Source organism: Pleurodeles waltl, chromosome 11 (genome assembly GCF_031143425.1).
Source record: "Pleurodeles waltl isolate 20211129_DDA chromosome 11, aPleWal1.hap1.20221129, whole genome shotgun sequence".
Taxonomy (NCBI): domain Eukaryota; kingdom Metazoa; phylum Chordata; class Amphibia; order Caudata; family Salamandridae; genus Pleurodeles; species Pleurodeles waltl.
This window is the reverse complement of record NC_090450.1, coordinates 833,162,951-833,307,129: the sequence shown is the minus strand read 5'-3', so window position 1 is coordinate 833,307,129 and position 144,179 is coordinate 833,162,951.

Genomic DNA, 144,179 nt, shown 5'->3' with positions numbered 1-144,179 from the left:
GTGTAATCAGGTGGTATAAAATGCAAGTTAATTTTAATAATGGTTAATCTCTCCTCATTTTGAGGTGACAGACTGGACAAGTTGCACTGAAATTACATTCAGCAGACATGCTGACTACAGGACAAGCCATATACTTTATTGCCAGCCTGTTGATGCATCTTCTCATACCAATGCACCAATGAGTTTTGATCCACATTATTTGTGTCATCCAGATATTCCTGGAACATCCTCGTAATGGTCATTAGTGCTGTCACCTGCTACACCGCTTTTTCCTTTGCCTCTGCACTGGACTTAGAACCTGCTATTTAAAAACAAGCCAATGAAGAGGTTGGGTCTGATTCTTCTGTTGCTGTTGTTGCCGCTTTTCTTGTTGGTGGGGATGGTGGATGTGAGACAAGACTTCTCTCTCTGGAAGTTGAAGATGACACTCCAGAACTCCAGAGTGGGATTCTAAGTTCCAGATGTTCGTCTTTCAGTTCTCCTGCCTGCTCAACAATCCACCTCTTGTATTGTAAAACATTCCCTCCAGAAAAAGGAATGATAAGAAAATATTTTTTGTGTAAAGTGGATCAAGTAGGTTGGCACAAATATATTCTTTGGATGAGATGATGTCATTTTGCAGCCTTGAATTACAAGTCAATAGCTTAGTTTATTAACCAAGGCATGCGCTTCTGGGTTTTTGTTTTCATCCCCAATGCGAACCTTTCAGGTACGTTTTTTAGCTGCTCCTGTTGCTGAAGCAATAACAGGATAGCTTGGTCCATTGTACTGTCCTCCTTGCTAACTTCCCACATGAGAACCTGAAAAGGGAGCAGCATCTGTGTGAGGCATTTGACTAAGACCCATTTGTCCGTGTCCATGGTCATAGCTTTCCCAATTGCATTAGCTCCTCTTTGAGTGACTTAGGCCCTCATTTTAAAAATGGCGGTAAATGACACCTACCGCTAATATCCGTTTACCATAATATGACCATAGCCGGATTTCCATCACAAGAAGGGCAAAAATCTGGCTGTGGCCATGCTGGTGGATGGTGTTAAGGTGGCACTGCTACCACCAGTAGCTCCATGCCAGTAGACTGCTGCCAGCCGTATTATGTCAAATAATACAGCTTGGCGGTGTTCTGCTGGTGGTAGCAGCACCCCGTCCCCTGTCGGAAGACCCCCTGAATTGAGGTAAGTCGGGTTTCTAATAGGGGAGGTGGGTGGGAGGTGTTGTGTGAGTGTGTTGTAGTGTGTGCTTGATTGTGTGTGTGTGTGTGTGCATGAATGTGAATGTGTGTGTAGTGTTGTTTGTATGTGTGAGAATGTGTGTATGACTGGAAATGTGAATGCATGTCTGTGTGTCAGTTTGAATGTGTACGGATGTGTGCGTGAATGAATGGATGCATGCGTTTATGCCTGTGTAAGTGAGTGTGTGAATGTGTGGTGTGTGCCTGTGAGTGTGCGTATATGGGGGAGGATTTGAAGGGGGTAGCGTGGATGGAGGGGAGGTGGGGTTTGTCTAAGGAGTGTTAGGGGGATTGGTGGGCCTCCTACCAGTGACAGGGAAGGAATTCCCTGTCACTGGTGGGTCCTACCACCATGGTTTTCGTGGTGTTACGAATGCCACAAAAACTAGGGTGGTATGCAGGGTCATAATGCCGCTGGTGGTACAGTAACAGCCGCAGGGTTGGAGATTGTTATCTCCGGCCAAGCGGCTGCCACCACCATGAAGGTCGGTGTTGAATATTGGCAGGTTAGCTTCAGCCAATCCGCCAATGTCATAATGTAGCAGTATATACCGCCAGCCTGTTAGCTGTACTACCGCCACATTTACACCGACCGCCGGAGTCATAATGACCCCCTTAGTCATTGATCGGTTTCTACTGCTCAAACAGACGTTAGAACATATAATAGGTGTTTCAACGTGTTGGAACCTCCTTTATCAGGGCTTTAACTAGCACTCAGTTATCACCCTAAATAATCTGCAACTGTTTCCCGGGTTTAAAAGAATGGCTGAAATGAGTGCAGATGGATCTGCAAGTGGTCAGTATGTTACAGACTATGGGCCTCATTATGAGTCTGGTGGTCCAATTGCCCATTTAAGAGTTTGGCAGTCAGACCACCAAACGACTGCTGTCTCCGCTGGGAACAATGTTCTAAATGGGCTGGTGGCGGTGCAGGTTGCAATCAGCCAGGATGGGCACTGAACTTAGAGCCACCCTGCTGATTACAACCTGGTTCCCCGCCAGTCTTTTTATAGTGGATTGGGCAGTCAGACAGACGTGCATAGGTAAATGGAATAATCCTTTAAATAATCTGTGGTGGGAAGGTGGTCTAAGGGAAGTGTAATAACCATTAACAAAATGAAATATACTGTTGAATTGTCTGCTGTTCTCTGCGGCCACGGTGTCCTGGAGGAAATGAAATTACACCTGAGAAACTCAATGCTGTAGTGGAGCTGTACGTCTTTGGCGGATGGCACTATGGTGGAACAGAATGGATTGGATGGATGTGGATGAACGGATCAAGGCAAAATACAGAATTAAATTAAAATTAAAATTAAAAATTATGAAAAAATATAAATAGAAACTTAAACATTAACAAATAAAAATAATAAGTAAAAAAAAAAAAAATATTAAAAAAAAAAAAAAAAAAAAAGATATTAAAAATTATAAAAAATACAAACTATCAAAAGAAAAAGAAAAAAGAAATTAAGAAGTACAATTTAAATTAATCAAAATAAAAAATAAAGTAAAAAAATATATCAGAATTAAAGTGAAAAAAGTAATTTAAAACATGAAATAAAAAAATGGCATAAAATAAAAAATTAAAATGTAAAAATCAAAGTTAAAAATAAAAACAGAAACTTAAAAAACAAGTGATGAATAACTAAATATGTTTGTATGTAAGCCTATGTCAAAAACACAAAATTTCTACCAGCCGCCACATGGTCAAACATCAACAAAGTACAAGGAGGAAGCATGGAGGACAAAGAGCACAAGAAAGCCTATGGCAAAGGACACTGGCTGGATGGACAAAATGGCTGCCAGCCAGCCACATGGTCAAACAACAACAAGCAAGGAGGCATGGCAAAAAAGAACACATTCAAGTCTATGGCAAAGGGAGGGACAATAGCTGGATGGACAAAATGGATGCCAGCCAGACACATTTTTAAACAACAACAAGGAGCAAGGTGACATGGCAAACAAAGAACACATTTAAAGCAGTGGCAAAGGGAGGGACACAGGATGGATGGACAAAATGGCTGCCTGCCACATGGTCAAACAACAACAAGGAGCAAGGAGGCATGGCAAACAAAGAACACATGCAAGTCTAGGGCCAAGTGACACTGGCTGAATGCACAAAATTGCTGCCAGCCACATGGTCAACAACAACAAGGAGAAAGGAGAACAAAGAAGAACACATGCAAGCTGATGGCAAAGGGACTCTGGCTGCATGCACAAAGTGGCTGCCAGCCACATGGTGAAACAACATCCTTCTATGCCATCAAATATTATTACCCCACAATATATACACTGCACAAAAATGAAATTCAAACAATCATCAACATTTTAAATGTAATCCAATACTATCCTGAACCTACATTAAGTTTTAAGAACATAAAATACCACTGAAACATTTATTTCATGCACTGATGACTGCTAGTACTGGCCTGGGCCAACCAGCTAAATGCACGTTTGGAAACCTATTACACATACTAAAATAATATTGAAATAGTTACAAACATGTAGAAAAGGTGCTGAAAAGGGCAAAAATGAATAGCAAAATAAATAGTAACTAGGACCATACTCCAGGCCATCCACCACTATAAATGTTTAAGATTATTCAATAGTTTTAGAACTCACTTGTGTGATTTCACAAAATCAAAGTCCTTAAATACCTTGGAGACAAATAGAGTGGTCCTTCCGCCTGGAAATCCATGTGAAAAGTGACCAGGGGATTGACTAAGCACCAGGAGGAGCCTGCTGGCCACAAACAGGAAGTTAGAGTCTCTGACACACTTACTTCTTGTTTTAAAAAAAGGCTTCTCATTCTGAAAAACAAATTGCAGGGTCCATTGGAGAAGAAAATCAAGTTAAAATATATATTTTTAACTAGATTTAGTGAAGTAGAAAATCTACTTCAGAAGTGAGGTTGCACTCATGAGCGGCCTGTTTTGGCCACTGGCATGGCTGGAAGCATCGCAAGAGAATGTGAAGTCTCACGTGTGCTTACTAGTTGCCCAGGAGTTGCATCGCTCTCTCAAGAGAGCACCAAAACCCAGTCTTGTGACAGCAAACAAACTCTGCTCCATGCAGAATTGGGGATCTCCATGCTACTCCACTTGGCCCGAAGAGCCCATATTTCACAAACTCCACTGGCGGAGGGGAGTTCTATGCCCAGGCCGTCTCCTCACGCATGCCTACAAAGCCCCCCACAATTCCAGACCTGCCTACATCAACAACTGCCTGACATTTCACCAACCGATCAGAGATCTCCGCTTATCTTCACTGGCCCTGGCCCATGTCACTACCTTGTTGCCAAGTCCAAGAAAAACCTCCCCCTTCACCTGTGCACCTCCCGATCTCTGAAGGACTTCAGAAAACAGCTCAAAACTTGGCTCTTCGACTGCCATCACCATCCAGCTGAGTCTCGGACAAACCCACCAGCTCCTGGAGATCCCCAGGAGTGACAAGTCACAAGACCCTTCGTATGATTGATTGATGGACTGTAACTTAGAATCCAGGAGAGTAGCACCACCCTTACTAAATAGGGCAAACATGTCCCCAATGACCTCTTTATTTGGACAGAGGGTGTCGGATGATGGATTCCCTGGAGGTCTGGGCTTACTTAGGTTGGACATGTGTTTTACGGTTGACCCCACATTTCCATTTGGTGCTAGGGGATGTGATTAATTTAACAGCCTGCTCATTAGGAGAAGATGTGCATGTGATGAAATTGGCCCGACCACACAAATCTGACCTGACATTTGATGACACGGGGTTCCCCCACCCAAGTAAGGTTTATCAGCCTTTTGGCTCATGGTGCAGACTGCAAAATGTGTGAACCCCCACTATCGATGGGCAAAAAGACATTTGACAACCACTTTTCTGTGATAAGGATATCTTTGTTGAAAGTACCCACTACCTATTTAATATGCCCATCTAGCCTGCTAATCTTTGTTTTTGGCAGCAGCCCCCTTCATGTTAGAACCAAGCTTTCACTTAACTGTCCTCCAGTCACTGTGGGCCAAAGACAGCGAAGAACAAAGTAGGTTTGGGTGTTCTGGCAGGAAATTGCAGTCACTGGTCACACTCAAATATGGCTCACAGTTGCGATTAACAGTACCTTTTGGCACAAAACCAAGAGGGTGGCCCAGCCCAGGCTCTTCTGTGCTCTGATGGGCACAAACAGGCCAGCTCTTTGAAACCCTAGCACGCATTACCACATTCATCTGCACCTCTTCTGAACCACATTGCTGTTGTGGGATGTAGTCCCACGCCAGCAAGGGCAGCAGAGTCCATTGTGGTCTAAAACTGAATGTGGACTGTTTCCCTTCCCTTAGCCTTTGCCAGAACCCTGAAGAGCAGTAGTCAGCAAGCATGTAGCAGATGGACCAAACCTCTTGCAAACTGGCAGTCTAGCAGTGAAAGCAGGCTGAAGGTTATGCAGGCACTGCAAGGCAAACCAGGTGGGGAGGTGGAGCGGCTCATGTTGCACCTTACAGTAGAAGATCATACAGAGAACAGCCCCCCCCAAGCTTTGTAGGTGTATTTTTATCACATGTTTGGTGTTGGCTCTAACACTGCCTACTGTTAGCATTGGCATCAATCAAAAAAATGTATTACGCATGCTACTCACCCTGTAGGGTCTCAAGGCGCTGTGGGTGGAGCAAAACGGGGGGATGCCAATTTACTGTTAAAAAAGCCAGGTCTTGAGGTGTTTTCTGAAGGTAAGGAGTTCCTGGGTCTTACGTAGGTTGGTGGGGAGGGAGTTTCAGGTCTTGGAGAAAAGGTAGGAGAAGGATCTGCCTCCAGAGGTGGTGCATAGGATGTGGGGGACTGTGGTGAGGGTGAGGTCAGCAGAGCGGAGGAGACGAGTGGGAGTGAGGAAGTTCACTCTTTCGTTGAGTTAGGCTGGTCCAGTGTTGTGGAGGGATTTTTGGGCGTGGATGAGGATTTTGAAACTGATCCTTTTGCTGATGGGTAGCCAGTGAAGGGATCTGAGGTGGTCGGAGATGTGTTTGTGGCGTGGGAGGTTCAGGATGAGATGTGCAGCTGCGTACTGGATCCGCTGGAGTGTCTGCTGAAGCTTGACTGTGGTATCAGCGTAGAGGGCGTTTCCGTAGTCTGGTCCGCTGCTGATGAGTGCATGGGTGACGGTCTTCCTGGTTTCTATGGGGATCCATTTGAAGGTCTTCCACAGCATGCGGAGGGTGTTGAAGCAGGAGGAAGTTATAGAGTTGATTTGCTAGGCAATGGAGAGAAATGAGTCTAAGATGATGCCGAGATTGCATGTGTGGGTGGAGGGTGTCGGAGGTGGTCCTAGGGCGGTGGGCTACCAGGAGTCGCCCCATACTGTCTTGTTGGGGCCGAAGATGATGATTTCTGTTTTGTTGGAGTTGAGTTTGAGGCGTCTTGCTGTCATCCATTTGGCGGTGTCGAGGAGTCCGGCGTGGAGGTAAGTCTTGGCGATGGTGGGGTTCCTGGTGAGGGTGATGGCGAGCTGGGTGTCGTCTGCGTAAGATATGATGGTGATTCTGTGAGGGCGGAGGATGTTGGAGAGCGGGCCATGTAAATGTTGAAGAGGGTAGGGCTGAGGGAAGACCCTTGGGAGACACCTGCGGAGAGGTCCAAGAGGATGAGTGCGTGGAATGGCTCTTGTGTAGCGAGGCAGGGCAAAGTCTAAACACAGCAGAGAATAGCAGAGCAAGGCTGTTACTAATGAACCAGACAAGTGAGCAGACATACGGCCTCTTCTGTGGGCCACCAGTCATACTTCTCTACAGCCGGCAGCCTCCACACTGCCCTAGAGGCTGCAGCCTATCACCTTACCAGGACGCTGCTCCTCCACTCTTCCTCACAAGCTTTCTCTGGTCTTCTATAGTCCAATGTGGCCACCGTGGCTGGTCTCAGTTGGTTAATCTCTCTTTGCCTGTGCTCCTCTCACTCCAGGGGGGGAGGCAAAGAATCTTAGGAACAAAAAGGAGTGCTGCTGAACCCCTGAAGTCCCTGAATCAATGAGGCCTGGTCTGAGCCCAGAGCACGCTGAATTGCTGATCCCACCATGCTCGCTCACTGCACTTGCTTCTCCAAAGCACTAGTGGATTAATCAAAGTTCAAACACACCATTAACAGCACTTTTGATAGTCCATGAAATACTGTTTAGTCACAGTACTAAGTTTCTTTTCATGAATATACTCTTTAACCACAGTGCATCATGCGCTATGCCTGTGAAGTTCTCTTTGTTACTTTCACTAGGTTTCTGAAAGAATTCAAGGTGAGATGAACTGGGTGCAAGCACATCAGGAACTGCATTGGGTGACCTCACCCCCAAGTAAGGCAAGTATAGTTTAGTTTAATGCATGCTGCTCATCACCCTTAACACAGGATTGTGTCTGTTGTTTTCTTCTTCGTTTTTGCAGGTCATGTTGGGTTCTGGTTTTGTGAATAGGATAGGTGACAAGAAGATGGGTCACATTGGAAGATGGAGAAGTCACTCCTCCTCCACAATGATCGCATCTACAGATAGGTATTGTAATAGGCAGTGGTTTATTGTGGGTGTGGCTTTTATAGCCATCTGCAAAAAGCAAAGAAATGAAGGGGAACTATAAAAGAAGAAAATACTGTCCTCCTTGCTAACTTCTCACATGAGAACCTGAAAAGGGAGCAGCATCTGTGTGAGGCATTTGACTAAGACCCATTTGTCTGTGTCCATGGTCATAGCTTTCCCAATTGCATTAGCTCCTCTTTGAATGACTTAGGCCCTAATTTTGACAATGGCGGTAAATGACACATACCGCTAACATCCGTTTACCATAATGTGACCATAGCCGGATTTCCATCACAAGAAGGGCAAAAATCTGGCTGTGGCCATGCTGGTGGATGGTGTTAAGGTGGCACTGCTACCACCAGTAGCTCCACGCCAGTAGACTGCTGCCAGCCGTAATATGTCAAATAATACAGCTTGGCGGTGTTCTGCTGGTGGTAGCAGCACCCCGTCCCGTCCCTGTCAGAGGACCCCCTGAATTGAGGGAAGTCGGGTTTTCTATTAGTGGAGGTGGGTGGGGTGTGTTGTGTGAGTGTGTTGTAGTGTGTACTTGATTGTGTGTGTGTGTGTGCATGAATGTGAATGTGTGTGTAGTGTTGTTTGTATGTGTGAGAATGCGTGTATGACTGGAAATGTGAATGCATGTCTGCGTGTCAGTTTGAATGTGTACGGATGTGTGCGTGAATGAATGGATGCATGCGTTTATGCCTGTGTAAGTGAGTGTGTGAATGTGTGGTGTGTGCCTGTGAGTGTGCGTATATGGGGGAGGATTGGAAGGGGGGAGCGTGGATGGAGGGGAGGTGGGGTTTGTCTAAGGAGTGTTAGGGGGGATTGGTGGGCCTCCTACCAGTGACAGGGAAGGAATTCCCTGTCACTGGTAGGTCCTACCGCCATGGTTTTCGTGGTGTTACGAATGCCACAAAAACTAGGGTGGTAGGCAGGGTCATAATGCCGCCGGTGGTACAGTAACAACCGCTGGGTTGGAGATTGTTATCTCCGGCCAAGCGGCTGCCACCACCATGAAGGTCGGTGTTGAATATTGGCAGGTTAGCTTCAGCCAACCCGCCAATGTCATAATGTAGCTGTATATACCGCCAGCCTGTTAGCTGTACTACCGCCACATTTACACCGACCGCCGGAGTCAAAATTACCCCCTTAGTCGTTGATCTGTTTCTACTGCTCAGACAGACGTTGGAACATATAATAGGTGTTTCGACGTGTTGGAACCTCCTTTATCAGGGCTGTAACTAGCACTCAGTTATCACCCTAAATAATCTGCAGCTGTTTCCGGGGTTTAAAAGAATGGCTGAAATGAGTGCAGATGGATCTGCAAGTGGTCAGTATGTTACAGACTATGGGCCTCATTATGAGTCTGGTGGTCCAATTGCCCATTTAAGAGTTTGGCAGTCAGACCACCAAACGACTGCTGTCTCCGCTGGGAACAATGTTCTAAATGGGCTGGTGGCGGTGCAGGTTGCAATCAGCCAGGATGGGCACTGAACTTAGAGCCACCCTGCTGATTACAACCTGGTTCCCCACCAGTCTTTTTATAGTAGTTTGGGCAGTCAGACAGAGGTGCATGGGTAAATGGAATAATCCTTTAAATAATCTGTGGTGGGAAGGTGGTCCAAGGGAAGTGTAATAACCATTAACAAAATGAATTATACTGTTGAATTGTCTGCTGTTCTCTGCGGCCAGGGTGTCCTGGAGGAAATGAAATTACACCTGAGAAACTCAATGCTGTAGTGAAGCTGTACGTCTTTGGTGGATGGCACTATGGTGGAACAGAATGGATTGGATGGATGTGGATGAACGGATCAAGGCAAAATACAGAATTAAATAAAAATAAAAATAAAAAATTATGAAAAAATATAAAAAGAAACTTAAACATTAAGAAATAAAAATAAGTAAAAAATTAAAAAATATTTAAAAAATAAAAATAAAATACAAAAACAATAAAAAGATATTACAAATTAAAATAAATAAAAAATATAAAAAGAAAAAGAAAAAAGAAATTAAAAAGTACAATTTAAAACATGAAATAAAAAAATGGCAGAAAATAAAAAATAAAAATGTAAAAATAAAAGTTAAAAATAAAAACAGAAACTTAAAAAACAAGTGATGAATAACTAAATATGTTTTTATTTAAGCCTATGTCAAAAACACAAAATGTCTACCAGCCACCACATGGTCAAACAACAACAAAGTACAAGGAGGATGCATGGAGGACAAAGAGCACAAGAAAGCCTATGGCAAGGGACACTGGCTGGATGGATAAAATGGCTGCCAGCCAGCCGCATGGTCAAACAACAACAAGCAAGGAGGCATGGCAAAAAAAGAACACATTCAAGTCTATGGCAAAGGGAGGAACAATAGCTGGATGGACACAATGGATGCCAGCCAGACACATTTTCAAACAACAACAAGGAGCAAGGAGACATGGCAAACAAAGAACACATTTAAAGCAGTGGCAAAGGGAGGGACACAGGATGGATGGACAAAATGGCTGCCTGCCACATGGTCAAACAACAACAACAAGGAGCAAGGAGGCATGGCAAACAAAGAACACATGCAAGTCTAGGGCCAAGTGACACTGGCTGCATGCACAAAATTGCTGCCAGCCACAAGGTCAACAAAAACAAAGAGAAAGGAGAACAAAGGAGAACACATGCAAGCCGATGGCAAAGGGACGCTGGCTGCATGCACAAAGCGGCTGCCAGCCACATGGTGAAACAACATCCTTCTATGCCATCAAATATTATTACCCCACAATATATACACTGCAAAAAAATGAAATGCAAACAATCATCAACATTTTAAATGTAATCCAATACTATCCTGCACCTTCATTAAGTTTTAAGAACATAAAATACCACTGAAACATTTATTTCAGGCACTGATGACTGCTAGTACTGGCCGGGGCCAACCAGCTAAATGCCCGTTTGGAAACCTATTACACATACTAAAATAATATTGAAATAGTTACAAACATGTAGAAAAGGTACTGAAAAGGGCAAAAATGAATTGCAAAATAAATAGTAACTAGGACCATACTCCAGGCCATCCACCACTATAAATGTTTAAGATTATTCAATAATTTTAGAACTCACTTGTGTGATTTCACAAAATCAAAGTCCTTAAATATCTAGGAGACAAATAGAGTGGTCCTTCCATCTGGAAATCCATGTGAAAAGTGACCAGGGGATTGACTAAGCACCAGGAGGAGCCTGCTGGCCACAAACTGGAAGTTAGAGTCTCTGACACACTTACTTCTTGTTTGAAAAAAAGGCTTCTCATTCTGAAAAACAAATTGCAGGGTCCATTGGAGAAGAAACTCAAGTTAAAATATATCTTTTTAACTAGATTTAGTGAAGTAGAAAATCTACTTCAGAAGTGAGGTTGCACTCATGAGCGGCCTGTTTTGGCCACTGGCATGGCTGGAAGCATCGCAAGAGAATGTGAAGTCTCACGTGTGCTTACTAGTTGCCCAGGAGTTGCATCGCTCTCTCAAGAGAGCACCAAAACCCAGTCTTGTGACAGCAAACAAACTCTGCTCCATGCAGAATTGGGGATCTCCATGCTACTCCACTTGGCCCGAAGAGCCCATATTTCACAAACTCCACTGGCAGAGGGGAGTTCTATGCCCAGGCCGTCTCCTCACGCATGCCTACAAAGCCCCCCACAATTCCAGACCCGCCTACATCAACAACTGCCTGACATTTCACCAACCGATCAGAGAACTCCGCTTATCTTCACTGGCCCTGGCCCATGTCACTACCTTGCTGCCAAGTCCAAAAAAAACCTCCCCCATCACCTGTGCACCTCCCGATCTCTGAAGGACTTCAGAAAACAGCTCAAAACTTGGCTCTTCGACTGCCATCACCATCCAGCTGAGTCTCGGACAAACCCACCAGCTCCTGGAGACACCCAGGAGTGACAAGACCCCTCGTATGATTGATTGATTGACTGTAACTTAGAATCCAGGAGAGTAGCACCACGCTTACTAAATAGGGCAAACATGTCCCCAATGACCTCTTTATTTGGAGAGAGGGTGTCGGATGATGGATACCCTGGAGGTCTGGGCTTACTTAAGTTGGACATGTGTTTTACGGTTGACCCCACATTTCCATTTGGTGCTAGGGGATGTGATTAATTTAACAGCCTGCTCATTAGGAGAAGACGTGCATGTGATGAAATTGGCCCGACCACACAAATCTGACCTGACATTTGATGACACGGGGTTCCCCCACCCAAGTCAGGTTTATCAGCCTTTTGGCTCATGGTGCAGTCTGCAAAATGTGTGAACCCCCACTATCGATAGGCAAAAAGACATTTGACAACCACTTTTCTGTGATAAGGATATCTTTGTTGAAAGTACCCACTACCTATTTAATATGCCCATCTAGCCTGCTAATCTTTGTTTTTGGCAGCAGCCCCCTTCATGTTAGAACCTAGCTTTCACTTAACTGTCCTCAAGTCACTGTGGGCCAAAGACAGCGAAGAACAAAGTAGGTTTGGGTGTTCTGGCAGGAAATTGCAGTCACTGGTCACACTCAAATATAGCTCACAGTTGCGATTAACAGTACCTTTTGGCACAAAACCAAGAGGGTGGCCCAGCCCAGGCTCTTCTGTGCTCTGATGGGCACAAACAGGCCAGCTCTTTGAAACCCTAGCATGCATTACCACATTCATCTGCACCTCTTCTGAACCACATTGCTGTTGTGGGATGTAGTCCCACGCCAGCAAGGGCAGCAGAGTCCAGTGTGGTCTAAAACTGAATGTGGACTGTTTCCCTTCCCTTAGCCTTTGCCAGAACCCTGAAGAGCAGTAGTCAGCAAGCATGTAGCAGATGGGCCAAACCTCTTGCAAACTGGCAGTCTAGCAGTAAAAGCAGGCTGAAGGTTAGGCAGGCACTGCAAGGCAAACCAGGTGGGGAGGTGGAGCGGCTCATGTTGCACCTTACAGTAGAAGATCATACAGAGAACATCCCCCCCCCAGCTTTGTAGGTGTATGTTTGTCACATGTTTGGTGTTGGCTCTAACACTGCCTACTGTTAGCATTGGCATCAATCAATCAATCAAAAAAATGTATTAAGCATGCTACTCACCCTGTAGGGTCTCAAGGCGCTGTGAGGGGGAGCTAAACGGGGGGATGCCAATTTACTGTTAAAAAAACCATGTCTTGAGGTGTTTTCTGAAGGTAAGGAGGTCCTGGGTCTTGTATAGGTTGGTGGGGAGGGAGTTTCATGTCTTGGAGGCAAGGTAGGAGAAGGATCTGCCTACAAAGGTGGTGCATTGGATGTGGGGGACTGTGGTGAGGGTGAGGTCAGCAGAGCGGAGGAGACGAGTGGGAGTGAGGAAGTTCACTCTTTCATTAGTTAGGCTGGTCCAGTGTTGTGGAGGGATTTGTGGGCATGGATGAGGATTTTTAAACTGATCCTTTTGCTGATGGGTAGCCATTGAAGGGATCTGAGGTGGGCGGAGATGTGTTTGTGGCGTTGGAGGTTCAGGACGAGACGTGCGGCTGTGTATTGGATCCGCTGGAGTTTCTGCTGAAGCTTGACTGTGGTATCAGCGTAGAGGGCGTTTCCGTAGTCTGGTCCGCTGCTGATGAGTGCATGGGTAACGGTCTTCCTGGTTTCCATGGGGATCCATTTGAAGGTCTTTCGCAGCATGCGGAGGTTGTTGAAGCAGGAGGAAGTTATAGAGTTGATTTGCTGGGCAATGGAGAGAGATGAGTCTAAGATGATGCCGAGATTGCGTGCGTGGGTGGAGGGTGTCAGAGGTGGTCCTAGGGCGGTGGGCTACCAGGAGTCATCCCATACTGTCTTGTTGGGGCCGAAGATGATGATTTCTGTTTTGTTGGAGTTGAGTTTGAGGTGTCTTGCTGTCATCCATTTGGCGGTGTCGAGGAGTCCGGCGTGGAGGTTTGTCTTGGCGGTGGTGGGGTTCCTGGTGAGGGTGATGACGAGCTTGGTGTCGTCTGCGTAAGATATGATGGTGATTACGGAGGGCAGAGGATGTTGGAGAGCGGGCCATGTAAATGTTGAAGAGGGTAGGGCTGAGGGAGGACCCTTGGGAGACCCCTGCGGAGAGGTCCAGGAGGATGAGTGCGTGGAATGGCTCTGGTGCAGCGAGGCAGGACAAAATGTCTAAACACAGCAGAGAATAGCAGAGCAAGGCTGTTACTAATGAACCAGACAAGTGGGCAGACATACGGCCTCTTCTGTGGGCCACCAGTCATACTGCTCTACAGCCGGCAGCCTCCACACTGCCCTAGAGGCTGCAGCCTATCACCTTACCAGGACGCTGCTCCTCCACTCTTCCTCACAAGCTATCTCTGGTCTTCTATAGTCCAATGTGGCCATCGTGGCTGGTCTCAGTGGGTTAACCTCTCTCTGCCTGTGCTCCTCTCACTCCAGGGGGGGAGGCAAAGAATCTTAGGAACAAAAAGGAGTGCTGCTGAACCCCTGAAGTCCCTGAATCAATGAGGCCTGATCTGAGCCCAGAGCACGCTGAATTGCTGATCCCACCATGCTCGCTCACTGCACTTGCTCCTCCAAAGCACTAGTGGATTAATCAAAGTTCAAATACACCATTAACAGCACTTTTGATAGTCCATGAAATACCGTTTAATCGCAGTACTAATTTTCTTTTCATGAATATACTCTTTAACCACAGTGCATCATGCGCTATGCCTTTGAAGTTCTCTTTGTTACTTTCACTAGGTTTCTGAAAGAATCCAAGGTGAGATGAACTGGGTGCAAGCACATCAGGAACTGCAGTGGGGGACCTCACCCCCAAGTAAGGCAAGTATAGTTTAGTTTAATTCATGCTGCTCATCACCCTTAACACAGGATTGTGTCTGTTGTTTTCTTCTTTGTTTTTGCAGGTCATGTTGGGTTCTGGTCTTGTGAATAGGATAGGTGACAAGAAGATGGGCCACATTGGAAGATGGAGAAGTCACTCCTCCTCCACAATGATCACATCTACAGATAGGTATTGTAATAGGCAGTGGTTTGTTGTGGGTGTAGCTTTTATAGCCATCTGCAAAAAGCAAAGAAATGAAGGGGAACTATAAAAGAAGAAAATTCAAAACGAAAGGACTGGCCAACCAGCCCTGATACTGAAAAACACTCATTTTCAGCTGAATTTACACTTGTGATCAGAAAATGCCATTCTTCACAAGGCAAAAAGAGCCAAATACTGACCCACACTGAACCATTACCAAATGCAATTTACTGTCGTGGAGGGAAGCAGAGCACTGGTCCTCATTATGACATTGTGGTAAATCCCGATTACCGCCACCCTGGCGGCCGCAAATTTACTGCTGCGGTGGCGGATATCCGTTCCCCATATTATGACACACACACACCATTCCAACAGAATACAGCCACATACACAAATCCACCAGACCAAAGGTCAGTGATAAACTGGCGGTCCCATAACCCATACCGTCATGCCAACAGAACAATGCCCATCATATTATGACCCACGAATAACCACGCCGGACATTCAACAGCAGTAAACCATTGGCGGTACATACCGCTGCACTCACAATGGACACTCACATACAAAACAACACTACATTGGACAATTCAAACAACACACACATGACACCCATACACACACTCACACCCATACTTCCCTCACGCACTTCACATCACAAACTCCATTCACATTAACCCAACACACCCTCACCAACACACATCACACAACACCCATGGCACCACAAAGGCACCCCCGCTTCACTGAGGAGGAGTTAAGGAACATAGTGGAGGAAATCGTCAGGGTAAAGCCATAGCTATTTAGGGGCACAGGTGCAGGAAATATCAATAGCTAGGAAGATGGAGCTATGGCAGAGAATCGTGGACAGGGTCAACGCCGTGGGACAGCACCCAAGAACAAGGGACGACATCAGAAAGAGGTGGAATGACCTACGGGGGAAGGTACGTTCCATAGCAGCAAGACACCAGCTCGCTAAACAGAGGACTGGTGGTGGACCCCCCACTTCCTCCCCCACAACTCACAGCATGGGAGGAGCAAGTCTTAGCAACACTGCATCCTGAGAGCCTGGCTGGAGCTGGAGGATGACTGGAGTCTGGTAAGTCAACTTTCAACAATTATCACCCCCCATACCTGCATGCCATCACATTCCCTCACCCTCACTCCCATCACTCCACTCCATCCTAAACACTCCACCATCACATCGCACTAATCCCAATAGCAAGCCCTGCATGCTGTACCAATGCATGGACACCACTCACAGCCCTGCATGGACACTCATAACTAAAGCTTCCACAGCATATGGAAACTAACAATCCCACCATACACCAACATACACAAGGAAAAGCTGGCAGGGCATAGAGGGGAAGCCAGGGATGTACAATATGTCATACATATGAATCACAATACATCATTTACATCCCCACAGGTACCCCAAACAATGTCCCTGGAGAGGAGATGCCATCACTATCCAGTTCCCCAACAGAAGAGGCCCACAGTGATAACAGTAACTCTGGTCTTCAGGATCTGGATGACCTACCTGGCCCATCAGGGACCACTGGACAGCCGGTCCCCCAAGCTCAGTCACAGACCACCACAGAGCCTCCCCCATCTGGAACCAACATCACAGCACCCACCCAGCATCCCCAAATCTCTGTCCCCAGGACACGTCAACCAGCAGTGTGCCCACCTGTACAGGGACCCCAGGCCACACCTCACACACAAGACGATCAGGGACCTGGGGTCAGTGGCAGTGGGCACACAGTTCAGGGGACAGAGGCACAGGCCACCAGTGACACTAGAAACACTGCTGTGCACCAGGGGGAGGACGGGACCAGGGAACTGACACTCCAGGAGGTGCTCTCCGAGATCCTGGGAACCTATCAACATTCCCAGGACACGATGGGTCAGATCCTAGACAATGTGCAGGAGAACAGGTGGCTGCAGGAGGGACAGTATCAGGGCATCAGGGGGGACTTCCAGGTCATCAACAACACTCAGATCTCCATGGCAGGGGGGCTGGCATTCACTGCCAACATTATGAGTGAGGCATTGTCACACCAGCGGGTCCCGTCCACTAGCCTGTCAACTGAACAGCCCTCCACTTCCCCTGCCGCCAGTGGCCAGGAGGCCCCGCCTCAGGACCAACAGGCCACCATCACCCCTCCCCCTGCAGAAGGTGAACCACCCCGCAAACGTTCCCTGTGATCCAGACAGAAGCCAGAGACACTTGCCAAGACCACCGCCAGGAAATTAGACTCTCCTGATTGTCCCCCTTGTGTCCCACTCAGTCACCTTGTCCACCTTGAACTGCAATTGCTCCCCTTCCTATGTCCCCATGGACAATGCAGCTGTGCTACAAACAGACTGGAACAATACCCTGGACTTTCCTCCATCATCACCCCATCCTGTTGCACTTTCCCCTCTATATATTAGCACTACAATAAACACTCTTTGATGGAAATTGACTACGAATATGTCATGTATTTCAAGTATGTATTGATTGAAACAGCTTCAACCATTGCAAATTAACTGTACATAGAATGAGCATAGTGTTAATAACCTGTAGCTGGCTGTTGTGATCACACCAGGAGTATTTGTAAAATCACCCACATCTGCAAAATGAATATCCACAGGTAACAGTAAGTGGGCAAAGTGGGAACTACTAGCATGCCAATGCCACACAGAATACAACCAAAGTAATTGAAATGTAAAGTTGCACTGTCTCACCTGTGTATCATTGGAAGTACTGACGAATCACAGATGAAATCCTCATCCTCTGCCTCCTCATCTTCACTGTCCACAGGATCCACTGATGCCACAGGGGCATCTACATTCTCCTCCTCATGCTGAAAAGGTACATGGAGTCTGAGGGCTAGGTTGTGCAACAGGCAGCATGCCACTGCTATCTGGCAGACCTTCTTGGGTGAGTAGCACAGTGATCCACCTGTGAGATGGAGGCACCGGAACCTGGCCTTCAGGAGGCCAAAAGTCCTTTCAATGATCCTTCTGGTTCACCCATGTTCCTCATTATAACGTTCTTCTGTCCTTGTCCTGGCATTCCTCACAGGGGTCAACAGCCATGATAGGTTTGGGTAACCAGAGTCACCTGCAAATATTGAGGGGCAATCTTTAGCCACACACTATCCTATATGGCCAACACCATAGGCATACACCAACAAATACTGTGTGGGAACAGGGGCTCACCTATTAGCCAGACCCTGTGCCTCTGTAGTTGGGACATCACATTTGGGATGCTGCTATTCCTCAGAACAAAGGCATCATGCACCGACCCAGGATATTTAGCATTGACGTGGGAGATGTACTGGTCCGCCAAGCACACCATCTGCACATCCATGGAGTGGAAACTCTTACGATTCCTGAACACCTGTTCATTCTGGTGGGGGGGACAAATGCAATATTTGTTCCGTCCAAAGCACCAATTATATTGGGGATATGTCCCATTGCACAGAATCCGGTCTTCACAGTGGCCAAATTCTCAATCTGGTGGAATGCAATGTAGCTGCACATGTGATTTATCAAGGCAGGCAAGCACCATTGAGAACATTGCCTGTGACATTCCTGCTGTCAAGCCCACTTTCACTTGTAAATCACCAGTTGCCAGGAAATGGAGAACTGATATCACTTGCACAAGAGGGGGGATCCCAGAGGGGTGACGGATATCAGATATCAGGTCAGGCTCCAATTGGGCACACAGCTCTGTGATTGTGGCCCTGTCCAGTCTATAGGTGAGGATAATGTGCCTGTCCTCCAGTGTAGCCAAGTCCACCAGGGTTCTATACACAGGGGTATGTCTCCATCTCCTATTCATTCACAGCAGTAAGTATCTAAGGTACAAAAGAGTGAGTAGGCTGTCACAAACTGAACAATGGAACCACAACAGCGGTCCGCAATCTGCAAACCTGTAATGGGACAGTGTAATTTGTGAAGTATGTGCCTATTTATCCTGTGATGCAGCATTAATCCATAGGCCTGTTCCTCCACATGAAATGGCGTCTGGTGGAAGTGAGGTAATGCCGCTGACGTTGTGCACTGTGGCTGTAGGCGGTCAGGACCGCTGTGCAATTCCTCATTGGTTATAACTGGGCCCTATAGGGTACAGTGGCCACTCACCCAGGAGGGTGGGCATCTCCTTCGCCCAAAGCACCTCAGGCCCTGGCCCAGTAAGCCCTGCTGCCCTGAGTGAGGAGGCTATTGACCTCCTGAGATCCATCTCTGTAGGGCAGTGAACCATTGTGAATGCTATCCAGGGGCTGGCAGCCCAGATGCAGCAATCTAATGCATTCCTGGAGGGCATTCACAGTGGATTGGCAGCCCAACAGAGATCGATTCAAGCTCTGGCCTCCTCTCTGATGGCAGCCATTATCCCTGTTTCAACCGTCCCCCCTCCAACTTCCACTTCCCAGTCCCAATCTCCTCAAACCCAACCCATCCCAAGCACACAGCCAGATGAGCATGCACACAAGACAACACCCAAGAGTGTCAAGGCAAACACAAGCACCACACTTCATCCCACGCGCACTCACACAAACACCATTCATTTGCAGACACAACAACATCCATTATTTCCACTGTCTCCCCCTTCTCCTCTACCTCCCACCCAGTTGCATCACACTCACACCTGTATGCACTACATCATCATCGACTACCAGTATCATCACCACACCAAGCAGAACACACAGCTCACTGGCAGACACCTCCACAACATCCATGTACACGTCCCCCGTGTCCTCTCCCACCATGTCTGTCTCCCCCCTCCTAAAGAATACAAATGCAAGCACTCAGGCACCCAACAGCCATCTACCGCACAACAGCATACAGCCCATGCACCTACACCCAAATCCAGCAGACAAACACTCCCAACCACCACTCCCTCATCCTCCACTTTCATTACTCCTCCCTCTTCCTGCCCCAATGTCCCTAAAAAGCTTTTTCTTTCCCAGATTGACCTCTTCCCTACCTCTTTCCTCTGTCCTGCACGTATGGGCAGGGTAGCAAGGACCCAGCCATGCACCTCAGCCAAATAGTCCACAGGCCCAGTGGTAGCAGCACCTACTCGAGGTGGAAAGGATTCCAGGCCTCAAATATTGAAGGGAAAGGAGCCTGCACCAGCTAAAAAGAAGCGGAAGGAGCCTGCACCAGCCACAAAGAAGGGGAAGGAGCCAGCACCAGCCAAAAAGAAGGCGAAGAAGCCTACACCAGCCACAAATAAGGGGAAGGGGTCTGCACCACCCACAAAGAAGGGGAAGGAGCCTGCACCAGCAGCTGTCACAGAACCCCCACAGCCAGCCGTGGTTTTGCAGCCATCAGAGAGTGCAGGGGCTGAGCAGGAGCCGCCCACAACCACCACCACAATGCAGCCATCAGAGGGTGCAGGGGCTGAGCAGGAGCCTCCCGCAACCACCACCACAAGGCAGCCATCAGAGGGTGCAGGGGTTGAGCAGGTGCCTCCCGCAACAACCACCACAGTGCAGCTGTCACCGCCGACAGACGCCATATAGTCCAGCCTCCAAGGGTTGCTGTGCAGCCTGCCCCGCCAGAACCACTGGGGTATTCACCCTCTCGAGAGACTGTGGCCTTGCACTCCCCAGGACCAAGCAGGGGGCTTCTTGCCCCCTCCAGAACCAGTGGGGTATTCACCCACTCGAGAAACTGTGGCCTTGCACTCCGCAGGACCAAGCACAGGGCATGTTGCCCCCTCCAGAACCAGTGGGCAAGTCACCTACTCGAGAGACTGTGACCTTGCACTCTCCAGGACCAAGCACAGGGTTTGTTGCCCCTTCCAGAACCAGTGGGCTTGTTTCTACATCCGCCCCTCACCCTGAGGTGCCTGTCTATTTGCCAACTGATGCGCCTGCAGTGTTCTCTCCACATTGGGGTAGGAATCAAGTGTGGCCTTGGACTTTGCCCTGAGGCCATGTGTGCCCTGTGAACCATGGTCTGGGCATTGTCCCTTTATTAAACACGTGTACAAATCTGTTTAATGTGTAAATCGGATTGTTGGATTTATTGTTGGACTGATTACAATCCTTTTTGTAAATTTCTGTTGCCTTTGCATTATTCTGCAGATTTTCATGGTCAAATTGTTTTTGTAATGCATCTGGTTGTGTGTATGGTGTGTGACGGGTGTGTGTTGTGCGTGTGTGTATCACTCTCTTTTTCCTTCCCCCTCTCTTGTGTGCTAGGCGGCTGTACTCACCGATGTCGTCTTCGCTGACGTTGGTGTTCCAGGTCGAGCATAACGTGGAAGATCATCGGGAAAACTTGCAGTTCTGGTTCCATGGCTGTGGGTTTATTCCCTTTGTCTCCAGTGGTGAGTCATTTGACTTTTGTGCTCTGTTTCCGCCAGGCTGTTGATGGCCCCAGAAAAAGTGTCGGTTTGCAAGGTCATAATTTGGTGGGCGGTACTTTGTCTTCCGCCTGGCTGTAGGCAGCCACCGCTGTGGTGCCTGTTGTTTCTGCTCTGGTGGTCGGTGTGGTACATTGGCTGTCTATCAGAGATATCACCACCATGGTCATAATTTGGCGGTAGTTACCGCCAGCCTGTTGGCGGTATTACTGCCACTTTATCACTGACTGCCAGGGTCGTAATGAGGGCCTCTGTTCTGTCCATGGTCTGTCTAAGTAGACCCAAAGGCCGTCTCTGTATATTTGAGGATTTAGGTATCATTTCATGATTTTGTTTATTATCCTGGCAGTCATTTGAAAAGATAATCGAGCAAGAATTATTACAGTGCAAACCTTCTGCCTCCATGGTTTGTCAGAGGTGGTAACCAACACCAAAATCATTCCTTATAAAGATAATTTGACATTTTGTTTAACAAAATACCTATCTATAGGCTTTAATATAGAGAAATAAATGCCCTTTGATTTAACACATTCTTTTCACAGTCATCTTGTGAGAAGGTAGCCTCTTTCTAGCCTTGTTACCCCCACTTTTGGCCTGTTTGTGAGTGTATGTCAGGGTGTTTGTCACTGTTTTCACTGTCTCACTGGGATCCTGATAGCCAGGCCTCAGTGCTCATAGTGAAAACACCATGTTTTCAGTATGGTTGTTATGTGTCACTGGGATCCTGCTGGTCAGGACCCCAGTGCTCATAGGTTTGTGGCCTATATGTATGTGTCACTGGGACCCTGTCACACAGGGCCCCAGTGCTCATAGGTGTGCATGTATATGTTCCCTGTGTGGTGCCTAACTGTCTCACTGAGGCTCTGCTAACCAGAACCTCAGTGGTTATGCTCTCTCATTACTTTCAAATTGTCACTGACAGGCTAGTGACCATTTTTACCAATTTACATTGGCTTACTGGAACACCCTTATAATTCCCTAGTATATGGTACTGAGGTACCCAGGGTATTGGGGTTCCAGGAGATCCCTATGGGCTGCAGCATTTCTTTTGCCACCCATAGGGAGCTCTGACAATTCTTACACAGGCCTGCCACTGCAGCCTGAGTGAAATAACGTCCACGTTATTTCACAGCCATTTTTACACTGCACTTAAGTAACTTATAAGTCACCTATATGTCTAACCTTTACCTGGTAAAGGTTAGGTGCAAAGTTACTTAGTGTGAGGGCACCCTGGCACTAGCCAAGGTGCCCCCACATTGTTCAGAGCCAATTCACTGAACTTTGTGAGTGCGGGGACACCATTACACGCGTGCACTACATATAGGTCACTACCTATATGTAGCTTCACCATGGTAACTCCGAATATGGCCATGTAACATGTCTATGATCATGGAATTGCCCCCTCTATGCCATCCTGGCATTGTTGGTACAATTCCATGATCCCAGTGGTCTGTAGCACAGACCCTGGTACTGCCAGACTGCCCTTCCTGGGGTTTCACTGCAGCTGCTGCTGCTGCCAACCCCTCAGACAGGCAGCTGCCCTCCTGGGGTCCAGCCAGGCCTGGCCCAGGATGGCAGAACAAAGAACTTCCTCTGAGAGAGGGTGTGACACCCTCTCCCTTTGGAAAATGGTGTGAAGGCAGGGGAGGAGTAGCCTCCCCCAGCCTCTGGAAATGCTTTGTTGGGCACAGATGTGCCCAATTCTGCATAAGCCAGTCTACACCGGTTCAGGGACCCCTTAGCCCCTGCTCTGGCGCGAAACTGGACAAAGGAAAGGGGAGTGACCACTCCCCTGACCTGCACCTCCCCTGGGAGGTGTCCAGAGCTCCTCCAGTGTGCTCCAGACCTCTGCCATCTTGGAAACAGAGGTGCTGCTGGCACACTGGACTGCTCTGAGTGGCCAGTGCCACCAGGTGACGTCAGAGACTCCTGCTGATAGGCTCCTTCAGGTGTTAGTAGCCTTTCCTCTCTCCTAGGTAGCCAAACCCTCTTTTCTGGCTATTTAGGGTCTCTGTCTCTGGGGAAACTGCAGATAACGAATGCATGAGCTCAGCCGAGTTCCTCTGCATCTCTCTCTTCACCTTCTGATAAGGAAACGACCGCTGACCGCGCTGGAAGCCTGCAAACCTGCAACATAGTAGCAAAGACGACTACTGCAACTCTGTAACGCTGATCCTGCCGCCTTCTCGACTGTTTTCCTGCTTGTGCATGCTGTGGGGGTAGCCTGCCTCCTCTCTGCACCAGAAGCTCCGAAGAAATCTCCCGTGGGTCGACGGAATCTTCCCCCTGCAACCGCAGGCACCAAAAAGCTGCATTACCGGTCCCTTGGGTCTCCTCTCAGCACGACGAGCGAGGTCCCTCGAATCCAGCGACTCTGTCCAAGTGACCCCCACAGTCCAGTGACTTTTCAGCCCAAGTTTGGTGGAGGTAAGTCCTTGCCTCACCTCGCTGGGCTGCATTGCTGGGAACCGCGACTTTGCAGCTACTCCGGCCCCTGTACACTTCCGGCGGAAATCCTTCGTGCACAGCCAAGCCTGGGTCCACGGCACTCTAACCTGCATTGCACGACTTTCTAAGTTGGTCTCCGGCGACGTGGGACTCCTTTGTGCAACTTCGGCGAGCACCGTTTCACGCATCCTCGTAGTGCCTGTTTCTGGCACTTCTTCGGGTGCTACCTGCTTCAATTAGGGCTCTTTGTCTTGCTCGACGTCTCCTCTCTCTGCAGGTCCAATTTGCGACCTCCTGGTCCCTCCTGGGCCCCAGCAGCGTCCAAAAACGCCAAACGCACGATTTGCGTGTAGCAAGGCTTGTTGGCGTCCTTTCGGCGGGAAAACACTTCTGCACGACTCTCCAAGGCAAGAGGGATCCGTCCACCAAAGGGGAAGTCTCTAGCCCTTTTTGTTCCTGCAGAAACCTCAGCTTCTTCTGTCCAGTCGAAGCTTCTTTGCACCCGCAGCTGGCATTTCCTGGGCATCTGCCCATCTCCGACTTGCTTGTGACTTTTGGACTTGGTCCCCTTGTTCCACAGGTACCCTAGATTGGAAATCCACAGTTGTTGCATTGCTGGTTTGTGTCTTTCCTGCATTATTCCTCTAACACGACTCTTTTGTCCTTAGGGGAACTTTAGTGCACTTTGCACTCACTTTTCAGGGTCTTGGGGAGGGTTATTTTTCTAACTCTCACTATTTTCTAATAGTCCCAGCGACCCTCTACAAGGTCACATAGGTTTGGGGTCCATTCGTGGTTCGCATTCCACTTTTGGAGTATATGGTTTGTGTTGCCCCTATCTCTATGTTTCCCCATTGCATCCTATTGTAACTATACATTGTTTGCACTGTTTTCTAAGACTATACTGCATATTTTTGCTATTGTGTATATATATCTTGTGTATATTTCCTATCCTCTCACTGAGGGTACACTCTAAGATACTTTGGCATATTGTCATAAAAATAAAGTACCTTTATTTTTAGTATAACTGTGTATTGTGTTTTCTTATGATATTGTGCATATGACACTAAGTGGTACTGTAGTAGCTTCACACGTCTCCTAGTTCAGCCTAAGCTGCTCTGCTAAGCTACCATTATCTATCAGCCTAAGCTGCTAGACACCCTATACACTAATAAGGGATAACTGGGCCTGGTACAAGGTGCAAGTACCCCTTGGTACTCACTACAAGCCAGTCCAGCCTCCTACATTGGTTGTGCAGCGGTGGGATAAGTGCTTTGAGACTACTTACCACTCTTGTCATTGTACTTTTCATAAGAGAAAAATATACAAAACAAGGTCAGTGTATATACACATAGCCAAAAAGTTTTGCATTTCCTCTTTTCACTCTTTTCTAAGTGCTGAAAAGTACTTCTAAACTTTCAAAAAGTTCTTAAAAGTTTAAAAAGTTTTTTTCTGTCTTTCCAAAAAGTTCTGAAAACTTTTTTCTCTTTTGCTATCACTTTAACTCTCTCTAAAAAATGTCTGGCACAGGAAAAAAAGTTGAACTGTCCAAACTTGCATATGATCACCTTAGCTGGAAAGGAGCAAGGAGTCTCTGCATAGAGAGAGGTTTGAGTGTAGGGAAGAATCCTTCCTTAGAACTGTTAATTAATATGCTTAGAGTACAGGATAAGGCCATAAGTGCCCAATCTGTAGAAAAAGTAGCTAATGGTTCTCAATCTGATCCAGGGACTCCCCCAGGAAAAGGTTCAGGAAAGAAACTTCTCAGCCTGCCCATTACTAGACAGTCTAGCATAGTTGGTACAGAGGTTGAATCACATCATACTGATGATGTGCTCTCACATTATGCTGGTAGCCAAGCTGTTAGGGTGCCCTTTGTAAGGGACAGGTCTCCTTCTGTTCATTCCCATCATACCTCTGTATCTAGAAATGTCCCTCCCACCCACCCTGATGACAGATTGTTAGAAAGGGAGCTCAATAGATTGAGAGTGGAACAAACCAGACTGAAGCTCAAGAAGCAACAGCTGGATTTGGATAGACAGTCTTTAGAAATAGAGAGGGAAAGACAGAAGATGGGTTTAGATACCTATGGTGGCAGCAGCAGTATTCCCCATAGTCATCCTGCAAAAGAGCATGATTCCAGGAATCTGCACAAGATAGTTCCCCCTTATAAGGAGGGGGATGACATTAACAAGTGGTTTGCTGCACTTGAGAGGGCCTGTGCTGTACAGGATGTCCCTCAAAAGCAGTGGGCTGCTATCCTATGGCTATCATTTACTGGAAAAGGTAGGGATAGGCTCCTTACTGTAAAAGAAAATGATGCTAACAATTTCCAAGTTCTTAAGAATGCACTCCTGGATGGTTATGGCTTAACCACTGAACAGTACAGGATAAAGTTCAGAGATACCAAAAAGGAGTCTTCACAAGACTGGGTTGATTTCATTGACCAGGCAGTGAAGGCCTTGGAGGGGTGGTTACATGGCAGTAAAGTTACTGATTATGACAGCCTGTATAACACAATCCTGAGAGAGCATATACTTAATAATTGTGTGTCTGATTTGTTGCACCAGTACCTGGTAGACTCTGATCTGACCTCTCCCCAAGAATTGGGAAAGAAGGCAGACAAATGGGTCAGAACAAGGGTGAACAGAAAAGTTCATACAGGGGGTGACAAAGATGGCAATAAGAAGAAAGATGGTGAAAAATCTCAAGATAAGCATGGGGATAAGGGTAAAACCAAAGATCCCACTTCAAATCTTAAACACTCTTCAGAGGGTGGGGATAAAACAAATTCTTCCTCTTCTTCCCAACCTGCACACATTAAAAAGCCTTGGTGCTTTGTGTGTAAAAATAGAGGCCATAGGCCAGGGGATAAGTCCTGTCCAGGTAAACCCCCTGAGCCTACCACCACTAATACATCAAGCTCTAGTGCCCCTAGCAGTAGTGGTACTAGTGGTGGGACTGCTGGCAACAGTCAAGCAAAGGGTGTAGTTGGGTTCACTTATGGGTCCATAGTGGAAACTGATGTAATCAGTCCCAAGACAGTTTCTGTCACACCTAGTGGCACTGGCCTTGCCACACTGGCTGCTTGTCCCCTTACAATGGATAAGTACAGGCAGACAGTTTCAATAAATGGTGTTGAGGCCTTGGCCTACAGGGACACAGGTGCCAGTTTCACTTTGGTGACTGAAAACCTAGTGCCTCCTGAACAACACATCATTGGACAACAGTATAAGATTATTGATGTCCATAACTCCACTAAGTTTCTTCCCTTAGCTATAATTCAGTTTAGTTGGGGTGGAGTTACTGGCCCTAAGCAGGTGGTGGTATCACCTAGCTTACCTGTAGACTGTCTCTTAGGTAATGACCTAGAGGCCTCAGGTTGGGCTGATGTAGAGTTTTATGCCCATGCAGCCATGCTGGGCATCCCTGAGGAATTGTTCCCTCTCATTTCAAGTGAAATGAAAAAGCAAAGGAGAGAAGGCCTGAAAACTCAGGATCCCTCTCCATCAACAGGTAAAAAGGGTATCACAGTATCCCCTAACCACCCTACCATTCAGGATACTATTCCTGTGGTGGGAGAAACCTCTCCTGGGGTGGCACCTGTTCCAAGGGAATCATCAGCTAGCAAAGCTGGACTCCCTGAGGTGGAAGTACCTCTCTGTGGGATAACTAACATTGGTGAGAAAAAGAGCACCATTTTAGTTAACATGGAGCATCCCTCCAACCCTCCCAGAGAAACTTTAGTGCAGAAACTCTGCACTGCCTCACAACACTTAGGACAGCATCCCTGCCCTAGTGTGGAGCTGATAGGACAGCATCCCTGCCCTGCTCCAACTCAAGAGAAACAGCATCCCTGTTCTCTCTTCCAGCCAGATGGACAAAGTTTTTGCCCAGCTATGGCTTTTCTGAGACAGCATCCCTGTCTGGCATTTCCATCACTACAAATAGGTTCAGTGGACAATTCCCACTGCTCTAAACTAAAACTTACTGATAGAAACTCTGAAAATACATCTTCACATTGTTGCCTAGCTAAAAAACTTCAAACAGGGTGGTTTACATCCCCACAGGGAAGTAACCATATAGTGGATGATAAAGGGAGTAACCAGTCTATTGCAGAGCTACTCTCTACTTATCACCACTTAGACAATAAAGTCTCAACTGGCCAAGGTTAGCCTTATTGTCCTTCGTTTGGGGGGGGGTTGTGTGAGAAGGTAGCCTCTTTCTAGCCTTGTTACCCCCACTTTTGGCCTGTTTGTGAGTGTATGTCAGGGTGTTTGTCACTGTTTTCACTGTCTCACTGGGATCCTGATAGCCAGGCCTCAGTGCTCATAGTGAAAACACCATGTTTTCAGTATGGTTGTTATGTGTCACTGGGATCCTGCTGGTCAGGACCCCAGTGCTCATAGGTTTGTGGCCTATATGTATGTGTCACTGGGACCCTGTCACACAGGGCCCCAGTGCTCATAGGTGTGCATGTATATGTTCCCTGTGTGGTGCCTAACTGTCTCACTGAGGCTCTGCTAACCAGAACCTCAGTGGTTATGCTCTCTCATTACTTTCAAATTGTCACTGACAGGCTAGTGACCATTTTTACCAATTTACATTGGCTTACTGGAACACCCTTATAATTCCCTAGTATATGGTACTGAGGTACCCAGGGTATTGGGGTTCCAGGAGATCCCTATGGGCTGCAGCATTTCTTTTGCCACCCATAGGGAGCTCTGACAATTCTTACATAGGCCTGCCACTGCAGCCTGAGTGAAATAACGTCCACGTTATTTCACAGCCATTTTTACACTGCACTTAAGTAACTTATAAGTCACCTATATGTCTAACCTTTACCTGGTAAAGGTTAGGTGCAAAGTTACTTAGTGTGAGGGCACCCTGACATTAGCCAAGGTGCCCCCACATTGTTCAGAGCCAATTCACTGAACTTTGTGAGTGCGGGGACACCATTACACGCGTGCACTACATATAGGTCACTACCTATATGTAGCTTCACCATGGTAACTCCGAATATGGCCATGTAACATGTCTATGATCATGGAATTGCCCCCTCTATGCCATCCTGGCATTGTTGGTACAATTCCATGATCCCAGTGGTCTGTAGCACAGACCCTGGTACTGCCAGACTGCCCTTCCTGGGGTTTCACTGCAGCTGCTGCTGCTGCCAACCCCTCAGACAGGCAGCTGCCCTCCTGGGGTCCAGCCAGGCCTGGCCCAGGATGGCAGAACAAAGAACTTCCTCTGAGAGAGGGTGTGACACCCTCTCCCTTTGGAAAATGGTGTGAAGGCAGGGGAGGAGTAGCCTCCCCCAGCCTCTGGAAATGCTTTGTTGGGCACAGATGTGCCCAATTCTGCATAAGCCAGTCTACACCGGTTCAGGGACCCCTTAGCCCCTGCTCTGGCGCGAAACTGGACAAAGGAAAGGGGAGTGACCACTCCCCTGACCTGCACCTCCCCTGGGAGGTGTCCAGAGCTCCTCCAGTGTGCTCCAGACCTCTGCCATCTTGGAAACAGAGGTGCTGCTGGCACACTGGACTGCTCTGAGTGGCCAGTGCCACCAGGTGACGTCAGAGACTCCTGCTGATAGGCTCCTTCAGGTGTTAGTAGCCTTTCCTCTCTCCTAGATAGCCTAACCCTCTTTTCTGGCTATTTAGGGTCTCTGTCTCTGGGGAAACTGCAGATAACGAATGCATGAGCTCAGCCGAGTTCCTCTGCATCTCTCTCTTCACCTTCTGATAAGGAAACGACCGCTGACCGCGCTGGAAGCCTGCAAACCTGCAACATAGTAGCAAAGACGACTACTGCAACTCTGTAACGCTGATCCTGCCGCCTTCTCGACTGTTTTCCTGCTTGTGCATGCTGTGGGGGTAGCCTGCCTCCTCTCTGCACCAGAAGCTCCGAAGAAATCTCCCGTGGGTCGACGGAATCTTCCCCCTGCAACCGCAGGCACCAAAAAGCTGCATTACCGGTCCCTTGGGTCTCCTCTCAGCACGACGAGCGAGGTCCCTCGAATCCAGCGACTCTGTCCAAGTGACCCCCACAGTCCAGTGACTCTTCAGCCCAAGTTTGGTGGAGGTAAGTCCTTGCCTCACCTCGCTGGGCTGCATTGCTGGGAACCGCGACTTTGCAGCTACTCCGGCCCCTGTGCACTTCCGGCGGAAATCCTTCGTGCACAGCCAAGCCTAGGTCCACGGCACTCTAACCTGCATTGCACGACTTTCTAAGTTGGTCTCCGGCGACGTGGGACTCCTTTGTGCAACTTCGGCGAGCACCGTTTCACGCATCCTCGTAGTGCCTGTTTCTGGCACTTCTCCGGGTGCTACCTGCTTCAGTTAGGGCTCTTTGTCTTGCTCGACGTCTCCTCTCTCTGCAGGTCCAATTTGCGACCTCCTGGTCCCTCCTGGGCCCCAGCAGCGTCCAAAAACGCCAAACGCACGATTTGCGTGTAGCAAGGCTTGTTGGCGTCCTTCTGGCGGGAAAACACTTCTGCATGACTCTCCAAGGCGAGAGGGATCCGTCCACCAAAGGGGAAGTCTCTAGCCCTTTTTGTTCCTGCAGAAACCTCAGCTTCTTCTGTCCAGTCGAAGCTTCTTTGCACCCGCAGCTGGCATTTCCTGGGCATCTGCCCATCTCCGACTTGCTTGTGACTTTTGGACTTGGTCCCCTTGTTCCACAGGTACCCTAGATTGGAAATCCACAGTTGTTGCATTGCTGGTTTGTGTCTTTCCTGCATTATTCCTCTAACACGACTCTTTTGTCCTTAGGGGAACTTTAGTGCACTTTGCACTCACTTTTCAGGGTCTTGGGGAGGGTTATTTTTCTAACTCTCACTATTTTCTAATAGTCCCAGCGACCCTCTACAAGGTCACATAGGTTTGGGGTCCATTCGTGGTTCGCATTCCACTTTTGGAGTATATGGTTTGTGTTGCCCCTATCTCTATGTTTCCCATTGCATCTTATTGTAACTATACATTGTTTGCACTGTTTTCTAAGACTATACTGCATATTTTTGCTATTGTGTATATATATCTTGTGTATATTTCCTATCCTCTCACTGAGGGTACACTCTAAGATACTTTGGCATATTGTCATAAAAATAAAGTACCTTTATTTTTAGTATAACTGTGTATTGTGTTTTCTTATGATATTGTGCATATGACACTAAGTGGTACTGTAGTAGCTTCACACGTCTCCTAGTTCAGCCTAAGCTGCTCTGCTAAGCTACCATTATCTATCAGCCTAAGCTGCTAGACACCCTATACACTAATAAGGGATAACTGGGCCTGGTGCAAGGTGCAAGTACCCCTTGGTACTCACTACAAGCCAGTCCAGCCTCCTACACATATGTTAAGCCTAATCTATCACTTTTCATAACAAATAGATCAGACCTATGGAAATAAAAATATTTTTGGGAGTGAACTAATCAGGCTTTTAGTTGTTATCATGCCACAACTAACTGAGGCTTCCAGCATAACCCTCTCCACAAGACAATAACCAGACATGCAGTCAGGCATACATTCATAAAATGACATGGTATACAAAATTACATTTGACAAGGAAAATATCTTCTCTCCTAACGGAGCCTAACAAGAATTCTGACAATACAATTCTTCGATACCCATGGTTTACCAGGGGGTAACAATCACCAAAATGCTTGACTGCTATCTCAATCTGGACAAAATAACCATCTGTAGGCTTTAGTACTGAGTAATAACAATCTACACGTAAATGACTAATGCCTTTGAACATGTTATTTTCACAATCCAAATGACAGACCTACTGTCTTTACCATAGCATTGTATTATAAGCAATCAAGAATATAACTTTTATTTTTGGCTGGTCACTAGAAGCAACTCAGACCTACAGTGTTGGTTTATAATACTTCCCACAAGGCACCAATCATGTATACTATAATAACATTCCAAATATGTACAAACCATTGTTGTCAAAACAATGCAAAATCCCTACTGATAAATCTTAATAAGGATTACTATAGTGCTAATCTTGTATACTCATGTTTTTTTCAGGTGGGCCACCAGCACTACACCCTTGTCTACTACAGTAATTTGTGAGATTCCATGTAACAAAATGCTTACCTTCAGGCTTAAGCAGAGTATAATAACAATCCACCCTAAAAAGCTTTTTTAATTTTAACACATATTTTCACACTAAATAAGGGCTGCTTTCTTTGTCATGACTTTTCACTGTAAACAGATCACACCTAAAGACTGGGACATATCTGCTCACAGTGAACTGATAAGGCATTTAACCTTTACCAATGGCTTAACACTACATACAACCCAGGACAACATTTATAAAATTACAAACGAGTACAAATGTACAATTGGCCTAACAATAAACAACACCCCTCGATAGGTCCTATCAGGAATCATAACAGTGAAATTCTAGTCCCATGTTTTGTCATAGTGAATGACCAACACCATAAACCTTTCCTACGATTTTAATTGGTGAGACTACATGTAACCAATTACCTTTCTACGGCCTGTAACATAAAGAGGCAATAATCCACTGTTAGAGGCTTCCTGACTTTACCATATGCTTCTCACAATAAATAAGACAAGTTTGCTGCCTTTGCAATAAAGTTTCATAATAAACAGACCAGGTCTATGGCACCTGGCATAGCATTTGACTGCACACTAATCAAGCTCATAGCTGTTATCATTCGCTTTTCACCATAACCAACTCAGGCCTACTGTCCTGAGCATAAGCTTTGCCACAAGGCAAACATCAGGCATACAGTCATGAACTAGAAAATGTATTCAAAGTTGGCAATTCAAAATAGTGTTCTGAAAACAAACCCTTAACTGGGATTCTAACAGTACAAATCTTCTATATTCATGGTTTGTCAGAGTTGTAACTATCATAAAAAGCCTTGCCTATTAGGGTAATCTATTAGCTTCAATGGAGGCTTTAACTATCTGTAGTCCCTTAAATGTCTTTCAACTTTATTATATGCTTTGCTAAGCAATATGTCAGACCTACTGCCTTCATCATAACTTTTTATAGCAAACAATCAGGCATCTACCGTTCATCATTCACTTGTCAGCATAATCTACTGAAGCCCATGATACTGACCGTAAACTTTGCACAAGGCAACCATCTGGCATAAGTGCACAAGTATATACAGTTACAGTTGGCAAAGCAAACGTTTATCACTCATGAAATAAGCCTAACGGGCATTATTCTATTGGATATGAACTATACCCACAGTTTGTTTGGGTAGATCACCAACACCAAAGTTCTTGCCTATTGTTCTATGTAACAAAGTATCTGTCTACAGGCTTTAGCATTCCATCCATAAAAGCCTATTGACTTTAATGCATACATTTCAGAACAGGTAGATCAGGTCTACTGGCTTTGTCATAAAGTTTCATAATGAACAGATCGAGCCTATTAAATCTGGCATGCTTTTCCCTATCAACTGATGAAGCCTTTACCCTTCAACATAGGCTTTACACATTACCCAACACTGGACTATTCAAGTGCGCATTCCAGGCAACCATTGTTGTAGAACAAAACAGCTTGCAAAACACTATGCAAGCCTTTTCAAAAGGGCCTTATAAGAATCATCACAGACACCCTCCCCCCACCAAGATTTGTTGAAATGGGCTACCAGTGACAAAACCCTTCCCTTCTACGGTATTCTGTGAGATTTCATGCAACAAAATACTTATCTCCAGGCTTTAATACAGAGAAATAACAATACACACCCAAATGCCTATTGACTTTAACTTTTGCTTTTCACAGTAAATATGTCAGGTCTAGCGCCTTTATCACAACATTTCATAATACACGGATCAAGCATACAGTCATTGTTAGAAATTGGGTTTCTGGTTGGCACAATCTGAGTCAGCGTAAGTCACAAATACACCCTAAGTTAGCCTGTGCTCACCCTTTGGTAGCTTGGCACAGAGGAGGCATAACTTAAGAGGCAATGTGTAAAGTATTTGTCCAATACTTCACATAGTAAAAAAGTAAAAACACCACCCAAAAATAATCCACACCAGGTTAGATAAATAGAGCTTACTTGAATGAACAAAGCAAGACCAAAACGACAAAAATCTAAAAAGTAGAACTTGAGTTATATATTTTTACAGATTAAAGTGCAAGCTAGTTCTTCAAAAGCATAAATCACCAACCGGGGATAGATGGTCTTGCTAGACTGAGTTAAATCAAAAAGATCAAACCATTCATGGTGTAGCGTGGGTCAGATTCAGTCCCTGATAAGTCCTGCTGAAGTTTTCCCTTCTTAAGAACTGGGCCAAGAGACTTGTTTGCGGAGAAGAAGATCCCCAGAAACAAGGAGAGCATCACCTGCGGTGGTCTGCAGGTGTGATGGGTCAGCCTGGCTAGGCGAAGAGACAAATGTGCGCCGGCTCACGCTAATTCTTGGATGAGCATTGTGGTTCCAGTGGAAGCAGACAAGTTTGCTGTCACAAAGAGCCCAAAAGCGTGATTTCAGGAGCCAAAAACACTTCCATGGGTTTATGACCTGAGAGTCACCTTTTGAGGCTAAGGGACTTGTTGGTAATAGGACCAGGAGCTTTGAGAGGCCTGTTATGTCCCTGAGGCTCAGATCAGGATGCCAGCAGACTAACCCTTGGAGTCACTCTGAGGACCTAGATTCAAGATGGAGGTTTCAGGTCTAGTTCTCTTTCCCCAGACTAGAGGGCAGCAGGTATCAGGTCAGCTCAGCAAAGCAAGAGTCCAGCAGAGTAGGAACTCAGCAGAGTGGCAGTCCCTGTATCAGCACAGTAGTTCTTCTTCCTGGCAGGCTATCCAATGATCCAGAAGTGTCCTGAGTTGGTGGTGTCACAGGTCAGATACTTATACCCAGTTGTGCCTTTGAAGTGGGGGGAAATTGAAAGAAAAGGTATTTGAAGGGCACAGAGGCCCACCTTCCTGCCCTGGCTCCAGACTCACTACAGGGGGGTATACTGACCTTTGCATTGGGCAGGACATGGACCATGCAGGTGTGTCAGCCCCTCCCTCCCATACTGCCCAGGGTGGCCCATCAGTCACACCTAAGCTTCCCTCTGTGTTTGGCTATCTAGAGGGAATACACAGGCCCAGCTGTCACCCCACCTAGATGTGTATTGGAGCCAGACAGTAGGCACCAAATGGCTAAATTAAGAAAATATTAACTTTTTAAAAGTAGCATTTTCATAACTGCAATTCAAAATCTGACTTCACCGTAAACTCTTCCAGATTGTGAATTACACTTATAAAATATAATAAGGTAATCTCAATTATATCCTATAGGAGATGCCTTCCAGTAGTGAAAAACACATTTGGAGAGTTTTTCAGTACTAGGGAATGTACATGTCCTACTTTTAAATACATTTCATCCTGCCCTGTGGATCATATATGGCCTACATTAGTGGTGACAAATGTATAAAAAAGGGTAGGTTTAGGAATGAAAAGAGGTTTATTTTACTAGACCGAAGTGGCAGACTAAAATTTCAAAAACAGACTGCAGTGGCAAGCCTGAGCCACGGTTAGAGAGTTACTTCAGTGGGTGGCACAATCAGTACTCTAGACACATTAGTGGCATTTAATTTACAGGCCCAAGGCACATTTAAAGCACTTTACAAGGCACGTATAAGTAAATGAAATATGCTAATTGGGGGTAAGCCCATGTTTCCATGATTTAGGGAAGTGAGCACAAGCACTTTAGCACTGGTTAGCAGTGGTAAAGTGCACACAATCCTACAGCCAGGAAAAGCAAGTTCAGAAAATGGAAGGAGGAAGGCATAAATTCAGGTGGAAAAACCTGGGGAGACCACCAGGATTGGCATGGTATGACCCTGGACGGTGTTCCACTGTGAAGTCCATTACTTGTAGGGAGATGGATCACCTCAACAGTTTGGTATTTTCACTCCTCATCTGCATGAGGCATCTAGGGGCTTGTGGTCTATCTGAACCAGGAAGTGAGTTCCCAGCAGGTATGGTCTCATCTTCTTCAGTGCCCAGACCACAGCAAAAGCTTCTCTTTCAATGGGTCTCCTTCTTTGTTCCTGTGGAAGTAACATCCTACTGAAGACGGCCACTGGTTTGTTAAGGCCCTCGTCATTTAGCTGTGCTAAAACTGCTGCTATACCATAATCTGCAGTGCCCATTTGCACAATTAATTGCTTGGAGAAATCAGGTGCTTTGAGCATAGGTGCTCTACACATGTCTTCAATGAGGGAAACAAATGCTTTCTGATAAGCCTTTGTCCAGATCCCCAATCTGTGCTGCTTCTTTGAAGTCAGCTCAGTTAAGGGTGCATCAATGGTGAGAATATCCCTTAACGTATCGTCTGTAATCGCCACTGAGGCCTAGGGAGGCTCTCACTTCCTTTTGGGTTTTTAGTTGGTTACCAGGCCATGATAGTTTCAATCTTGGGCTGGAGAGACTGCACCTTGCCTCCACCTACCTGGTGTCCCAAATACACCACAAAGCCCTGTCCAATCTGGCACTTGCTAGCCTTGTTGGTCAGGGCTGCCTGTTGCAGGGCCTGAAGCACCTCTTAGATGTGGCACATGTGTTCCTCCCAGTTAGAACTATGGAAAACAATGTCATCTACATCAGTGGCACAGAAGGCCTCCTCAACAGCCAGGACCCTTTGGAAGGTAGCAGGACCACTTTTATATTCAAAGGGAATCACCTGAAACTGGAAGTGCTCTTCTGGTGTTGAAAATGTTGATCTATTTAGCTCCCTCAGTCAGAGCCTTCTGCTAATACCCTGATGTCAAATCAAAGGTACTGATGAATTTGTCAGCACCTAGCCTGTCAATGAGCTCATCCGCTTGAGATATGGGGTACGCATCATTCTGGATGACTGAACCATCTTAGAGTCTTCCCCCTTGATGATGGTTCTCACTCTGTCTGACAACCTGTACATTTTGTTCTTTACAGAGGGTCTCTGTATCAATATTGTGAATGCACAGATGCACTGGTCCAGGGGTGAATGAGAAGAGGAAGGCAAACTGTCCCAGCAACGGGTAACAGTTACCCTGTTGTTCTGGGATTCAGGGTGATAGAGAGAGGTTGGCACCCTCCTCTGACCCATCGTTTCTTGTGAAGAGAGGAGGTCAGGGAGAGGTCCACCTTCCTCTTCCATGCCCTCATCTGTCACAAGGAGCATGCTTACTTCAAACCTCTAAAACGGATGCTTAGGTCTGTTTGGATGGAGCACCCTTAGGGGGTTGTAGGAACGGGGAGATCCACCAGGGAGGTGGGTTCTCCCTTGCGATCATTGATCTTGCGTGGGCCAGTCCAGTGATCCTGGAGAGCCCATTACATGCTAGTTTTATGGCCCATACTTTCTGCATAGGTTGAAACACCACCAGAGTGGCCTTCTGCTTATACCAGAGTGTTGTACTTTTTTCCTTATGCAGGGTCATCTCCAATGTTTTTGCCTCCTGCCTCCTATTTTTTCTGTCCTGTTTTTGTTGGCTTTTGTACTCTGAGCATTTTACTACTGCTAACCAGTGCAGAGTGCATATGCTCTCTGTGTAAATTGTATTGTTGATTGGATTTCCATGATTGGCATATTTGATTTACTAGTAAGTCTGTAGTACAGTGCACTAGAGCTACCCAGGGCCTGTAAATCAAATGCTACTAGTGGGCCTGCAGCACTGATTGTGCCACCCACATGAGTAGCCTTGTAATTATATCTCAGACCTGCCACTGCAGTGTCTGGGTGTGCAGTTTTAAACTGTCAATTCAAATTGGCAAGTGTACCCACTTGCCAGGCCTAAACCTTCCCTTTTCTTACATGTAAGACACCCCTAAGGTAGGCCCTAGGTAGCCCCGTTTAAGGTAGGGACATATACTAATGTGTGCTAAATCTACTGACAGTTAAATACTGCCAAATTCGGTTTTCATTGTTGCAAGGCTTATCTCTCTCATATGTTAACATGGGGGCTACTTTTAAATATGATTAAAGCGTAGATTCCCTTTGGGAGCGGATAGACATGTGGAGTTTGGGGTCTCTGAGCTCACAATGTAAAAATACATATTTTAGAAAAGTTGGTTTTAAGATTGTGCGTTTGAAAATGCCACTTTTAGAAAGTGGGCATTTTCTTGCTTCAACCATTCTGTGACTCTGCCTGTTTGTGGATTCCTTGTCTGGGTCAGTTTAACAGTTGGGCTGTTTGCAACTCTCTCTACACAGTGACACAAAGGGATCTTGGGTGTAGCCTGCATATCCTGATGAGCCATCTGTGCTAGGAGGGAGGGCAGGAGTGGTCACTTACACCTGAAAGGGCTGTGCCTGCCCTCACACAATGCAGTCTCCAACCCCCCTGGTGTGTGTCTGGGGCCTAGCCTGGGCACAGCAGGATTTCACAACTTTCCTTTGACGTAAGCCTACTTCAAAGGCCAAAATGGGTATAAGAACTGGACCCAAACTATAGACTTTAGATCACTTCTGGAAATCAAGAGGAGCCTCCGCCTGGAGAAGAGCTGAGGAGAAGTGCTGCCCTGCTTGTGCTTTGTGGAGCTATCCTGCAGTTGCTGCATCTGCCTGTGCAAGGAGATAAAGACTGGACTTTGTTGTGCATTCCTGCTTGTGAAGAAATCTCCAAGGGCTTCTCCTGAGTTTGCCCCTGTTGTTGAAGTCTCAGGGCCATCAAAGACTTCTCCTGCCAGTACCTAGACTCTCTGCTGAGACTCCTGCCCTGCCAAGTGGTGCCCTATCCAGTTCCTATACAGACCAAGACTGAAAATCCACACACAGATCGCTGTGCGGGGATAATATTGAGGCACCTTCCGGGACACGGCTGAAAAACGATGCGCCGCCGGCTTCGTGGCAGAACTTGCCGCTACACCCGCATCATGGCTGGAAAATCGACGCACACAGCTGGAGAAACGACTCTCAACACCCGCTGATGGAGACTGATAACGTCATAACCCACATTGCGCAGTTTTGCTGATACCGTGCGGCAGGATTTTCGACGCAGACCTCGCTGGGCATGGAAAAACAACATAACGCCTGCCCGGACCCGAGAGATGCCCAGATTGACACATCGCTCCCCTGTGGGGAGGAAAAACGATGCACGCTGACCCGACCGGAGATGGAGAAACAACGCACGGTCTCACTTGCAGGTGAGAAATCGACGCACCGCTTACCTTTTTCAAAACACACTTGCCTGTGTGTGTTATTTTGACTCTACCCAGGTACTTTTCAATGCTAACAGTGTTTTACCTGTTTTCTCAAGGATTTGAGACTCTTTTTTTCTTTTTAATTAATAGCTTGACTTGTGTATGTTCGATTTTTGTCGTTTTGGTCTTGCTTTGTTTAGATAAATATTTTCTATTTTTCTAAACCTGTGTTGTGTCATTTTGTAGTGTTTTTATTAAGTTACTGTGTGTGTTAGTACAAATACTTTACACCTAGATCTGTGAAGTTAAGCCTGCCTGCTTGTGCCAAGCTACCAAGGGGGTGAGCGGGGATTAACTGAGGGTGATTCTCCTTTACCCTGACTAGAGTGAGGGTCCTTGCTTGGACAGGGGGTAACCTGACTGCCAACCAAAGACCCCACATCTAACACAGAGCTTTGTTATTTCTTGACTGGCCTCAAGATTGTTCTTCACCTTTTTCTAGAAGTGATGCATCTGATTGCTAGGGCAAGCATGGAGCCACATCCAAGGTGGGGAGGGGTTCCTGGGAGTTTTCTCCTGCTCCTCTTTAACAAAATTCAGCAGTCCCCTATTAAGATGGCCATAGAGGACTTCAACGGACTGAACTCTACTCTTTCTGTGCCACCTCCCTGTATGCAAAGATAATGCATGGCAAGAAGACATCCCACTCAAACCTCATGAGCTCTGGCATGCCCATATCATGCCCTTCAAGGTCTTGCTTAATCTCTCCACAAGGCCATTGGTTTTGGGGGTGATAGGGTGTGGTGAATTTGTGGGTTACACCACACACATCCCACTTGGATATCATATATGAAAAAATGAAGTTAGTACCTCTGTCAGACACTAGCTCCCTGGGCAACCCGACAAGAGTAAAGATCTCAATCAGAGATTTAGCCAACACAAGTGCAGTCACTGACCTCAGAGGGATCACCTCTGGGTAGTGGGTGGCATGGTCCCAAAGACCAGGACAAACCTGTTGCCTATGGCTGTCTTCATGACCAAGGGTCCATTGACGTTGTTGCTCACCTTTTCAAAGGGGTGCCAGCAATGAGTAGTGTGGTCAGGAGAGCTTTGTGCTTTTTCCCTGACTTTACGCTGGCCAGACAAGTGAGAAAAGACCTGCAGAATGCATCTGAAGCATTTTTTCTTCTCGCCCAATAGAAGGGGGAGAAAAGTCTGGTGAAGGTCCTGTCTTTTCCCAAATGTCCTTCCAGGGGTATGTTGTGAGCCAAACCCAGTAAGGAGGTCCTGTAACACGGGGGCTACCAGCACAAGGGCTGCTCCAGTATCAGGAGCCTGAGGCTTGCTATAGAGGAGATCATTCTACCAGTAGATTAGGTGATCCCAAGAGGCTACCCTGCTTCATTGGCTGAGGCCTGCCCCCTTAAGTAGTCAAGTGTGGGACACTCTTTCAGCGTTTGGCAGAATTCCTCCTTGGAAGGCCCATCCTCAAATTGACACATAGCGAGCTGGTGTAGGTCCCTTAGGGTGGCAAGGTCCTCCCTTGTTGGCTCAGGGCCTCTTCCTCAGGGCCAACCTCAACCTCCACTTATGGATATTCAGGCACTTGTTTCCCACACAACTTTCCCTTCTCCTTGCCAGCTGTCTGTGCTATTGTTCCAGGCTCCAGTCACCCTTTACTCCCTCCCCGGTCAGCAATGGACAGTGTGGTCATACAAACCCATTCAGGCATTTCCATCATCTCCAATTAAAATTGGAGCTCTCCCCTCCTTCCAGGCAGTGTGCTCCAGGTCATTGCCTAACACACAATCAACATGGCAGGGCTCACAGCAACTTTCAGAGTACCTGAGACCCACCTCCACTCAAAGGGAACCAAAGTCACAGGTAACTGTCTCTACCAATTGTCAGTGACTACAGCTTTGTGGCATGTGCTCAGTAGGACCGGCTCTACAGACACCACCTGACACATGACAGTTTTCACGCTGGTTCCTGTGTCCTCAGAGAACATCCACCAATTGCCCATTGATGGTCACCCACTGCTTATACCTTGAAGTAATGGAAGGCTTGTGGGCTTTTGGCACCATTTCTCTATCCCTTAGGACAACTAGGTTTTACCACTGTCTGTCACCCAAAACTAACAGGGACTAACTTCTCCCGATCACTACACTTGCCAACCCAGGAGTCTGCCCACCGTTGGGGGTCTATGCCCTCTTGGGAGATTTGAAGTTGCCCTGGGAGTGTCCATAGGCAAGGTTAGGGTGTCGCCCCAAGGCACTTCAACGCTGCGCATGTTGTTGTGCTTCTGTTTTTCTTAAAACATTTTTTTTTTTTTAAATGTGCTCTTGTTTCACTTTAGCTGGGGGGCCTGGGGCTCCTTATTTTTTTTATTTGTGAAGCAAGGGACATGTGTTCAAGTCCCTGCTCCCAAAAATATTGTTGGAAAATGGGTTATTGGTAGGGCAGGTAGGTACCTACACCTAGCAACAAGCCACTAACCTCCAGATAGGTACAGTTAGGTCTCAGTAAATTAATCCCAGCTCAACCCTTGGTAGCTTGGCAACGAGCGTCAAGGCTTAACTTAGGAGACAAAGTGTAAAGCATTCAAATATCACAAAACAGTAATTAAATAAAACACAGGAAACAGTTTAAAAATCCAAAACCAATTTATAAGAATAGCTTATATTTTTATCTTTAAAATGACACAAAAACGATTAAAATCGGTTCAGGGGAACCGGAGATATGAATTTTTAAAGAATTATTACTTTTCTAGCGCTTAGAAACAAAAAGCGCCAATCGGGTCATCTGGTTGCACCAGGACCGGGGCAAAGTCAAACTTTCAGGCCGACCGCGATGGAGCCCTGCTCGGCTACAGGTCGCGGGAGGCCTCGGTCAAAAAGTTACCTTCTGACTTAGTCTTTATTTTGAAGTTTTTCTTCACCGGGACGAACCTGCCAGTTGAATCCGACCTCCTGGAGCCCTTGTCCGGATACGCGATGTGGGTTTCCTCGGTGGAGACTTTTACCTTCGGACTTAGTTGTTTTTTCGAGATGAAAATCCTTCGACCGGGGTAAACCTGGATCTTGATCCGACGTCCATGGAGCCCTTCTCGGATACGATGGCTGGGAGGTCCCGGTCAACTTTTTACGTTCGGACTTAGGCCCTCATTCTGACCTTGGCGGTCGGCGGAGAGGCGGCGGTCGGACCGCGAACAGACCGGCGGCATTAAAAATGGCATTCTGACCGCGGCGGTGACCGCCGCGTCCGACCGCCACTTCCCCACTCCGACTTCCACGGCGGTCATGACCGACGGGCTGGAGTCTGCGCACTCCGGTCCGGCGGTCGACCCAAGACCGCCAACGGTATCATGACTATGTTTACCGCCGCGGTTTCTGGCGTTCGGGAACCGCCATGCGAACCATGGCGGTAGGCACTATCGGGGCCAGGGAATTCCTTCCCTGGCACTGATAGGGGTCTCCCCCACCCCCACTGCCCCCCCGAGTCCTCCCCCCACACCCTCCACCCCCCTGCCACCCCCCAGAGGTGGTACGAACCCCCTCCCCACCCCCACCCCGACATGCACATACACGCACCCCGACATGCACACACCCCCAACATGCACATATACACACCCCCTACACACACACATACACAACGGGGACACATACCCGCACACATACATGCCGACATGCGCACCCGCCGAACTACACACATTGCCCATAGGCACAGCAGCACTCCCCGCCCGCATGCACGCACTCACACACCCCCTCTACACACTCACACCCCCATGCACGCACACATCACACAACGCCCCCCCACCCCCTCCCCTCACGGACGATCAACTTACCTTGTGCGTTGGTCCTCCGGGAGGCGACAGGAGCCATGGGGAGGTGACCGCCAACAGAAGACCGCCAACAGAAGACCGCCACACAGAAATGTGGGTCGTAATTCTGTGGGCGGTGTTCTGCTGGCGTGGCGGTGGAGGTTGACCAGTCTCCACTTTCCCGCCGACCGCCAGTGTGGCTGCTGGCGGTTTTCCGGCGGAACGCTCCCAGCGGTCAGAATGCGCACAGCGGCATACCGCCGCGGTCGGCGGTCTTCACCGCGGCGGTAACTCGGCGGTCTTGCGAAAAGACCGCCAAGGTCAGAATGACCCCCTTAGTCTCTTTTTTGGATGTTTTTCTTTACCGGGACGAACCACGAAGTCAGGCCGGGTCGCGGTTGAGGCAAGCCGGCTAGAATTTCCGCGGCGGGTCGGTCCCTCTCTGGAGCTTTTTTCCAAAAATTCTCAAATCTTTTCCAAACTTCTGGGGCTTCACCCAGATGTTCTTTTAAGGTTCTTTTGGGGTCCACAGCTCACCCCAAGGGTCCAGAAGTTCTGTGATGGTCCTTGGGGGGTGCGGACTTCAACTCCCAGAATGCACCTGGCGCAAACTCGTTTTTGGCCACTGGACAGTGGTCAGCTGGTCGCTTTCTTCAGGAGTTGGTGCAGGGGACTCTGGTTTAGCAATTTTTCACCTGTAGCAAACAGGGAGTCCCTCCTTGAACCAGTTGAAGCCAGGCCAAGTCCTTCTTGTGGTGAAGCCCAAGTGTGCAGCTGGTGCAGTCCTTCTGAGTGCAGGGTCCAGGTGCAGGCCAGGGGTCCAGCAGGGCAGTCCTTCTTCTTTCTTAGTTCCTTTCTTGTTGAATTCTGGAGGGGATCTGAGGTGTGGGTGCAGGTCTGCCAGTTTTATCCTTGCTCCTGGGTGAAAAGCAGGGGGGCCCTGGTTCTCCAATCAGGGACAGGGTCGTCCCCCTGTGATGACCACTTCCTGGGAAGTGTGGCAAAAATCCATCCCAGAAGGCAACAGTCTCTAAAAATCCAACATGGATGAATCTGATTTTTGGAGGTTACATCTGGCTGAGCCCACTCACTGGTGTGGCTAAAAATCATAAACACACCCCTCTCCTGCCCTCTCCTAATCTAATCAAGGGGGCACCTAATTGTCTGGGGTTGCAGGATGTGGGGGTGTTGCTGGGTGCTCCAAATGTCCTTCTCTGCCTTTGAAGACCAGTTTGGCCGCCCTCCCCCTTCCTGCCTCACCATCTGCTGAGGGGAGATTTCTCTCCCCCAAGCACATTCCTTTGTGTGAAGTCAGGCCACTTCACACCTCATCAAGGTAGCCTGGCAGAAGCTGCTGCAGGCTTGCCAATCAGAGCACAGCAGCAAAAACAATGCAGAGCTGAAATTGGCAACTTTTTAGGTAAAGTCTAAACTTTTTACCTGAACAAGTTATATTAAATCCAACAACTGGAAGTTGTGGGACTTATTACAACAATTAATTTGATACCAAATTCTTGGTATGTAACATTTAAGGAGACTTTAACATTTAAAATAAAGTCTGCCCATTCTAGCCTATGAAGGCCATTTACTTCAATGAGGGAAAAACGAATTTGGCTGTTTTTACCTCACCAGGGCGTATAAATATATTTTTATAAAGTCCCTGCTTATAGTTACATGGCACCCAGCCCTAGGGGCACATAGGGCACACCTTAGGGGTGACTTATATGTAAAAATAAGGTAGTTTAAGACTTTGGAAGTACCTTTAATTCCAAAGTCGAATTTGCATATAACTTTAATTTAAAAGCAGCCAGCAAGGCAGGCTTGCTTTTAAAATGACACTGGGCACATCAGCAATGCACCTAGGTGTGCACCACCTATGCTGTGGTCCCTAAACCTACATGCCCTACCATATACTAGGGACTTATAGGTAGGTTAACTTAGCCAATTATAATTAGCCTAATTTGCATATCCATTTTACACAGAGCACAGGCCCTGGGACTGGTTAGCAGTACCCAGGGCACCATCAAAGTCAGGAAAACACCAGCAAAAAGAGGAAAATGGGGGCAAAAAGTTATGGGGCCTCTGCAATCAGCCCTGTTTTCTCACACAACCCCCCCCCCCCCCAGCCCACACGCCCAGGAGACTCAGCCCAACCCTGGGAGAGTCTTCCTGGCTTGTTAGGCGAGGAAGACAGTGAAGAAAACTGGCTGTCCCTTTGCAGGGCCTACTCTGCCTTATATCATCCTGTCAGGGTCACTCCCTATGGGTAGTGAAGCCATCCCAACAGTAAAAGGACCCAACTCAAACTGAAACTTTCCTCTAGGGGGGTCTTCCTCCTTTCTCTCTGCCAACTTGGGTAGTGAGGTGCCCACCTCCCCTACTCCAAACTTTGCTAGGGCAACACCTAGCTTACCCAAAGAGGTCACCCAACACTTGAGCAACCCCACCATGACCAATAGGGTTAGGGGGGCTACTTTGCTATTGGCCCTGGGGTCTGCCTCCCAGGCCAAGTACAGTGCTGCCAGGAAGGCTAGCACCCAGCAGAGGCTACTGACAGCTGTCAGTACCCAGAACCACACCCTAGGCTCTCCACTGACAGGTGGCTGAGCTGCTTTAGGGGCATCTTTGGGGTCCTGGCACCCCTCTTGCTGTCTAGAGTGGGGGGCCACCACCTCCTGTGGCAGACACCCTCCTTCCACTCTCCCTTCTGTCAGTGCAGGGGCAACACCTTGCATCTGGACAGCTGCCTGACTACTCAGGACTTCCTTGGGGTCAGGTGAGGCCTCTCCAGTGCCAACTCTGGGCTCCCCCCCTACTGGGGCAGAAGGCCCTTGGCTCCCTGGAACTCTCTTTAAGAGTGGCCTACCCTTCCTTTTCTTCTTTCCTTTTCTTGGGGACCCCTGTCTCCTAACTGTAGGGACTGACTCCCCAGGACTTTGGGTTGGGGGGACGCCCTGGGCGACCACCCCATCTGTGACCAGACTCACCTCTGGGAGGTCATTGCCCAGGATACAATCTAGGGGGAGGTCAGCACTGACTACCACCCTACTCCAGTCAAGGATACCCTCCCTCTCTAGGGGCACTATGGCTACAGGTTTGGAGGTGACCTCCCCTGTGGCTATCCTGACTTTCTTTGTCTTTCCTGGGACATACATGTCTGGCGTCACTAACCGGTCACTCACTATAGTGTGACTGGCACAGGTGTCCCTCAGGCCAGTGGTAGGGATCCCATTCACTTGAATGTGGTGGAAGTGCCTACTCCCACCCTCAGGGATCACTAGCTTACCATCTGGTCCTGTCTCCCAGCACAATGCTAGGAGGACTTCATCATCTGAGGAATCCTCCTCTATGGCTACACTGGACAGCCCAGTGCTAACCACCTTCCTTGGACAGGCTGCATCTCCTCTGAAGTGACCTGTCTGCTGACAGTCAAAGCAAGCCCTACTGTCCAAGAGTTTTTTTAACCCTGGGTCTCCCTGTCTCTGCTTGTCAGAGTGGGAGTGGGATTTACTCTCCTCCTTCTTAGGGTTCTGGGGTACAGAGGGAGTCTCTGTGGTGGGCTTACCACCTCCCTCCTTAGGTTTTTGGGGACCTGTCCCCCCCTTCTTGGAGTCTCCCCCCTGGGACTTGACAACCACCCTGGTTCTCAACCACTCATCAGCTGCCTCCCCTAGCTCTCTAGGGTTGGTCTGCTTAGAGTCCACTAGATGCTGGCGTAACCTTTCTTGGGTACAATTGGTCAAGATGTGCTCTCTCATGATCAGATTGTATAACCCCTCATAAGTATCTACTTTGTTACCAATAATCCAGCCCTCTAGTGCCTTTAGTGAAATGTCCACAAAGTCAACCCAAGACTGGGTACTGACCTTCTGGGTGTCCCTGAACTTCATTCTATATTGCTCTGGGGTCAGACCAAACTTCTTGGCTAAGCACCTCTTCATACTAGGGTATGAATCTGCCTCCTCCCCCCTTAAGGTCAGAAGCCTATCCCTCCCTGAGTTGGGGACCAACTCCCACAAAAGGGAACCCCAGTATTGAGGCCTAGCCCTTCTCATTTGGAGTGCCCTCTCAAAGGCCCCCAGCCACTTATCTATGTCATCCCCCTCTACATAAGCAGGAACTACCCCCTTGGGTAACCTGGGGCAAACTCCCCCACCCATGGACACCTCAGCTTCTTTATCGCTGCTTCCATCTCTTTTCTCTTTGTATGCCCACTTTTTCTTTTCTAGGGCCAGCTTCTCTGCTTCCAAAGCTATGTATGCTAGCTGGGCCTCCAGCTCTCTTTCTCTGATGGATGGGTTCTCTCCTCCTGAAAGGACCCCCTTCCCACCACTAGCTATGGATCTGCCCCTAGTGACTGTATTTACTGAGGACCGTTCTTCCTCATCCTCACTTGGGCTCAGATGCCTTCCCTCCCCTGAGTGGTTAGAGCTTGCATCCTCCCTTCTTTCTCCCTCCTCTGGAGCTTCTTCTGACTCTACCTCTTAGGCCTCAGCCCATGCTGTCAGGGATGTGATCAGGATTTGCTTCCTGAGATCAGTGGATGCAGGCAACCCTCTTTCAATACACAACCCCCTAAGCTGGACTACTGTCAGTGTGGGTAGGCTAGCCAGATCAAGCTCCATGGTTCCCTAGTTTTGTGTCAACAAAAACTTTTGGCAAAAATTGGAAACAAGAATTTAGAAAAATTACAAAAATTCAATAATTGAAATTAATCCAAATTAATAAAAAAAATTAAAATTAAAAATTAAAAACAATTTTTGCACTAGGACAATTTAAAGGATTTTTAATTTGTTTTACCTAAAACTGTAACGTGATATTGAACACAAGTACAGGATCCCGTTGCTGCTTCCAATTATGTTGGAAAATGGGTTATTGGTAGGGCAGGTAGGTACCTACACCTAGCAACAAGCCACTAACCTCCACATAGGTACAGTTAGGTCTCAGTAAATTAATCCCAGCTCAACCCTTGGTAGCTTGGCAACGAGCGTCAAGGCTTAATTTAGGAGACAAAGTGTAAAGCATTCAAATATCACAAAACAGTAATTAAATAAAACACAGGAAACTGTTTAAAAATCCAAAACCAATTTATAAAAATAGCTTATATTTTTATCTTTAAAATGACACAAAAACGATTAAAATCGGTTCAGGGGAACCGGAGATATGAATTTTTAAAGAATTATTACTTTTCTAGCGCTTAGAAACAAAAAGCGCCAATCGGGTCATCTGGTTGCACCAGGACCGGGGCAAAGTCAAACTTTCAGGCCGACCGCGATGGAGCCCTGCTCGGCTACAGGTCGCGGGAGGCCTCGGTCAAATAGTTACCTTCTGACTTAGTCTTTATTTTGAAGTTTTTCTTCACCGGGACGAACCTGCCAGTTGAATCCGACCTCCTGGAGCCCTTGTCCGGATACGCGATGTGGGTTTCCTCGGTGGAGACTTTTACCTTCGGACTTAGTCGTTTTTTCGAGATGAAAATCCTTCGACCGGGGTAAACCTGGATCTTGATCCGACGTCCATGGAGCCCTTCTCGGATACGATGGCTGGGAGGTCCCGGTCAACTTTTTACGTTCCGACTTAGTCTCTTTTTTGGATGTTTTTCTTTACCGGGACGAACCACGAAGTCAGGCCGGGTCGCGGTTGAGGCAAGCCGGCTAGAATTTCCGCGGCGGGTCGGTCCCTCTCTGGAGCTTTTTTCCAAAAATTCTCAAATCTTTTCCAAACTTCTGGGGCTTCACCCAGATGTTCTTTTAAGGTTCTTTTGGGGTCCACAGCTCACCCCAAGGGTCCAGAAGTTCTGTGATGGTCCTTGGGGGGTGCGGACTTCAACTCCCAGAATGCACCTGGCGCAAACTCCTTTTTGGCCACTGGACAGTGGTCAGCTGGTCGCTTTCTTCAGGAGTTGGTGCAGGGGACTCTGGTTTAGCAATTTTTCACCTGTAGCAAACAGGGAGTCCCTCCTTGAACCAGTTGAAGCCAGGCAAAGTCCTTCTTGTGGTGAAGCCCAAGTGTGCAGCTGGTGCAGTCCTTCTGAGTGCAGGGTCCAGGTGCAGGCCAGGGGTTCAGCAGGGCAGTCCTTCTTCTTCCTTAGTTCCTTTCTTGTTGAATTCTGGAGGGGATCTGAGGTGTGGGTGCAGGTCTGCCAGTTTTATCCTTGCTCCTGGGTGAAAAGCAGGGGGGCCCTGGTTCTCCAATCAGGGACAGGGTCGTCCCCCTGTGATGACCACTTCCTGGGAAGTGTGGCAAAAATCCATCCCAGAAGGCAACAGTCTCTAAAAATCCAACATGGATGAATCTGATTTTTGGAGGTTACATCTGGCTGAGCCCACCCACTGGTGTGGCTAAAAATCATAAACACACCCCTCTCCTGCCCTCTCCTAATCTAATCAAGGGGGCACCTAATTGTCTGGGGTTGCAGGATGTGGGGGTGTTGCTGGGTGCTCCAAATGTCCTTCTCTGCCTTTGAAGACCAGTTTGGCCGCCCTCCCCCTTCCTGCCTCACCATCTGCTGAGGGGAGATTTCTCTCCACCAAGCACATTCCTTTGTGTGAAGTCAGGCCACTTCACACCTCATCAAGGTAGCCTGGCAGAAGCTGCTGCAGGCTGGCCAATCAGAGCACAGCAGCAAAAACAATGCAGAGCTGAAATTGGCAACTTTTTAGGTAAAGTCTAAACTTTTTACCTGAACAAGTTATATTAAATCCAACAACTGGAAGTTGTGGGACTTATTACAACAATTAATTTGATACCAAATTCTTGGTATGTAACATTTAAGGAGACTTTAAAATTTAAAATAAAGTCTGCCCATTCTAGCCTATGAAGGCCATTTACTTCAATGAGGGAAAAACGAATTTGGCTGTTTTTACCTCACCATGGCTTATAAATCTATTTTTATAAAGTCCCTGCTTATAGTTACATGGCACCCAGCCCTAGGGGCACATAGGGCACACCTTAGGGGTGACTTATATGTAAAAATAAGGTAGTTTAAGACTTTGGAAGTACCTTTAATTCCAAAGTCGAATTTGCATATAACTTTAATTTAAAAGCAGCCAGCAAGGCAGGCTTGCTTTTAAAATGACACTGGGCACCTCAGCAATGCACCTAGGTGTGCACCACCTATGCTGTGGTCCCTAAACCTACATGCCCTACCATATACTAGGGACTTATAGGTAGGTTAACTTAGCCAATTATAATTAGCCTAATTTGCATATCCATTTTACATAGAGCACAGGCCCTGGGACTGGTTAGCAGTACCCAGGGCACCATCAAAGTCAGGAAAACACCAGCAAAAAGAGGAAAATGGGGGCAAAAAGTTATGGGGCCTCTGCAATCAGCCCTGTTTTCTCACACAACCCCCCCCCCCCAGCCCACACGCCCAGGAGACTCAGCCCAACCCTGGGAGAGTCTTCCTGGCTTGTTAGGCGAGGAAGACAGTGAAGAAAACTGGCTGTCCCTTTGCAGGGCCTACTCTGCCTTATATCATCCTGTCAGGGTCACTCCCTATGGGTAGTGAAGCCATCCCAACAGTAAAAGGACCCAACTCAAACTGAAACTTTCCTCTAGGGGGGTCTTCCTCCTTTCTCTCTGCCAACTTGGGTAGTGAGGTGCCCACCTCCCCTACTCCAAACTTTGCTAGGGCAACACCTAGCTTACCCAAAGAGGTCACCCAACACTTGAGGGCACCATCAAAGTCAGGAAAACACCAGCAAAAAGAGGAAAATGGGGGCAAAAAGTTATGGGGCCTCTGCAATCAGCCCTGTTTTCTCACAAATATTAGCACCCATTTTTGGTGTGCTGCGTTTCTGCTGAGTCTAGTGGTCTAGTCCTTGCATGCATGGCCCTATTTAAAGTGGCCATGGCACGGGCGCATGCAGCGGGCATGCCGCTGATGCACTAATGGCATATGTAAGGCAAGACTGGCTGAACCCGTCCACGCCCAAATGGGCTGAGAGGCCAGGAACCCTGGTTCTTTTCAGCCAGAAAGGCTGATAATTTCGTCTGACCAACTTATGGCACCTTCACCCACCTGTCCTGAAGGAAGCCTGACCTCCTTAGACCTGCAGGTGAGCTTGCTATTATGTACCTAATGTAATTTTTCAACTAAGACTAAAATGATATCATGGAGAATGCTGCTTGTGCCCAGAGCTCTCTAAGTCATAAAGCAACCATCTCTGGTTTGGGAGTGAATTTCATTTTTGTAGTATTAACTGTTGCTCAATTCCAAGGCACCAGCAGTATCTATTCAATTTCTTGTGGGATAATACACCGGATGGCCTGCTCTTGATGGAGACATGGTTTCAAGAGGTATCTTTACCAGCTGTCATTAACGCATTCCCACTAAACTACTCCCTTCACTGTTAGAACCGAGAGATAGGATAAGGAAAGTGGCAGGATTGCTATAATTTGTAAGGATAAATATAAATGTAAAATTGAGAAGCTACCCATTCTTGCTTGTGAGGCTCTATCTTTTTCACACTGTCTTATACACAGATTTATTCTATCAGGTGCCTTGATTTATCAGCCTCAGGGGTATGCTGGGAACTGGTGTTCCTTGGTTTCAGACCTACTCTCTACCTATATCCTCATGTGCACCAATTTTAGACTGCTTGGAGATCTCAACATCCATTTGAAAGATCCCACTTGCAGTCTGGGTGCAACACTTTTAGAGGATCTGAGTGTGCGCAATCTAGCTCTTAATAATTCAGCCTCCACACACAAGGCTGGTCAACTCTAAGATCCTATCTTTCCCAATATTAAGGACCTCACCACAGATCCACCTTTGCCATTTATTTGGTCGGGCCACTTGGCAGTGCCTTTTGCCACTATGGCCCTGACAATTCCATCCAAAGAGGTGACTAAACCTTTAGTCAAGTCCAGGAACTAGTCAGGAACTAGTCTAAATTAGATGTTCCTGCTTTAAAACTACACCTTCAAAGCACAAAACATGATTTAAAGCAGATAGCTGACTTAAAAATCCTATAGTGGATTGCTGGATCATGTTCTTTCTGGAGCCAAGTTTGCCGATCACACTCAATCCCTCAGTGAGACTCCCCCCGCTAAATGGTTTAATGAAGTGGTTCACTTGAAGAAAAATTATACAAGGGCCTGAAAAGGGCCTGAAAAGAATATGGAGAAAGTCTTATGATGAAAAGTCTTATGATGAGGAGTCAAAACCTAAATACAAAACAGATCAAAAAATTAACATGGGCTCTGTAGAGCAGCTTCATTTTACTAGGACAAAATCTCCAATGGCCCCAATTGCCCTAAAACTCTCTTCAATGTGGTCAAGAAACTCGATGACTCTAGTAAATCATCTCCAGCATCTCAGTCACAGTGTAAATAACTGATCCACCTCTTTGTTAAGAAGGTTGCTGACATCCACCTCCATTTGAGAAAGAGTCAAAAGGCAGAAGGACAGGCTGTTGACTTTGCTCCAAACACCAGCATATGAGAGCATGTCCCAATAGGTGAAAATAATAACCTGAACACATCTTTTAAGTCTCCTAAAATGAAGTTTTGTGTCACTTTTGGATATCCCTCATTGTTTAACTATACCACAATTGATGAAATCAGGCTCCCTGCTGGATCCCCTTCCATTAACTAAACTCAGCCTCCTGGACCCTGATCTACTACAACTGGTGGTAAATGTTCTCAAATCCTCACTGAAAGAGCGTTATGCTCCACAGACATGAAAGCATGCCATGGTCTTATCAATTTAAAAAAAGCCTAATCTTGGCCCCACTAAGTGGTTGAATGTCAGATCACTTTCTATGCTGCCCATCTTCTTCGAAATGTTGGAGAAACATGTGAACTTGCTGCTTCTCACCTTTGTGAAAGCCCAAAACCTCCTCCACCCCTCATAATCAAGTTTTGGGGTGGGCTCAGCATCAAATCTGCCCTCATAGAAGTCAAGGAACACCTACGATGATTCCTGGATGAGGGTGGAATAGCAGCACTAATTTGAATATATCTTAGCATGGCCTTTGACACTATGTCCCATTCCATTCTTGTAGAAAGATTGGTGACATTGGGACTTAAGTGAGCAGTCTTAACCTGGATGACCTCATTCCAGTAAGATTGGACGTCCCAGGTTTTCTTAGCCAGTGGTAAGTCAAAGCCATGTGGTCTGACTTCTGGAGTTCCCCAGAGATCGACCCTAAGCCTGATGCTATTTCATGCCTACGTACACCCACTGGTGTATGTGGTGGAAAGCTCTGGCCTAACTATTATCTTACACAGATGACTCACAATTTTTTTTTTCTTTGTCATTTGTACATGGACACAACTCTGGAGCCCTTAATTTCTGGCTGATTTGGATTTCGAATTAGATGAACAGGTATTCACTCAAACTCAATGGTGATAAGAACAAAGTAATGGTCTTGGGCAAGAATCCTCGGCTCCGAGGTCCACAACGCTGGCCAGAGTCCTTCAGCACTCTCCCCAAATTGTCTACTACGATCAGGTCAAGAACTTTGACATCTAGCTGGATTAGAGCCTCTCCATGAAACCTCAGGTGGTTTAGTTAGTCTTCACCTGCTTTGCAGTGCTGAAATGGGTAAAAAAATAAATCTGGATGATTCCACAGTCAGGCCAAAGGGCAGTGGTCCAGGCGCTGATGCTCTCAAGAACAGACTATGGCAACTTAATGTATCTAGGAATAGATAAGGCACCATCCTATGCCTAGAAGTAGTTCAGAACTCTGTGGCCTGACTCTTATCACCTTCTAAAACACATCTCTCTATTGAACCTCCCCTGTGAGCTTTACTGGCTCAGAGTGGAAAAGCGAATACAGTTTAAAGCCTCGTGCTAGACACACAAGATTAGATCTGGTACTGGCCCACAGTATATTCAAGACTTGGTGGTGCCTTATCAGCCGACAAGTGTGTTGTGATCATTTAATCGGGTCCTGTGTTTAGTGCCTAAAATCTGACTGCTTTACCAGGTTGAAGTGATAGTGTAAACTGCACGGACAGGCTCTGGAGTGGCAAGGCTGAATTATGGTTAGAGGGCTACTACAGTACTTCAGCGGGTGGTACAATTAATACTGCTGGACCACGAGTAGCATTTCATTTACAGGCCCTGGGCACATGTTGTGCACTTTACTAGGGACCTATAAGTAAATTAAATATACCAATTGGGGTTAAGCCAATGTTACCATGATTTAGGTGAGAGCACAAGCACTATAGCACTGGATAGCAGTGTTAAAGAGCACAGAGTCCTGAAGTTTGGGGGAACCACCAAAAGGCTGTCCCTTCTAACAATCATGACCATTGTCTTGCCACAAATAACCAACTCAGTACTGCTGTATTGAGTATAAACATTACCACAAGGTAAGTGGAAGCACACACATTTTGGTTAACCAAATCCTGAACTCAGTGAGAACTACATGTGGGTGAACTCTAAACCCCTCTCTCAGCTAAGACTCAGAAAATTATGTTTTATGTTGATCACATAATGTTGAGTGACAGCTGGACTTTAAAGCCAGACCAACAAAGCCATGTCGGTTGATGACTGCCCTCCTCCCATTTGTGCTGCTTCCAGAGGAAAACACCATACATTAGCTAGTTATCTGAAACAGTTTAAAGACAATCTCGTGTGTATGGCCCGGAATGTTCAAACTGTTGGATAAATGTACACAATTAGCGCTGAGTGGAGACTAAACACTTTGTGGAAGCACACAACTTCTACCCAAGCAAAACATCTACTCCTGGCACAAAACGTGTGGGATTCTCACAAAATTTTCTGACGACAGTTGCGCTGTCAACACAGATCATTAAAAAACTATGCAACGCCATATCGCAGTTTCAAACACACACAACAATAAACCATTAAACTACTGAATATCTGTACTGAATATCTCTCTGTAAATCTGTATGACAGCAATAATTTGGTTTGTTTCTCCTTGTAGACATATTATACTTTTCATCTGCACACACATTGTACAAAGTAAAAATGTATTTAGTCATTCACACTCTTACCCAGTTTTTCACCACTTACTTTTAGTACTGCGACTTTATGGTAGTAATTCTACGAAACAACTTCTGCGTTGCCCTGAATGAAGAATATGGAGCCGTTGTTATCGAACTTCTTGCAAACGAAGACCTTATGGGCCCACTCAAATGACATAGACGTATCAAACTGTATTCAAACTTCTAGAATTCATAGATAACACCTGAAGCAGTTTTTAAATTCTAGCACGGGTCTGGAAGAACTAACGCATCTTGCCCACTCTTGTGTGATTTGTCACTAGGGGGCCTTAAATGAAACTCAAAAGTTCAAGCCCTGTTTCCTCCAGACAAGTGCAGACACAATCCATCAATGTCCCATGCGTGGTGTGATTATTACAATAATGAACCAATGTTTAAAAAGAAACAGTGTGTAATAAACGAGGTTTGCTCACGAGAGATCAAATGAAAAAAGATTTGGTATGAACTCTGCAATGTAACTTAAAGTATTAAAGTCTTGTATTATACGAAAACTGAAACTCAAACTCAGGTTGCATCCACGAGGTAATAGCAATCAGGGCAAAAGGTCCGGGGTCTAGTTCAATTATGTTATGCACGAAAATCTGTGCTGTTGTGGCTGTGGGTGAAATATAGAATGATGCACTCAGCTGACCTATAGTTTTTGGAAGAAAAATGGGGAGAAGATTTAAAGAACAGGCATGAAGTTGGATACCGAGAATGGAGGCAGTTTAATCTACATAAGTGGTAGCCACTGCCACTGTGTCTTTCATCATGGACAAAAGGAGCATTTCCATAATACTCAGCATTTAAGGTGGACTGTGCAGTGCTTTCTGTTCAATAAGATTTTGAGGTTAAATACACCGTATTAATCATGTGTGGAGGCTGTTCGATAGAGACCTGTTATGTACTCTAAGTGAATCAAGTGATTGCCATTAAGCACACATTTGTTTCCGATGTACCTACAACACCATGCAGTAGTCATTCTAGAAATTCGTGTAAAGGATTAATAGCATATCTTGTAAAATTATAGACAATGGGAGATTGGGAGACAAATCAAAGTCAAGTGGGGAATCAGATAAATGCTAGATATATTTTGTAAATCAAGCAAATTAAGCAATTATACCACATTAGAGATAATTCCGAGGTCCCCGTTTGCAGTGTTTTACGAAGTATTAGCCCCCTTTGGGTGGAGCGGAGGGGTGTATACCACCAGTTTTCTTCTGATCTGAATCGCGACACCAGAATTGTTCGTTTTTTTCTCAGCACAAACTCTAGCAGGTTCTTCTAGGCATCATTTACGAGAAGAAAAAGTTAGTATTACTACACCAAAGTTAATCTCAGACGAAAAATCATACTTGCCCCTAATTTGGCCGCGAGATTTAGGATGCTGCCTTCATGAATGTGTCCAGAATTAAACAATCTTTTAATTGAGTGGAAAAAGACAGAATAACCATATCCCCAAGTTCAAAGGCAGGTTTCCAACTCCAAAGGGCAATGGATCACTTTTTCAATCTGCACATTATTTCATTATATACATGTCAAACTTGCTGTGGTGCACATAGAACAGTGCAGTAGTGAATAGGACTAGATAACAGAATCTTGGATTCCTTGGCTACATGCAGTGCAACAGTACTCTATGTAGTTGATATGAGTATCCAATTTGAACATCAAGTGAATTGATACTCAGAAGTTGTTTGTTCAAGTGTGAAATTGGGAATCAAATCTATATCTCTTGGTGTCGACATTACCTACTTAGATACTAGACCTCCTCTCTGCCTTATTCTGCTCTATTGGAGTGAGACACTGCCACTAGGGATCTAGGAAACGCTGACTAAAATGTAATCTATCTTTGTAGAAAACCTCGTCCCATATTTACTAAAGCTGGAGCTGGCAAAAAACAGTGCATGGTATTTACTATCCAACACAAAAGATGTTTTGCACACAAAGGTGCCTTTTTCAGATCAAAAACTAATTTCCATTGATTTGCGTACATTTCTGTCATGAACGGAATTCTGGTAGCAGAACAGAGCACCCATAGATTTGAAAAGCGTGATCTATTGAGATATAAAGACTGAGCTATGTGTTACTAAATGAATGCCTGCTTGAAGCAGGCATTAAAAACAAGGACATTGTGTGTGTGCTGCTGTGCGCATCACACATTCATTTCCTAGACTTTGGGCCTCATTACAGCCCTGGTGGCCGGCGGTACATCGGCGGTAACACCGCCAACAAATGGCGGTGTACCGGCAGTGTGTTATGACCGTGGTGCATTAGCCACGGCCATACCGCCGGCCCCTCCAACTGACTGCCAGGCTTCTGCCAGGTGGTCATAAACCCCAGGGAGCGGTGCAAGCACCGCTGCCGTGGGGATTATGAGTCCCCAACCGCCAGCCTGTCCATGGCGGTAAACCATGCCATGGAAAGGCTGGTGGTAAGGGGGACTCAGGGTGCCCCAGGGGGCCCCTGCACTGCCCATGCACTGGGCATGGGCAGTGCAGGGGCCCCCTGGCACAGCCCCATTGCGCATTTCACTGCCCAAATGTTGGGCAGTGAAATGTGCGATGGGTGCTGCTGCACCCACTGCACATCAACATTGCTGCCGGCTCTATTATGAGCCGGCGGCAATGTTAATGTGACTTTCCACTGGGCCAGCGGAAAAGTCATAATAGTGAGCCACAAATACCGCCAGCACTGGTGGTATAGTGCACCCGCAGCTTCGGCGGTCTTTTTGTAAGACCTCCAAAGTTGAAGTGAGGGCCTTTGTCTAGACATAGAAATTTGTACTGAAAGGGACTATCTCCTATACAAATCATTTTCTAGACTGTATTCACTTATAGACTGTGTTGGACTTTTTGCCTTACGCAGGGTCATCCCCAGCCTTTTTTGCCTCCTTCCTCCTGGTTTTTCTGACCTCTCGCTGTTGGCTCTAGGACTCTGAGCACTTTATCACTGCTGACCAGTGCTAAAGTGCAGGTGCTCTCCCATCTAAAGTTGGTATGATTGGCTTATACCTAATTGGCATATTTAATTTACCTATAAGTCCCTTGTACAGTGGTATCTCTATACCCAGGGCCTGTAAATTAAATACTACTTGTGGGCCTGCAGCGCTGCTTGCGCTACCCACTGAGGTAGACTTTTAAACCTGTCTCCGGCCTGCTAGCGCAGGGCCTGTGTGCGCAGTTTTCTGCCACAGGGACCTGGCATCTAAACTTACTTGTCAGGCCCAGAACTCCCCTTTTACTACATGTAAGTCACCTCTAAGGTATGCCCTAGCTAGCCCTATGGGCAGGGTGCAATGTATGTAGAAAGGCAGCACATGTGCCATATTGCATGGCCTGTCCTGGTAGTGACAAACAGCCTAACTTGGTGTCTCACTGCTGTGAGTGCTGCCTTCTCATATGATTGCATTAGAAATGCCCTGCCTTATGTGTAAAGGGTATTGTCTGATTTATGAGGGGTAGCGTAGGCGTGTTTGGTATGGTTGTGATGGTTATAATAAATACTGCTTACTGGCGTGGGTGTATTTTTTATTACTATCACAGAAATGCCACTTCTAGAAAGTGCGCATTTATCTGTGCTTATGACTCTGGTGTTTTGCAGCTTGACTCCAATCCACGTCTGGGCAGAGTGACAGTTGGGGCTTTGTGCATACTTTTCAGACAGCCTGTGCACTGGGAGGATGGAGGTGTCACAGAGGTGCATCTGCATACTGAATAGTCTTCCTGGTCTGAGAGAAGGGAGAGGCGGGGCACACCTACATTTGTAAAGGCTGTGCCCTGGCCTCACACAATAGGGTCGTTAACCCCCCACTGATGTTTGGAGCCTGTGCTGAAATGAGAGAGAGGGCACTCCCAGAACCAGTTGTAACTGGCTAGAACCTCCTCTCCCTACCGTGGTAAAAACACTGTAAGAACTGACTATAAGTACAGGGGAATTTCCCCCACAATTTGAACATTCTTGGAACTTGAAACTGGACACAGAACGCTGATGAATGGACTCACCAGGAAACCACCATGGACTGCTGCAGCTGTGCTGACCTGTGACCTGCCTGGTCACTAGGATGAACTGCCACCATCTGCACCCCTTGTGCTGGCCTGTAGCTGGGCCCACCAGCCCTGTGCTTCTTCTTGTTTTACTGTTCCCAGGGGCAGGGTGCTGTGGCCCCTGACCCCTGCTCCGATCTCTACATCCTTTCCTTAGCGCTTGGGGAAAAGCGCTGTCTCTGGAATTGATGCTGGAATCACCGCCATGACCCGGGCTATAAATATGGCCTTAGCACTTTGAAAAGCACTTCCTGGATGCCCCAGATCACTGCCGCAGCCCGGACGCCCTTTATTTACAAAGTGCGAGACTCGCGCACCTTCTAGTGCCCCTGGGGCACAAAGAAAACATCCTTGCCGAGATCTGGAGCAAGCGTGCTCCTATCGGCCCCCCCGGGGCGAGGACCGCTCCGTGGAGCACCCCCGGGGCACCGGCAGGCCCTGCCTTGGGCCAGGACGACGTCAGGAAGGGAATGGAAGAGGAGGACGCCTCTCCCTCGCCTGCGGGAGCCCTGAAGGGCTCTCCATTCATTGCGGGCTGGGTGGAAGCCTCATCGGAGGCTCCCCGCGCCGCAAGGCTCCTTTGTTGGCCCCCCTCGTGGGCCTGTGGCATTTCTGAGGTCTCCCCTCCCAGAGGAGGGCCGGCGGAGGCCCGGGGAGACCCCAGGAAATCGCGAGTCCCTAAAAAGGGCCCGTAGTAACACGGAGCGGGTGCGTGGCGTCCCCCTCCCTTCAAAAGCAGCTTGTCTGATGTGGGCCCCCCTCGTGAGGGCCGGTGGAGGCCTAGGGGGGCCCCCAGTGGTTACGGTCCCCAGAGGGGCCCGTTCATGGACAAGAGGAGGTGCATGTCGCCCTCCTCTGACCCCAGGAGATCACGAGGCCCCCGTTTTGCGCAGGGAGCGCCGGGGGCCCCCTTGTTTCTGTTTCTTAGGCACTGGAGGTGCCTCTACCATCTACCAGGTATTTCAAAGGGACAATATATATCAGGAGTTCTTATTAGAGACTTTATTGCATTATATATTGCCTACCTGTTTTATGATGTTTTTGTGTGCATTGCAACTGTTCCTTTTATGGACATGCTTGCTAATATGTTTTCCTAACTTGCCATACGTTGTCTAATGTTCCTACTATGGGCGTTTTATGATATTCTTATGACAAGTGTTCTAATGTGATAAGGTGTTCCCTGACTATTGCTTATGTTGCAGAATACTGAGTAACCTGTGTGTTATGTGTGACTACTGCTAACTTGCGGAGTAACTAATGTGTAACGTTCTGACAACTGCTAAGGTAGCGGGATAGTACTGATATGTGATGTTTGGTCTGATAATTGCGTTGTGTACAATACAGTATATTTTCATATAATCTGGTGTTGTGTTTCCTTTGTGGTGGGGATATTGCGTCACATGTGTTGTGTGTGTTGTGCAAACGCTTTACACATTGCCTCTGGGTTAAGTCTGTCTGCTTGTGCCAAGCTACCAAGGGGGTGAGCAGGGGTTATCTTGGACGTGTAACTCCCTTGCCCTGACTAGAGTGGGTAAGTTCTGCCTGGCTGAGGTGCATACCCTAGCCAACCAGAAACCCCATTTCTAACAGACTGTATTCACTCCTCTTTGCAACATGATCCAATGCTATGCAATGGAAAAGGCTGCCTGGTTTTAGCACCAATGCAGGAGATGTAGTAGTACATCACTACAAAATTTACTACAATGTACTATTCACAAACTGCACTTTTGCAGTAACTTACACTTTAGAGTAAGTTTACTACTTTTCAGTATTCACAAACTGCACTTTTGTAGTAATCTATACATTATTGTAGTAAGTACCTGCTTCCATTATTTTCTATAGGAGGGTGCTTCAATACCCATGGTTGGTCATGTGTAGTTCTAAATTTACTAAAAATATATACATTAATACAGTGGTATAAGTTACTAGGAAAGTGTAGTTTGTGAATACTGAAAAGTAGTAAACTTATTCAACATTGTAAACTTACTTGAAAGTCTAAGTTGCCTTTGAGAATCATGCTCGTAGTTTTTTTATAATTGCTAGTGGGAAATGGCTCTTCACTTTTGCTTTCACATTAGAAATATCCCCCATTGCATTTCACAGCTATGTCTTTGTGATGAAATATTCTAGTGTGCATGAAGCACATTTATTTACTTTTGCTATGGATGGTCTCCACATTAAATGCAACCCTTAAATAAACCTAGTGGATATTTTGACTCAAAAAGCTTTTGATAAAACACATGTTAATGTTTGTTGGTTATGGTAACTGTATTCCTAATTATACTGTGTTTTTATTTTTGGATTATTGATACCAGTTCTAGGATTTTGCTTAATTTCTGTAGCCAAATATCTCTCTGCTTTCCTTACTTACTTGAGATGTCTCAATAAAAGAAAATTAAGTTGATTTTGAAAACATGTCTTTAGCATTATATTTGGATTTAGAAGTTCTGCAACAGACTCTGATGAGAGTAAGTGTAAACATTGTTTAGAGCATCCCTTAATCCTTTTTTTCAAAATTGTCTGGTCTTCCTAGCTGAACTATTTTTCTTGAAAGCTGGTTAGGAGTAAATTCTTTCTAATAAGTACTTTCCTTGAAGTCCAAAGAAGACCTGAACGTTGTGTGTTTTATTTAAATCTAACTGCTTCAAAGGATTATATGATTCAGCTCTTTCTTTTGTAATTATAAACATAGTGGTAATAATTCTCCATCTAACTAATTATGTGTAGGTTTAGTACTAAGCACTTATGTTTGTTATTCTCACCCTGCCTTATCCCTAAGCACCCAAACCCAATGAGCATGGGCTTTGGCCATGTAGAGCCACTATTTAGGGATTGCACAGCAGGCACCTTCTACCTGGCTTGACATAAGCCTACTGTAAGGACGTGGATTATTATTTGGGGTGGGAAGTTCCCCCCTCAAAGTTTAATGACACTTACTTGTCAGCGTGATCCCCAAAGTCCCTAAATCAACCAAAGCTCCACTGTTTAGCAGCTATTGCACAAAGCAGATACGCGTAACATTGAGCAATATTTACACCAAAAAATACAATTCTGAATCAAGTTGGAAAATAAAGTACATTTTACCAAACTAAGTGGCCCAAGAAGGACAAGAACCCAAAGGAGGGACCTGAGATATGATTATTTTTTATAGTTGTAGGTAAAATTAGCACCAAAAAGCACTAATCACCAATGATAATCTATGGAAGCAGTATACCAGGTCCTAGGCATGATTTGAGGCAGTCATAGCTGGTTTGTGGGTTGCATACAGCATGCTAGTTCATCGCAGTCAGCAGTGGCAAGCATGAAGCTGTATCCAAGGAAGCTGCATTAAAATTGAATACCTTAGCTGTACAGTCCTCCTTACAGGTCTAGAGGTCTCATAAGTCAAAAAGGGCTCATGTTTCAGGGTTTCTGAAACTTCTCCTCTAGATCACTTCCAACGCACCAAGGACCTCAGAGACAAAACTCAGGTACAAGAATTCACCCCAGCAGTCCCCACATCAAGGTTTAATGCAGGCCCAGTTAGTACGGTCAGTTGTTCATTGTAGAAAAAAGGACTATTGAAGATTGTGGTGTCCATGTAGCTACAGAAGATCAGCCAATTGACCCTTGGAGTTTCCTTCTTTGTCCTGGATGGATGAGTCAGCAGTTCCAGTCACAGAGGGCTAGTTTCAGATCTTAGGTAACATTACTCTACTGATCTGCTGTAGGACCAGAACGTGTTCTTAGGAGGGGTCATTGGAGTGTTACATTTATTACTGACACTAGCTAGTGGGTGGGGGTGAGTCCTGATCACTAATAGAGGTATGTGAAACTCACAGAATTTGGTTCCACGGAATTCTATAAAACCTTTGTGACATTCTGTGGTATTCTACCAAAGGGCGGAAATAGGCACGTTGCACTGCTTGCCCTATGATTTAGCACCGGGAGACTGTCCCTCACTGAAAAATAAGTGCAAACAGCAGCACGGCATGACAGAGGGCACAGATACTTGAGTTGATTTTTCTGCCCCTCAGGTAGATTTTCTACGACTGTCCATGACGGTCTGCTTTAAAAAAAACTGACTTGATGTCCTTCTAATGCCTGGAAAGTATGCTAGGGGCTGCTAAAATGTGCTCACACTCGCCAACTTACCGTTCTGGACCCACACATTTGAAAAAAAAGTCAGCGACATGGCGATTGACAGTATTTGGCCAGAACTCCACCAGTTCTGTGAGCAGAACAGAATATCCCACCCACCTTGTTATGGGGTGAACGAAAAAGCTTTCTAAACTTAGAAATGATCACGCAGACTGTTTTTGGCAATTCAAAGTCAGTATTTAGTAACTGACAGGGAAAACACTGCAGACTGCACCTCAGCCCTGCATGACCTGCTTCTATGGTTTTTCTCCAATGCCTGTCCTCAGAAAGGCCTTTTTATACACACTAGTGCAATACTTTATTACACATGATCAAAAATAGATAACTTGCAAGTTTAAAGATTACAATGGAAAACCACTCGAGAACATGTGACATCATAACCCTGAATTCCCAGCCTAAGTCATTACTCGCTCTTTATTCTACGTTCGGCAATGGTTTATGTCTAACATTCTTTGACCTATGAATGCGTACATGCTCTTTAGTAAATGTTACTTATTTGAAGTGTGTGCTGAAAGCATTATGTGTCCGGAGATTCTTCCACCCATTTTTAAGTCATGCACCTGTGCGCTTTGTGTTAATTCTCTTATGTACCTATTGTCTAATCAGTCAGCAATCGGTTTGTAGGCACTGAGAGTGTTCTGGGACTTATGTGCTGATATTGTAAACTTGCTGGATAGTTAGAAATGAGTTGGCTTTTAACAGATGACCCTTTCATGTTCTTTATTCCACTGGATCCTTCATTGAACCTTTCACCTTGCTCGTGTCAGTGTGGGGGTTAGGCCTTAACTGTTTTTTTGGTTGGTTGTTGACAATCAAATACCTGTGCTTGATGTTGCACAATGTTTCCACATTTCATATTTACGGTAGTGCACCTATTTTCTACATTTTTACACCATTTCTTACACCATGTTTCATGTTTCACTACCTTATCTAATTTTTGGTCTGCCTTTGACACAAGGAGATACATATTCCCTTGGTAATCCACTACTTATGTTAATGTCCAAATTGAAAACATCCCTCCCGCCTTAGTGTCTTTTCTCCTAACACATTCTAGTATTGCCGGCATCACACAGTATATTAGTAGTAAAATCATAGTCATTGCTAACAAAGCCCCCAACAGTCCTGATATCCAGGATGGCAGCGATGGAAACCAACTACTGAACTAACTATCAGGGGCACCTCCTTCATCTATCATTTTAGTTTGTAAATTATACAGTGCCTGTATTGCTTTTGACAAAGTTACATTTTATGTGTCATCTTCTAAAATAAACGTGCAGCACATGGTACCTATCTTCTTACAAACACCCCCTTGCATGGCCATCATAAGGCCCAGAACATAATGGTGTTGCAGCACCATTATCCTTAGGGCACGTAGTACTTTCTTTATGGCATTGAAGCCCTCACTTGTGGTGTAAAGGAGCTTGAGGAGTTCCCACCTTGTTATCTGGAGTCAACGAGCTGTTGCTTTAGCTTGGAGAAATGACAAGATGCTCCCAAAAAAAGTTCAGTGCCTTGAAGAAGCAAAACTCATGGGGGGTTTCAATCCAGGTACTTGTGCCATAGTATGCTGTTGTCCATTCCTTTGGCTGTAATGTAGCAAGGTTGTTGGATGGCTACTAGGATGCTTATACAAAGCAAATATGTTTATTCCAGGTATTAATAATACTGGAGCATGCAAAATTGCTATGCAAGAAATTCCTCCCCAGTTATGTGGTAACTGGGCATACAGTAGTTCTCCGTACTGCCACAAGAAATCCATAAGGCTGGAGGTGCCGTCCTGCATGTCAGCATGAAGGGCTGTGACCTTGCAACCAATATTCTGACCTACGTCAATGGCCTAATTTCCCATAAAACATAAGGAGGCAGAAGTTAGTTTCATGACAGTCTGAGGGCTTATAAAGCTATCTGCACAGGTATAGCATGGAATATTTTCATCCCAGGTGGGTGTACATTTTGCTATTGCATCCTGGCTAACATCATTGCCATTCCATAAAGACATAGGCCCTCATTACAACCCTGGGGGTCGGTGATAAAGCGGTGGCAATACCACCATCAGGACGGCAGTAAAAAAAAAGTGAATTTTGACCATGGCGGAAATCGCCAACACAGACAGCCACTTTGACACACCAACCGCCACGGTGGTAGCAACAAGCACCGCAGCGGTAACCACCAACAGCCAGACGGAAGACAATGAACTACCCACCATATTATAAGAGGCCAATCCACCAACTTTTATGGGGCGGTACCAACGCCATCAAAAGCACGGCAGAAACAGTACACAGGAGGAAAACGACTCACCTCCCGACACTCAAGGAGGAACCACTACACCATGGAACCCGAACTGCAGATCTTCCCCATTCTGGTATACCTCCTCCTACACCAGGAACACGAGCAGCGGCGAAGATCACCACGGAGAGTACCGCACCTAGCACTCAACAGAGGGGAGGAGGAAAAAGAGAGTGACACACACACGCAACATGCAACATCCCCACCCCCAAAACCATACACACAAACATATGCAACAACATTACATATCCACCCCATAACCCTCAGGACTAATGCAAGGACAAAAAGATGTGAGTAAAGCCAGAGTAATAATATTAATTTAGATAAATACGTAATTAAAGCACAAAACAGTATCCACAATATATACAAATGGAGGGACAATGCCTAGTCCAAAATGTCTGTGGCCCTCAGGGCCATAACACATAGGCAAAGGCCACACTTGACTCCTGCCTCAATACGGAGAGAACACTGCTGGGGCATCAGGTCGAAGATACACAGGCACCTCAGGGGGAAGGGGGATGGGGGGCATCTCAGATGGAAGATGGTACAACTCCACTGCTCCTGGAGGGGGCTACATGCCCTCTCTGATGTCCTGGGGAGTGCAAAGCCACAGTCTCTCAATTGGGTGGTTTTCCCAATGCTTGGTCCTGGGGAGTGCAAAGCCACAGTCTCTCAAGTGGGTGGTTTTCCCACTGCTTGGTCCTGGGGAGTGGAAAGCCACAGTCTCTTTAGTGGGTGGTTTTCCCACTGCTTGGTCCTGGGGAGTGCAAAGCCACAGTCTCTCAAGTGGATGGCTCCTCCACTGGTTCTGGAGGAGGCTTTGTGCCCAGTGTGCTTCATCCTGCAAGGAGGGGGTGAGTGAATGCCTTCTTCCACTTCCACTGGTTCTGGAGGAGGCTTTGGGCCCAGTGTGTTTCATCCTGGCAAGGACGGGATGAGTGGATGCCTTCTTCCACTAGTTCTGGAGGGGGCCTTGTGCCCAGTGTGCTTCATCCTGGGAAGAAGGGGGTGAGTGGATGCCTTCTTCCACTGGTTCTGGAGGGGGCCTTGTGCGCAGCGTTGCAGATCCTGGATGGTGCAAGGTCACAGTCTCTCACCTGGGTGTCACACCTACAGTTGTTGCAGGGGCCAGGACGCACTACAGCCCATGTAGGCACAATGACACACTGCCCGCTGGAGGTGATGGATGCATAGTGGTGACAGTTGCGTTGCTGGCAGCGGTTCTGGCAGTGGTGGGGGAGGCTCCAGAACTTCCCCTGCAGGCTCGGATGGCTGAAATGCCATGGCTGGTGTTGTTTGCCCAGATGCTGCTCCAGCACCAGGCACCAGATCCATCCTGCCTGCGGCGTCTGTGCCTTTTTCTTTACCCTTGACAGCTGCTGTTCCCTTCCTGCCCTTGGCAGCTGGTGCTGCCTACTTGCTTCTGACAGCTGGTGTTCCCTTCCTGCCCTTGGTAGCTGGTGGCCCCTTCTTGCCCTTGGCAGGTGGTGCAGGCACACTGACAGTGCTGACAGGTGTCTCCTTGGAGCCTCTCACACCTGCAGTACCTGCAGAAACTACAGTGGCCGTGGACTGGCTGGCCGAGGTGCTGGCCTGGGTTCTGCCCACCCTGGCTGGAAGTGAAGGACGGGGGAGGGGCAGGGAAGAGGTCAAGGGTGGAGAGGAAATGCCTTTTAGGGACACTGGGGCTGGAAGAGGGTGAAGGTTTGGGAGTGGAGGAAGAGGGAGTGGTGGTAGCAGGTGTCTGCTGTGTTTGGGTGCAGGTGCATGGGCTGGATGCTGTTGTGAGGTGGATGGCTGTTGGGTGTCTGAGTGTTTGCGTTTGTGTACTTTGGGAGGAGGGGGCACAGACACAGTGGGAGAGGAAACATGCATGGATGTGGAGGTGGTGACTGCCAGTGAGGGGCATGTAGTGATAGGCTTGATTGTGATAGAGGTAGTGGATGAGGATGTAGTGCATGCAGGTGTGAGTGGAGATGCTACTGGGAGGAAGGTAGACGAGGAGGAGGAGGGGAACACAGTGGAGGCAGTTGACAATAGTGTGTCTGCATCTGGATGGTGCTTGTGCGAGTGTCTGTGGGATGAAATGTGGTGCTTGTGTTTGCCTGAGCCACTTCTGTGTGCTGATTTGGGTGCATGCTGGTCTGAAGGTGTGTTTGGGATAGGCTGGGGTTGAGGGGATTGGGACTGGGTAGAGGATGTTGGACGTGGGAGGCTAGAGATAGGGACAATGGCTGCCATCAGTGAGTTGGCCAGAGCCGGGAATGATCTCTGTTGGACTGCCACGCCAGAGTGAATGCCCTCCAGGAATGCATTTGTTTTTGGCAAATGCCCTGCCAGACCCTGGATGGCATTCCGTATGGTTGACTGTCCAACAGTCAATAGCCTCCTCACCGAGGGCAGCAGGGCTGACTTGGGCAGGGCCTGAGGTGCCTGGGGTGAAGGAGATGCCCACCCGCCTGGGTGAGCGGGCACAGGAAATACACTGAGGGGCTGCAGGAGGCTGGCCTGGCTTTTAGTGGGTACCAATGGTACTTACACCTTATACCAGGTCCAGTTATCCCTTACTAGTAGAGTGTAGTAGTGTTCTAGCAGCTTAGGCTGATAGAGGTAGCTATAGCAGAGCAGCCAAGGCTGAACTAGGAGACATGCAAAGCTCCTGCAATACAACTATATCATATAGGTACCATATCATAAGAAAGAGAATACTCAGAGTTACTAAAAATAAAGGTACTTTATTTTAGTGACAATGTGCCAAAAATATCTCATTGGATATACTCACTTGGGAGGTAAGTATTTTGGGTTCAAGAAGACTGAACACAGCGGTCATCTCAACACTGCAAAGAGAGGTCCCATGACACTGGAGGTCAACTCCGGTAGCTGATCATCACAGGACAGAGTGCTGGGGATCTAGGCTCGGCTGTGCATGCAAGATTTCTTGGAAATGTGCACAGAAGCCCTTGTAGCTTCAGATCACACGGTGCACAGGATTACTGTCTGGGGGGGGGAGGGGAGGCAAGGACATACCTCCTCCAAATTTGGATAGGTGGAACTCTGGACAGTTGGGGTCGCTTGGTCCACCACCTGTGTTCCAGAGGCCACGCTCATTAGGATGAGAGGGGACCCAAAGTACCGGTGAGGCTGTAGTTTGGTGCCTGCTGGAGCAGGGGGAAGACACCATCAACCCACAGGAGATTTCTTTGTGTCTTCAAGTGCAGGGTGAAGGCAGGCAGCCCCCAGAGCATGCACCACCAGGAAACAGTTGAGAAAGCCGGCAGGATTAGGCACTACAATGTCGCTGGAAGTCTTCTGGCTACTTTGTTGCAGTTTTGCAGGCGTCCTGGAGCAGTCAGCGGTCGATCCTTGGCAGAAGTCAAAGAGAGAAGTGCAAAAGAGTCCTGGTGGATTCTTGCAAGTCGAAATCTGAAGAGAAGCCCACAGGAGAGACCCTAAATAGCCCTGAGAGGAGGATTGGCTACCTACCCAGGTACGCACCTATCAGGAGGGGTCTCTGACATCACCTGTTGGCACTGGCCACTCAGAGGCCTCCAGAGTGGCCCCACACCTCTGAAAACAAGATGGCAGTGGTCTGAGACACACTGGAGGAGCTCTGGGAACCACTCCTGGGGTGGTGATGGACAGGGGAGTGGTCACTCCCTTTCCTTTGTCCAGTTTTGTGCCAGAGCAGGGACTTGGGTTCCCTAAACTGGTGTAGACTGGCTTATGCAAGGAGGGCACCATCTGTGCCCTTCAAAGCATTTCCAGGGGCTGGGGGAGGCTACCCCTCCCCAGCCTGTAACACCTATTTCCAAAGGGAGAGGGTGTAACACCCTGCTCTCAGAGGAAATGCTTTGTGCTGCCTTCCAGGGACTGGGCTGCCCAGACCCCAGGAGGGGAGAATCCTGTCTGTGAGGTGGCAGCAGCTGTAGTTGCAGTGCAAGCCTCAGAGAGCTGGTTTGGCAGTACTGGGGGTCCATGGTCGAGCCCCTAGATTCATGGAATTGGCTCCCCAATACCAGATTTGGAATGGGGGGAAGATTCCATGATTTTAGACATGTTACATGGCAATATTCGGAGTTACCAGTGTGAAGCTACATATAGGTATTGGCCTATGTGTAGTGCACAAGTGTAATGGTACCCCCGCACTCACAAAGTCCAGGGAAATGGCACTGAACTATGTGGGGGCACCTTTGCTAGTGCAAGGGTGCCCTCACACTTAGTAACTTGGCCTGGTGACTAGCACTGTAACTGGTAGTGCATGGCTCAGTGCATAGGGTTGTTCCCTGTGAGTTGTGTACGCCAATGGTGGTGTTGTTGCTGGCATTGACCAAGTGTATCCTCTGTCTCTTCCCCCCCTTTTTGTTTTGTCACCCCATCCTTGTGTGAATTAACATGATCTGGTGAAGGAGCAGGGGCACCGGCGACGGAGGGAGCGGCATCCCACATGGCCCATGAGGCCGAATCCACCGATGGTTAGGGCACCAGTGTGACGGAGGGCGAGGGGAGACTGGAGGGGACAGTTCGGACAGCGACACCTCCTCCGATGGAAGCTCCCTGGCGGACACCTCTGTGCCCCAACAACTACAGGTACAGCCGCCACCACCCGTACCAGCACTGCCCTCCCAGCAGCCCCTGTAGGAAAGTACCATCTTTCTTGTTACCCCCAATTTTACATGTATGTCAGTATGTTTTTGCCTGTCTCACTGGGATCCTACTAGCCAGGACCCCATTGCTCATAGTTTGTGGCCTAAATGTGTATACCTGTGTAGTGCCTAACTGTGTCACTGAGGCGGTGCTAATCAGAACCTCAATGCTCATGGTCTCGCTGCCTTTAAATATGTCACTATAGGCTAGTGACTACATTTACCAATTCTAATTGGCATACTGGACCCCCCTTATAAGTCCCTAGTATATGGTACCTAGGGACCCAGGGTATTGGGGTTCCAGGAGATCCCTATGGGCTGCAGCATTTCCTTTGCCACCCATAGGGAACTCAGACAATTCTTACACAGGACTGCCACTGCAGCCTGAGTGAAATAACGTCCACGTTATTTCACAGCCATTTTACACTGCACTTAAGTAACTTATATGTCACCTATATGTCTAACCCTCACTTAGTGAAGGTTAGGTGCCAAGTTACTTAGTGTGTGGGCACCCTGGCACAAGCCAAGGTGCCCCCACATTGTTCAGGGCAATTTCCCCGGATTTTGTGAGTGTGGGGACACCATTACAAGCGTGCACTACATATAGGTCAATACCTATATGTGGCGTCTCAATGGTAACTCCGAACATGGCCATGTAACATGTCTAGGATCATGGAATTTTCCCCCCAATTTCATTCTGGTATTGGGGGGACAATTCCATGCATTCCTGGTGCTCCAGCATAGAGCCCGGATACCACCAAACTAACTTTCCGGGGTTTTCTCTGCAGCTACTGCTGCTGCCAACCCTCAGACAGGTTTCTGCCCCCCTGGGGCCTAGGCAGCCCAGTCCCAGGAAGGCAGAACAAAGGATTTTCTCTGAAAGAGGGTGTTACACTCTCTCCCTTTAGAAATAGGTGTGAAGGGTCTGAGAGTAGTAGCCTCTCCTGGCATCTGGAAATGCTTTGAAGGACACAGATGGTGCCCTCCTTGCATAAGCCAGTCTACACCAGTTCAGGGATCTCCACAGCCCTGCTCTGGCGAGCAACTGGCCAAAGGAAAGGGGAGTGACCACTCCCCTGATCAGCAACTCCCAGGGGAGGTGCCCAGACCTCCTCCAGTGTGTCCCAGACCTCTGCCTTCTTGGATGCAGAAGTGTGAGGGCACAATGGACAGCTCTGAGTGGCCATTGCCAGCAGGTGACGTCAGAGACCCCTCCTGATAGGTGCTTACCTTTCTCTGTAGCCAATCTTCCTCTGAGGGCTATTTAAGGTCTCTCCTGTGGGTATCTCACCAGATAACGAATGCAAGAGCTCACCAGAGTTCCTCTGCACTTCCCTCTCCAACGTCTGCCAAGGATCGACGGCTGACTGCTCCAAGAAGCTTGCAAAACTGCAACAAAGTAGCAAGAAGATTACCAGGAACATTGTAGCGCCTCATCCTGCTGGCTTTCTCGACTGCTTCCTGGTGAGGCATGCTCTGAGGGCTGTCTGCCTTCACCCTGCACTGGAAGCCAAGAAGAAATCCCCCGTGGGTCGACGGATTCTTCCCCCTGCCAACGCAAGCACCAAACTTCTGCATGACCGGTCCTCTGGGTCCCCTCTCACCTTGATGAGCGTGGTCCCTGGAACACAGGAGCTGGGTCCAAGTGTCCCCGACAGTCCAGTGGCCCTTCTGTCCAAATTTGGTGGAGGTAAGTCCTTGCCTCCCCACGCCAGACAGTAATCCTGTGTACTGCGTGAACTGCAGCTGCTAGGGCTTCTGTGCACTTTTGCAAGACTTCCTTCATGCACAGCCTAGCCCATGTCCCCAGCACTCCATCCTGCATTGCCCAAGTCAGTGAGTTGGACTCCGACTTCGTGGGACTCCATTTTGTTGTGCTGAGTTGACCGTCATGCTCAGATATTCTGAACGCCTGTGCAGGTGCTTCTGTGGATGCTTAGTTTTGACGACGACATAGTATCTGCAATTCTACAGACTCCTTCTATTTTGGGAAATGACGGCTCTGGACCATCGGGTCCTTCTAAAGAGGAGTGGGACAAGTTGTCTGCACTCAAACGAGACCTTATCAAAACCGTCTTACACGGCACGATTATGACCGAATATTTGAGGGCAAATATAGCCCCTAACGGTCTTCTCGTTTCAAATATGCCCAGGATTTTCTTGCAAGATTTAGCCTTTAGAAAAGACTGGGCACAGGTAGCATGGAAATGTACCAGAGATTGGTTGGTGCTCATTATCAACACTTCCAAACGTTTGGCTGACTCCATCACGGTACAAATTTCACTCATGGAAGGTGCTCTCAAAACTACAGTGTCACTGGCTGCTTTTAAGAGTCGACTAGCAGAAATCAACTCTGAACTTAATGACAATAGGGAGTTTTTGACTCAACAGAAAATTACGAAGTTACAAAAAGATATCTCACGGTTCAGCTGTGAAAACGTCTACCCTTACATCACAGGTTATTTTACTACTGAGGCACATTCCTTTTCCTCTGATGAATCCTCTACATAAACGAAGAAACCACGGAAGTATAGCAATAGCTCCTCATCCGATGGTTGGAGTACGGATGATGACGGTACTCATCCATTTTACCACTACCCCCAATACCCTCCTGGACAACCCTTAGCATGGCAACAACCGTTTCCATTTTACCAGCCTCGCCCCATGCTCCCATACCTGCCTTTTTTAGGCCGCGGCCGGGGCAGGCGAAGAGGCAGAAGGAGAGGAAGAGGCAGAAGGGTACACTGGGCCCAGGACGAACCACAAATGATAACCCGCAGTCAAGGAAAGAATCCACCGAATCGGATCTAGTGGTGAACCTATCATCACGATTGCTTTCCCCTATTGAACTACGGGTCCTGAACAAAGGGTTAGGATTCGTCCCTACACCGAGAGAGGATCCATTCCGCCTCCATTGTGAAATGTCCCATCTCTTCAGGAAGATTAGACTGCAATTTTTCTTCGGTGATAGATCTCATGCAGACCAGCCCACAGACACGGGCCTCCGGAAACCATCTACATTTATGCTCCCCGCCGCATCCATGCCTTGCGAGGTACTAGCATGTGAAAAAGCAGTATCAAGTGACTTGGCATCTTTACAACCAAAACAGAGTTTTTCCAACATCTCCAATGTGGAAAGAAATGCTCTTAAAACTCTATCATCAGATACGAGTATTGTCATTAAACCTGCAGATAAAGGGGGAGCCAAGGTCATAATCAACTCCTCCGATTACAGACAGGAATGCCTCCCTTTATTGGGGGACTCCACTTATTACACGCAGATCAATACTGATCCAACTAGGAGATTACAAACCGAAATACGAGGCATGATAGAGGAAGCCTTAGGAAACACATGGATCTCACGCAAGGAGGCAGAATTTCTGGATACCACTAATCCACGTATCCCCTATTTCTTCTGCCTCCCCAAGATTCACAAGGGCAAGATACCCCCCCCCCGGGGCGTCCTATAGTCGCCGGTATAGGTTCCGTTTTGGAACCACTTTCCATCTTTTGTGACAAATTTTTACAACCGATTGTCCAGACATCTACCACGTATCTAAGGGACACCAAAGATGTCCTCAATTTGATTGGAATCACCAACTCAACTACTCAAGTGCACGCCCTTATCACTCTGGATGTTGAAGCCCTGTATACGAATATCCCACAAGAGGCCACTCTAGAAGTTGTGGAAACTGCACTTTGTTCGGTTAACCAGACACTCACTTCTCCTGTACATTTTATCATGCACTGTGCATCTCTTGCCTTGAAAGAGAATTTCTTCCAGTTCGAGGATCTCCTTTTCCATCAGACTCGCGGCACATCTATGGGTAGCACCTTTGCCCCTAGTCTCGCTTTCCTGTATATGTTTGACTTTGAATCACGGTTCATACTTCCTGATACCAATCCTTTTCATATCAACATTAAACTCTGGCGCAGGTATATCGATGACATTTTGATTGTGTGGCAGGGTGCTCTTTCGGAGGTACAAGCATTCACTACCTGGATTAATACATTGAATCCCTTTTTGAAATTCACATCCTCCGTTTCTGACACTCAGATACCTTTTCTGGACCTCATGATTTGCATAGAGAGTGGGAAATTATACACTCATACCTTCCAAAAAACTACAGACCGCAATAGTCTCCTCTTGTATGAGAGTCACCACCCGAAGGCATTGAGAGACAACCTACCCTACGGACAGTTCCTCCGACTTCGACGGAACTGCAGCACTATACGCACGTTCAACTCCCAAGCTAATGACCTGACCAACAAGCTTGGTAACCGCCACTACCCAGATACGGTGGTGAGGGCAGCCTACAAACGGGCAAAATCCTGCAACAGAGACAATTTACTATCTACTACTCCCCAGAACACAGACACCAAACTCACCTGTGTATCGACTTTTACTCCTCTCTCCAATTCCATCAAAAAAGTTGTGAATAAGAGATGGTCCATCTTATGTAGTGGTGGTGAACAGATTTCCAAACCTCTGTTTGCTTTTAAACGCACCACAAACATTAAGGATTTATTAGTCCATACCAGACCTCGCCCCGCCCATCCACTTCCTCATTCACAAACGCTATGGGGTATCCCACCTGTGGTTGGTCACTTCCCTTGTGGCACCTGTAATGCATGCATTCTCACCAAACGGTTAAAATCCATCAAATTTGATTCCATAGGCTCATGGCAACTAGTCAAACATACTAACTGCAACACAAGGAATTGTGTGTATATGATCACCTGCCCCTGTAATTTACAATATATAGGGACGACCACAAGAGCAGTAAAACTTAGAATCAATGAACACCGCAGCAATATCAGATGTGGTCGCGCCACAACTAAACTGGCTCTACACTTCCTTGAGAGTAGACACAGCCCCGATGACATGTGGTGGGTTGTCCTTCAAATTGACTCACGTAACACACCAAACTCTCTCTTTGAGTTAGAACAACAATGGGTGTTTAAACTACGCACTCATGTGAAAGGGTTGAATGATGACATTCCTTGGAATTGTTTAACCAAGTAATTCCACCTTTCACCCCTAGACCAGTGAAGGCATTATTCCTGCTTTTGACTATGCTATTTTTCCACATTAGATCTCCATTATCTTCCACTACATGCTTTGGCTCCTTTACCTCAGGTCCTTTTGACTGATTTTGGCTTAGATCGGCTGGTTTGCCGTCCTTCTTTTACTAATGACACCATTTATTCGTGGTCCATTGGATCTTTGAACTACATTAATGGCCCCTTTCTTTACCATTTCCTCCCGTGGTTGTCACTATATACCATCTAAATCCTTTGTCTATTTCTTCTTTTTTTCCCAGGGACTCCATCCTGAGTCCTTTCTCACTGTTTGGGAATCTCAGACTAACGCACGAGCGTAGCCTGACTGCCTGACCTTTCTGACACCGGAAACAATGACTTATTGTTTCCGGCTCGCTGAACGTATTACCGACCCGACCGGGATTCCTTCACTTTTCAGGAACCACGGACCAGGGTAGGTTGCCGCCTGGCCTCAGCAGCTTCCACAAGTAAGTGCACCGTCGCGTCCATTTAGATGCTCCGAGTCCCGCTCCCTCGGGACTCGGCTTGTAACGCGTGCCACGTATTGATTTTCTTTCTTTTCATCCCGATGCAATTCGCATAAGCCCCGTCAGTAATTTATGACGATTAGTCTTTGACCTGGCTATCACAGAATATAATGGGGATCTCTATACGTCTAATGGATGCGTCAGGACCCTTTTCCACTATAGGGATACTCACTTACCATTTTACCAAGTATACCCGTTTTTACTTAGATTCTTGCTGATTTCGCTTTCTTGGTTTTATTGGCCTTATTGCTATCGCAGTTCTCCATTTGGAAATTTTTCTGCTAAATTTTTCTGCTAAATTTTTCTGCTACTTGTGGTGCTCTTTAGGAGCATATAGGGATCACTCTCCGCTCCATTAATCTATTACCAGCCAGTCTACTGTTAAATAAGGTATTTATTGGTGTACTGGTCTCTTTTGTAACAGTCTCTGTGACTTTCTCAACAGGACCTTGAACTTGTTACTACAACACAGTACATCTCCATACTATTATGCCCGTGTTTTACTTGGATACCTAATTAGTATTTTACCTCTAGTGTTTAACTGTCTCATATCTTCCTTTTAGACTTCATTAGCGCTGGACCATTGGTCTATGTGTTCCTAGGAAGCTCGTTCTCTAATTTAGGACGGTAAGCGTGTACCATGAGTAAATGCATGTGTGTTGTTCACGAGTTAACACTTTCACTGCACAGCACGGTCGCCTTCTTTTCCCACGATATATATTGATTATGATTCGCCCTTACCCCTGTTTAACCTGTGTACTTTCATTCACAGGGCGACAGTTAGGAATTATTGGTTCCGCATTTATGTAAGTGACTGTTACTTCTCCAAGGTAATCTCTGGTCTTCAGTAATTTGTACACTTTTTAAGGAAGCTTATGTGGCCCTTATAATTAGGAGATACACATAGTCATCTAGGTCCTGATGAAGCATCACTGGATCCGTATGGACCACCAGGATGCGAAACATGTTGACCCATGATAGGGTAGTCTTTGGAAAATCTCCAGACTCCTCCCTTTGATATATTTTTTCCTATAGAGTGATTGATCTTAATTTCTTATTTCACTCTTATGACTATATATATTTTTTAACCTTGGCCCTGACTGTCCATCTGGTCTAATAAAACTATTGTCTCAGTGGCGGTTTTGAGAGCCAATTTTAACCACGCTTTCTTTTGATCTCCTTTGTCACTTTCTCACCTTTGGGGTCACGGCACCACCATTTATAAAAAGATCTCCGGCAAAGAGCCCCCCCACCAGGGGTGGTGCCCGTCAGACATTGCAGTGCCGGTCTGACGAGGAGCAGTGCCGATGATGAAGCATGACATCCTATGGATGTGTGAGGCCTCTTGCTCCTAGAATTTAGGACCCCTGCCACTAGTTTCCGTTCTTTTTGTTTGGAACAGTGTATCATTTATATTTTGACGTTTCCATTAGGAGGATATACACTGGACCATAATTCCTCCTGATCCCTCTTTTTTGAGTATATTAGCACAGCAGTTTAGCTGTGGGATTATTACTACTTTTCGAAACACCCTTAAAATGGATAATTTCCAGGGGCTTAGTTTTGACGACGACATAGTATCTGCACTTCTACAGACTCCTTCTATTTTGGGAAATGACGGCTCTGGACCCTCGGGTCCTTCTAAAGAGGAGTGGGACAACTTGTCTGCACTCAAATGAGACCTTATCAAAACCGTCTTACACGGCACGATTATGACCGAATATTTGAGGGCAAATATAGCCCCTAACGGTCTTCTCGTTTCAAATATGCCCAGGATTTTCTTGCAAGATTTAGCCTTTCGAAAAGACTGGGCACAGGTAGCATGGAAATGTACCAGAGATTGGTTGGTGCTCATTATCAACACTTCCAAACGTTTGGCTGACTCCATCACGGTACAAATTTCACTCATGGAAGGTGCTCTCCAAACTAGTGTCACTGGCTGCTTTTAAGAGTCGACTAGCAGAAATCAACTCTGAACTTAATGACAAAAGGGAGTTTTTGACTCAACAGAAAATTACGAAGTTACAAAAAGATATCTCACGGTTCAGCCGTGAAAAGGTCTACCCTTACATCACAGATGATTTTACTACTGAGGCACATTCCTTTTCCTCTGATGAATCCTCTACATCAACAAAGAAACCACGGAAGTATAGCAATAGCTCCTCATCCGATGGTTGGAGTACGGATGATGACGTACTCATCCATTTTACCACTACCCCCAATACCCTCCTGGACAACCCTTAGCATGGCAACAACCGTTTCCATTTTACCAACCTCGCCCCATGCTCCCATACCTGCCTTTTTTAGGCTGCGGCCGGGGCAGGGGAAGAGGCAGAAGGAGAGGAAGAGGCAGAAGGTTACACTGGGCCCAGGACGAACCACAAATGATAACCTGCAGTCAAGGAAAGAATCCACTGAATCGGATCTAGTGGTGAACCTATCATCACGATTGCTTTCCCCTATTGAACTACGGGTCATGAACAAAGGGTTAGGATTCGTCCCTACACCGAGAGAGGATCCATTCCGCCTCCATTGTGAAATGTCCCATCTCTTCAGGAAGATTAGACTGCAATTTTTCTTCGGTGATAGATCTCATGCAGACCAGCCCACAGACACGGGCCTCCGGAAACCATCTACATTTATGCCCCCCACCGCATCCATGCCTTGCGAGGTACTAGCATTTGAAAAAGCAGTATCAAGTGACTTGGCATCTTTACAACCAAAACAGAGTTTTTCCAACATCTCCAATGTGGAAAGAAATGCTCTTAAAACTCTATCATCAGATACCAGTATTGTCATTAAACCTGCAGATAAAGGGGGAGCCACGGTCATAATCAACTCCTCCGATTACAGACAGGGATGCCTCCGTTTATTGGGGGACTCCACTTATTACACGCAGATCAATACTGATCCAACTAGGAGATTACAAACCGAAATACGAGGCATGATAGAGGAAGCCTTAGGAAACACATGGATCTCACGCAAGGAGGCAGAATTTCTGGATACCACTAATCCACGTATCCCCTATTTCTACTGCCTCCCCAAGATTCACAAGGGCAAGATACCCCCCCCGGGGCGTCCTATAGTCTCCGGTATAGGTTCCGTTTTGGAACCACTTTCCATCTTTTGTGACAAATTTTTACAACCGATTGTCCAGACATCTACCACGTATCTAAGGGACACCAAAGATGTCCTCAATTTGATTGCAATCATCAACTCAACTACTCAAGTGCACGCCCTTATCACTCTGGATGTTGAAGCCCTGTATACGAATATCCCACAAGAGGCCACTCTAGAAGTTGTGGAAACTGCCCTTTGTTCGGTTAACCTGACACTCACTTCTCCTGTACATTTTATCATGCACTGTGCATCTCTTGCCTTGAAAGAGAATTTCTTCCAGTTCGAGGATCTCCTTTTTCATCAGACTCGTGGCACATCTATGGTAGCACCTTTGCCCCTAGTCTCGCTTGCCTGTATATGTTTGACTTTGAATCACGGTTCATACTTCCTGATACCAATCCTTTTCATATCAACATTAAACTCTGGCGCAGGTATATTGATGACATTTTGATTGTGTGGCAGGGTGCTCTTTCGGAGGTACAAGCATTCACTACCTGGATTAATACATTGAATCCCTTTTTGAAATTCACATCCTCTGTTTCTGACACTCAGATACCTTTTCCTGACCTCATGATTTGCATAGAGAGTGGGAAATTATACACTCATACCTTCCAAAAAACTACAGACCGCAATAGTCTCCTCTTGTATGAGAGTCACCACCCGAAGGCATTGAGAGACAACCTACCCTACGGACAGTTCCTCCGACTTCGACGGAACTGCAGCACTATACGCACGTTCAACTCCCAAGCTAATGACCTGACCAACAAGCTTGGTAACCGCCACTACCCAGATACGGTGGTGAGGGCAGCCTACAAACGGGCAAAATCCTGCAACAGAGACAATTTACTATCTACTACTCCCCAGAACACAGACACCAAACTCACCTGTGTATCGACTTTTACTCCTCTCTCCAATTCCATCAAAAAAGTTGTGAATAAGAGATGGTCCATCTTATGTAGTGGTGGTGAACAGATTTCCAAACCTCTGTTTGCTTTTAAACGCACCACAAACATTAAGGATTTATTAGTCCATACCAGACCTCGCCCCGCCCATCCACTTCCTCATTCACAAACGCTATGGGGTATCCCACCTGTGGTTGGTCACTTCCCTTGTGGCACCTGTAATGCATGCATTCTCACCAAACGGTTAAAATCCATTGAATTTGATTCCATAGGCTCATGGCAACTAGTCAAACATACTAACTGCAACACAAGGAATTGTGTGTGTATATGATCACCTGCCCCTGTAATTTACAATATATAGGGATGACCACAAGAGCAGTAAAACTTAGAATCAATGAACACCGCAGCAATATCAGATGTGGTCGCGCCACAACTAAACTGGCTCTACACTTCGTTGAGAGTTGACACAGCCCCGATGACATGTGGTGGGTTGTCCTTCAAATTGACTCACGTAACACACCAAACTCTCTCTTTGAGTTAGAACAACGATGGGTGTTTAAACTACGCACTCATGTGAAAGGGTTGAATGATGACATTCCTTGGAATTGTTTAACCAAGTAATTCCACCTTTCACCCCTAGACCAGTGAAGGCATTATTCCTGCTTTTGACTATGCTATTTTTCCACATTAGATCTCCATTATCTACCACTACATGCTTTGGCTCCTTTACCTCAGGTCCTTTTGACTGATTTTGGCTTAGATCGGCTGGTTTGCCGTCCTTCTTTTACTAATGACACCATTTATTCGTGGTCCATTGGACCTTTGAACTACATTAATGGCCCCTTTCTTTACCATTTCCTCCCATGGTTGTCACTATATACCATCTAAATCCTTTGTCTATTTCTTCTTTTTTTCCCAGGGACTCCATCCTGAGTCCTTTCTCACTGTTTGGGAATCTCAGACTAACGCACGAGCGTAGCCTGACTGCCTGACCTTTCTGACACCGGAAACAATGACTTATTGTTTCCGGCTCGCTGAACGTATTACCGACCCGACCGGGATTCCTTCACTTTTCAGGAACCACGGACCGGGGTAGGTTGCCGCCTGGCCTCAGCAGCTTCCACAAGTAAGTGCACCGTTGCGTCCATTTAGATGCTCCGAGTCCCGCTCCCTCGGGACTCGGCTTGTAACGCGTGCCACGTATTGATTTTCTTTCTTTTCATCCCGATGCAATTCGCATAAGCCCTGTCAGTAATTTATGACGATTAGTCTTTGACCTGGCTATCACAGAATATAATGGGGATCTTCATACGTCTAATGGATACGTCAGGACCCTTTTCCACTATCTATAGGGATACTCACTTACCATTTTACCAAGTATACCCGTTTTTACTTAGATTCTTGCTGATTTTGCTTTCTTGGTTTTATTGGCCTTATTGCTATCGCAGTTCTCCGTTTGCAAATTTTTCTGCTAAATTTTTCTGCTAAATTTTTCTGCTACTTGTGGTGCTCTTTAGGAGCATATAGGGATCACTCTTCGCTCCATTAATCTATTACCAGCCAGTCTACTGTTAAATAAGGTATTTATTGGTGTACTGGCCTCTTTTGTAACAGCGTTGTCTCTGTGACTTTCTCAACAGGACCTTGAACTTGTTACTACAACACAGTACATCTCCATGCTATTATGCCCGTGTTTTACTTGGATACCTAATTAGTATTTTACCTCTCGTGTTTAACTGTCTCATATCTTCCTTTTAGACTTCATTAGCGCTGGACCATTGGTCTATGTGTTCCTAGGAAGCTCGTTCTCTAATTTAGGACGGTTAGCGTGTACCATGAGTAAATGCATGTGTGTTGTTCAAGAGTTAACACTTTCACTGCACAGCACGGTCGCCTTCTTTTCCCACGATATATATTGATTATGATTCGCCCTTACCCCTGTTTAACCTGTGTACTTTCATTCACAGGGCGACAGTTAGGAATTATTGGTTCCGCATTTATGTAAGTGACTGTTACTTCTCCAAGGTAATCTCTGATCTTCAGTAATTTGTACACTTTTTAAGGAAGCTTATGTGGCCCTTATAATTAGGAGATACACATAGTCATCTAGGTCCTGATGAAGCATCACTGGATCCGTATGGACCACCAGGATGCGAAACATGTTGACCCATGATAGGGTAGTCTTTGGAAAATCTCCAGACTCCTCCCTTTGATATATTTTTTCCTATAGAGTGATTGATCTTAATTTCTAATTTCACTCTTATGACTATATATATTTTTTAACCTTGGCCCTGACCATCCATCTGGTCTAATAAAACTATTGTCTCAGTGGCGGTTTTGAGAGCCAATTTTAACCACGCTTTCTTTTGATCTCCTTTGTCACTTTCTCACCTTTGGGGTCACGGCACCACCATTTATAAAAAGATCTCCGGCAAAGAGCCCCCCCACCAGGGGTGGTGCCCGTCAGACATTGCAGTGCCGGTCTGACGAGGAGCAGTGCCGATGATGAAGCATGACATCCTATGGATGTGTGAGGCCTCTTGCTCCTAGAATTTAGGACCCCTGCCACTAGTTTCCGTTCTTTTTGTTTGGAACAGTGTATCATTTATATTTTGACGTTTCCATTAGGAGGATATACACTGGACCATAATTCCTCCTGATCCCTCTTTTTTGAGTATATTAGCACAGCAGTTTAGCTGTGGGATTATTACTACTTTTCGAAACACCCTTAAGATGGATAATTTCCAGGGGCTTAGTTTTGACGACGACATAGTATCTGCAATTCTGCAGACTCCTTCTATTTTGGGAAATGACGGCTCTGGACCCTCGGGTCCTTCTAAAGAGGAGTGGGACAAGTTGTCTGCACTCAAACGAGACCTTATCAAAACCGTCTTACACGGCACGATTATGACCGAATATTTGAGGGCAAATATAGCCCCTAACGGTCTTCTCGCTTCAAATATGCCCAGGATTTTCTTGCAAGATTTAGCCTTTAGAAAAGACTGGGCACAGGTAGCATGGAAATGTACCAGAGATTGGTTGGTGCTCATTATCAACACTTCCAAACGTTTGGCTGACTCCATCACGGTACAAATTTCACTCACGGAAGGTGCTCTCCAAACTACAGTGTCACTGGCTGCTTTTAAGAGTCGACTAGCAGAAATCAACTCTGAACTTAATGACAATAGGGAGTTTTTGACTCAACAGAAAATTACGAAGTTACAAAAAGATATCTCACGGTTCAGCCGTGAAAAGGTCTACCCTTACATCACAGATGATTTTACTACTGAGGCACATTCCTTTTCCTCTGATGAATCCTCTACATCAACAAAAAAACCACGGAAGTATAGCAATAGCTCCTCATCCGATGGTTGGAGTACGGATGATGACGGTACTCATCCATTTTACCACTACCCCCAATACCCTCCTGGACAACCCTTAGCATGGCACCAACCGTTTCCATTTTACCAACCTCGCCCCATGCTCCCATACCTGCCTTTTTTAGGCCGCGGCCGGGGCAGGGGAAGAGGCAGAAGGAGAGGAAGAGGCAGAAGGGTACACTGGGCCCAGGACGAACCACAAATGATAACCCGCAGTCAAGGAAAGAATCCACCGAATCGGATCTAGTGGTGAACCTATCATCACGATTGCTTTCCCCTATTGAACTACGGGTCCTGAACAAAGGGTTAGGATTCGTCCCTACACCGAGAGAGGATCCATTCCGCCTCCATTGTGAAATGTCCCATCTCTTCAGGAAGATTAGACTGCAATTTTTCTTCTGTGATAGATCTCATGCAGACCAGCCCACAGACACGGGCCTCCGGAAACCATCTACATTTATGCCCCCCGCCGCATCCATGCCTTGCGAGGTACTAGCATTTGAAAAAGCAGTATCAAGTGACTTGGCATCTTTACAACCAAAACAGAGTTTTTCCAACATCTCCAATGTGGAAAGAAATGCTCTTAAAACTCTATCATCAGATACGAGTATTGTCATTAAACCTGCAGATAAAGGGGGAGCTACGGTCATAATCAACTCCTCCGATTACAGACAGGAATGCCTCCGTTTATTGGGGGACTCAATTTATTACACGCAGATCAATACTGATCCAACTAGGAGATTACAAACCGAAATACGAAGCATGATAGAGGAAGCCTTAGGAAACACATGGATCTCACGCAAGGAGGCAGAATTTCTGGATACCACTAATCCACGTATCCCCTATTTCTACTGCCTCCCCAAGATTCACAAGGGCAAGATACCCCCCGCCGGGGCGTCCTATAGTCTCCGGTATAGGTTCCGTTTTGGAACCACTTTCCATCTTTTGTGACAATTTTTTACAACCGATTGTCCAGACATCTACCACGTATCTAAGGGACACCAAAGATGTCCTCAATTTGATTGCAATCATCAACTCAACTACTCAAGTGCACGCCCTTATCACTCTGGATGTTGAAGCCCTGTATACGAATATCCCACAAGAGGCCACTCTAGAAGTTGTGGAAACTGCCCTTTGTTCGGTTAACCAGACACTCACTTCTCCTGTACATTTTATCATGCACTGTGCATCTCTTGCCTTGAAAGAGAATTTCTTCCAGTTCGAGGATCTCCTTTTTCATCAGACTCGCGGCACATCTATGGGTAGCACCTTTGCCCCTAGTCTCGCTTGCCTGTATATGTTTGACTTTGAATCTCGTTTCATACTTCCTGATACCAATCCTTTTCATATCAACATTAAACTCTGGCGCAGGTATATTGATGACATTTTGATTGTGTGGCAGCGTGCTCTTTCGGAGGTACAAGCATTCACTACCTGGATTAATACATTGAATCCCTTTTTGAAATTCACATCCTCCGTTTCTGACACTCAGATACCTTTTCTGGACCTCATAATTTGCATAGAGAGTGGGAAATTATACACTCATACCTTCCAAAAAACTACAGACCGCAATAGTCTCCTCTTGTATGAGAGTCACCACCCGAAGGCATTGAGAGACAACCTACCCTACGGACAGTTCCTCCGACTTCGACGGAACTGCAGCACTATACGCACGTTCAACTCCCAAGCTAATGACCTGACCAACAAGCTTGGTAACCGCCACTACCCAGATACAGTGGTAAGGGCAGCCTACAAACAGGCAAAATCCTGCAACAGAGACAATTTACTATCTACTACTCCCCAGAACACAGACACCAAACTCACCTGTGTATCGACTTTTACTCCTCTCTCCAATTCCATCAAAAAAGTTGTGAATAAGAGATGGTCCATCTTATGTAGTGGTGGTGAACAGATTTCCAAACCTCTGTTTGCTTTTAAACGCACCACAAACATTAAGGATTTATTAGTCCATACCAGACCTCGCCCCGCCCATCCACTTCCTCATTCACAAACGCTATGGGGTATCCCACCTGTGGTTGGTCACTTCCCTTGTGGCACCTGTAATGCATGCATTCTCACCAAACGGTTAAAATCCATCAAATTTGATTCCATAGGCTCATGGCAACTAGTCAAACATACTAACTGCAACACAAGGAATTGTGTGTATATGATCACCTGCCCCTGTAATTTACAATATATAGGGATGACCACAAGAGCAGTAAAACTTAGAATCAATGAACACTGCAGCAATATCAGATGTGGTCGCGCCACAACTAAACTGGCTCTACACTTCGTTGAGAGTAGACACAGCCCCGGTGACATGTGGTGGGTTGTCCTTCAAATTGACTCACGTAACACACCAAACTCTCTCTTTGAGTTAGAACAACGATGGGTGTTTAAACTACGCACTCATGTGAAAGGGTTGAATGATGACATTCCTTGGAATTGTTTAACCAAGTAATTCCACCTTTCACCCCTAGACCAGTGAAGGCATTATTCCTGCTTTTGACTATGCTATTTTTCCACATTAGATCTCCATTATCTTCCACTACATGCTTTGGCTCCTTTACCTCAGGTCCTTTTGACTGATTTTGGCTTAGATCGGCTGGTTTGCCGTCCTTCTTTTACTAATGACACCATTTATTTGTGGTCCATTGGACCATTGAACTACATTAATGGCCCCTTTCTTTACCATTTCCTCCCGTGGTTGTCACTATATACCATCTAAATCCTTCGTCTATTTCTTCTTTTTTTCCCAGGGACTCCATCCTGAGTCCTTTCTCACTGTTTGGGAATCTCAGACTAACGCACGAGCGTAGCCTGACTGCCTGACCTTTCTGACACCGGAAACAATGACTTATTGTTTCCGGCTCGCTGAACGTATTACCGACCCGACCGGGATTCCTTCACTTTTCAGGAACCACGGACCGGGGTAGGTTGCCGCCTGGCCTCAGCAGCTTCCACAAGTAAGTGCACCGTCGCGTCCATTTAGATGCTCCGAGTCCCGCTCCCTCGGGACTCGGCTTGTAACGCGTGCCACGTATTGATTTTCTTTCTTTTCATCCCGATGCAATTCGCATAAGCCCCGTCAGTAATTTATGACGATTAGTCTTTGACCTGGCTATCACAGAATATAATGGGGATCTCTATACATCTAATGGATAAGTCAGGACCCTTTTTCACTATCTATAGGGATACTCACTTACCATTTTACCAAGTATACCCGTTTTTACTTAGATTCTTGCTGATTTTGCTTTCTTGGTTTTATTGGCCTTAATGCTATCGCAGTTCTCCGTTTGGAAATTTTTCTGCTAAATTTTTCTGCTAAATTTTTCTGCTACTTGTGGTGCTCTTTAGGAGCATATAGGGATCACTCTCCGCTCCATTAATCTATTACCAGCCAGTCTACTGTTAAATAAGGTATTTATTGGTGTACTGGTCTCTTTTGTAACAGCGTTGTCTCTGTGACTTTCTCAATAGGACCTTGAACTTGTTACTACAACACAGTACATCTCCATGCTATTATGCCCGTGTTTTACTTGGATACCTAATTAGTATTTTACCTGTCATGTTTAACTGTCTCATATCTTCGTTTTAGACTTCATTAGCGCTGGACCATTGGTCTATGTGTTCCTAGGAAGCTCGTTCTCTAATTTAGGACGGTAAGCATGTACCATGAGTAAATGCATGTGTGTTGTTCACGAGTTAACACTTTCACTGCACAGCACGGTCGCCTTCTTTTCCCACGATATATATTGATTATGATTCGCCCTTACCCCTGTTTAACCTGTGTACTTTCATTCACAGGGCGACAGGTAGGAATTATTGGTTCCGCATTTATGTAAGTGACTGTTACTTCTAATGGGAATCTCTGGTCTTCAGTAATTTGTACACTTTTTAAGGAAGCTTATGTGGCCCTTATAATTAGGAGATACACATAGTCATCTAGGTCCTGATGAAGCATCACTGGATCCGTATGGATCACCAGGATGCGAAACATGTTGACCCATGATAGGGTAGTCTTTGGAAAATCTCCAGACTCCTCCCTTTGATATATTTTTTCCTATAGAGTGATTGATCTTAATTTCTAATTTCACTCTTATGACTATATATATTTTTTAACCTTGGCCCTGACCGTCCATCTGGTCTAATAAAACTATTGTCTCAGTGGCGGTTTTGAGAGCCAATTTTAACCACGCTTTCTTTTGATCTCCTTTGTCACTTTCTCACCTTTGGGGTCACGGCACCACCATTTATAAAAAGATCTCCGGCAAAGAGCCCCCACACCAGGGGTGGTGCCCGTCAGACATTGCAGTGCCGGTCTGATGAGGAGCAGTGCCGATGATGAAGCATGACATCCTATGGATGTGTGAGGCCTCTTGCTCCTAGAATTTAGGACCCCTGCCACTAGTTTCCGTTCTTTTTGTTTGGAACAGTGTATCATTTATATTTTGACGTTTCCATTAGGAGAATATACACTGGACCATAATTCCTCCCGATCCCTCTTTTTTGAGTATCTTGGACTTGGTTTCCTTCCTTTGCAGGTCCTCAGGTCCAGGAATCCATCTTCAGTGCTTTGCAGTCAGTTGTTGTCCTTGCAGAATCCCCTATCTCGACTTTACTGTCTTTCTGGTGTAGCAGGGTAAATTTACTCCTACTTTTCAGGGGCTTGGGGTGGGGTATCTTGGACACCCCTAGTGTTTTCTTACACTCCCAGCGACCCTCTACACACTACACTAGGCCTGGGGTCCATTCGTGGTTCGCATTCCACTTTTGGAGTATATGGCTTGTGTTGCCCCTAGGCCTATTGTCTCCTATTGCATTCTATTCTGTTCTACTGTATTTGCACTACTTTTCTAACTGTTTACTTACCTGATTTTGGTTGTGTGTGTATATTTTGTGTATATTACTTACCTCCTAAGGGAGTATTTCTTCTGATATACTTTTGGCATATTGTCACTAAAATAAAGTACCTTTATTTTTGGTAACTGAGTATTATGTTTTCTTGTGATATAGTACTAAGTGATATAAGTGGTATAGTAGGAGCTTTGCATGTCTCCCTCCTAGTTCAGCCTAAGCTGCTCTGCTATAGCTACCTCTATCAGCCTAAGCTGCTAGAACACCTCTAATCTACTAATGAGGGATAACTGGACCTGGCACAAGGTGTAAGTACCACAAGGTACCCACTATAAGCCAGGCCAGCCTCCTACATTGGTGGTGCAGCAGTGGGATAAGTACTTGTAACTGCTTTACCACTGTGTCATTGGTGTTTTTCATAAGAAAAACATATACCAAATACTTCAGAATATACAGATTGACCTAAACAGTTGAACTTTCCTTCTCTAAAACTATGTACAAAGTTTCTGAAAACTTTCAAACGTTTTTAAAAGTTTGAAAAGTTTTTTCTCTGTTCTTTCAAAAGTTCCAAAAACGTTTTCTCTCATTGTCCTAAACCTTTTCTATCATGTCTGCAGTAGAGCTTACTCCCACAGTTGTTCAGGCAACCTATGGGAATCTAAACTTTAAAAGTTTGAGGGGTCTCTGCATTGAAAGAGGTTTAGCAATTGGAAAGAATCCTACCAAAAATCTTCTCCTCAGCCTTCTCCTAGAAAGTGACCAGAACCAGTCTGGCCCATCCCAGGATCAGGAGATAGAGGAGGGGGGTACCCAGTCAGACTCAGAGATGTCCCCTGAGGTTGCTGGGAAGGGTTCTTCCAAGGACCTGCCAGCTAACAGGCCACCTAGTGACACTCGTAGTGGAAGGGGGTCACACACTAGTAGGGCACCTTTCAATCCTAAAGGCCAGGTTACTCTGGTCCAGCCAGTTAGGGACAGGTCCAACTCTGCCAATTCCCACATTTCTTCTGTGTCTCACAATTCCCAAGCCTCCCACCCTGAGGACAAGTTAATGGAAAGGGAACTCAGAAAGCATAGGTTGGAAGAGGCCAGGCTGAAGCTTAAACAGCAGCAGCTGGCCGTAGACAGGGAATCTCTGGATGTGGAAAGGGAAAGGCAGAGGTTGGGGTTAGTTCCCAATGGTGGCAGCAGCGGTGTTTTTGATAGTAATCCTGTTAGAGAGCAAGATTCCAGAAACCTGCATAAGATAGTCCCACCTTACAAGGAGGGGGATGACATTAACACGTGGTTTGCTGCACTTGAGAGGGCCTGTAGGGTACATTTGGTCCCTCAAAGGCAGTGGGCTGCTATCTTGTGGCTATCTTTCACTGGTAAGGGTAGGGATAGGCTCCTTACTGTCAGCAAAAGTGATGCTAACATCTACAAAGTTTTGAAGGATGCACTCTTGGATGGATTTCGCTTAACCACTGAACAATACAGGATTAAGTTCAGAGACACCAGAAAAGAGTCCCCTCAAGAATGGACAGACTTTGCAGACTGTTCAGTGAAGGCCTTGGAGGGTTGGTTACATGTCAGTAAGGTGACTGACTATGAAAGCCTGTATAATCCAATGCTGAGAGAGCATATTTTGAACAATTGTGTCTGATTGGTTGCACCAGTACTTGGTAGACTCAGATCTGACCTCTCCCCGAGAATTGGGAAAGAAGGCAGACAAATGGGTCAGAACAAGAGTGAACAGAAAAGTTCATACAGGAGGTGACAAGGATGGCAAGAAGAAAGATGGTGAGAAATATCAGGATAAGCATGGGGATAAAGGTAAAACTAAAGATCCTTCTTCAAATCCTAAACACTCTTCAGGGGGTGGGATAAGTCAACTTCTTCCTCTTCTTCACAACCCACACACATTAAAAAGCCTTGGTGCTATGTGTGTAAAAATAAAGGCCATAGGCCAGGGGATAAGTCCTGCCCAGGTAAACCCCCTGAGCCTACCACCTCTAATACATCAAACTTTAGTGCCCTTAGCAGTAGTGGTAATAGTGGTGGGACTGCTGGCAACAGTCAAAATAAGGGTGTAGTTGGTTTCACTTATGGGTCCATCATAGAAACTTGGGTAGTCAGTCCCAATGCAGTTTCGGTCACACCTAGTGGCATTGGCCTTGCCACACTGGCTGCTTGTCCCCTTACAATGGATAAGTACAGGCAGACAGTTTTAATAAATGATGTTGAGGCTCAGGCCTACAGGGACATAGGTGCCAGTATCACTTTGGTGACTGAAAACCTAGTGTCTCCTGCACAACAGATCATTGGACAACAGTACAAGATTATTGATGTCGATAACTCCACTAAGTTCCTGCCCTTAGCTATAATTTAGTTTAGTTGGGGTGGAGTTACTGGCCCTAAGAAGGTGTTAGTATCACCTAGCTTACCTGTAGACTGTCTCTTAGGTAATGACCTAGAGGCATCAGGTTGGGCTGAGGTAAAGTTTAATAACCATGCAGCCATGCTGGGTATCCCTGAGGAATTGCTTCCTCTCCTTTCAGCTGAAATGAAAAAGCAAAGGAAAAAAAAAGGCCTGAAAACTCAGGATCCTTCTCCAACAACAGATAAAAAGGGCATCAAACTACACCCTACCATTCAGGATACCATTTCCAGGACCCAGGACCTCCTCACCTTTAGGAGACTCCTCAAGACATGGCTCTTCGAATGATAGCAGCTACTCCCTCCATCCCCTCCCCCCCCCAAGCGCCTCGAAACCCTAACGGGTACATAGCGCGCTTTATAAATTTAATGATTGATTGATTGATTGATTGATTCCTGTGGTGGGAGAAACCTCTCCTGGGGTGGCATCCGTACCAAGGGACTCATCAGCTAACACAGCTGTACTCCCTGAGGTAGAAGTACCTCTCTGTGGGATAACTAATATTGGTGAGAACAAATGCACCATTTGAGTTAACATGGATCATCCCTCCAACCCTCCCAGAGAAAATTTAGTGCAGCAACCCTGCACTGCCTCACAACACTTAGGACAGCAGCCCGGCCCTAGTGTGGAGCTCATAGGACAGCATCCCTGCCCTGCTCCAACTCAAGAGAAACAGCAACCCTGTTCTCTCTTACAGCAATATGGACAAAGTTTTTGCCCAGCTATGGCTTTATTGAGACAGCATCCCTCTCTGGCATTTTCATCACTTGATATAGGTCCAGTGGACAATTCCCACTGCTCTAAACTTAAACATACTAATAGGACCTCTGAGAGTATAACTTCACATTGTTGGCTAGCTAAAAAACTTCAAACAGGGTGGTTTACATCCCCACAGGGAGGTAATCATATAGTTGATGATAAAGGGAGTAACCAATCTCTTGCAGAGCTACTCTCCAATTATCACCACTTAGACAATAAATACTCAACTTGCCAAGGTTAGCCTTATTGTCCTTCGTTGGGGGGGGCGGGGTTTGGTAGGAAGGTAGCCTCTTTCTAGCCTTGTTGCCCCCACTTTTGGCCTGTTTGTGAGTATATGTCAGGGTGCTTTTACTGTCTCTCTGGGATCCTGCTAGCCAGGGCCCAGTGCTCATAGTGAAAACCCTATATTGTCAGTATGTTTGATATGTGTCACTGGGATCCTGCTAGCCAGGACCCCAGTGCTCATAAGTTTGTGCCCTGTATGTGTTCCCTGTGTGGTGCCGAACTGTATCACTGAGGCTCTGCTAACCAGAACCTCAGTGTTTATGCTCTCTCTGCTTTTAAAATTGTCACTGCAGGCTTGTGACTAATTTTACCAATTCTGATTGGCACACTGGAACACCCTTATTATTCCCTAGTATATGGTACCTAGGTACCCAGGGTATTGGGGTTCCAGGAGATCCCTATGGGCTGCAGCATTTCTTTTGCCACCCATAGGGAACTCAGACAATTCTTACACAGGACTGCCACTGCAGCCTGAGTGAAATAACGTCCACGTTATTTCACAGCCATTTTACACTGTACTTAAGTAACTTATAAGTCACCTATATGTCTAACCCTCACTTAGTGAAGGTTAGGTGCCAAGTTGCTTAGTGTGTGGGCACCCTGGCACTAGCCAAGGTGCCCCCACATTGTTCAGGGCAATTTCCCCGGACTTTGTGAGTGCGGGGACACCATTACAAGCGTGCACTACATTTAGATCAATACCTATATGTGGTGTCACAATGGTCACTCCAAACATGGCCATGTAACATGTCTAGGATCATGGAATTGGTATTGGGGGGACAATTCCATGCATCCCCGGGGCTCCAGCATAGAGCCCGGTTACTACCAAATTAACTTTCCGGGGTTTTCTCTGCAGCTACAGCTGCTGCCAACCCTCAGAAAGGTTTCTGCCCCCTGGGGCCTGGGCAGCCTAATCCCAGGAGGCAGAACAAAGGATTTCCTCTGAGAGAGGGTGTTGCACCCTCTCCCTTTAGAAATAGGTGTGAAGGGCCTGAGAGGAGTAGCCTCTCCTGGCCTCTGGAAATGCTTTGAAGGGCACAGATGGTGCCCTCCTTGCATAAGCCAGTCTACACCAGTTCAGGGATCCCCGCAGCCCTGCTCTGGCGCGCAACTGGCCAAAGGAAAGGGGAGTGACCACTCCCCTGATCAGCACCTCCCAGGGGAGGTGCCCAGACCTCCTCCTGTGTGTCCCAGACCTCTGCCTTCTTGGATGCAGAGGTGTGAGGGCACAATGGACAGCTCTGAGTGGCCAGTGCCAGCAGGTGACGTCAGAGACCCCTCCTGATAGGTGCCTACCTTTCTCTGTAGCCAATCCTCCTCTGAGGGCTATTTAGGGTCTCTCCTGTGGGTATCTCACCAGATAATGAATGCAAGAGCTCACTAGAGTTCCTCTGCACTTCCCTCTTGTACTTCTGCCAAGGATCCACCGCTGACTGCTCCAGGACGCCTGCAAAACTGCAACAAAGTAGAAAGAAGATTACCAGGAACATTGTAGCGCCTCATCCTGCTGGCTTTCTCGACTGCTTGCTGGTGGTGCATGCTCTGAAGTCTCTCTGCCTTCACCCTGCACTGGAAGCCAAGAAGAAATCTCCTGTGGGTCGACGGAATCTTACCCCTGCCAACGCAGGCACCAAACTTCTGCATGACCGGTCCTCTGGCTCCCCTCTCACCTTGATGAGCATGGTCCCTGGAACACAGGAGCTAGGTCCAAGTGTCCCTGACAGTCCAGTTGCCCTTCTGTCCCAATTGGGTGGAGGTAAGTCCTTGCCTTCCCACACCAGACAGTAATCCTGTGAACTGCAGCTGCTAGGGCTTCTGTGCACTTTTGCAAGACTTCCTTCATGCACAGCATAGCCCAGGTCCCCAGCACTCCTTCCTGCATTGCTCAACTCACTGAGTTGGACTTTGATTTCGTGGGACTCCCTTTTGTTGTGCTGAGTCGACCATGTGCTCAGATCTTCTGAACACCTGTTCAGGTGCTTCTGTGTGTGCTGCCTGCTTCTGCATGGGTTGTCTGTGTTGCTAAGCACCCCCTCTGTCTCTTCCTCCAAGGGACGACCTCCTGGTCCTTCCTGGGCCCTGGCAGCACCCAAAACCTTCAACTGTGACTCTTGCAGCTAGCAAGGCTTGTTTGCATGCTTTCTGCGTGGAAACAACTCTGCATCCTCCAGCACGCCGTACGACATCTTCTGACCAAAGGAAAAGTTCGTGGCACCTTCCGTTGTTGCAGAATCTTTGGCTTCTTCCACCCGGAGGCAGCCCTTTTGCACCTTCATCCGGGGTTTAGTGGGCTGCTGCCCCCCCCGGACACTTGCAAGACTCTTGGACTTGGTACCTTTCCTTTGCAGGTCCTCAGGTCCAGGAATCTGTCTTCAGTGCTTTGCAGTCATTTGTTGTCCTTGCAGAATCCCCTATCTAGACTTTACTGTCTTTCTGGGGTAGTAGGGTAAATTTACTCCTACATTTCAGGGTCTTGGGGTGGAGTATCTTGGACACCTTTAGTGTTTTCGTACACTCCCAGCGACCCTCTACACACTACACTAGGCCTGGGGTCCATTCGTGGTTCGCATTCCTCTTTTGGAGTATATGGTTTATGTTGCCCCTAGGCCTATTGTCTCCTATTGCATTCTATTGTGTTCTACAGTGTTTGCACTACTTTTCTAACTGTTTACTTACCTGATTTTGGTTTGTGTGTATATTTTGTGTATATTACTTACTTCCTAAGGGAGTATATCTTCTGAGATACTTTTGGCATATTGTCACTAAAATAAAGTACCTTTATTTTTGGTAACTCAGAGTATTGTGTTTTCTTATGATATAGTACTAAGTGATATAAGTGGTATAGTAGGAGCTTTGCATGTCTCCTAGTTCAGCCTAAGCTGCTCTGCTATAGCTACCTCTACCAGCCTAAGCTGCTAGAACACCTCGTATCTACTAATAAGGGATAACTGGACCTGGCACAAGGTGTAAGTACCACAAAGTACCCACTATAAGCCAGGCCAGCCTCCTACATCATTGAGCACACCTTTGCCCTCCAGATGGCCAGATTCTGGTGCCTCCATCTGACAGGTGGATCCCTGTGCTACTCACCCAAGAAGGTCTGCCAGATCATCATTGCATGTTGCATGTTGCACAACCTGGCCTTGAGGCGCCAGGTGCCTTTTCTGCAGGAGGATGAGGCTGGAGATGGTTGTGTGGCAGCGGTGGAGCCTGTGGACAGTGACGAAGAGGAGGCAAAGGAAGAGGATGTGGACAACAGAATTGCTATAATTCAACAGTACTTCCAGTGGCATACAGATAAGACAGAAACTTCACCTTCCATTGAAGTTTTATTTTGGACCTTGTACATGGCAGCCTGATTTTCTCAATTGTTTGGCCACTTACTGTACCCTTTGGCATCTCTATTTTCAGATATCTGTGCCCCACTCTGGCTCCTGGTGTGTTTACTGCTGCCCACTACAGGTCATACCTATGTAAATATAACTGTACAGTTGAATTGCAATGTTTACAGCTTGTTAAACAAATACATATTGCAATCAATTGACAGACTCCATACTTGTATTAGTTCCAAGGGTGTTTATTTATGTGCTAATAAGTGGAGGGGGTATTGCAATGGACTGGGTTGCTGATGGAGGAAAGTCCACGATAGAGTCCAGTCTATTGGTTTCACAGGTGCATTGTCCAAGGCGGCATAGAGAGAAGAGCAATGGCAGCTCAAAGTGGACAGGGTGACTGAGTGAGACACAAGGGTGACATTCTGGGGAGTCTTATTTCCTGCTGGGGTCTTGGCAATGTTCTTTGGCTTATGCCTGGATCGCAGGGACCTTTTGGGTGGTGGTTCTCCTTCTGCAGGGGCAGGGGTGCTGGTGGCCTGTTGTTCCTGTGGCGGGGCCTCCTGTCCACTAGCATTGGCGGCTGTAGAGGGCTGTTCATCGGTGTGTCTAGTGTCAGGGGCCCGTTGGTGTGTCACTGCCTCCCTCATGGTGTTGGCCATGTCTACCAGCACCCCTGCAATGGTGACGAGGGTGGTGTTAATGTTATTCAAGTCCTCCCTGATCCCCAGATACTGTCCCTCCTGCAGCCGCTGGGTCTCCTGCAACTTGGCCAGTATCTGGCCCATGGTCTACTGGGAATGGTGGTATGCTCCCAGGATGTTGGTGAGTGCCTCGTAGAGAGTCAGTTCCCTGGGCCTGTCCTCCCTCTGTCGCACAGCAGTCCTCCCAGCTTCCCTGTTGTCCTGTGCCTCTGTCCCCTGAACCGTGTGTCCACTGCCACTGACCCCAAGTCCCTGATCGTCCTGTGTTTGTGGTGTTGCTTGGGGTCCCTGTAGTGGTGGACACACTGCTGATTGACGTGTCCTGGGGGCATTGGCATGGGCCAGCTGGGTGGGTGCTGTGGTGGCGTTTCCTGAGGGGGGAGGCTCTGTGGTGGTATGGGACTGTGCCTGGGTCACCGACTGTCCAGAGGTCCCTGATGGGCAAGGTTGGTCATCCTGATCCAGGTGTGCAGAGTTGCCGTCATCACTGTGGGCCTCTTCGGGGGGGACTGGATGTTGCTGGCTCCTCCTCTCCGGTGACGTTGTGTGGGGGTCCTGTGGGTATGTGAAAGCATTGTTGTTGTTACTGCGTGTGACATCTGGTGCATGGGTATATTTCCCCTGATGGTTGTTATCACCAAGGCAGCTTTGGCGTGTGTGAGTTGTGATTTGGTTGGCTAAATGATTGTCACTAGTGAGCATGCTGTGCTGATGGGTGTCCATGCAGGGCTGTGAGTGGTGTCCATGCATTGGTGGTGCATGCAGTGCTGATTACTGGCATGGGTGCGTTGTGATGGTGGGGTATATGTGAGGTGGTGGGATGATGGGGGTGAGGGTAGGGGTAAGGGTATGTGATGGCATGCAGGTGGGGGGGGGAAGTAGTGAAGATTTGACCTACCAGAGTCCAGTCCTCCTGCTACTCCTGCCAGGCCCTCTGGATGCATGATTGCCAAGACTTGCTCCTCCCATGTTGTTAGTTGTGGGGCAGGAGGTGGGGGTCCACTGCCAGTCCTCTGTACAGCTATATGGTGCCTTGCAACCATGGAACACACCCTCCCCCATAGGTCGTTCCACCTCTTCCTGATGTCATCCCTTGTTCTGGGATGCTGTCCCACGGCGTTGACCCTGTCCATGACTGTCCACCATAGCTCCATCTTCCTAACAATGGATGTCTTCTGCACCTGTGATTCAAATAGCTGTGGCTCTACCTGGGTGATTTCCTCCACCATGACCCTTAGCTCCTCCTCTGAGAACCTGGGGTGTCTTTGTGGAGCCAAGGGTGTAGTGTGAGTGGTGTGTGTTAGGGTGTGTGGAGTGATGTGTTGGGGTGTGTGCTGTGAGGTGCGTGGATGGTGTATGGATCATGTTGTTCTGTGACTCTGGTTCTGTGGGTGCTCCTGGCGTGTCTGTCTCTCAGTTGTAAATTGTTTGTAGTGGTAAAGGGTTGTGAGTAACGTGGGTGTGTGTTTTATAGTGGTTTGTGGGTGTGGTGTGTGTAAGTGTGTCAGGTGTGTGTGGTTTGAATTGTCCAATGTGGTGTTGTTTTGTTAGGTTATGTGTATTTTGATTGCCAGCGGTATGTACCGCCAATGGTTTAGTGCCATTGAATGTCCGCCACAGTGATTCGTGGGTCAGAATGCTGTGGGCGTATTTCTGTTGGCTTAACGGGGTGGGTTTTGTTACTGCCAGTTTATCACTGAACATTAGGCTGGCCGACTTGTTTGTGTGTCTGTATAGTGGTGGATTTCTATGTGTGGATCATAATACGCGTGGCGGTATACCGCTGCCGTCGCGGTATGTTGGCGGCAGTCAGCCCTTACGGCCAATGTCATAATGAGGGCCATAGTTCTACAGGAAAATTCCATGTGAGGATGTCACGGATTTTGAGCAAAGACCGACCCTAATACTCTGAACCCTGGCCTACAGACACAATCAGGGTGTGTGTGGTTTGCAAAATGGCTGTTACATTTGGTTGGTGGGCATGTTACTCCTAGGAAACCTAGGTCCAATCTACAGTGATGAGGCATCCAGTCTTTCTCATGCATGTTGTTTCATCTCTGATATTTTGTCTATCTGCGGGGATGTATAATACTTTCGGTAAGGTGTTCTATTTTGTGGCATTGACTAGGAAACATACTACACCTATTTGAGACATGTTTTGATACCACATGTTGTGTGACACTTTAACATGGGTGTTATGGATCACATTGTTACTAAAGAGCTTTCTACAGGCTTAATAGATATTAGAATTGGGGGGTACTTTGACAGTAAAGAGAAATATGAAAACAAAAATACATATCTTTTGTAATGTCCATTAAAAAAATAGTCCACAAATATAGTTGGAGGGGGCCAATTTAAGGTGATATTCTTCGTCCCCCTCTTGTTCCATTTGAACTGTCCATTATTTTTGTTGACGCACATGGCTGTGATGAATCCAGGATTTCCTGCCATCTACTTTGAGAGCTGTTGGTGTAACCATTGTGACTGTGTAGGTGCCCTCAAAATGTTTCTCTTTCCAATTGCTTATAAATTGCGTATGAACTCTTGATCTCGTACTTTCACTTCTGTGACATTGGCCTCGGCGGTGGTGCGCTTCTCTTTTCCTTTGGTTACCTGTTTGGAGACAAACCTTGCACATTTTGTTAATTCACATAAGTACATCATGCATTTCATCATTCAGTGCTTGGGACAACCCTTCTCCCTGAAATTTACTTCTAGTGGCAGGGTCTTGGACATTGATGAATCTCCCTGGTGAGGAGTTAAGTGATGGTCTGAGCTCAGGGTATTCCTCAGTGAAAATAGTGCTATTGGCAAGCGGTGTAGCCACTTTTTATTCAAGGTGGTGCACAACTTGCTGATCTCGCTCTTCATGAACCCATTCAGGCACTCGACTACTCTATTACTTTATGGGTGGTACATAGAGGACAGTTTGTGCTTTATCCCTAACAGTGCTGTTAGCTGTATAAATATTGTATTATAAAAATGAATGCCATTGCCCAACCTTATGGCTTTTGGGATTCCCCATCTGGGAATCACTTCCCGAACTAGGAATATGGATACTGACTTAGCATCACAAATGGACAGATGGTCCTGCCTCAATCCATCTAGAGAACGGGCAGACCACCACTGTGAAGTATCTGTAGTTGTTGCACCTGTCAATCATATCCACAAAGTCCAAATTAAGGGATTTAAAGAGACCTTGTGATCGTGGAATGATGGAGCTTATTACTTTAAGTGTGGTATTAGAGGAGTACTGCTGACAAATCATGCAGCTATGTAGATGCATGGTTATTATGTTATGCAAACTGGGGACAAACCAGTCTTGCTGTATTTGTGTCAACAAATGATCCCTACAAGTGTGAGCTTATGAATGAATCTGATCCAGGGTGAATGCAAGCAAAGCTTGTGGCATTAATGGCTTTACTGTAGATAGCTATCTATACACTAGGTGATCTTCTGACTGGATGTACCCTGTATTTTACCATAACTGTTTTAGTTGTAACGAAGCAGTTTCATGTAGTTCCCTGAGGTATAACCTTGCTGACTCATTGTAATGAGGTGTGTCCTTGTCTATGGTAGTCTTTGCTTCTGGCTCCATTGGTGAGGCAGTCTGAGCCACCAGGACAGGCTCATGTTGTGTGTCTGATGGTACCTTTAGGGATGTGTGTTTGGCTGCATCATTAGCTGCTCGATCTGCCACTGCGTTAACACGGGACACAAAATGCTGTCCATTTGTGTGTGCTACACATTTCACAACTGACACTGCCTGTGGTAGTGCAAGTGCCTCTACTAGAGCCTCTACGAGCTTTCTTTACATCACAGGACTACCATCTGATTTAAGGAACTCTCGCTTACTCCATTTTCTAATACTGAAGTATACAGTGGTTGTTACTTGCTGAATCAGGGTATATTGTAGTTATCTCTCCTGCTCTTGACTTGAGGGACGCTATTAATTCTGTAAGTTATGCTGCCTGTGCCAAATAATGTGCTAGCAATGTCAATTATTCTATGGCTTGTAGTGTATCCAATGAACCGTGTCACTAAGTCCTGACTTCCACTGCTGCTCTGTGTCTGATTCCTGTCTCTCGGTCAGTCATGGAGGAACCGTCAGCAAAATGGACAACGGTGTCTGGTATAGGGTCCTTTGTGACTGGACTGCATTTCCTGAGGCTATGTGTTGCACAGTCATGCTCATGCTCCCCAGGGATTAACAATGGGTGGGAAACCTTCAAATACGGTAGTGAAAGTATCACCTAATATTCTGACATTCTCTGACTAGTCAGAGTGGTCTTGGTCTTCTGGATGATAGCAAACACTGCATGATCTGCGTAGAGTGTCAATGGTACCCCTAACCAGAGCCTGTTCACAGGGATGGTGTCCTTTTATGACTGAGTCCAGCAGCCCACTGAAGTTCACGATTGGTTTGTGCCCTAGCAGATACTTATGTGTCACAACAGCTGTCATCACCTGATCATTGAAGTGGCAGAATAGGTAGAACTCCTTGGTGTACTCTGGGGTTGCCAGAACTGAAGCATTTGTTCTCTCATCTTTCAGTTTCTGAAATGTTTTCCTCATCTCTGGTGTCCAAGTTATCTTGCCCTCAGTAACTCTTGCCTGTTTGATAGCCACCAGCAATGGGGCTATTAGAGTGCTATAATCAAATACCCACTGTCTCACATAGTTACAGACCCCCAGAAACATCTGAATTCCACAGACAGTTTCTGGCTCTCACATTTGCTGAATGGAAGCTGCCCTTTTAGGTGTTACACATCTCTCAGATGCTGACAGTAATTGCCCTAAATATTGGACTTCTTCCTGGCAGTACTGAAGTTTTCCCTTCTCCACTTTGTATCCTCTCTGGGCAAGAGTGGTTAGAAGAGATATAGGTGGTCACTATGAACATGGCGGTAAACACCGCACCACCGGTGGTGGTGGTAACTAATAAAGGAGCACATGAGAAACAAGCAGCGGGCCTTCCACCCACCACCTTTTTGGTAGTCCTGCTGATGACAGGGAAGGTCACCCTCAGACCGGCACAAAGGCCCTACCTGCCCATCAAATTATGAAACACCACACCGCCATCAGTTCCGGGGCGGGAATTACCGCCAGGCAAAGCGTGGCAGAAATGACCCATATAAAGGGAAACACTCACCGGAGGCACACAGAACACTCTGAGGCAGACATGGAGCGAGAGTTGGAAGTAATCCCAGTGCTTCTCCTTGACATTTTTTCTCCAGGACCGTGACCGACGACGAAGACGACAACGGTAAATACCGCAGCCTAGTACACATGGGAAGAAAGGGCACAGTTGCACAACTCCCCACCCCACCCACACCACAATGCACTCCCAACCCCTCACACCATCCTAATCCATACATACCAAAACAAGATGTACTTACCATACACAAGCCAACAAATACCTGCGCCAATGCACAAACCTGTGCACACCACATCCCCACAGTGAAACGCTGCACAGTGGCTCAAGATAGCACCCACAGCTCTGCTGGGCACTCAAATGTAATAATAAGAAATAATATAAAATGTCCAAACAAAGCCATAGGCCAGTCCATAAACAAGTCCCTTAAATGCAAATATAGGCTACACCTGACTCCTCTGATGGCAAATGAAACTCCACTGAGAAGGGGCATCAATGGGGCAGTCAGGCTCCTCAGGGAACAGGGGCAGGGCGTGGTGGAGGTGGTGAGTCGGGTCTTGAAGGGGGGGACTTGGGCTTAGGGTTATGAGGAGGAGGTGGAGAGTGTTTGGGATTGCTCTTGGAAGGAGGGGGAGTGGGCCTGGACCGGGGGTGGCAGAGGGACCTGGGGCAACATGGAACTTCTTCCTCCCTGGGGAAGAGGCACAGGAATGGGAAGGGCGGACTGGGTAGGACTTTGATGAGGAAGGAGTGGCCTGGGCTAGGGCATAGGAAAGTTTAGGCACAAGACGGGGTGGGCCAGTGGGTTCAAACAGGTTAACACGGGAGAGGAAAAGCTTCTTAGGTGAAGTTGGAGGGGATTTGGAGCCAGGTCTGGGAGTGAAGGTTGAGGGAGTGGTGGTACGAGGCGTAGGTGTGCTGGATGTGGATGCAGGTGCATGTTTAGTCTGCTTATGTATAGTGGATGTGTGCGGTGTGGTGTGGATGAGTGTGAGCGTTTGAGTGTTTTGGGAGGAGGGGTGGTGGACACAGTGGGAGAAGGCAGGCTGCCAGTGTATATGGATGTTCTGTGGGTTTCTGAAGGTCTGGTGAGTGTGCTGCAAGCGTATGTGAATTCAGTCATGGTGAGTGCAGGTGTGGTGTCTGGGGTGTATGACTGGATGTCAGCTATTGTGATGACTGTAAGATTGGGGGCAGCCGCAATGACTGAGGGTGCAGTGCATGTGGTTTGCATGGTGAGGTGACAGACAGGGAGGTGGGGGAGGCTGATACATTGGGGGAGGTGGATGTTGTTTTGTGTCCTTTGGTATGTTTGGTGTGTGCCTGCCTGTGGTAGGAAGTGTGGTGGTTGTGTTTCTGGGTGTGCTTCTTGTGTGTTGATCTGTGTGCATGGCTGTATGTGTGCTTGGGATGGGTGAATGGAGTGGGGTGCTGTAAGGGGTAGAGGTGGTTGGAGGGGTGATGGAAAGACCAGGGACACTGGCTGCCATCAAAGAGGAAGCCAGAGCCTGAAAAGATCTCTGTAGGCCAGACATGGCACCGTGAATGCCTTCCAGGTATGCATTGCATTGCTACATCTGGGATGCTAGCCCCTGGATGGCATTCACAATGGTTGTCTGCCATACAGAGATGGTTCTCAGGAGGTCAATAGCCTCCTCCGTGAGGGCAGCAGGGCTGACTGGGGCAGGAGATGAGGTGCCTTGGGCTAAGGAGACGCTTACCCTCTTGGGTGAGTGGGCACAGGCAACTCGGTGGGGAGCAATTGGGAGGGTGGTGATGGTATAGGGGTGGCGGAAAATGACAAAGAATGGGTAGGCCCAGGAGGGTCCGTCACCACCAGGGAGCTGCCATCGGAGGAGGTATTGGAGTCACTACCTCCAGTGGTTGTTGCCTCGCCAGTGGTACTCCCATCACCCTCCAACCCACTGGTCCCTTTGGTATCAGTGGACTCTGCCTCCTGGGAACCGGGGACTGCAGCATCCCCAGTCGCCGGTGCCACAGCTCCCTTGCCAGATGATGCTAATGTACACAGGGACAGAAGAGCACAGGGGTAGGGAAACAAAACAAGAAAGAAGTATGTCAATTCCAGGAAATGTGTACATGTTGGGACACATACACTCCCACTCAGCTCAGGCACAAACCCTCAGCAGACACAACACATGTTATGAAAGTGCCCCTGACTGGTAGGCATGACCCCACAATACACTACATTCCCATCCTGAATCCCTTCTCTGACCCACTACTCTGATACACTTTGTGAAGTGAACCAATGAGAGATGATGCCAAGCCAAAACATCTACAAGTTCATGAGGCTACATTGAATACAATGATCCAAACAGGGGACCCCTCACATGCCTGCAGACCCTGCCAAAACTAGCTATGACTCTATCATATGGATGTGGAGGGGGGCAGGACTGCAGGGACACACAGGTCTATGTGCCTAGCACTACTATTCATGTACCCCTTAGCATCTAACTGCACTCATCATAGTGGCATCACAACAGTGTTGGCACTCACCCCCTTGTGACTGCTGTGCTGCCTTCAAGCACCCATCCAAATCTGGATAAGCCACTGCCAGAATGCGGGCCATTAGGGGGGTCAGGGTCCGACGGGCACCCCTCACTCGTTAGCAGGCCTTCCCCAGCTGGGCCTCTCCGGTCTTCCTGGCCCAGCCCCTCAGGTCCTCCCCCTGCTTCCTGCAGGGGGTGGTCCACTGGTTGTAGACCCCCTGGGTCTGCACTTCCTTGGCGATGGCTTGCCACAGTCCCCTCTCCTGATGGGCACTGATCTGCATGAGACACACAGACGAAAGTGGGGTGCCCCATACACAAATGCCATGCCCGTTTAAAGTGACATGGCCCATGGAGACATACACATGGAAAATTTTCAAACCAAAAACTGTCAGACACACTATGGGTGAGCATGCACACTGTGAACAAAAACGCATGCAGGCATCCAACACATTCACACACATCTAAGGAGGACAAATAGCAAATCACCTGCTCCTCTGGTCGCCCACACAGCTTGGCATACAGGGGCAGGACCCCATCCACCAGTTTCTCCAGCTCCTCCGAGGTGAAGGCCGGGACCCATTCCCCTGTGACATGTGCCATCTCAGGGACCAGAGTCAGGACACAGCAGCACAGGCAATGGAGTTCTTCCCTTCTTGTAGTGCAGGAGTCAAGTTTTAAGGGCCTGTCAAAATGGCAGTAGATACCACAGCGGTGTGCACCGTCACTGCCGGCGGTGATCATGATTGGCCCAGGTTCCCCATTGACAACCAGGTTATCCAATGATCAGGTGCACGGCAGTGAACACCGCCTACCGCCATGACGAGTTACACCAGCGGAATTAAGTAACTTTCACTCTACAATACCTGGATGGCAGGAGGCTACCATTTTGCATCCACCATGTCTCCATAGCCTGGCCGAGGGCCTCATCCATGGCCCCATTCCCTCTCCCTTTCGTCGAGTACTGACATGAGTACTTGTACCCTACATGTCAACATGATTGTAAGGCCCATATTTATACTTTTTGACGCACAACTGCGCCAACGCGGGCGGGCGCCTTATTAATGGAATGACGTTAGCCGGCGCTGTGGACTGGTGTGCGTAAAAAAAAATGACTCACACCAGGCAGCGCCGGCGTATGGGAAAATGGGGGTTGTGAGTCAAAAAACGGTGCAAGTCAGGTCTGAGGCAAAATTCAGGCCTCAAACCGGATTTGCGCTTTTTTTTTTAAGCCCAACCTCCATTGACATGACTCCTGTCTCAGCAAATACAGGAGTCATGCCCCCTTGCCCAATGGCCATGCCCAGGGGACTTATGTCCCCTGGGCATGGTCATTGGGCATAGTGGCATGTAGGGGGGCCCAAATCAGGCCCCCCTATGCCACAAAAAAAATCGGAAAAAAATACTTACCTGAACTTACCTTTACTTCCCTGGGATGGGTCCCTCCATCCTTGGGTGTCCTCCTGGGGTGGGCAAGGGTGGCAGGGGGTGTCCCTGGGGGCAGGGGAGGGCACCTCTGGGCTCCTTCCGAGCTCACAGGTCCCTTAACGCCTGCCCTTACCCAGGCGTTAAAAAACGGCGCCCATCAGGCTGTGCGCCGTTTTTTAAGGCCTGCACCCTCCTGTGCGTCAAAATGACGTCAGAGTATAAATAAGGGGCACAGGCCTTAAAGTAATTTTTTGGAAGGGAATGCCTACCTTGCATATAATTAACACAAAGCTGGTTCCCCCTTCCAAAAAATGACGCACATGGTGGAATTTTGACTCCCGCGGGGTCGGACATCAAAGTATAAATATGGGGCAGGGTTTGCGCCGATTGTGCGTTGTAGGAAGTTGGCTCTGTATGCACTATTTCAAAGTAAGGAATAGTATGCACAGAGTCCAAGGGTTCCCCTTAGAGGTAAGATAGTGGCAAAAAGAGATAATACTAATGCTCTATTTTGTGGTAGTGTGGTCGAGCAGTAGGCTTATCAAAGGAGTAGTGTTAAGCATTTGTTGTACATACACACAGGCAATAAATGAGGAACACACACTCAGAGACAATTCCAGGCCAATAGGTTTTTGTTATAGAAAAATATATTTTCTTAGTTTATTTTAAGAACCACAGGTTCAAATTCTACATGTAATATCTCATTTGAAAGGTATTGCAGGTAAGTACTCTAGGAACTTTGAACAATCACAATAGCATATATACTTTTTACATAAAACACATTTAGCTGTTTTAAAAGTGGACACATTTCCTGGGGGAGGTAAAGTAATGTTAGTTTTTGCAGGTAAGTAAACCACAAACGGGGTTCAAATTGGGGTCCAAGGTAGCCCACCGTTGGGGGTTCAGAGCAACCCCAAAGTCACCACACCAGCAGCTCAGGGCCGGTCAGGTGCAGAGTTCAAAGTGGTGCCCAAAACTCATAGGCTTCAATGGAGAGAAGGGGGTGCCCCGGTTCCAGTCTGCCAGCAGGTAAGTACCCGCATCTTCGGAGGGCAGACCAGGGGGGTTTTGTAGGGCACCGGGGGGACACAAGTCCACACAGAAAGTACACACTCAGCAGCGCGGGGGCGGCCGGGTGCAGTGTGCAAACAAGCGTCGGGTTTCCAATGGATTTCAATGGGAGACCAAGGGGTCTCTTCAGCGGTGCAGGCAGGCAAGGGGGGGGCTCCTCGGGGTAGCCACCACCTGGGCAAGGGAGAGGGCCTCCTGAGGGTGACTCCTGCACTGGAGTTCCGATCCTTCAGGTCCTGGGGGCTGCGGGTGCAGGGTCTTTTCCAGGCGTCGGGATTTCAGAGTCAGGCAGTCGCGGTCAGGGGGAGCCTCGGGATTCCCTCTGCAGGCGTCGCTGTGGTGGCTCAGGGGGGACAACTTTGGTTACTCACGGTCTCGGAGTCGCCGGAGGGTCCTCCCTGAGGTGTTGGTTCTCCACGAGTCGAGTCGGGGTCGCCGGGTGCAGTGTTGCAAGTCTCACGCTTCTTGCGGGGATTGCAGGGGTCTTTAAATCTGCTCCTCTGGATACAAAGTTGCAGTCTTTGTTGAACAGAGCCGCTGTTCTCGGGAGTTTCTTGGTCTCTTGGAAGCAGGGCAGTCCTCTGAGGATTCAGAGGTCGCTGGTCCCAGGGAAAGCGTCGCTGGAGCAGGTTTCTTCTGAAGGAGGGAGACAGGCCGGTAGGGCTGGGGCCAAAGCAGTTGGTGTCTTCTTCTTCTCTGCAGGGTTTTTCAGCTCAGCAGTCCTCTTCTTCTGTAAGTTGCAGGAATCTAAGTTCTTGGGTTCAGGGAAGCCCTTAAATACTAAATTTAAGGGCGTGTTTAGGTCTGGGGGGTTAGTAGCCAATGGCTACTAGCCCTGAGGGTGGGTACACCCTCTTTGTGCCTCCTCCCAAGGGGAGGGGGTCACATTCCTATCCCTATTGGGGGAATCCTACATCTGCAAGATGGAGGATTTCTAAAAGTTAGAGTCACTTCAGCTCAGGGCACCTTAGGGGCTGTCCTGACTGGCCAGTGACTCCTCCTTGTTTTTCTCATTAATTCCTCCGGCCTTGCCGCCAAAAGTGCGGCCGTGGTCGGAGGGGGTGGGCAACTCCACTAGCTGGAGTGCCCTGTGGTGCTGGAACAAAGGAGGTGAGCCTTTGAGGCTCACCGCCAGGTGTTACAGCTCCTGCCTGGGGGAGGTGATAGCATCTCCACCCAGTGCAGGCTTTGTTACTGGCCACAGAGTGACAAAGGCACTCTCCCCATGTGGCCAGCAACATGTCTCGAGTGTGGCAGGCTGCTAAAACCAGTCAGCCTACAAGGGTAGTTGGTTAAGGTTTCAGGGGGCACCTCTAAGGTGCCCTCTGGGGTGTATTTCACAATAAAATGTACACTGGCATCAGTGTGCATTTATTGTGCTGAGAAGTTGATACCAAACTTCCCAGTTTTTAGTGTAGCCATAATGGTGCTGTGGAGTTCGTGTTTGACAGACTCCCAGACCATATACTCTTATGGCTACCCTGCACTTACAATGTCTAAGGTTTTGCTTAGACACTGTAGGGGCACAGTGCTCATGCACTGGTGCCCTCACCTATGGTATAGTGCACCCTGCCTTAGGGCTGTAAGGCCTCCTAGAGGGGTGACTTATCTATACTGCATAGGCAGTGTGAGGTTGGCATGGCACCCTGAGGGGAGTGCCATGATGACTTACTCGTTTTGTCCTCACCAGCACACACAAGCTGGCAAGCAGTGTGTCTGTGCTGAGTGAGGGGTCCCCAGGGTGGCATAAGCTATGCTGCAGCCCTTAGAGACCTTCCCTGGCATCAGGGCCCTTGGTACCAGGGGTACCAGTTACAAGGGACTTACCTGGATGCCAGGGTGTGCCAATTGTGTAAAACAAAAGTACAGGTTAGGGAAAGAACACAGGTGCTGGGGCCTGGTTAGCAGGCCTCATCACACTTTCAAATCAAAACATAGCATCAGCAAAGGCAAAATGTCAGGGGGTAACCATGCCAAGGAGGCATTTCCTTATATGCGTCAAAAATTTTGACGCACATTCGGCGCAAACAGAGTATAAATATGCCCCTAAGTGTGTAAGGATTACCTCATTCTTTGTGTGCTTTATATATATGTCGCATTGAAAACATGAATTGTGTCACCATGTGAGGCAAGTGTATGTCCAAACGCAAAATGTGTTCCTTCATCACCCATAGGTACAGACCCATGTGGTGAGGGAGAGCCCCATCTGTTTACAGACCCCTGGTAGATCTCGCGACCATGGAGGAACATCACATCATCATAACTTACTGACTTAATCGAACTGCAATCCTTGACCTTTGTGCAGAAATGGATCCTGTTCTGAAGCCTGCTAATAGGAATCACCATACCTACAAATGTGCAGGTACTATCAGTGCTCCATGTTTTGGCCACAGGCTCATTTCAAGTGACAGTGGGCATGGCTGCAGAGGTATCTCAACCAATGTTCAGCCACATCCTGTCCAATTTCCTTAATGCATTTGTTCAGCACTTGCAAAGTTATGTCAATTTTTCCCAAATGGCTGATCTCACCGCAATCAAATCAGGATTCTATGCCTTTGCAAATGTCTCCCATGTGATAGGTGCCATTCATGGTATCCACATAGCCCTCATACCCCCAAGAGTAAATGAACAGGTGTATCGGAATCATAAAACCTATCACTCCATGAATGTCCAATTGATGTATATGGTGTGTACTGCTGATCATTACATTTCACATGTCAATGCAAGGTTCCCAGGATCAGTCCATGATTCATTTGTCCTGAGAAACAGCAGTGTGCCACACATGATGGGACAACTACAGGGGGACAGAGCTTGGCTCATGGGTGAATGTATATGACACTGGATTAGTCACATAGCTGACAGCCAGGCTGTATGCAAGTAAATTGTGTGTGTTTCAAACCTCTTTCATCCACTTTTGCAGGGGATTCTGGCTACTCCAACATGCAAGGGCTCCTGACACCTGTGAGGAATCCCCGGACAGATGCAAAGAGGAATTATAATGAGGCACATGGTCGTACTAGGAGGGTGCTTGAGCAGACCATAGGACTCCTGAAAGCAAGATTTCGTGCCTCCATCTCTCTGGAGGATCCCTGTGCTATGTTCCTGACAAGGTGTGTAAGATAGTGGTGGCCTGCTGCATACTGCACAACTTGGCTGTGAGGAAAGCTATCCCACTTCTGGAAGAGGAGGATGCTGTCCAACCAGCCCTGACACCTCAGAGGAGGGATGAGAGTGATGGTGAAGAAGAGGGGGAAGACATCACCTCCAGGAACCAGCTAAACCGGTTGTACATCCAGTGACTGTCAGGTATATTTCCTATAATGCTGATGACTTCACTGCATTGTTTCAGGCTGACTCATGTAGTAAGTCCTGTGGTGTCCTTTACCAGTGATAAGACAAAATCATGACTGAAGTGGCAGATGTGAGATACGTCAGACACTACAGCCTACAGTTAGACCCCCTCCTGCAATAAAAGCGGCATTATGATGGTAACTGGCTAATGCATTCACATTCACAATTGATAGGTCATATTGATTAAGGAAAGATATTTTGAGTGCACAGGTGTATTTATTCCAAGTCAAAACATCCATGAGTGTTGGGACAGTGGAAGGGAGTAGGCACATTGTCAACAACATACTCAGGTACATATGCTCAGCTGTTGGTTGCCCAGGGGTATCGTCCCTGGGGCCATTGGAAGATGGTGAGATGGCAGTGGCATGTCAATGAGGTAGCTCAGTGTCACACAAGGGAGACAGTTCAGGGCAGAGTCACTTCCTGGCACTGGGCTAGCCTTGGCTGGTGTTTCATTGGGATGCCTGGGTCTGAGGGCACATTTGTGATGGTGAAGCTGGGCAGTGCCGCCAGTCCAGTGGATGCTGCAGATGTAGATGGCAGGGCAGTGTCATGGCTAGTGGAAGGGGCCTGCAGGTGGGTTGAGGACGCAGGCTTGATGTTGGTCTGGTGCTGCAGCACCCCTGCAATGGAGGTCATGGTGGCATTGAGCTATTTCCATTGATCAATAGCCTTCTGTTGGTGTTCTGATGCTGCTCCAAGGTGGCCAGGATCTGGCCCATCCTGTCCTGGGAATGGTGGTATGCTTCCAGGACCTCAGAAACCACCTCCTTGGCAGCAGCATCCCTCCGGGGGCCACCATCCTGCGCCACTGATGCCCTACAACTGGCCCTAGCCCCCTGTGTGTGTGTCCCCGCCACAGATCTGGCAGTCCCACTTGCAGTTGGCCCTTCATCATCCTGCCTGGTGGTGGGTGGAGACTCTGGCCTCTGCACATGTTGGCAGCCAGTCCGTGGCCTGGTGACACTCGTGTGGGGTTGTTTGGACAGAGCTGATGGTGGTTGCAGTGTGGTAGGAGTGTCAGTGGTGTCCTGGGTGGGGCTTATGGAGTGTGACTGTCCAGGGCTGTGGGATGGACCAGGGATTTCCTTTGTGTCCAGACATCCCTTTGCACTCTCCTGCGTGGGGGCTTCGTCTTCAGATGGAGGACTGGCACTCCCTGATGTCTCCGTCCGGGTGGCATGGGTGGTGGTGCCTGTGTGTGAGAGAATAGAGATGTGGGTGCCCTGCACTTTATTGTCAATTGCAGCACTGGTCAGCAGTAATTAGTGGTTGAATTCCCATGTAATGGCATACAAGGTCCCTTCGTGTATATTTTGATGCAGTTATTGCGGGGGTTGTGGTGCATTGTGGGTGTTGTAGTGCTACTGGGATTACATGCATGGGTTGGGGACTGTGCACAGGGGGCTGGATGGTGATTTGTATGGGGGATTATGGGCATGCAGGTGACTTGGATGTGAGTGTGTGGGTGTTGTGGACTGGGTAGAGAATGGGGTCCTCGTGGTAGTGAGAGGGATGGGGTGATACATGCATTATGGGTGTGGTGACTGATAAGGTATTGTAGTTGACTTACCCAAGTCCAGTCCCCCAGCGAGTCCATTGAGGCCCTCCGGGTGCAGGATAGCCAGGACCTTCTCCTACCAGTTGGTGTGTTCAGGGGGAGTAGGGGAGACCACCACCAGTCTTCTGTACGGCAATGTTGTGCTTGGATGCCATGGAATGAACCTTCCCACCTATCTCCTCCTGATGTCATCCCTTTTGCATGGATGGTTTCCCACGACATTGACCTTGTTGACTATCCTCTGCCATAGCCCCATCTTCCTGGCCAAGGGTGTCTGCTACACCTGTGTCCCAAATAGGTGCGGCTCGGCCTTGAGTATTTTGTCCACCTTGGTGCTTAGCTCCCTGTCTGTGAAGCGGGGGTGCTTAGGAGGTGCCATGTGTGTGTTGTGGGTGGTGAGTTGTAGGTATATTGGGTGCTGTTGAGTGGTTGGGTTTGTGTCTTGTGATTGTGGTTGAGCAATGTATTAGTTTTGGTGGTATATTTGTGTGTGTGACTTGTGTGATGGTGAGTTCAGTGTATGCATGTTGTGTTGTCAATATCTGTCATGCTAGTGGTGTTGCAAAGGACTGTGGGGTGTGTATGTGTGTGTTTTAAAGTGTTGTGGATGTGGGTCAGGTGTGTGCTTTTCGAACATGCCAATGTGTGCATTTGTTGTTGGCGAGTCCCATTGCTGGCCGTGCCGGTCCATACCGACAATTGTCATTCGACATTCACTGTCCGCCGAGCTGATTTGTGCATCATTATTTGGTGGGCGAGGAATCTGTCTGCATGGCAGTGGCGGGGTGAGGTGTACTGGCTTTCCGCCATAGTTGGCCCTGGCGGTGGGTGATGGTTACAAGATTTTTGGAGGTTTGTCTTTTTGTCATCATTGCACGGCGGTATGCAGGTCACCACCACTGCAGTCTTTTGTTCACCGTCAGCACGGTGGTCGGCAGTGATTACCACCAAGTTCATAATATGGACCATAGTGTCTCTTCTGCACTGTTGCTCTGTAGGACTACAAACCAATATGTCATCGACATATTGCAACAGAGTGCTGTTACCTTGAAAATTTGACAAATCATTTTTATTTCTCTGTTGAACATGCTGGGGGACTCACAATACCCTTGGGGCAAACAAAAGGTACAAATTGTGAGTACTGTGATATGAGAACATTGTCAGATAGTAACGAACTGGATGGAGAGGAATGCTGAAGAAGGCATTCTTAAGATCAGTGACTGAAAATTACCTGGTGTCCTGTGGAACAGTGGATCCCAACCTGTGGTCCGGGGACCCCTAGGGGTCTGCAAAGCCTTCTCAGGGGGTCCCAGAGAGCCTAGAAAATTAAAAAATATTAACAAATATTGAAAAATAAGATCCCCAGCTTCCAGTAATGACTCAGGGGGGGTTGCCCGGATTCCCATGATGATTCAGTGGGGGTCCCTGGGTTCCATTAATGTTAAAGTGGAGGTCCACAGAAATCAAAAGGTTGGGAACCACTGCTGTGGGATGTTTGCCAAGATGATAGATGGGTATGGGACAATTGCGAATTCTGGTAACACACTACAGTTAAAAGGGCAAAGATCTTGAACCATGCACCAAGGATTTTCTCTTAGCTTTCCTAACTGGGTAAATAGAGGTGTTTCAAGGTGACACTCCAAGGTAAATTACTCCTTATTCAAGTAAAGGCTGTACATTGGGGGTGATTCCCTTATCAGCCTCCTTGGACCAGGGGCATTGTTTTACTCTAGGTAAGATGGCACCTTTCGTCAATGTAATCCCGGGTGAGGCTGACAGAGTGAGGGCCCTTAGTCCACAGGATGTCTGGTACCTGTGGCAGATCGGCTTCTTTTACTGAGTCAAAAGCTCTGCATGGTGTAGGCATTCTGACACCTAGCACAGTCCTCAGTGGTATGGCATCCTGGAAAAGTATAATCATTTTCTTGGGGCTATCATCAAATAGCTTGTCACCCAGTGTCTCCCTAACCATTTTTCCTGGCTCAAGGAAGATGCCCACAAAGCTCCATTATGGTCACTGGCTGTCAAGACACCATAGGTAGGAGTTGGTTCCAAAGTCTGCAACATTACCTCTGCTTCTGATACTCCGGAGTTCTGTCCTTGCTGCCTAAAAAGGAATTCTTTGGGCAATTGAATCTCTCGCCCCAAGAGTTCTGGTGTCTCTGCTATGATGGTATATATTGTTGCATTAAATGCCTCATTATCAGCGGGTCATGATCTAGTTTGGTCTCTACTGGAGGAGTCCACCGCTGGTATCATGATTCCAGAAGGTGGAGCTCCAGGTGTGGAACAAATCATGCTAACATCTGACTTAAAATGAATGGTCACATTCCATTTTGCCATCAGGTATCTTCCTAAGAAATTTACTGGGGCAGCTGGTGAGAACAATAAGTATCCCTCAATATGCCCCCTACTTCCATCTCTACTGGTTTGGTAAAAGGAACCCTTATAATTTCCCCAGTGAATTTCTGCATGACCATGGAATTGTAGGAAATTGGAAGCCCCCCCCCCCCAATACAGGATGTGTTGCTCCTGTGTCTATGAGAAATGCATATCTCTTGTCATTTATGGACACTGTCACAGTGGGTTCCTCATCTGACCTGTGCACCACTGACAAGACTGGACACATAGAAATACTCTTTGAGCACCCTCATTGTGTGTATCCTCCTGCAGGGCTCACCTGGGAAGGATTCCCCCACCTCATAGCTACCCCTCCTTGTCCATTTTGGGTTGGTATTTTCGTGGAGGTACTTGATAGTTCTGCTGAGGCAGTGCTTGCTGAACTTGGGGCTTTCCTGATAATTGCACATTATGCAAGGGTGTCTGTGGCACATAAATGATCTGTGGACTTCGCTGTGGCTGCACTGCTATAGTTCTGGATGGACCATAAATTCTCATTCTTGTATTTTGCTCATCCCATCTCTTCATGTTACAATCTCTAATAGGATGCCTAAACCTCTGACAATAAGGTGCCTGATCTCTTCTTGGAGGACCCATCCTACCTTTTCCTATTCTTCCTTGTCCCCCTCTAATATTTCCTTGTGTCCTTATATTGTCCTGTTGCTGCGGGTACTGTCGTTGGGTGACCCATGGAACCTTCCCACAGAAATTTCAGCCATCTGATTGGTCCCTGCCACTAAAGCATCTTCCATTGTTCCCTTCTTCAATAACTTCTGCTGCACCAACTTAGCTGCCACTTTGACTGCTACTTTCTGTTTACTTTTCTTCTTTTCCTTTTTCTTCTTGCAAAAATGGATGAGGTGTGCTTGAATTTCAGTCCAGGGCTTTGTTTCCAGTGCCACTATGTTATCTGAGCTGTCCCGTACGTCAGAAGTCAATCCTTTCTTAACTACATTAAAGAACAATACAGCATTACCTCTTGTCACTACCAGCCCTGACCCACTTCCTGGGTTCATTTTTCTTTCATTTTATTGATGCATTGTGCTGGGTCATCATTCGGTTGCATAGACTTAGTCATGAGAGATCAAATGTTTGGTCTATCGGGTACATTTTGCTCAGCTGATCCTACACTACAGATCTAACCAGATTAAATGGTGATCAATCACACCTGGTCTCAGTGAGGATCACATTTCTAACTCCAGCCTTTTGAAATTATTTGTATGTTTCATCCCCTATGAGGGAACTAAGCAGACTTTTACATTCTCTACTGTCAGGATAGTACCTGCAGTTTGCTTCTCAAATGCTCTGATCCATTTCCCTGCTCCTTCTGTAAGCAGTAACAACTGTTTTCTGAAGTTTCCCTTGTCTATTTGTGGCCAAGGAACATAGGCCCTCATTACAACCCTGGCGGTCGGTGTTAAAGCAGCGGTAATACCGCAAACAGTCCAGCGAAAAAAAAAATGGAATCATGACCATGGCGGAAACCACCAACATAGACAGCCACTTTAACAGTCCAACCACCACAGCGGTAGAAACAAACACCCCGGCGGTAACCGCCAACACACAGGCGGAAGGCAATGTACCAACCACCATATCACAAGAGGCCTATCCGCCACCTTTTCTGGGGCGGAACCAACGCAAACAAAAAACACGGCGGAAACAGTACACAGAAGGGAAAACACTCACCTCTCCACACCCCACGAGGAGCCAGGACGCCATGGAGCCCAAATTGCAGATACTGCTGATGCTGATCTTCCTTATTTTCTATCAGGAGCACCAAAGACGGCGGTGACGAACACAGTGAGTACTGCAACTACAACACAGGGGAGAGGGGTAGGGAAAAGAGAGTGACACACACACGCAACACCCCCACCCACAACACCATACACACAAATAGATGCAGCAACATTACACATACACCCCACCACCCCCTGGAAGAATGCAAGGACAAAAGGAAATGATTTGAACGAATGTAAACATGTGAAATCTCATTATCAAAGTGCAAAATCCAGTAAATACAATTATGTACACCAACTACACAAGTCCGGATAGTGCACCAATCATTATCCGTGGACCACTGGGCCCAAAATGCATGGGCGAAGCCCACACTCGATACCTGACTGGAAACAGAGAGAACACTGCAGGGGCATCAGATCGAAATGAAACAGACACCTCAGGGGGAGGGGGAAGGGGGCACCTCAGCAAGATGAATGCACAATGCCACTGCTGCACGAGGGGGCTACATGCCCACTGCTTTATCCTGGTGAGTGCAAAGCCACAGTCTCTGAAGTCTCTCCAGTGGGTGGGTTGCCCACTGCTTCATCCTGAGGAGTGCAAAGCCACAGTCTCTCAAGTCTCTCCAGTGGGTGGTTTGCCCACTGCTTTATCCTGGGGAGTGCAAAGCCACAGTCTCTCAAGTTTCTCCAGTGGGTGGTTTGCGTGGATAACAGTCTCCACGAGTTCTGGAGGGAGCCTGGTACCCAGAGTGCTTCATCCTGCCAAGGACTGAGATAGTGTATGTGATTCTCCACTTTTTCTGGAGGGGGTCGGGTGCCCACAGCGCTTCATCCTTTCAAGGACTGAGGTAGTGGATGTGATTCTCCACTGGTTCTGGAGGGGGCCTGGTGCCCAGAGTGCTTCATCCTGCCAAGGACTGAGGTAGTGGATGTATCTCTCCACTGGTTATGGAGGGGGCCTGGTGCCCAGAGCGCTTCATCCTGCCAAGGACTGAGGTAGTGGATGTATCTCTCCACTGGTTATGGAGGGGGCCTGGTGCCCAGAGTGCTTCATCCTGCCAAGGACTGAGGTAGTGGATGTATCTCTCCACTGGTTCTGGAGGGGACCTGGTGCCCAGAGTGCTCCACGTGCAGTGTGGCCGGTACAATTGGTGGTTTGCCCATTGCTTTATCCTGGGGAGTGCAAAGCCACAGTCTCTCAAGTTTCTCCAGTGGGTGGTTTGCGTGGATAACAGTCTCCACGGGTGCCCAGAGTGCTTCATCCTGCCAAGGACTGAGGTAGTGGATGTGATTCTCCACTTTTTCTGGAGGGGGTCTAGTGTTAGGGTTTGTGCACAGCAAAGAGCATGTCCCCTCTCACTGCACTAGTGGGTTCTGTAATAGCTCCCTTTTAAACTTACTATTCAAACCCTTTCTTATTATCTCACCTTTCCCCCCCCTTAGGCTATTGTGTATGTTGTTTAATGTGCTGTTTTGTTTACACATTGGGCCTTGCTTTTACCAAGGCTTCTTTAAAACACTCCTCCCTAGGCCATGTGTTAATTCAACTCATTTGCATAATAACTGAAACTCTGCACACCTTTCAAGAACATGTGCAGCATGTGAGGACCACACCCAGCCCTTCAAACCACACCCAGCTCTTCGAACCACACCCAGCCCTGTCTATAAAAGGCAGCCCCCGAGCCTCACCCAGTGCTTGTGCTCGTCTACCTCCCGCTTACCTGAGAACAGATCCCTCGGCGCTGGCACTCCTGCTCTCTACAGACTTTCATTGGCTTCAATGGGCGCAGCTGCTGGCTCTTCCTTCTTCTGTTTTCCGGTCCCTCCTTGCCTCAGCCTCTCTCCTACAAACAACCTGCAAAAGAGAAAGAAGACAAGGTTAGACTGATCAGTATCTCTTGCCAGCAACAAGTAAGTGCAAAACTTTTTATTACCTGAAGGAACTTTGACAACAATTTCTGGATTCGTGTGTGGACGGTTTGAAGCAAGATACCTTCCACGAACATTGTGATTCAGGCTCTTTGTTGCAAGAATACCTTGCGGAGCTTTGTGAAACAAACATTGTTTTTTTTTATGGAACTTTTAAGAATCGAACAGTGGAAACCATTAACAGCAAGGCAAACAGTAAATCAAGGACTTGCACAAATTACATGCTGTATTTTGATGTAAAAGTACAGTATTTATTTTCCAAAAGATTCTGGAGATATGGGAAAAGTGAGTCTGCTATTGGGAATTTAGGCTTTAGTTATATTAAGATGAATGTTTGATATTGGTAATTCTGATAACGGTATTTGTTTAATGTTTTAGAAGCTTTACAGTAATAGAAAGCACATCCCAGAGCAGTAACACATTCCAAACCTGGAAACTCGAGACCAGGATCCAAGAGGTACTTTTAGAAGAGAATTTCTAATAAATAAAGGGATAGTCAGGAACCCATTTAGGAATAGGTTGCACTTATCTGTTCTTTGTTTATGTTTCATTAGGCACCAGTTTCTACAGAAGTCAGAAAGGGCCTCAGATTTGTGCAGCACTTCAACAGTGGAAACGCAAGAACGGTGTTGTCTCTCTTTTTTATTTTATCCACTTCCCCCCTACCCTTGAGCTTCTGTTCTTAGTGCACTGTGTTAAAAACTAGTGTGCTGGAACAAGCAGTTTCAGGGTGGGGTCGGATTGTCTTCAACCTCCATCAGAACTGAACAAGAACTCAGGTGAGCTGGGCTTTGACATCTAGTGCCCATAGTGCTTTATCCTTCCAAGGACTGAGGTAGTGGATGTGATTCACCACTGGTTCTGGAGGGGGCCTGGTGCCCAGAGTGCTTCATCCTGCCAAGGACTGAAGTAGTGGATGTATCTCTCCACTGGTTCTGGAGGGGGCCTGGTGCCCAGAGTGCTTCATCCTGCCAAGGACTGAGGTAGTGGATGTATCTCTCCACTGGTTCTGTAGGGGGCCTGGTGCCCAGAGTGCTCCACGTGCAGTGTGGCCGGTAGAATTCACTCACCTGGGTGTGCTTGGCATGACATTGGCGAGGTACAGGTAGCATGATATGCTATGGAGGCAGCAACATACCCCACACTGCTGCGGCTTCGCATTCCACCTGCAGGTGCCAACAGTCATGACAGTAATGCTTCATGGAAGCTGCCCAGGGTCCTGGAACTCACCACCAGCCTCGGACGACTGACCACTGGGGATGGTAAGCATGTCAGCGGTGGTGCCACTGTCCGCGGACGCTGTGGGCTGGTGGCGGTGCTTGCGGCGGTGTCTGTGTTGGCGATGCTGGTGACCGGGTCTGTGGTGATGGTGCTGGTGGCGGGGTCTGTGGCGGCAGGGCTGGCGGCGGGGCATGTGTCAGCACCTGCTGAGGGAGAAAGCAGGATGTCTCCTGCAGCCACTGATGGATGCCCACTGGGGAAGAAGCTGGGGACTGTCGCAGCAACTGTAGACGTGCCGGAGGTGGTGCAGGTGGCGGTGCAGGTGACGGTGTTCGCCGCCGTACAGGTTGGGGTGGACATGGACAGAAGGTGTGACACTGGTCCCTCAGTCTGTGCCACCATGCCCTCTCTTGACCTGCCCTTCTGTTTTTGGCCTTTCCCCACCTTGGATGGTGGCGCAGTTGTCTTGCCACTATCCCCTTTTGTTTTCGCTGCCCCCTTGTTGGCTGGTGGTTTCGGCTTCTCCTTCCGGGATGTGGGCACCTTTTTCACCTTGGCAGGTGGCGGAATGTCCTTGCCCTCGCTACGTGGCACACTGGCAGCCCTGATGGTTGGCACACTCCATGACCCCGCAGTTGCTGGCACCACTGTGCCTGGGGATGTGGTGGCTGAGGTGCTGGGCTGGGACCTGGAAAGCCTGGCCCTAGGGGAAGGATGGGGTGGGGAGGTGTAGGGAAGAGGTCAATGTTAGCTAGGAAAAGTTTTTTAGACACACTGGGACAGGTAGATGGAGGGGGTTTGGGAGTGGTGGAAGAGGTAGTGGTTGTAGGAGGTATACGTCTGCTGTATTTGGGTGAAGGTGCATGGGCTGGACGCTGTTGTGAGGTGGATGGCTGTTGGGTGGGTGGTTGCCTGCGTTTGTGTACTTTGGGAGGAGGGCTCACAGACACACTGGGAGAGGACACTGTGGATGTGTGAATGGTAGTGGGGGTGGTGATTGCACGTGAGCGGTGTGTGGTGATGGGCGTGTTGGTGATGGAGGTAGTGGCTGAGGATGTAGTGCATGCAGGTGTGAGTGGAGAGGAGACTGGGAGGAAGGAAGGAGACGTGGAGGAGTGGGACACAGTGGAGGAAGTGGATGTTGGTATGTGTGCATGGGTATGTTGCTTGTGTGAGTGCCTGTGGGATGTGTGGTGGTTATGTTTGCCTGAGCCACTCTTGTGTGTTGATGTGTGTGTATGCTGGTCTGATGTTGTGCTTGGGATAGGCTGAGGTACAGGGGATTGGGTCTGGGTGGAGGAGGTTGGAGGGGGAGGCTGGACACAGGGACAATGGCTGCCATCAGTGCTGAGGCCAGAGCCTGAAATGCTCTCTGTTGGGCTGCCTGGCCAGAATGAATGCCCTCCAGGTATGCATTTGTTTGTTGCAAATGCCTCTCAACACCCTGGATGGCATTCAGAATGGTAGACTGCCCAACAGTGAGGGATCTCAGGAGGTCAATAGCCTCCTCACTGAGGGCAGCAGCGCTGACTGGGGCAGGGCCTGAGGTGCCTGGGGCGAAGGAGATGCCCACCCTCCTGGGTGAGTGGGCACGGGACTGACGCTGAGGGGCTGCTCGGAGGGCGGTGCTGGTAGGGTGGGTGGTGGCTGTACCTTGATGCTGTGGGCACAGAGGGGCCTGCCACTGCAAGGGAGCTTCCATCAGAGGAGGAGTCGCTGTCACTGGTCTCTGCTCCTGTCCCCACTGTGGAGCTCCCCTCGCCCTCCGTCCTGCTAGTGGCTTCAGACTCCGTAGCTTCACCCTCCAGGGCCAAGTGGGATGCAGCTCCCTCCTGCTCCGGTGCCAATGCTCCTCAGCCTGAGGATGCTATTGCACACAAGAACAGGGAGACCACAAAAAGTGGGGGATGAGACAGAAGAAAGACATGTTCAGTGCATGCAACACCACTACCGTTGGCGGACACAACAGACAGTGAGCAGCCTTCTGCGCTACACCATGCACTTATAGCTCCTAGATTTTTCACATGCCCATGGGGTACGAAGCCTAAGCCCAATTGATGCACACCTGGAAGTCACAGGAGCCTGACTAGGTGTAGATGGCTCTTACCACTAGTGGGGTTTGGGTGCCACATAGCTTGCCTCACAAGGGACCTTGCCTACCAAGATCGCCCTGGACTAGGGGAACCCACTGCCCACCTCCCCTGCCCAGACACCTCATAATACACGCAGAGTCAGCTGAATGAGAGTGTACTCACCCCCTTGTGGGTGCTGTGATGCCCTCAAGCGCCCATCCAACTCCAGATAGGCCTCCGCCAGGATCCAGAACATCAGGGGGGTCATCTGTCCCACGTTGGGAGGCCATCCCCAGCTGGGCCTCTGCAGTCTTCTTGCTCCAGCGGCGCAGGTCATCCCATCTTTTACAGCAGTGGGTGCTCCGTCTGTGGTAGGCCCCCAGGGTCCGGAAGTCCTTGGCGATGGCACACCAAATAGCCTTCTTCTGATGGGCGCTGACCTAGAGGAATGGTACAGGGTGAAAGGACATTACTCACCCGGCCGGACCGTCATACTCATTGCCCACCAGCTCCCACCCATGCCATGACGCACATACACTCACCATCCGCACATGTAGGCCTCAGCCCCCCCATGTATCTTCCAGCCACACCACTCAAAGCAGGCATTGCCCATTCAGCATGCTCACAGTGTACTCACCTGTTTGTCTGGAGGACCGTACAGTTGTGTGTACTGGGGGAGGACCCCATTCACTAGTTTCTCCAACTCCTCCAAAGTGAAGGCAGGGGCCCTTTCCCCAGACACTGTAGCCATCGTCGCTTCCAAACACAGGTCACAGCAGCACTTGCAGTATAGGTCCTCTCCTGTTGAAGGTCAGGTATCAAGTGAGTGAACAGACAGAAAATGGCGGTCACGTCTGCCGCGGTGCGTACTGTCACCACCGGCGTACATCGTCATTGGCTCCTGGGACCCATAGGGCCCAATGTTAACCAATGCTGCATTGCGCTGTGGTCTTCGACCGTGACGGTGTACAGTGCCAGAGCAGTTACCTCATATCCCCTTGTCCCACCTTACAGGTCAGGCAGCCGCCATTTCAGGGGGCTACATGGCATTAATAATAACTGCGTCACACCTATCTAGGCCTGGAATACATACAGTTACAAGCACATTACGGATTACTACATTTCTGCAAATTACATTTTGTGATACCTCAGTGTTGGCTTACTCTCTGCTCGCTGGTCTCCTCCATAGGGCACGTCTGCTGGGGAAGGTTATGAGATGGCATCATCCTCCAGTGTACAGACCCCTGGTGGACCTGTCGACAATGGAAGAGAGACACATCATAGTCACATACAGACTTGATCGTGCAACAATCCAGGAACTGTGGGCCAGATGTAGGAAGCGTTTTGCATGGTGCAAACTGTGAAAATCGTAGTTTGCGCCATGCAAAATGCTAATCGCGATGCTCATTCACATTTTGCGAGTCGGTACTGACTCGCAAAATGTGAACGCAACTCGCAAATAGAAAGGGGTGTCCCCTTTCTATTTGCGACTCGCACCGCAATGCTAAATTGCTTTGTGACCACAAACGCAGTTGCAAAGCAATTCGCAGTTACCACCAGTGTCACACTGGTGGTAACCCATTCGCAAAAGGGAAGGGGTCCCCAGGGGACCCCTTCCCCTTTGTGAATGTTGCCAAAAATGTTTTTTCAGAGCAGGCAGTGGTCCAATGGACCACTGCCTACTCTGAAAAAACGAAACCAAATGGTTTTGTTATTTTTTTTGTATTGCAACTCGTTTTCCTTTAAAGAAAATGGGCTGCAATACAAAAAAAAAAACAGCTTTATTTAAAAAGGAGTCACAGACATGGAGGTCTGCTTTCTTCAGCAGGCCAGCATCCCTGTGAGTGCAGGGACTCGCTATGGGGTCGCAAAATGCGACCCACCTCATTAATATTAATGAGGTGGGTCTTTGCGACCCCATAGCGATTCGCAGACGGTGTCTGAGACACGGTTCTGCATCCGCATTTGCGATTCGGAAATTGCGAGTCGCACTGACTCGCAATTTCTGAATCGCAAATGCGGAAATTGCTACATCTGGCCCTGTGTGCTCAGTTGGAGCCAGACCTGATTTCAGCTGTCCGCCATCCCAAAGGGATACCCCCTCTAGACCAGGTCCTGTCAGTACTCCATTTCCTGGCAAGTGGTTCCTTTCAAACAACAGTGGCCATTGCATCAGGGATGTCCCAGCCAATGTTCTCTAACGTGTTGTCCAGAGTGTTGTCTGCCCTGCTGAAACACATGCGCACCTACATCGTGTTCCCTCAGGTGGAGGATTTGTGCACAGTGAAAGGTGACTTCTATGCCCTGGGACATTTCCCCAATATCATTGGTGCCGTTGATGGGACACATGTGGTATTAGTACCCCCACGCAGGAGTGAACAGGTGTACAGAAACCAGAAGAGCTACCATTCGATGAATGTACAGATGGTGTGTTTGGCAGACCAGTACATTTCCCGTGTGAATGCCAAGTTTCCTGGCTCAGTACATGACGCTTACATTTTGAGGAATAGAAGCATCCCTTATGTGATGGGGCAACTCCAGAGGCACTGTGTGTGGCTAATAGGTGAGGCCAAGGACCCAATACAGTGTGAATAGGTGTCTGGGTATGGGGTTGTCCCTAAGGGTTAGTGTGTGTCTAACAGTTGTCCCTCAATATTTGCAGATGACTCTGGTTACCCCAATCTGTCATGGCTACTGACCCCAGTGAGGAATCCCAGAACAAGGGCAGAGGAACGCTACAATGAGGCACATGGGCAAACTAGGAGGGTGATCGAATGCACCTTCGCCCTCCTGAAGGCCAGATTCTGGTGCCTCCATATGACAGGTGGTTCCCTATACTACTCACCAAAGAAGGTGTGCCAGATCATCGTGGCCTGCTGTATGCTGCACAACCTGGCTTTGCGACTGCAGGTGTCTTTTTCTGCAGGAGGATGGTCCAGCTGGTGGTCTTGTGTCAGCTGTGGAGCCTGTGGACAGTGAAGAAGAGGAGGCAGAAGAAGAGGACATCGACAACAGAAACAACATAATTGTGCAATACTTCCAGTGAGACACAGGTAAGAAGATGTCACTGCCTCCCACATCTCATACTATTGTTGGAGCTAGCATAAGTCTGTCATTTTCACTCAGTGTATGGACCCTGACTTGCCACTTTGCCTTTCCATTTCACAGATGTGGGTCCCACTTTGTGCCCTCTGCTATATTTCCTCCTGGCCTACAGCTGTGTTACATCGGTATGTGCACAGGTAAATTGACATTGCTATATTCATTGGTTATTGCAATTACACATTTGTGAAAGCACACACTGACTCCAGATTATTTTGTGATTGAAGTGTGTTTATTTCTGTGCTAATAAGTGGAGGGGGTTGTAAAATGGGCTGTGGGGGATGGTGGAGGAATGTCCATGGCAGAGTCCAGTCTATTTGTTTCACAGGTGCATTGTCCAAAGGGGCATAGGAAGTGGAACAATGGCAGTTTAAGGATGGACAGGATGACAAAGTGGGACAGAAGGGTGACATTCAGGGGGGTCTCATTTCCTGGCGGGGGTCTTGGCAATGTTCTCTGTCATGTTCCTGGATCTCAGGACCGTTTGCGGGTGGTTCTCCATCTGCAGGGGGTGGGGTGCTCGTGTTGTGTTCCTGTGACGGTGCCTCCTGTCCACTAGCGCCGGCGGAGGTGGAGGGCTGTTCATCGTCCAGGCTAGTGTCAGGGGCCCCTTGTTGTGCCACTGTGTCCCTCCTGGTGTTGGCAAGGTCTGCCAGCACCCCTGCAGTGGTGACTAGGGTGTTGGTAATGGACTTCAAGTCCTCCCTGATGCAAAGGTAGTGTTCTTCCTTCAGCCGCTGGGTCTCCTGAAACGTGGCCAGTACCGTTGCCATTGTATCCTGGGAATGATGGTAAGCTCCCATGATGTTGGAGAGTGCCTCGTGGAGAGTGGGTTCCCTGGGCCTGTCCTCCCCCTGTCACACAGCAGTCCTCTCAGTTTCCCTATTGTCCTGTGCCTCTGTCCCCTGAACCGTGTGCCCACTGCCACTGCCCCCAGGTCCCTGATCGTCCTGTGTTAGTGGGGTTGCCTGGGTTCCCTGAAGTGGTGGACACACTGCTGATTGACGTGTCCTGGGGACAGAGGGATGGGCCCACTGCGTGGGTGCTGTGCTGGTGTTTCCTGAGGGGGAAGGGTCTGTGGTGGCTTGTGACTGTGTCAGGGGAACCGACTGTCCCGAGGTCCCTGATGGGCCGGGCTGGTAATCTTGATCCAGTTGTGCAGAGCTGCTGTCATCACTGGGGGTCTCTTCTGTCGGGGGACTGGATATATCTGGCACCTCCTGTCCGGTGACGTTGGGTAGGGGTCCAGTAGGGGTGTAAAAGAATTATTATTGCATCTGTGTGTGCCATCGTGTGCAATTGGTGAGTGACCCTGTACTCCAGTGCTTGCATTCTTGGCTTGGTCCTTGTGTGATAGTTGGTTTGGGGTCTGTGTGGGTATCTGTACTGGACATGCTTTGGTGATGGGTGTCCATGCATTGGTGTTACATGCAGGGCTTGTTTTTGGGATGTGTGGGTTGTGTTGGTGGGGCATCTGTGGGTTGTTGGGGTGATGGGTGTGAGGGTAAGGGTGGGGTATGTGATGGCATCCAGGTCGGGTGGGGGATAAAGTAGTAAAGATTTGCCTTACCAGAGTCCAGTCCTCCTGCTACTCCTGCGAGGCCCTCAGGATGCAGTATTGCCAAGACTTGCTCCTCCCATGTTGTTAGTTGTGGGGGAGGAGGTGGGGGTCCACCGCCAGTCCTCTGAACTGCAATCTTATGTCTGGAGACCAAGGTGCGCACCTTCCCCCATAGGTCGTTCCACCTCTTCCTGATGTCATCCCGTGTTCTTGGATGCTGTCCCACTGTGTTTACCCTGTCGACAATTCTCCGCCATAGCTTCATCTTCCTTGCAATGGAGGTGTGCTGCACCTGTGATCCGAATAGCTGTGGCTCTACCCGGACGATTTCCTCCACCATGACCCTTAGCTTCTCCTCAGAGAACCTGGGGTGTTGTTGAGGTGCCATGATGTGGTGTGGGTGATGTGTAGGATGGTGTGTGTTGTGATGTGTAAGGGGATGTGTTGGTGTGTGTTGTTTGAGGTGCGTGGATGTTGTGTAAGTGATGGTATTGTGTGCCTGTGGATGCTGGTGTTGTTTAAGGTAGTGTCTCTCTCTGGCCTGCTTTCAAAGTTCTGGTAGTAAGGGTTTGTGGGTGATGTGTGTGTGTGTTTTATATTGGATTGGGTGTGTGGGTGTGGTGTGTGTATGTGTATTAGGTGTGTGTATTTCGAATTGTCCAATGTGGTGGTGTTTTGTAAATGTGTGTGTATTTTGAGCGCTGTGGTGTGTACCGCCAATGGTTTACCGCCGTTGGAAGTCTGCCATGTTGATTCGTGGGTCATGATAGTGTGGACGTATTCTTGTTGGCGTGACGGTGTCGGTTTTGTTATCGCCAGTTTATCACTGACCTTTGGTGTGGCAGAGTTGTGTGGGTGTCTGCATTGTGGCAGATTCCGAGCGATGGGTCGTAATACCTGTAGCGGAATTCCATGGCCGCAGCGGTATGTTGGCGGTCTTCTGCATGGCGGTAAGCGAGATTTACCGCCAGGGTTGTAATGAAGGCCTTAATGTGGTGCCCCAGGGCCCTTATATATCAGGGGCATCTGATGTGGGGTGGTGGTGTGCTGGGGATGGTGCTGTCTGGAGTACTTCTGCCATATATGCAGACATTTTTTCATGTAAGGGGAGTCCCAATCTGGATCACCTCCAACATGCAGAATGCTCTATTTAGCATTTGCCATGTTGTGTGGGTCAAAGGACCCCTCTTGTGACCAGGTGCTCATTTTTTGATGTAACCGCTCAGTCCAATCTCCTAAGTTTTCTGCAAATGGCACAACAAAATGCCATCTATCCACTCATCGGTGACAGTCTCACTGGGAATGAGTCCTTTGCTGTGCAAATTTGTTTGGGCACTCATTTGCTGGGCGAGCCTGTTGTGGAGAGTCACCCCGCCCAACTTCACTTGATACCAGTCCGGGGTCTGTCTGGCCATGGGCGCTGTGGAATTGTAACAGCTCAAGCTCTATAGTTCAGAGCTTCCTGCTTCTAGGAAACACATTTCACACTCTTCCCCTTGCATCGATTGGGTAAGCAGTCTCCATGTGCCCCTCATGCAGTCCAAATCAATGAGTGTTTTTTCTTGGAGACCATAAATATGGTGACTTACTTCTTGGGTTTGGAAGAGTTCATCTATGCTCTCCAAACACTGATTCTATCCTGTCCACTAATCTCCCAAAACTCCTCTGAGCTTGCCCTGTACAGTCATCGTCATGCCCTTCTCTCCTTACTTCACTTGTCATTCTTCTATCCTCACTGCATGATAGCCAGGCCTGCACACTCTCGTTAGACTACTACGGCACCTTCTCCTTCTGCCAAGGGGTCAGACTACTTTCAGTCCTTTTTTGTCCTGTCATATGTACAGTCCCACATATATAGCTGCTTCACCCTGTATTCCCTGCTTCCCAGTGCTGTGGGGAGGCCACTTGTGTTGGAAATGGCCTTTCTGCAGGGTCACTCCCAAACTTTTTGCCTTCCTCTTTCTCTTTTTCTGACCTCATTTTTGCTGGCTTTAGGACTCTGCGCACTTTACCACTGCTAATCGGTGCTAAGGTGCATGTGCTCTCTCCTTAAAACATGGTGACATTGGCTCATACCCAATTGGCGTATTTAATTTACTTCTAAGTCCCTAGTCAAGTGCCCTACATGTGCCCAGGGCCTGAAAGTTAAATGCTACTAGTGGGCTGCAGCATTGGTTGTGCAACCCACATAAGTAGCCCCCTAACCATGTCTCAGGTCTGCCATTGCAGGGCCTGTGTGTGCAGTTTCACTGCCACTTCGACTTGGCATTTAAAAGTAATTGCCAAGCCTTAAACTCCCCTTTTTCTCCACGTAAGTCACCCCTAAGGTAGGCCCTAGGTAGCCAATAGGACAGGGTGCTATGTAGGTAAAAGGCAGGACATGAACATGTGTGTTCTATATGTCCCGGTAGTGTAAAACTCCTAAATTTGTTTTACACTGCTGTGAGGCCTGCGTCTTTCATAGGATAGCATTAGGGCTACCCTCATACACTGTTTGAGTGGTAGATTCTGATCTGAAAGGAGTAGCCAGGTCAAATTTAGTATAGCCAGAATGGTGATACAAAATTCTGCTTAATGCTGAAGTTGGATTTTGTATTACTGTTTTAGAAATGCTACTTTTAGAAAGTGAGCATTTCTATACATTAAAATCCTTCTGTGCCTTCCAATCCACATCTGGCTAGGCTTAGTTTGACAGCTCCCTTGTGTATTCACTTAGACAACCCCAAACACAGGATGCTCAGCCACATTTGCACACATTTGCATATTGAATAGGTCTTCCTGGGCTGGGAGGGAAGAGGGCCTGACTCTTACATGTCAAAGGACAGTAGCCTGCCCTCACAGAAAGGACTATCACACCCCCTACTGGGACCCTGGCAGAAAGGATGAAACTGAAAGGAGACCTTATGCACGTCTAAGCCAGTCTTTGAAGTCTCCCCCTCTTCAAAGGCACATTTGGGTATTTAAAAAGGGCCTCTGACCCTTCCAACTCAGACATGTCTACTTCACAAGACACTCCTGAAGTCAGACACTTCTGAACAAGATACCACTGGTGAAGGATCCTGAACCAGAACTTGCAATCTGCCAAGAAGAACTGCTTGGCTGCCCAAAGGACTCACCTGGACTGCTTTTCTGAGAAGGACTGCAGTCTTGCTGTTGCCCTGCTGCCTTGCTGCTATCTGGCTGTGCTGAGAAGTGCTCTCCAAGGGCTTGGATAGAGCTTGCCTCCTGTTCCTTGAAGTCTCAGGACCAAAAGACTTCATTCCTGCAAAAGAAGTCTTGTGCGAAGAAAATCGATGCACAGCCTGCAAGAAACAATGCACAGCCTACTTCGCTGTGAGAAAATCACCGCACGCTGAGCCGGAATGATGCAGCCCGACTTCCCAATGAGAAGATCGATGCAGGGCCACCGTTGTGACTGGAAATTCGACGCATGGCCCACTGGATCGATGCAAAGCCGAACTGGAACGACGCAGCCCGACTTTCTGAGAGGATTTGATGCAGCGCCTGCCATGCGGCCGAAATTTCCATGCAACGCCCACCGGATTAACGCAAACCCTGTGACTGTGTACTGCACGTCTAGGATTTCAATGCATCATCCCCGGGGCATCCAAAAACCCTCCAACCCGAAGAGGATCCCAGTCTCTGCACCGGAAATCGACACAAAGCCTGCCCTGCATGAAAACTCAATGATGCATTGTCTGTGTGCAGAGAATTTGAACGCAAACCAGGTACTTTGTGCTTGCAAGAGACAATTGTTGATTTTTAAGAACAAAAGACTTTTAAAATAATTTTCTAAGTAATATTTAAATGCATACTTATTAAATCTTAATCGTTTTGACCTGCATCTTACCAGATAAATATTATATATTTTTCTAAACATTGTGTGGTGTATTTTGTGGTGTTCTGTGTTATTGCATGATTTATTGCACAAATACTTTATACATTGCCTTGCAGATTAAGCCTGACTGTTCAGTGCCAAGCTACTGTAGGGCGGGCACAGGATAATTTGGATTTTGTGTGATTTACCCTGACTAGAGAGAGGGTCTTTGCTTGTACGGGGGGTAACCTGACTGCCAACCAAAGACCCCATTTCTAACAACTTGTTCCCTAATTTCTGTTCCTGAAGTGCCTCTTTTCTGAAGCAACTGTGATGTTGCTGATGAAACATTCAATTGCTTATCACTATCCCCTGAGCTATGCTCTTTGCTCTTCTCCTCTTGGGGAGAGATAGGATCTAGATACAGTATGAACTGTGGCTCTAATAGCCCTGAAAAGTGTGGATCCCCTATCTTAGTTTGCTGTCTAGGAGTTCTTGGCCTTTTTGGTTTTGGTATTTGTGGGGTACCTTGGGGGTCCCTGTAGGGGAGTGTTAAGGAGTTTCAATGTCATGGTTTTCTAATATTACTTTGGCTTCTTGCCGCTGCACTAGTGGGTTGATACTTAGCACTATGGGTGCAGTGCTCGTAGGACCATATGGGGGTGGGGGAACAGATGAGGTACTTGAGGTATCTTCCTGTGAAGAATCTTTTGAATCTTCATAAAATATCATCCATAACACTATGGTGACTTCTCTTTTCTTTAATTTGGCTCTTGCATATTTACTTCAAAGGTATGTGACAACATGCTCAATTGCTCTATCATTGAACATTTCTTCTTTGGGCGAAGGATATGTATGCTTTTGGGTGGCTTTAGACCATTCCTAGCTATACTTTTGTAATTTATTTCTGTCACTGGGGAATAACTTCTGTATATGTTATAAGAGAGTCCCCATGTTTAGATGTTGTTAATCCTTTATTTTTTACCTTTTCTGCTACCAAATTTATATAATCTTAAAGTAAACTCACACAACTTTTCTAGTGGGAAATATTTTGTCTACTTTTTCTACTTCACCGTTTTACAATAGACTTTCAGCTTTTAGCTTTGTTTAAGTCTGAGGAACACATTACAGTATAATTGTATAAATGTTTTTGTTACGTGCAATGTACATTCAAAACAACTGCTTGTATATATACAATATCTCACAAAAAAATCATCCTGTGGCCACATTTGTTTCAACTGTAAACAGTCATCTTCAGTCACTCAAGAAACCACGATTTTACTAGTTATGTAAGCACCTTTTTCATTGTGCAATGCATGCACACAATCCATCCATGGAAAAATAAAAAGAACCAAATTGGATGCAGAGCCCTTCTGGCCTTTTCTGACAAATTCACAAATAAACCTATTGGAAGTTGATTGTGCAAGGCATGTCCACAATCCTTCAACAATAAAAAAGAGAAAACAACATTTGCATGCGGTGCCCTTCTGGCCCTCTGACAAATTGACAAATATATATATTTCCATTGATTGTACAAGGCACATACACAATCCTTCAACAATAAAAAAAAACAAATCTCATGCGCTATCCTTCTAGCCTTCTCTGACAAATTCACAAATAAATATATTTCCTTTGATTGTGCAATGAGTGTGCACAATCTTTAAACAAAAAACAAACAAAAAATGCATGCAAGGCACATTACACTTACATCTGCGTTTAGTATTGCCAAGAGGAATGAGGTTCTGTAGAATGAGGATTGTGTTTCACTTTGTCCTCACCTTTAAGGGGACATCAATCGCTGTTGCCTTCCCAACTCCCCATGCACAGACAGAACTTCAGGTAACCAGGCTTCTGCTTACCTCATCAAATTTATGTGCATTGGTCTCTGTAGCAGGGGCAGGCAGACTTCCAGTGCCAGCTGTCAGGTGGGGGCACAAAGGAACCTCCTGGGGTGTCTTTCCAACTGTTATGGGTTGACCAAAAACACTCCTGAGACTCAAAAATTACCACACATACGTTTTTTGGCAATTCAGTGACAGTATTTACTAACTGTCGTGACAGGGAGAAAAACACTGCGGGCAGCACCTCAGCAAGTTTACAGATTAAAATGGAAATACACTCAAAAACATGTGACCTCATAACCCTGAATTCATAGGCTAAGTCATTACTCGCTCTTTATTAAACGTTCGCCACAGGTTTATGACTGAGCATTCTTTGGCCTATGAATTTGTACACACTCTTTTGTAAATGTAATTTATTTGGATTGTATGCTGGCAGGATTGTTTGTCCATAACTTCTGAGTGTTCGTAATTTGGTTTCTTCTCTGCACTCATTGCAAGTCGAGCACCTATGTGCTTTGTATCTAATTCATTTATGTCTAATCAGTCTGCAATCTGTTTGTAGGCTCAAAGTGTGTGCCAGGGATTCATCTGCTGATTTCATAAATATTTGGAGGTAGGCTAGAGATGAGTTAGCTTTTAACAGAGGACCCTTTCATGTTCCTTATTCCACTGCAAACTTAAATGAACCTTTCACTTCGCTAATGTCATTGTGGGGTGGTTAGGCCTAAACTGTTTTTTGATTGTGAACAGCAGTGTAGTTTCTACTTGTTCTTGATGTAGTGTGATGTTTTCACATTTCATATTTACGGAAGTGTGATTATTTTTTACATTTCCTACAACAATCTCTAGACACTACCTAACCAAAGAGGAATATGTTCCTGAGACACTTTTTTAGCATCTCCTGTCTTCCATACAATAACCAATTGCAAAGTGCCTTCACTACTAAAGTCCAAGATGAGGAAACCTTTTCTTCCTGTGAAAAGCTCTAGTGTCCACTCACAGGTATGGCCAGGTAAATTAGCAGTCCCCTTCCATGTGTACAAACCAAACCAGTTTCGGGGATATTTCCACTCTTATAGGGTTTGGTACCTGCCTAGCTATGGAGACAGAGAGTTCCCTTTTCTAGGTCTCACCTTACATTCACTTGCGAAAGAGAACACCCAATGGTAATGAAATTCCCAGGTCATTCCTAACTGGTCTTCCTGCATAGGGGTCAAAAACACTGTCCCACCACCAGGCACAGATTCCAGCTCTGGGAGCAGTTTCACATCCCAGCAAGGCCAAGTACTGCCTGGGAAGCTGCTGGAGAGCTAATGAAAATCAAATTCCAGGAGCTTCAGGCAAGGAAAAATGTACTTTCTGAAAAAAAGCTTTCCTAGTAAAGTATTCAAATATAAGTTCACCAATGAATTTGACCTTTAATAAATATGAACACTGGTCTTTGGGTATCATTTATAGCCATTTCCTATCAAAAGTTATAGATTAAAGTTTATAATATATACTCCAACATTTTCTAGGTTTTAGCTGCAGCCCTGCCACTGAAAATAGCTTTTGAGACCTAGTCACTGGAGGAAGAGGCCTATTTTAATCTTGCACACATTCTAGTGGATGAAAAGGTGTGGCTATAGGTGACATTATTATTTAAAAGCTGGGCTTTCTATCCTTCAAAAAGGGATATTTCACTGGTCACTAAAGCATGTTTTAGACATCTGGAGTCAGGCTACACAGGGTAAGCATGAAGACATATTTCTCTATCATTGTAGTGGATGACACAATTTGTGCTGCCGTTCACAAGTGACACTTAAAAAATATTTCATGTGTGTATATCTGCACCGTATGCTATGTTCTTATAGGACAGTTAACTATACCTAATAAGCTTAAGGCACATTTGAAATCGCTAAAAGAGGAGCACAGGTACATTCCTCTAGAGTATCAGGTCTAAAGCATGCAGAATTCTAGATGCTGCAAAACATATAGGACAGTGTCTCTAAACTTGCTGCACTTAAAAGAGGGCAAGCCTTTTCCATTAATTTTCCTACATTTTACAAATACATTCAAATGTTTATGGTGAATTGTGAGTCTCATTTCATGATTCACCAGGTGCAAAGATCAGCAGTTCACATGTTTCAGCATTTTCCTTTTTAAGAAATTTCTATTGTTGATTACAGACACCGAGAGAGGGTATTTAGACAACCAAAGGTGCCTTATGGGCAAGTACTGAATTCTATGCCTTACTGATGGGGAGTGGGAGTGTGAAGTCCTATTCTTGTACTAGGGTAAGGACAGAGGGGGATTCATATTCCTGTGTGACCATTGGATAAATCCAGACTTGGTTGGAGGATGGACATGATAATTATGTTCCTTGGACCAAGCCTCTGATGATTCCAAAATGCTTTATCTAGCCATTGGATAGTACTGGAAGCAATGCACATATTGATGTCTCCTTGAAACAGAGAGCAAAGAAATATGGATGATTATCCTGAACCTTTGGAAAAGTCAGAAGTTTAGGGTATAGTGAAGAATGGCATTCCTTCTCTCAAACAGTAACGAAAATACTACACCAAGGTATATTTTTGGTTAAAAAACAACTGGGCAAAAATATTTTCTACAACCTCAATCAAATAGCAGCATAGCTGCCATAGATTGTTTTTAAAGACTTTTTGTGGATTTTATCTTCTGACTAATACACTTTCTGAACATCAGGAAATTTCATCAAATCGGAAAACTTGTGTCTCTTGTGTCCCATCTCTGGATTTTCCCAATCTTTGTAAGCAGTGTTACATATGTGTGCAAAACTCAAATATGTTCCCTGAAGAGATACACTTTTGGATTTCCTTCATCAATGTCAGCGTCGAAATCCATCAAATAAGAAGCTAAATCAATCCAAAAAAAGTACTTATATGGCAAAATCGTTGCAGTTTCTTTTAACTCTCCATTTTCTAGAGAGAACCTTCTCAAATGAGAGTTTCACAAACTCTTTACATCCAACAAAGCAAAGGCACTTCGATGAGTATGTTCCTATTTACATGCTAAATTTGAGGCAATTCCATTCAGCCATGTATTCTGTTTTGAGGAGTAAGGACTGTATGTGGCACTTTCGGACCCACCCCTCTTTTATTTCAATGCAGGTTGATGGATCTGCATGAAACATGCCCTGAAACATCCTAATTGGATGCATGCTTTATGGTAAGTTTCACACAGATTTGCTGAATGGTTCTAAAGGTATTACAAAAATTTTAAAAAATCTTCAGGGTCCATTACTACAGGTCTCTTTATATTTAGCAGGAAGGATGCAGGATCTCAGGTCATTTCTAGATGTCCCAAATTATAATCAAAGTTGCATCACCAGAATGCTACAATAAGTGGAAGGAATCTATGTTATAATGCACAAATGTAAACACTCCACATTTTTCTATATTTAACAATTAAAAACAGCCATCTTACGTGCATACCATACGGTTTTTTAAAACTATTCGCATTGTAAACAATCTAAAGTGTTTAATTTCTTATCAGTTGTTTTCAATTCAGTATCCAGAAAATTTACAAAGAGAGTCAAATGACAACCAACAAGTGTTGCACAGTGAGGAGTCCATCACTTCTTTAGGTCTACGTGACATCAGTAAAAACACAAAACAGTGAACAATGATACTGTGACTCTTGAATGTGTTGCTTAAGGTATTAACATAGAATAAGATGTTCTATCTGGCTGTGGTTTAAAGAAAAATCCACCTTTGCTTCGCACATACCTGGCGACAACATGATAGACATCATTCATTCACTTGTAACTAAAGAGCTATTCTTTTTCTTGGGATTGTAATTCGGTAAAATCGTTTTAATCCAAATACCATTTATTTCTAGTATGGACACTTTCTCTAATTCGAATTTTATTTTAGAGTATTTTTAGGGTAAGTAATGAAATAACGTATCCTGATGTATCAATGGATTACATTATAGGGGAGTATAAAACCTTATTTGACTACAAATTAGTGCACTTCAGTGACCTATATTTATTGTGATAAAACCAGTAAGAATGCAAATGGGTTATTTAAAGATGCATTTATCTTAACCGTTAGTGACGTGTGTTGAGGAAAAGTCACATTAAACATGCTAGGAAATGGATGAAAACATTTGGCTAGAGAAAATGAAGTAAGTATGATTATTCACAAACTCTAGTGTAGGCCCGATTCAAGTGTAATAATTTTCACATTTTGAAATTTAGACATGATTCTACTGTTGCTCTATTTAGGTATGTGCAAAATAGATGTGTGGGCCTTATTTTTGTGACTTTGAAATGAACAAATGTTCAATCAACCAATCAAAGTTTTCTAAAGCGCAGCAGTCTGTGCACTGGGGGGCCTCGTCTCCGTGGAAGAGACATATCTTAAGTTGTTTCCTGAAATGTTGACAATCTTTAGTTCCCAAAATCGTTAACAAATGTCTGAAATATATTTGAAAACTATTTCCTGAGAAATGCTTATACAATTGTGACAAATCAATTATAATGTGTTTTCTCATCTGGTATAAGCAAGAACATTTAAATGATTGGAGTGTTTGATTTCGAATTATTAGTTTTGTTTTATTTGTTTCTGCATTGTGAGTTACTGATGTCACAGAGTTCTGAAGAAGCCATGGACTCCTTGCCACAAAACGCAAGTTGGTAGCCCCATAACAATCTTCGTACATTTTCTAGACACTGAATTGAACAAAACTGGAGGACATTAAACTTTTCTGATTTTCTACAATGGAAATTATGATTATTTTCAACTGATTAATTAAAAAAATATATAATGATGTTTACATCTACAAAAAAAGTAATGTTTTTGATTGTAAGGTTATTCTCTCGAATTATGGTAACATCCCTGTGATGTAACTGCTTGAAATATGAAACATTGGGCTGGCTAATGGAATATCCAACCAGAAGGGAGTTCATATTTGCAGGATCACTGGTCAGACATACATGTGTACCTTTTGTCTCCCTTACAGAACCCTCGCTGTTGACGTCCCTGGACGGCTGAAGGTGTAATAGGGCACACCTGTTTACAGATAACCTTGCACATGTAATACACTCTATGAAAACACTCTATAGATACAATAATGCAGGTTTCCGGTTGTTGGAAAAATTGAAAGATAGGAAATGCAAAGTCGTACAGAAGAAGGGGATAAGGATTCTGTGGAGAGAAGTTTCCAATGTGGCAAGTAACAAAGATAGATGGTACAGGTGAGTGGGCGCGAGGGAACCCCAACCTGCTCACATAAGACCAGCAGCCACTCCGGATTTAAAAAACCTTGGCCTGCACATTTCACACTATAATTACTATGATGATAATTCAGTACGAGATGAGGTCCTAGTTTTAAACAGTGAAAATTACTGCACAAAATGGAAAAACATATTACTGGCAGAGGTTTGTGAGCTTTGAAGAAAGTAGCTTACTACTCCTGGAGAGGACCCCTTACACCTCAAGCACCACATAATTTTGTCCATGTTTTGGTAAAGAAGAGCGGATTAGCCGGATTGACTGACCATTTCTATGCACATGACACTCTGTTCGAACTACAGGAAGAGAGGAATGTAAAGTAAGATGAAGGTAGAGGTCAAGGGCTCTAAGCAGGTGTTGGGGGTAGATGGAATAGGGAATACATCTGACAATGACATGTAGAGAACGCAGGAGGGACAGCCAAGCAGTGGAGACAAGGCCCACAGAAATCACACCATAAGTATTTACACGAGCAGGGCACCTTGCACCTCAAGAAATACAGAAGACTCACTCCCGAGCCTATAAATTTCGTTGGAATGCATCACATAGTAGTGATAATGATGTGAGTGGACGTAGCAGTCTTCAAGGGCAGTGTAGCTTCTCTTTTCAATGCCACCAGTTAATTCAATATTTTGAAAATTGAGCTTTAAATAAAACACTGTTCAACTGCAGTTGAGTTTCACTTTGCAGTGTATATGTGACGCTCATGAAACACTTCTTTATCAACCATCACTAAAATGTATGACTGCACAGTAATCCTGTGGGCTGATACTACATATTAAATACACTACATACAAACAATGGCAGAATGGACTAAGCCAAAGCCCGCTGCTTGTGTGTTAGTGCTTGTTGAAGAAATAGCTCTATGAACCCGTTAAAGCAGTATGTAGCCAGACCTAAAGCTATACCTTTATAACACAGCAACTGCAAAATCGTGTTCCGTACTTGTATGCCTGAATGATGAACGATTTAGCTTGGAAAGTTATACCTTCTTCAAGCATGGTATACATTCTTTACTCATGCACCTACCGCCTTTGGAACAGAAAAAGACACGCTAGCCATCAGATAAGATTGCTTTGTAAACAGATACAAGGCTTATCTGTCAGTATGTGCTTGCCATAATCTTAAGATTTGCTCATTGATAACTTTCTGTTGCAGAAGCTCATGTATTTTTCATTTATTTCAACACCACTCATCCAGCCGAATTCATTAGAGTAAACAGTTTGTCCCTAGGAAACGGGAGTATGTTTCCGTGTCTTTTAACAAGCTAACGCGTTACTCAGATCATCACTAAATGGGTGATGAGAGGTTGATGAAATACTTGCACGCTTTGGTTTATGCTTTGAAAAGAAAAGAAAACCAACAAATCTGATAAGAAGACAAATGTTTTGCCTCTAAAAAAGAAAATACGTGATGTACGATTTTGTTTTTACTTTCAGAATAGAAAGAAATCAGTTTTTTGTATTAGATTATATTTTATAACTGGTGGCACCAGGAGCTATATTTAGCAAAGAGACTACTGATGTTCTGCAGCTCTGGGATAGCATGTGTGTGATGATTTTGGTTAGGGAAATGTGGCTTTCATGGTGGTGTGAAAGGAAGAGATAAAGGACTATCTGAGATGTTAAAAAGGGTAGTCTTGAGTAAAATTAGGTTGATGATGTTTCACATTATTCCTGAAATTATTCAAAAATGGAGAAATGAAAATGGAATTGGTTATCATTTGTTTGTTTATTTATTTGCATCATACATTATCAGGTGTGGATTACAGAGGTGGCCGGCAAACCCGCTCCTCCTGCAAAGTTTTCAGATGATTGCCCACTCCATGCTTCGCTTGGAGTGCGGAGTTCCATAAAACTCTGCCAACGGTTGCGTGGCGGATTTTTTTCCTCGAATGCTGCACGCCACCTTAAGCGCAGCTAGAAAATCTTTCATGTTTTCGCTTTTCGCTTTTTCTTTCTAAATGGACATCCGTCCACAAACTTTGCACAGATTACACATCGTCTCAGAACTTTAATGGTGCCTCACACCTGTTACATAAATATTTCTCCTTAAACAAACATGTGTGCAGACTCATGTGTGCAGAGTTGCTCACCAGGCAATGGAAACTGATAAGTAGTGAGCCTGATTTGCACATGGGAGTGGGGAGTTGGGACACGAGTGAGAGGATCAAACTTCACTGGAAAGATCGAAGGGACACATGAAAGAAGCCCACTGTGCACTGATGGGGTGAAATACTCTTGATCTTAAAGACCACTTGCCTAAATGATGGAGACGCTGCTGCTTTTCCAGTGGCCGTGCTTAGCCACATTCAAGGTCATAACTTGCAACTTCGCCCTGACTGCAGCTCCCTGTGATACTTTGTAGGCATATGAGCAGGCAGTGGCGTAACAAGATTTGAAGGGGGGGCATGCAAAGTACACGGAGCCCCCCCCCCCGACTCAGTCAGGAGCTCTCAGCTCGTGCACATTGTTAGCTGTGCTGAGGGGGGCCCCTGAAGATCAGGGGACCTACACACTGCAGGGGCTGCGGGGGTTAATGTAACACCACTGAGAGCAGGAACTGACTACATACCTTCCTTGCATAGACGGATATTATTATCTGACACTGAGATAACAATAGCACAACCATGGCCTTACTTTCGTGGACAATCTTGTATGTGGACACGTGACCTTGTTTTTCAGTTTTTTTATATCTTCGCTCATTACATGCCTGTATATGGATTGACACTATTCAAACAGTGTAATATATTCCTCATGCTAAACTCATTATGACTCGGATACAGTGAGTTGTACCCCTCTATGTTTATTATACTACTGAATGTTGTGTTTATAATTAACACAGCATTTTTTTTGCAAAGGGGTTCAACCAATTTAGCTTTGTACAATCATGGAGAGTGTATCTCATTACCCAAACCTCACTTCCATTCATTTCATTGTAAAATTGGACTGCCTGTGTTTCCCATCAGTGTCCACCTTTTAAGAAAAGGCTGCTGCAGTGCATTTAGGGTAATTGACACTAGGCTGCTTTCAAATGAACACATGTGAACCTGCTTGTACACACAGGTGCATGCTGCACCTAAGAGTCTATAGTTGTGTGCAGCCTGGTTGCTGCCTACGAGTAACATGCCTGTGGCAGTTTTAACTGTACATTTTGTGGCCTCTTTCCTAGCCTGCTACCTACCCTATGGCTAGGCAACACACACATCAGTAAATCAAACATCTTTATTCCTCTGCTTGTACTTGTGAACTCCAACATTCTAAAGTAAACTCTCATGAATTCTATTTTAGTGATTATGTCACACACTGATAAGCAGTCCTCGGCGAGCCAGAAAGATTCTGTTCTAAGTCTTGCAAGACACTATGGGCCACATGTACGTACCTTTTTTCTTGTCTCAAATGGACTGCTTTGCAGAATCGGGCCATTTGCTATGAGAAAAAAGCATTTTGGTATGCACAGACCCATTTTTGCGAATTAGTAATCTATTTACCGAATCGTAAAAAGGGTGTGCGAGTTGCAATTAGGAAGTGACGTTCCCTTCCCTATTGCGAGTCGCAGTCCAATGTATGATTGTTTTGTGACCACCGAATGTGGTCACAAAACAATTGCAGTTAGCACCAGTCTCATGGTGCTAATCCATTCGCAAAAGGGGAGGGTCCCATGGGACCTCTCCCCCTTGTGAATGCATGCAAAAACATTTTTTCAGAGAAGGCAGTGGTCCCACAAACCACTGCCTGCTCTGAAAAAAATGAAAGGAAAACTTTTCATTTTTGTTTTCGAAATGCATTCTGTGGTATCTCCTGTCAATCCACGTCAGGAAAGGAGAATGCAAAGCCGATGAGTGAAGTCTTCAACACATTTATTTCAAGGTAAATCCTAGAGGTAGAAACTCCATACACCAAACGGACCTGCTTCCCAAGCTCACAACCGCTCATCCAGGAGTGCCCCAGACCACCGGGTTCTACATTTCGAAGACACCAAACGGATGAAAGGAGGAGAGGGGAGAAGCAGGGACATAACAACCATATTAATAATAATAAACAATACTATGGAGATAATTATAAATACAAGTATATATCACACTAACCCCCTCCCTTTAATAACAAAAAAAAAAACAACACAAAAAAACACAAGGGAAGAAAGAAAAGAGGAAAAAAAACGAGTCACACTTTGACAACCCTATTCAAATTCCAAATACATCCATCATCAACTTTGATAGCCCCCTTAAACACTTTAATAACTTTAAATGTTTTACTATAGTGAGAATGCCCAGTGCGGATCCTCTCTGGTAGTTTAATCTTAACAGCGTCTCCTACTGCAACAACCAAACTTTTAACAGATTTGCAAAGATCAGATGTTTTTTTCCTCTTCTCTTGCAGGGCCTTCTCCCTGGTGAAAGCACGTTTTTTAATATTCTCATGATCCAGATCATTTTTGACATAATCTTTAACCCAGGATGGACTTATTTTTGTGTGAGGTTCTCTTTCCTGAACAGTACAAAAGGAGATTGACCAGTACTGGAATGAGGAGTGTACCTATAAAATTCCACATTGAATTTTACAGAATCCATCCAACTACTCCCTGCCAATTTAGCTACCTGAATGGATTCCTTTAGTGTTCTATTAAAACGTTCAACTATCCCATTCGATTCAGGATGGTACAGGGCACATTTTTTATGAACGATATCTCTTGACAATAAAAAATCACACATTTGTTTGAAGTAAATTGAACCCCCATTATCTGTAATAATGCACCTGGGATTACCTTCTCTGTCAAACACACCTGCAAGAAAATTAATTACAGACCAAGATGTAATATCAAATGTGATCAAGATCTCTGGCCAATGAGACAACATGTCCATTAATACCACAACAAATTTTGAAACAGAACCACGAATAACAGGCCCCATAATGTCCAATGCCACCTCATCCCACACTTCTTTTGGAATTTCCCTAAGTTCCACAGGGCGAGATCTACATTTCTAAGTCTTATCAGCAAATTTGCATTCCTCACAATCCCTGACAACTCTCTCTAATGCCAAATCCATGCCTGGCCACCAATACGTACCTCTTAGACGTTCTTTGGTCTTGCAAATACCATGGTGACCTGAATGTGCAAGTCCTAACAATTTCTCACGTAAACCAGCCGGAGGAATCAGTCTCCCAGCTCTCAAAACTAAACCGTTCTCAACTGATAGATCATTCCAAACTTTCTTGAACAAATCATCCTTTCCACAATCAACTGGGGTGCGATCAGATACCAACAATTCCTTGACTCGTCCTAAAACATGGTCTTTTCATTTAGCTCCATCATCCATTCATTCTCTGAAATGCAACCGTCTGTCACAACACAAACTTTGACTTCTTCATCAATCCACCACGAATTGTGTTCAACATCCTGATCCCAATAACCCGATTGCAATCTTGACAAACAATCTGCTGTTCTGTTTTCACATCCAGGATTATATTTAACAGAAAATTGGAAATCTTGAAGGCCAACAATCCACTTGCAAATGCGCGTGGAAATGCAATCTAAACCTTTCTTGTCAAAAACGTCTTGTAACGGCTTGTGATCAGACTGCACCACAAAGTGAGACCCCCACAGAAATTGTTTAAACTTCTTTATCGCCCAATATATAGCCAATGCCTCTTTCTCGACGGTGGAATATCTGGACTCAGCTCCTGTCGGAGCCCTGGAAGCAAATGCAATGGTGATATCTATACCATCACATAACTGTTTAAGTACACAGCCTAAGCCTTTATCTGAAGCATCTGTAATAATGCAGCAGGGCAAACCTGAACGAAAGCTACTGAGGCACTTAGCAGAGGACAACGCATTTTTTAAATCAAGAAACTCTCTTTTGCACACATCAGTCCATAAAAACTCCATGCCCTTCTTGAGTAGACCTCTAATGCAACTGGATCTACTTGCAAAATTAGGAATGTACTTAGAGTAAAAGTCAGCCATACCAAAAAAGGCTTGCACATCTTCTTTTTTCCCAGGATCAGCTAAATTGACAATAGTCTTGACTAAATCTTCTTTCCGTTTCACGCCCTCCTCAGAAATCACATGACCTAGATATAACATTTCTGAACAAGCATACTTGCATTTCTCTCCCTTTAACGTGATGCCTTTGCAGAGAAAAATTTGCAAGACTTCTTTAATCTTCAACACATGTTGTTCAAGAATGTTGTTGAAAATTAGAACGTCATCCTGAAAAAACCTCACCCCATCCATCTTACCAAGGATGTCATACATAAGTCTTTGAAATACAGAAGCCGCTGAACATAAACCGAAAGGCATCCTGTTGAACTTAAAAACACCAAAAGGAGTGATAAATGACGTTAACAGTTTAGATTCTTCACTTAATTGAACCTGGTGATATGCAGAACTTAAATCAAGAGTGGTGAAACATTTAGCATCCCCCAGCAAACTGACCATTTCACTTATATTAGGTAGCGGGAATTTGTCTTCAATGACGGCTTTGTTGAGGTGTCTGAGATCCACACAAAGCCTGATGTCACCAGATTTTTTCATAGCAACTACAATTGGGGCAATCCATTGTGCAGCCTCAACCTCTTCAAATATTCCTTCTGATTGCAATCTTTGTAGTTCCAACTTTACTTTGTCAAGTAAAGTAAAAGGAATTTTCCTGACTTTACATGCTACTGGTTGGGAGCCTTCCTTCAAACAAATGCGATGTTTATAACCTGTAATGCACCCAATCTTAGAGGCAAACACATCAGAAAATTCACCCAAAAGTCCCTCTTTGATATTACACACTTTCTGAACTAGCACTTGAGGATGAGAACTGGGATTCAATAGAATAACCAGGATTTTTTGATGTGGCCAACTTAAGATTGTATCACCAACAACAGGAACATATATATTGCCAAAGATAGAATTCCCCTTGAAAGTAATGGTGGCCTCAAAATAACCTTTCAACTCGATTGGTTTGACACCGTAACTGTATGGGATGACATCAGGATCCAGTAGAGAAACTTTCCCTAGAAAATATCTTTTAAAATCAGAAACAGACACAAGAGAAAGTTTTGCTCCCGAATCCATCATCATGGAGACAGATTTCCGTTCACCTCAACAGTATCAGAAGGATATTCACATTGTACATTGGTGACACAATTGACATCATTGACAATTTGAAGAACAAATCCCGATCTTCATCACATTCAATTTCTTGAACCTTAACTTTGGTTCTACCTAACGATTTGCAACATTTGGCATAATGACCCTTCTTAGCACACTTGTTACAGGTGACATGAATAGCAGGACAATCTTTACTATTGGCAAGATGAGCTGTAGAGCCACATCTAAAACACAACAACCTTGCTCTATTAGTAACTTGTGTCTTAATTTTAGATTTAACATCAAGTACTTGAACATCAGCTGAAACGCTTCTTGATTTTCTCAAATTCTCAATACAAGACAACAAATGTTCCACTTGTTTTGCAATAGTGAAAACTTCATCCAAAGTCGGGTCATTTTTCGCCCATAAGGCTTCCCTAACTTTGTTGCTATTACGTTCCAGCATAAATTGGTCTCTAATGCGCTCCTCAAGGTTTACTCCAAAGTTGCAGGACGACGCAAGTTTACGTAAAGCAGTCACAAAATCCTCAACGGATTCATCCTCATTCTGCTTACGTTTTCCAAAGTAGTAACGTTGTAAAATAGTTGAAATCTTTGGTAAAAATTGCTTGTCCAATCTAAGCAAAGTAGTTTCAAATTCATTCAGGGAATTGTCACCTTCAGCACCATCAGAAGATACAATGCCAGGTAGAGTTTCTAAAATGTCCTGGCCTTCAGCACCTAGGCAATGTTGTAACTCAGAATTTTTTCTCTCAGAATATAAATTACTGCCACAAACACGTATATATGCCAGAAAAACCTTCTTCCATTTATGGCACGGTATAGGAAGATCTCCAGTAAGAGCGAGAAAAAATGGAGGTGGCGCAATGTTCTGCATTTTTGGTAGTCCAAATCCAAAGGAACACAAAAGCAAATAAAGAAGGTACAAAACATGTGACAGTTCAGAGAGAACCAAAAAATGAGCAACAAAGAAATTAAGGTTGCCTAGAGAAAGTGCTGAAAATGAGAGATAGAGATAATACAGTGAAATTATGAGGTGCTGAAGTTCAAGTTGTTACAAAACACGTTAAAAAAGATTCCAAGTCACTGTAAAGATAGGCCCCAGAATGCAGAAAGTAAAAAAAAAAAAAAGCGCAGCTACTTTTTTCCAGAGAAGCCGCAGGATACCCCTTGCGCAGAGCAAGAAGAATGCGGAAGACAGCGTCAGCTGCTTCCGAGAATCCCTGGGGTCCCGAGCAGCCATGGAAACAGTTGCTTTTTCCAGTGAAGCCGGTCATACTAGCAGGAACCGGCGTTGCCAGGATACGCCTTACGTGGAGCAAGAAGAATGCGGAAGACAGCGTCAGCTGCTTCCGAGAGTCCTTGGAGTCCCGAGCAGCTGTGGAAACAGTTGCTAGGGAAAAGCACAAAAATAAACAATGCGCGTACGGCTGTTCACAAGGACGCGTGCCAGAGCGCACAAAAGTAAACAGTCTGTGAGAGGCAAACGTAAGTGGAAGGTGTTGAAGTTTCTGGATGATTTCACGCTGATCCGGGTCCAAAAAAAAACCCTTGTCGCCAAAGTGTGGTATCTCCTGTCAATCCATGGCAGGAAAGGAGAATGCAAAGCAGATGAGTGAAGTCTTCCACACATTTATTTCAAGGTAAATCCTAGAAGTAGAAACTCCATCCACCAACCGGACTTGCTTTCCAAACTCACAGCCGCTCCTCCAGGAGTGCCCCAGACCACCGGGTTCTACATTCCGAAGACACCAAATGGATTGAAGGAGGAGAGGGGGGAAGCAGGGACATACCAACCATATTAATAATAAACAATACTATGGAGATAATTATATATACAAGTATATATCACACATTCCATTTTCCTTTAAGAAAAATGGGCTGCATGTAAAAAAATAATACAGCTTTATTTAAAAGCGGTCACAGACATGTAGGTCTGCTGACCCCAGCAGACCACCATCCCTGTGAGTGCCGCCATTCCAAATGGGGTTGCAAATTGAGACCTACCTCATGAATGTTCATGAGGTAAGTCAATTAGTGACCCCATTGCGAATCGCAAACAGTGTCATTGACACTGTTGTACATCAGGTTTTGAAACTCACAAATTACGAGTCCCTAAGTTTCA